This window comes from Schistocerca americana, chromosome 11 (assembly GCF_021461395.2).
Source record: "Schistocerca americana isolate TAMUIC-IGC-003095 chromosome 11, iqSchAmer2.1, whole genome shotgun sequence".
NCBI lineage: Eukaryota > Metazoa > Arthropoda > Insecta > Orthoptera > Acrididae > Schistocerca > Schistocerca americana.
The window spans coordinates 91,621,743-91,765,921 of NC_060129.1; the positions used below are offsets into that span (position 1 = coordinate 91,621,743).

The 144,179-nt window shown below is 41.9% G+C and overlaps 1 protein-coding gene across 1 annotated transcript; it reads left to right on the forward strand.

Annotated features, from left to right (window-relative positions):
• The first annotated feature begins 6,110 nt into the window (after positions 1–6,110).
• Positions 6,111–99,310, forward strand: LOC124553814 (60 kDa lysophospholipase-like). The gene is made up of 4 exons (XM_047127798.1): positions 6,111–6,279; positions 68,989–69,565; positions 87,855–88,004; positions 98,789–99,310. Exons 1-4 carry the CDS (start codon positions 6,192–6,194, stop codon positions 99,273–99,275), a joined length of 1,302 nt encoding a protein of 433 aa, XP_046983754.1. The 5' UTR covers positions 6,111–6,191; the 3' UTR covers positions 99,276–99,310.
• Positions 99,311–144,179: the final 44,869 nt, after the last annotated feature.

Below are 144,179 nucleotides of genomic sequence, written 5' to 3' on the forward strand. Positions count from 1 at the left end.
ACGGATTGTCCTGATTATTGTTCCTGAACTGTTGGTTAAGTTGGTGAGGAAATGTCGCATTTTGAGGCTGTAAAGAATTCATTTGATGTGATGGAGTGAAGCGACTTGGCTGACTGTACTGTTGTTTTCCCTTGTGACAACTTCCATTATATTTCCTGTTGTTCGGATGCTGGTTATTACTTTTGTGATTCATTGGTTAATTGCCGTACTGTCGCTGTGTGTTTTGAGAATTCGGGTTATATCTATTCTGGTTTCGATATTTACTATATGGTTTTCGATTGCAGCGGTTGAAATTATTATGATTGCTGTAACGCTGAGCGTTTGGTTATCCCGTGTTATGCTGCTACGACATTCCGTTGACACAGTTTGCTACGTGCTGTTGCGAAGCGGGCGGTCCATTATTGAAATTATTCCACGCCCTCGCACGCACGTCCTCATAGCTCATATCCAAATTGTCAAGAACGGAAAGAAAGGCTTTTTGGTCCTCTTCACTAACTAATTTTTTCCTTATTGACAGAGCAAGTTTTGACTTGTTTAAGATCATGATGACATCTTGGGTTGAGATGGGCGTGTCCCAATACTGAATTTTACGTAGATATTTTTCGAAATAACGCCTCAAACCGACTCCCTTGGTGTTGAAAGGTTCGGCTGCGTAGACCTCCTTTCGGAGTCTTTGTTGTATACCAGAACTCCAGAATTTATTAAAAAAATGTCTTTTGAACTCTGCGTCTATTATTTTAGTACCCCAAACTGATACTTCGCCATGTACATACCCTAATAAAATGTATTCACTATCTGTCGTTCCATGACTCTGGAAAAGCACCTGTGAATGATTTTAAAAATACCACGCGATGTATATTTAGTTTTTTAGGTATAAAAGGCTGGAAAACTCTGTGTTTCAGCACACTCTCATCGCGCAATAGTTCAACGAGTGTCAGTTGATCGGTATGACTACGTCACGTTGAAGCTTTATGGCGCGTATTATTTACAGTTGATGAGAACTGTACTTGATACTCGGGATATTAACGAGTTTCTTGTTCTGGCGGTAGTGAATAATCGCTTTGATTGTCACCTTGCAGTTCTACAATTTATCTTTGCAGCTGATCTATGTCATTGGTCAGCCTGTGCTTCCATTCCGGAAGATCGTGGCTGAACGCTCGTCTGATTTCTCCTAATTCACTCTTTAAACTGTCACCAGAAGTACTGGGAGCGGTTAGGATTTCTACTGTGGCAGATTTAACTTCAGCCTTTAGATCATATTGTACAATACTCTCAATGTACTGATCCTTAGATTGTATCCACTTTCCTAATTCCTTATTAAGTGTAGTGGTTACTCCTGCAGTGACATATTCGATCCTTTTGTCAATATTGACATCGGATATTCGCTGAGCAAGGTTTTCTACTCGCTCGCCAATGTGGCTGACACCTTCTGTCAATTGGCCTACTATCTTTGAATCATGACTGCGATGCTTTAAAGAGTCACTCGCTGTTGATTTACCCACATAGACTTGTATCTGCAAACCTGTAAAGTCTCTACCAATATTGGTATCGGCGGATTCCACCATGGAAACAACACTGCCAGTTTTTGCATGTACGCTTGAGTTTGGCTCGCTTGCGTAAGCAGTAGTAATGGCTTTAATTTTTTCCTCCATGGTATCATTACAACTTTTGATTTGTGTTTGCATGTCGTTAATAAGAGAATTTATAAAGGTCATTCGCGCTTGAGTGTCCTCTATCTTCAATTCTAAACTGTTGAACCTGCTGTGTACAGCTCTGTTCTGCTCCTGTAATCTGGCATATCATATAAAAGTAAGTTCTTCTGTACACACAACAATTATGCTGAAACTGCCTAGCAGATTAAAACTGTGTGCGGGACCGAGACTCGAACTCGAAACCTTTGCCTTTCGCTGGCAAGTGCTCTACCATCTGAGCTACCCAAGCAGTACTCACGCCCGCTACTCACAGCTTTACTTCTGCCAGTATCTCGTCTCCTACCTTCCAAACTTTACAGAAGTCGTCCAAATCAATCTGTGGGATAAGAACGTTTTCAAGCATACCGTGATATGTACTTCTTGTAACAGAATTATCGGCACCGTACACCTTTTCCCGTGATACTGCACAAAACACATTCAATTTTGGACAGTCCCTCTTGTTGACCAATTTCATGTGGCTGTTCCGTACCCCATATTCTCACATTGTGACGGTCCACCTTCCCATTTACATGGAATGTTGCCTCGTCACTAAACACTAAGCGTGGCAGAAAACTGTCATCCTCCATCTTGCCAAGAACGAATTCCAGAACTCCACACGTTGTCGCTTGTCACCTTCACGAGAAGCTTGCAGTAACTGAATTTTGTACGATTTGGTATGTAAACGTCTACGCAACACACGCCAGACGAACATCGGAGGCATGTTGAGCTGTCTAGCTGCACGGCGAACGGATTATGCGGACTCCTTGTGGATCTATGGCGGATGCGCTCGACGTCTGTGTGAGACACTCGGCGACGGCCCGGCGATTTCCCTTTACACACGCAACCTGTTTCTAGGAATTGTTCATCCCGTTGTCTAACGCTCGGTGCTATAGGATGATACACACAAAAGTCGCGCTGAACGGTTGTTACTGACCTGCAGTCCCCAAAACATAGAACACAAAGCGCTTTCTGTTTTCCCGACGCCATTTTTACTAGAACTGAATTGGGCGCACACTGTTGCTACCTAGCTGAAACCGTGTAAAACCCGAGAGTTTGCTCTTTCCACAAGTAAGTTGTTCGTACACACATGTGAAATAACATAACAGTCACGATAGTTTTGCAAGCGGATGACACATTTTCTTAGAGCACAGTTTCCGCCAGCACCACGCTCGGAAGTACCCGCTGGCGTGTCTCTAGCCGCCTGACGCTCGTCTAGCCGGCTAACGACACTGCTGTAGGCGAGACACAGCCCCGTCCTTCTCTCCCTCTGCATACCAGATCACCACGTATTGACATACACAATGGTTTCATTTGAAAAAGCGAAGTTGATCGCCGTCTCCTACAATTAATATGAGTATTACAAGGGACTAAACGTCGCTCATACAGCAGTTTCTCAGAATTAATCAAGTGCAAATATCGTAACAATCTCTTAAATGGTTTCGACAGTATTTGTCTTAAACAGTGCAGCTGATCAGTCAGTATACATGGTGGCTCCTGAACATATTCAAATATTTTAATATGTTATTCTACAACTAAAACTAAAGAAAAAGTTCATACAAACATCGGTCCGCAAATGTTTAGTTACGGAGTTACGGCTGTAAGGTGTCAGCCAAATCCAACACCTTCCATGAAAACCCTGACATGGTAAGCAAATCTAGTAGTATGTCACATAGCTCCGAATAAATCGTGACATTAAATTAACCAAAGTAATACGAGTAACGAGTGAGCAAATGGAATACCACAGACTAACACAAGAATGCCTAAATGCATGTCATACCTTCCCACCATGAGACAGACGCAGTTCCGAGGGGAGAAACGAGAACAGAAGCCGAGAGCAGAACCGTGTTAAGCTAGAAGGCCTTACGATAAGGGACACCCACGTCGCCAGCTAACCGCTAGGACCACACCACCCACAAGTTTTAGCGTGAGACTTTTCCGCGTCTCTGTTACGTCAGGACCACCCCCCAGCCCGTGTTAAAAGATAGAACACTCCAGAAGAATAGTATAGATCTTACGATACCAGAAAAAGGACCACACCAGCTGCAAGTTTTAGAGTGAGACTTTTTTGCGTCTCTGTTACGTTGCAATCTTTTAAAACACTGCCCCACCACGAAAAGCATAACGTTTCTCATTGGATGGACAGAATTTTTGTAGGCGGAGCTTAAGGTTAACATTGAGACCCTGATTGGTCAGATGAAAATACAGCCAGATAGTTTTTTTTAAACCAACTTCGGTAAATTATAGTAAGGAGAAGTTAGGAGAGATTTGCTTCCGAGACGGCGAGGTGAGCGGAGCTGTGCTGTTCGCCGCCCCCTGACGAACACCGACAAGGTAATGAACGCACGCGATGCCGAATAACAGCGCATAAAGCTTCACTCAGAACTGCAGAAGTCTCATCTGTTACACCCCCTTTTTTGCGTAATACTAGTGTCGATCGTCAATTATAGCTCATGGTGTTCACATTTGCCATTTGAAGTAAAAATCTGAAACGCGATGATTTTTCTGTTATATAGTTATTGAGAAGCCACATCAGCCACTGTAATTTACGACAAGTTAGATAAGTAATTAAAGATAATTGAGGGTCACTGTAGACGATTTTGATAGTTTTCTCTTTTATGAAACTTAATTTAAACCTAGATTATAGATGTGATATGGCATAGGTCATCCTTCGATCCATTGTAGAACTTGGAAACCTATTCAGGGAATATTCGTTCACATTTTTGTTGAACGCAGTTGGTTTTTATCATCTTGTATTAAAATATTTCCTTTTATCAATAGTGCAATTTATAAAAAATGTCTTGTGAGTAGAATAAAATTTCCAATGGTAAACTTAACTGCTTTTTCGACGTTATTTTACCAGCTAACTAAAAATAGGAAAGCCTTGAACCCCTTCCACTAAATTTAGTTAGTATTAAGATTCTTTTACAGAGAATGCAGTGGAGCTGACGCTGAAATCATTAAGTATTTGGTTATATCATCGCTAGTCTCGCTGAACTCTTCTGAATTCTACATGTCATGTGTGGTCTGGCGTCTCCTTACCAGTAACAGATCCCAGGTTCAAACTAGTCAATTCCCTAAAAAACACGCTCAGAGCGTCGTTGCGCGAAAGTGGTAGAGAGACACGATATATAACAAACTGACCCCACACAGAATGTTAGACGGCTAATAAAGGATTTTGACTGAAATTTAGCATCTTCACTAATACGAACCCATCGCAAAACTGTAAAAGTAAAGCATGATTTCCATTTACTTCGTTGTCATTGATCTGGTGAATGTAATAAAAAATTTTCCCAAATCGTGTAATTGACGAGACGTACTTACAATTCCTTCAAGAAGAAAATCCCCGCTTGCTCGAAGATGTTCCACTTGCTACGCGATCGCAAAGGTGTTTTCAACAGGACGGCGCGCCTCCACATTTCGCGAACCCGTCACTACACATTTAAATGAACATTTTCGCCATAAATGGATTGGTCGAGGTGCTACACGTCTGTGGCCACTCAGAACGCCCGATTTAACACCAATGAATATTTTGGTTTGGAGATGGGTGGAAGACATAGTTTATGAGGACATAGTCAAAACACGTGAGGCAATACTTGCTCGCGTTATGAATGCAATCGGCAAAATTAAGAACAACCCTGTGAAACTGAAACGAGCAACAAAATCAGTTCATACATGTGTTGCTAAATTCATTGAACTCAGTGGACACGTTTTTGAATATTTATTGTGAATGAATTGTGAAACTGTATGCCCACTGTACAACTTCCTTAACACTGAGCTTTGTTTTATCCGCTGTAACATGAAATCACGTGTGATATAGTATTAATAAAAGCAGATTATCTGACAAATTCATACAGTTTCAGTTAATGTTGTTAGCATCATTATTTCAAAATTAAATTCTCTACAACTTCTGCTGAAAACTTTGTGCAGTCGCCTCGAATTTAAAAAACATATTGGGCCAAGTAATAAATAAAAAATTTTACGAAATTACTTCTTTGCTTCTCTGGATGTTCCGAAAAACTACTGCAGATACACGTCTGGAGCATCTCTTATTAGTTTCACCAAATGAATAACAAGAAAATAAATGGAAATCGTGCTTTATTGTAACCTCGTGCAGTTTTGCGATGGCTTCATATTACCGAAATTGGTAAATTTCAGGGAAAATCTTTCACTAGCCGTAACTCCGTAGATGAACATTTGCGGACCTGTGTTTACACGAACTTTTTTCTTTAGTTCTCCTTGTAGAATAACATATTGAAATATTTGCATACCTTCGTGAATCACCCTGTATATTCGGAACAACAGAATGACATCCATCTTGTAAAATGGTGTAGTTCAGATTAATTTACGCTTCTTTATTTACTATACAGATAGTTGCAAAAAATTGTGTTTTGTGATTACACTTGTTTGTCAAATTTCAGGTTCTTCATGAGACTGCAAGTTCGGTGAAGTTATTTTGAGGGAAAAGTTTTTTACTTGGCCCGACATCTGCGACCTTCCGTGATGTTCCGCAGAAACGCTAGTTGGTTCATCCGTATTTTTGTGGCGGTGGTCATATGTAGTGGCTACAGTCGCCCAGTTTCCGTTACAGGTAAAAATTATGTTTTTTTCGATTCCTATGAGGCTGGGTATGATAATGGACAGCAATTTTTTCTGAAGTAATGAAGTAAATGTTTAAGTTTTACACTGAGATCTTTACGAATTTATTTTCCGGAATCGTATACCGAAGTCTCCGGACATAGTTTAACAGCCGACAACTCAGGTAAGTGTTTCATCCGTTACTCATGGTCCAAGTGGTTCTTTTGGTGCTAGTTTATTTAATCACGGTAGCCTTATTTCTGGTTTGAGATGTCCTCGCCGGCGCCGTGGGGTGGCGAGCGTGTGCAAGCTTCCCTCCAGCTGCCTGCGCCACCTGTTCCCTGCTTGTCTTATTCGAACACACTAGAATAGTGGCCTACTTGAATATATCGAGGTTCTATTTTTAGAACAGCGAGAGAAGATATAAAATAAATATACATCATTTGTTCAGAAATCTCTCTCGTCCAAGGGTAACACATACTTGTATTCAGTACTGTTCGTTGCTCCTGCATGATAGGCAATACGTACGTCAGACGCTATTGCTATGCAAGTAGCATAACTGGCAGAGTCGGGCGAGACCCACCCGTGGTACACACAGGCGTGAACTTGTTGGGGTAACTGCTTCGGGTCACAGGGCAGTCATAAGAATACTGCGAGGGAACTGCCCAACATCGTTGGGTATCAGTGTATCATTGCCTTTGGTACTGTAGAAAACTCCAGTTGGAATGCCGTTTGGTCATCATGTTGCGTAGACTGGGTGATTTTTACGACTGTGTACAGACTCTATCGATTGATCGGTGAGGGGATATGGAAGAAAATGTCTACCGAACTTATGTCCGGAAATGCATGGTTTCCACACTAGAAACCATTTATTCAGTCATACACTGTTACTAAGACTGCAGTCTAATACTCGCTGTACCGCGTAGCCACAATTACAGTATGTACTGAAAATGCTTTCCATGTGCCTGGACGCATGCGTGCATACGCGCCGTACCGTGCTCTGTATCACACGCTCACATCGGCCAGGCTGCATACGAACAGCGTCAAAGGCAGGATGAATACGCTGCTCCAGTGTCTCCACATCTGGAACTGGCTACGCGAGCACGATACTTCTGAGGTGGCCCCATAGCCAGAAATCGCACGGGTTGAGATGCGGTGGACGAGCGGGCCATGCAACTGGACCACCTTCTCCAACCCATCAACCAGGGAAGACACGAATGAGATACGTCTGGGCGTTAACGGCAAAGTCTAGGAGCCACATAACCATTAGAATCATCAATAGCACTTCTTCCAGAAAGACGCCCGCAAGAAATGCCGATAGTTCAGGCCTATTAGGCGATGTGGAAGGAAGACTGGTCTCAAAATACGGGCGCCAATTATCCCGGCCCACACATTCCGGCTGCACCGATGCTGATGATTCGCTGTCACCATACCATGGGCGTTCTGCATACCATCCCACAGATACCTGTTACGAGAGTTGAAGATACCACTATACGTAAAGGTGCCATCATCTGTGAACAGGATGGATAACACAGATCCCGGAATTGTGGTTGCCTGGTGAACAAATCAATGACAGAACTGTTCCCTATGTGGAAAGACTGTCGCTAGTACGCCCTGCACACACTGTAAGTGATAACGGTAGCAACAGTCGTCATGGAGAATGTCCCACACGCTCGTCTGGCTTACCCTGTACAGGCTGGTCCACTGCCTGCTACTGAGATGGCGGTCGCCTTCCACAGTGCTGATTACATTTTCTTCCAACTCTAGTGTCTGATCATTTCGGGTACGTCCTTCACGACTTCCTGCATCCTAGGTCATGATGTGCGATAAACAGTACCACCCTCTATGAGGATATCATGCATACTGTAGCTGTAGCTGCATGATATTACACTGCAGCTTCTGTAACAAAGTATGATTGAATAAATTGTCTCTGGCATACGGATCGTGCATTTCTGGGCATCATCAGACATTTTTTGTTCCTTATCCTCTCATTGATCAATCACTAGAGTTTGTACATAGTTGAAAAAATCATCTTGAATATTCCATAGACCCTTAAAGTGATAAATCTAATCTGTCTGTGTAACGTATCGGTAAAATTTTCGCAATGGTTTACTTAGATGTGTTATGTTCCACACTGTAACTTTTTTTTTTAGAGACATACTGATGTTACAGATTTCATCTTGGACATTCAAGTTCAAAATGTGACACTAAGCCAGCTGAATTGGAGAATCCCGCAGTTCCCATGGCTATTTACTCATAATTTCGTATACAAACTGACTTCCTCTATTTCCTTCGTGTCCAAGTAAAATCAGATATGACAGATAAATTCTCCTCTAAGAGTCACGTCCTAAAACTTCACATCAATTTTAAACATATTTCGTGTTAACTGTATTTAAATCCTGCTTGAGTTGTAATATATTCCGTTTTCGTGCGCCATGTACCATCAGATACGTATTTTGTGCTGTAACATCAGCTGCGATCAACATTTATCCTCCATAAAAATTATCGGAGTAGCAGCCTCATTCTAAGAAACATTTATCCAATCTTTAATTGTGAATCAAAGTGAATAGACGTAAATTTTTTAAAATTTTCATAAGTTACCAGTGATGTGTAGTACGTCTGTCGCATAAAATCAGTGTTTCTGTAGCGCTTGTTGTAAGTAACATGTATCCCATTGTCTGCATTTACTGTAAACTAACGACAATTTTCGTTTGGTTTTCGACTACAACCTCCAAAAATCTCACGAGATTATTAGCGTTTATAGAAGATGCTACTGCGCTATAAAGGAAACATCAATTTGCGTACGGACTGCTTCAGATCTTAACGGTAACTTGCTGTACTTGGAGCTTAACTGGCCCAGAACGTAAGAAAGAATCTGCAGGCTTACTTCAATGATACTTGTTTACTGTTCTGTAAAACATTACACCAGCCACACTGCAGCCCCACTGTGAACACCGTCCTCGAACGTGGGAAGAGTTAGCTGACGTTCGTAAGTTACCATCAGTCGCCTGGAAGCTGCTGTATATGGGTGTCTCTGGAGAGTTACCAGCTGTGATGTATCAGATATACCACAGATACCTGTTACTATCTCCTGCTGTCGCTTCTACACGGAGTACATGATCTGTCCCCACTGATCCACTTGGCTGTCATCAGCTTCTACAGGAAGTACATGATCCACTTGGCTGTCAGCAGTTTCTGCAGGAAATACATGATCTGTCACCGCCCACCCACTTGGCTGTAAGCGGTCTGTCAGTGGTAGGACTAGGCTGCATGGACAGTGGAGCGGGGACCAGGGAGGACCCAGCACGCGGTACCTATCACCCTAACCAACAAATAGGAGGTGCAGGCTTCCACTGAAATCGAAATTGAGTCAGTGAGACTAACTTCAGCTTTTGGGTAATATGGTATGTGCAGTGTCAAGAAGAGGCAAACACGAAAGGATAGCATCTGTTAACACTAGGGAGTTCAAATGTACGGCAAGTGAATGTATCCGTTAGGGAAATGCAAGAAACGATGCGAGGGAACACTAAGTGTACCCACTGTCCGTGGCTGGAAGCCTTATTCAGCCTGCCGAAGAGGTCATTCCGTCAACTGCTGAGGGAACGTGGTGCTACCGGCAGCTGACCGCGCTCTGCGGCCACACTTGGATCATTCAACTGTCAGAGAAGGTTGAGAATGGTGGTCTCACTCATCTAATTTCAGTGAGACAATTTGCTGCAGTGCAAAACTGGTCGTGCCCCCCCACGTTCTGAATCGAATGTAACTACTGACTCAGAGTTCGAAGGTTCTGTGACAAAGCGACCTGAAATTTCTTGGACTTGCGTCAAGGGGTTGAGAACTCTATGGAGACCCTAAATGGGTGAGGTGTTTGGTACACATCAGAGGCTGCTGCTCAGGTAGCTGTTTGGCTGCGGAGTGGACACATCGGTTTTCAGATTAGACTACTCTTCATCCAGTCCAGATAACGATAGGGACCTGAAAGTGTCAGTAATAGTTCCAAAGAAGAGTCACATACTGGCGAGAGTATTACAATTCAAGTGATTAACTTCTGAAGCACTGATAACAATGTGCCAGGGTTTGAATCTGGCCCAGTAGAGCTCACATAATACCCGGTACAGAAAGCTGGTGGAAATGCGGAACTGACAGCAGCGAGATACTGATAAAAATTTCAGCGTGTATCGAAAATATACATGGAGATAGTAGGGCATTTGTCCCAGGTCACAAACAAATTGTACCAACCAAAACAGAAACATAAACTGCGTGTGAGGCTGTCTGGGAAAGACTCAATATCATCGGTGGGCAATAATTTGGAATCAGGTCCCTCTGTCAACTTCTAGATCTACTCCAGATGCAACCAAAAATTATAGAGAAAACCGAAGCACTGTTACATAAGTTTCCAAGTCACACTCTCATTGTTGAAGTAGATGTTAATTGTGCAACAATCGACTGAGAAAATGACAAAGAGGTGGGGATGACAAGACGTCTGGTGAAACACATCTAAATGAGTTGTCTGAGAATTACCTAAAACAGACTGTTTGGGAACCCACTAGTGATATTGGATCTGATAGTCTCAAAATGACCATACCTCTTTGAGGAAGCTCACACAGAAACTAGTATCAATGACCATGAAGCAACAATGATTTGCAACGTATAAATGGCAACTAAACCAACGGCAGAATACATATATGTTCAGCAAACCAGATATAGAAGCTCTGTCTGGCACACAGTTTTAATCTGCCGGGAAGTTTTAATCTGCCAGGAAGTTATATACAGAAGCAGTTGTGACCTATTTGAATACAAAACTCAAGACATTTTACTCTGGAGAAAAACATGTAGAAAAATTGTGGTTCAGGTTTACAAGAACAGTCAGCTGTGCACTTTGTACGTATGTAGAGCAGTTCATGATAAGAGGGACACTCCACAGTCTGGAGTCATTTTAAAGAAACATCTAAAGAAAAAGAGACAACTGGTCAATGAATGCTAGGCAAAACGTGGGGCTATATGTAGGAAGATGCTAAATGAGATGTATTTGGCTGATGAAAGAGACTTTCGTCTAACCTACTCAGACTACGGACTCGCAGATAGGCACAACAAAAGGACTCTCATAATTAAAGCTTTTGGTCATTAAAGCTGCAGTCAACAATAGACAACAAGCACACACACACACACACACACACACACACACACACACACACATATGCACTCACGCAAATGCAGCTCACACACATGACTGCACTCTCAGGCAACTGAAACCACACTGCAAGCAGCAGCAACATTGCATGATGATAGTAGCCACAAGGTGGGGGTAAAGATGAGGTTGGAGTAGGGAGGGTAGGTGTAGTATGTGGGGGTGGCGGACGGTGAAGTGCTGCATGTTAGATGGTGGTAAGGGGATAGGTGGGGAGGAGAAGGGAAGTATCAGTAAAGGAGATAAATAGAAAGACTGTCTTTGGTGGTGAAATGATGGTTATGTTGTGATGGAATGGGAATAGGGTAGGAGCTGGATGGGTGAGGACAGTGACTGACAAAGGTTCCCACAACCCGCCTGGCGTCCTCCTTTGCTAGTCACTGTCCTCAGCCATCCAGCAAGGTGTCCTGTTCCCACCCCAGCGCTACACAGACGTCATTCCACCACCACCAACCCCATATTTATTTCTCTACGTTTCTGCTACTTCCCCTCCCTCCCCACCTCTCCACTGCCCTCTGTCTAACTTGTAGCACTTCACTGTCCACCACCCCACCATCCTGCTGCTCCCCTCCCTGCCACAGCCTCCTCCTTTCCCCACACCCAGTCACCACTCCCACCACTTACTCATGCTGCTGCTCACAATGTGGTTTCAGTTGCCTGAGACTTCAGTCGTGTGTGTGAGTTGCGTGCGTGCGTTCTTGTGTGTGTGTGTGTGTGTGTGTGTGTGTGTGTGTGTGCATGTCTACTGTTGACGAAGGCCTTATTGGACAAAAGCTTTAATTCTGAGAGTTTTTTGTCGTGCCTGTCTGCACCTCAGCATTTCCGCTGTATGGTGAGTTGCAACTTTCCTTTTCGTAATATTGTTACATTCCATCCTGGATTTATCATAATTTGACTCCTACTAAGAATACTGTAACAGAATAGGAAGGATCTCTCACAAAACCTAGAAAATTCCGGTATTACGTAAAGCTGGTACCAAAGTTAGTGTCAGACACTTGTGAACTGGGTAATGACAGCAATTATGAGTAGCAAATCAAAATCAGAAATTCCGAATGAGTATCTTAAAACGTTTCTCTAGAAATGGTACTGTGGGGTACTGCTCCAATTTGTGACGGTGACAGATATAGATGTAGAATTAGTGTCACTAGTGTTGGGAAACAGCTGAGATTTAACAAGGCTCCAGAGCGTGATGGAATCTCTATCAGACCCTCCACCGAACTTGCACCTGAGTTAGCCCCTCTCCTAACGAAAATCTATTGTAAATCTCTAGCACAAATAAATGTGCCCAGTAGTTGGAAGAAGTTCGAGGAGACACACATCTAGTAGAAGAGCATCAGGAGTCATTCACAAAACTACCGTGAAATATCCTTGCCATCCATTTGTTATTGGATTCTTGAACATATTCTCAGCTCAAACGTAATGAGGTTCCTGGAATAGAAGGACCTCATTGCCAATCAGTACAGATTTGGAAAACTGTCACATTTCCTTCATGACATCGTTAAAGCCCTAATCAAGGCAGTAAGGTAAATGCAGTAATTTAGGATTTTCGATACAATCATTTGACTCACTACCACAACCACATTTATTACCAAAAGTAAGATTACATGGGCTATGATACGAAATTTGTGAGTTAACTGATGATTTATTTGGTAGGGAGGACTCAGCATGTTACCTTCAATATAGTGAAATTGGTGTGAACAATGTAAGTGTATTGGGACTCGCAGTTTCTGTTGTATATTAATGGTCTTGCCGCAATTTAATGGTTTTAGAATTTTCACGGATGATGCAGTTGTCTATAATGATGTACTATCTGAAGAATTCTGCACAAACATTGAGTAGGATCTTGACAAATAATTATACTCACCAATGAAAGAGTACAGCTGGTACCAGTTAATTCATACAGATCTATGGGCGTTACAATTTGGGACATGAAACGGAACGATCATGTGCTCTCAATTGGAGATAAGACAGGTGGAAGGTTTTGGTTCATTGGTAGAATACTAGGGTGATGGAATCAGTCCACAGACACGACTATTTACAATTGTCTCATCTGACGATGCCAAGAATATTGCCCTAGTGTGTGGGAATGTATCAAATAGGACTGGCAGCAGGTAGTGTAAAGATGTAGAGAAGAGCAACAAGAACAGTCAATGCTTCTTTGTCCATGAAGAAACTGAGCTGGCACACTTTGAAGATAGACAGATACTATTTCGAAAAAGCCTACTTTGGAAATTTCAAGAAGCTGCTTTACACCTTGAATCTAGGAATATTCTACAACCCACCACATATCTCTCTCACGGGTGTGGTGAGAATGAAATTAGCAGACTTACGGGACGCACACAGGCAATTTAAACAATCATACCCAAGCTCCATATGTGAGTGGAATGTGAAGAAGCCCTGATAACTGATACAGTAAGAAGTACCCTCTGCCTTGCACTTCAGAGCGGTTTGCAGAGTATGGATGCAGATGTATACGTAGATTAACAGAGTTGATGGGGTTATCGAACAGAAACTGTATGATTTGTGTTTGAGAAATAACTTCCCTTTTTCTTAAGCATCTAAACTCAGTGGATAGTGACTTAAATTAAGAGGTGCATTGTATGTAAGATCTCCGTTTGACTATTCGCACTGTACACGTTCTTATAAGTCCTTTGGTAGTTGTAACGTATTTATCGTAGAGGAGGAGCATTTAGTGTGAGGTCCCCCAGAGTTTCACACCTTTCGCTAGCCACACCTTCACGATGGTAGTAATTCTCAGTTAACCTCACAGATCACTGATCCTTTTGACACTGTCCTGGTCATACTGCCACCCTAACAGCTGCATTCTTGACACCAATGCAGCTGACCATTAGCAGCAGAAGAGCGGCCCACTATTACTAAAAGGTGACTAACTGACAACCTCAGCTGCAGACAGATGTTGTTATACCCCAATGTGGACAGCTGAAAATGTGTGCCCCGACCAGGTCCACATTGAGGTATAACAACAACACCTGTCGGCAGCTGAGGTTGTCAGTTAGTCATCATTTATTTCAGTGAAAAGCTGCACGGTCATCAACAGTAACTGTTCTTTCGAGAACAAGTTACTGTCTTCGTATATATTACTAAAAGGCTGTGTGCCAACTCTCTAATACTGTCCCAGACTGTGAGGTACCGGGTTCAGATCCCTTTCTGCTGTTGGCACAGTGCAGAAATGCAGAGAACACTCGCAGTGTCATCCCTCGACCCCTCCTACCCTCCCCCCCCCCCATCCCCCCCATCCCCCCATCCCCCCCCTCCCCTCCCACGGCACAGTTGCGCGGTCGAGTGTCTACAGGGTGAGTCACTAACTATTGCCACCAAGAAAAACTTGAAAAGTATGACAAGACCTGAAAAGGTTGTGGGAGAAAAACTGCATGGGCCAAGGGGGGCCATAATGTGACGTTGGTTTTTTATTGCTAGGTGGGGTCGTGTCAGAGATATGAAGGTCTACTTTGTTTTTTTAAATAACATGCAACAGTTGGGTACTTATTGAGGCGAATCCAATGATGTGTAACAGGAAGTTCTTTGAAGTTCAACGAGGGTCACAAAGGTGGCATGAACATCGATTTACAGAAGGTGTTCGAATTTCTCCAACCTTCTTATCATGGACTGAGTAGTATTCCTTATCACATCGGCACTTATCAAAGCATCAGCTCTTACATTTCTCTCTTGCATATCTCAGGTGTAGTTGCGACGTCTTTATAAACAGTGTCTTTTATGAAACCCCATAAGAAAAAATCCAGAGGTGTCAGGTCTGGCGAATGACCCAACAACGACACATCTCCTCCACGTCCAATCCAACAATTTGGGAATTGTCTCGGCAACTCATTTCTAGACATCAGCGAAAAATGTGCTGGACACACATCGTGTTGATACCACAATCTGTTCCTCGTTCCTAAAGGTATTTCTTCCAAAAACAGACCTAATGTTTCTTGCAGGAATGTGGTGTACTTCCTACCATTAAGATTTCCTTCGATAAAATAGGGGCAATCTGACTTTCAATAATCCCTACAAAAGAATGGCCCTGACTAACGATAACCTCTACCTTTTATGAATCACTTAACTCACAAAAATTTTCGTTATTAGAACTACTGCAATACAGCGTGCACCAATACTGCCAGCTGAATAAAAGATTCTAACTACTGAAGGCACTAACTACTGATAGGCATAGTTAGCAAATGAAAGATTTTGATGGAGAACAATGTATTTACCTTAATAGTGTTCAAAAGTCATAATATATATATATATATATATATATATATATATATATATATATATATATATATATATATATATATCAGTTCATGACATCCAATCTTACAAATTTACTCTCTCTGATGGACACACGTCCAGATCATCCGCTGTCAAAACTCCCCACATCCACCACTGCTGGCGGCTCACCTCCAACTGCGCAACGCTACATGCTGTTAACAGCCAACTGCCCAACACTACAATAGCAACTATTCCAACAATGCCAAACAGCCACAGACTTCACACAGCACAGCCAGTGATTTTCATACAGAGCGCTACATAGCGTTACCAACATAAAAACCTAAATAGCCTACTTACATAGTTGACACTATAAGTATTCAGTCAGGCCAAGTTTTGACATACTCCACATATTTTTCATACAAGGATAGTTGATGTTCTATTAAAGTGTAATTGCCAAGAAAATATTTGAAGTATTCAACTTAAAGATTGTTTGTATTAAAATCTTAGTGCGGTGTAACAGATATCTGTAAAAACTATGATAATTCATAGCAGTGACTGGTTAGCAGGCTTGAAGGGCAAGCTTAATGATGATTGTGCAGGTCTGAAGTTAAAGTGTTTATAATGTCATGTATAGATATTTAATAGTGTTTCTCATATCGTGTTGTGACTAAAATGTACAACCTTCATCTGAGTCTACTGATGGACCAATTTCAGGGTCCTCATGCTAAGTGCTGAAGGAAATTTAAGTCATGTAACAATTACAGGATTAGTGATGTTCCCTTGCCAGATTTCTAATATTTGTATGCTATAATAAGCAACTGTCTACAACTATTGAAATTATACTGCATCCAGGCACCACATATCCCATTTGTGACAAATAGTACAAAGAAGCAAATGTTACCCTACAACAGAAACAATAGTAAGGTTGTTGTTATTATGGTCTTCAATACAAAGACTGATTTCACGCAACTCTCCGTGCTACTCCATCCTGTGCAAGTCTCTTCGTCTCCAAGTAACTGCTGCAACCTACATCCTTCTCAACCTGTTTGCTGCATTCATTACTTGGTCTCCCTGTATGACTTAAATCCCCCCCCCCTCCCGACCCCTACCGCGCTTCCCTACAGTACTAAATTAGTGTTCTCCTGATGTCTCAGTAGTTGCAGGGGCAACAGTCTGGATGATTGACTGATCTGGCCTTGTAACACTAACCAAAACGGCCTTGTAGTGCTGGTACTGCGAACGGCTGAAAGCAAGGGGAAACTACAGCCGTAGTTTTTTCCCGAGGGCATGCAGCTTTACTGTATGGATAAATGATGATGGCGTCCTCTTGGGTAAAATATCCCCCATTCGGATCTCCGGGCGGGTACTACTCAGGAGGACGTCGTTATCAGGAGAAAGAAAACTGTCGTTCTACGGATCGGAGCGAGGAATGTCAGATCCATTAATCGGGCAGGTAGGTTAGAAAATTTAAAAAGGGAAATGGATAGGTTAAAGTTGGATATAGTGGGAATTAGTGAAGTTCGGTGGCAGGAGGAACAAGACTTTTGGTCAGGTGAATACAGGGTTACAAATACAAAATCAAATAGGGGTAATGCAGGAATAAGTTTAATAATGAATAAAGCAATGGGATTGCGGGTAGGCTACTACAAACAGCACAGCGAACGCATTGTTGTGGCCAAGATAGACACGGAGCCCACGCCTACTACAGTAGTACAAGTTTACATGCCTACTAGCTCTGCAGATGACAAAGAAATTGAAGAAATGTATGATGAGATAAAAGAAATTATTCAGATAGTGAAGGGAGACGAAAATTTAATAGTCATGGGTGACTGAAATTCGATAGTAGGAAAAGGAAGAGAAGGAAACGTAGTAGGTGAATATGGATTGGGGTTAAGAAATGAAAGAGGAAGCCGCCTGGTGGAATTTTGCACAGAGCACAACTTAATCATAGCTAACACTTGGTTCAAGAATCATAAAAGAAGGTTGTATACATGGAAGAAGCCTGGAGATATTGACAGGCTTCAGATAGATTATATAATGGTAAGACAGAGGTTTAGGAACCAGGTTTTAAATTGTAAGACATTTCCAGGGGCAGATGTGGACTCTGACCACAATCTATTGGTTATGAACTGTAGATTAAAACTGAAGAAGCTGCAAAAAGGTGGGAATCTAAGAAGATGGGACCTGGATAAACTGAAAGAACCAGAGGTTGTACAGAGTTACAGGGAGAGCATAAGGGAACAATTGACAAGAATGGGGGAAAGAAATACAGTAGAAGAAGAATGGGTAACCCTAAGCGATTAAGTAGTGAAGGCAGCAGAGGATCAAGTAAGTAAAAACACGAGTTCTAGTAGAAATCCTTGGGTGACAGAAGAAATATTGAGTTTAATTGACGAAAGGAGAAAATATAAAAATGCAGTAAATGAAGCAGGCAAAAAGGAATACAAACGTCTCAAAAATGAGATCGACAGTAAGTGCAAAATGGCTAAGCAGGCATGGCTAGAGGACAAATGTAAGGATGGAGAGGCTTATCTCACTAGGGGTATGATAGATACTGCCTACAGGAAAATTAAAGAGACCTTTGGAGAAAAGAGAACCACTTGTATGAATCTCAAGAGCTCAGATGGAAACCCAGTTCTAAGCTATGAAGGGAAGGGAGAAAGGTGGAAGGGGTATATAGAGGATCTATACAAGGGCGATGTACTTGAGGGCAATGTTATAGAAACGGAAGAGGATGTAGATGAAGATGAAATGGGACATATCATACTGCGTGAAGAGTTTGATAGAGCACTGAAAGACCTGAGTCGAAACAATGCCCTGGGAGGAGACAACGTTCCATTAGAACTACTGACGGCCTTGGGAGAGCCATTCCTGACAAAACTCCACCATCTGGTGAGCAAAATGTATGAGACGGGCGAAATACCCTCAGACTTCAAGAAGAATATAATAATTCCAATCCCAAAGAAAGCAGATGTTGACAGATGTGAGAATTGCCGAACCATCAGTTTAATAAGTCACGGCTGCAAAATACTAATGCGAATTCTTTACAGACGAATGGAAAAACTGGTAGAAGCCGATCTCGAAGAAGATCAGTTTGGATTTCGTAGAAAAATGGGAACACGTGAGGCATTACTGCCCCTACGACTTATTTTAGAAGCCAGATTAATAATTGGCAAACCTACGTTTCTAGCATTTGTAGGCTTAGATAAGGCTTTTGACAATGTTGACTGGAATACTCTCTTTCAAATCCTGAAGGTGGCAGGTGTAAAATACAGGGAGCGAAAGTCTTTTTACAATTTGTACAGGAACCAGATGACAGTTATAAGAGTCGAGGGACACGAAAGGGAAGCAGTGGTTGCGAAGGGAGTGAGACAAGGTTGCAGCCTCTCCCCGATGCTATTCAATCTGTATATTGAGCAAGCAGTAAAAGAATCAAAAGAAAAATTCGGAGTAGGTAATAAAATCAATGGAGAAGAAATAAAAACTTTAAAATTCGCCGATGACATTGTAATTCTTTCAGAGACAGCAAAGGACTTAGAAGAGCAGTTGAACGGAATGGACAGTGTCTTGAAAGGAGGATATAAGATGAACATCAACTAAGGCAAAACGAGGATAATCGAATGTAGTCGAAATACGTCGGGTGATCCTGAGGGAATTAGATTGGGAAATGAGACACTTAGAGTAGTAAAGGAGTTTTGCTATTTGGGGAGCAAAATAACATGATGGTCGAAGTAGAGAGGATATAAAATGTAGACTGGCAATGGCAAGGAAATCGTTTCTGAAGAAGAGAAATTTGTTAACATCGAGTATAGATTTAAGTGTCAGGAAGTCGTTTCTGAAAGTATTTGTATGCAGTGTAGCCATCTATGGAAGTGAAACATGGACGATAAATAGTTTGGTCAAGAATAGAATAGAAGCTTTCGAAATGTGGTGCTACAGAAGAATGCTGAAGATTAGATGGATAGATCACATAACTAATGGGGAGGTACTGAATAGAATTGGGGAGAAGAGGAGTTTGTGGCATAACTTGACTAGAAGAAGGGATCGGTTGGTAGGACATGTGCTGAGGCATCAAGGGATCACCAATTTAGTATTTGAGGGCAGAGTGGAGGGTAAAAATCGTAGAGGGAGACCAAGAGATGAATACACTAAGCAGATTCAGAAGGATGTAGGCTGCAGTACGTACTGGGAGATGAAGAAGCGTTCACAGGATAGAGTAGCATGGAGAGCTGCATCAAACCAGTCTCAGGACTGAAGACCACAACAACAACAACGATGTCTCAGTGTGTGTCCTATCAGCAGATCCCTTCTTTTAATTAGATTGTGCCACCAGTATCGGTTCTCTCCATTTCTATTCGTACTTCCTCATTGATTATGTGTTGTGGAACAGTGGGGCTCTGTGTGAGCGATGTGCGGTTGGAGAAGCAAAGTTTGCTAAGAAATTCCCAGACGTCACTCGCACAATAAAAGTACCTAAGGGCCACTTTAAAACTGGGTTTGAGGAATATTACAAGGGGGGAATGTAAGTAGTATGTTAACGTCGGCCTCGACTGTTCTGTCCGCGCTATGACACGTCGGACACTGTTGGCTCTGTAAAAAAAACTTGGCACATTGAAAGTAAATGATTAACACAAATTTAGCGTAATTGACACTATAATTACCAACTTGGACGTAACGTACATATAACATGGTAACACTTACGTCAATAACAACGACAGAGCTTGAGTGGTTTGAAAAGTTTACAAATCATGTAGAAATGTCCATTCATTAACCACTCTGCGTTTTTCACATATGCTAGTCCCACATGGAACAAAATGACAGTATGTATCTGTAGGGTTTAACAAATTACAAGTCTAATAATGACCCCTATGTAATGGTGCTTCCGTATTACACAGGAGATGAAAAGAGACTGATATCGTTCGGCAGTGGTCGATGGGTTGCGCGCTTGTTTTTTTTAGTATTCAACTGTCTTCAGAGTCTGTCTTTAATATCGATGTTTTTACTTGCGCGCTGAGTTAGTCTATAGTTTCTTAGGCACGTCAGTGGTGCTAGATTCATTTCTCCTTGTACATCGTCAAAACACAACATTACTATGCGTAGTTAAATATTATATATTGGTACATAAATGGCTCTTGGCCTCTTTCATTACTCAGATCAGTGTTTTGTGTGACGAGATGTGGCAGTGTGAAAATACATCTCATCGTCTCCCATGTGGAGAACGAGAACAACTGGATTCACGTGATCCATGCGTAATTCCAGTGACGTAGTTGCACACAGTACATGCATTCATCTAAATTGTCAAAATCACACTCTTGAATTAATTAACATAACATACACATCATAATATCCACAATATTTATCAAATAAGTGAATAGAAGTGTTTATGCCTTGAACTTAAAATCCATTGTTTTCGCACTGTTATGTTTCAGTTCATTGTGGTCGGTACCACGGTTATTTGTGTTCGTCTGTCTATGCACAGGCGGTGACCTTCATTCTTTAAAAGTAACTGTACGACATATTGATCTAGCTTCCATATTACTAAATTTAATAAATTCAGTCCTGCTGAAAAGAGAGAAATTTATAATCAAACATGAAAATCAAACGTAGATTGCTTATACACTAATCATTGTCTGTACATTTGTACGATGTTTTAGTTAGTTCAGGGGTTTTGTCTCTTTTGTAGATTTTTTTGTCAATTGCACGGTATTTGCTTATCGCTTAAATTTACACTAATAAATTTTCATGTTGCACACGGACACAAAACACTTTGACGTTCTTCGCCGTGAGTTGTCGATGGTAGTTTGTGGTCTTGTCTCACCGCACCTTGACTGGTTACGTGGGCAAGAGAAGGACCTTGAGAAGCTAGCGTCTCATTATGTTAAATGTTCGTCCATGTAGATATATGACCGTGATTTGTGTTCCTTTTGGTGCGTATTTTTTCTCATGAAACAATAAAGAAAACCTGAGTTAGTTTATGCTTAACACTAAGCTTATATCACTAATAGGGTACGGGGTAAGAATGTGAACATCAGATTTACAAAGTTAACATTAGTACTCGCCCACTTCATTTATACATTGTTATCTTATTTCCGCCGAGATGACTATACCAGCCCACCGTTGTGGCCGAGCGGTTCTAGGCGCTTCAGTGCACAGCCGCGTTTCTGCTACGGTCGCAGGTTCGAATCCTGCCTCCGGAATGGATGTGTGTGATGTCTTTAGGTTAGTTACGTTTAAGTAGTTCTAAGTCTAGGGTACTGATGACCTCGGATGTTAAGTCCCATAGTTCTCAGAGCCATTTCTTTGACTATACCACTGTTCGTGTTTAGTGTGCACTCAATATTTGACATAAGTCTTTAGTTTGGATGCATTTATTGTTATACAGGTCTCTATGTTCGGGGAAATGTCCATGTACATATTTTGAATTGCGCTGGACACGCGGCTGTTAAAGTCAATCAGCTAGCATTCTCAGAGGTGCATATCTTTAAAGGTGGAAACTTTCATTTTGAACAGGCGTGGTCGCATTATCCCGTCTTCCTGCGCTCTGTAGTATTCGCTTCGCGCGGTGATCCGCATGTATTTAAGCTGGGCGTGTCAAGGGACAAATGACTGATAAATTCCGTGCGTGTTTCCGTCAGGGTCACATGGTACGTTGCCTTGTTTTCCTTCTTATCGCTCAGTCCACGTGGTTCATTATCTCACTTGCCGCTGGAGTTTCTTTTATCATCCGCACGTCTATATCTGTCGATACATGCGGTGGTTAGGAATAATTGTTCTCTCTCCATCGCGTCGCGCCTACTGTTCCTTCGTCTTACATCCTACAAAATTCATCATGTAGAATGTCTGAAGCCGGCTCACCGGCTACGTCCTTCCTTTGTATTCAAATAAAACCTCAATATAAATCGTCATCCACGGCCAGCAGTCGCGTAGGACTTCATCTTCTTAATAAAAGACTTAAAACTAATCGCATAATTTCTCCTGTAAATCTGGTCGGCGATTTTCCTTAGTAATTTTCTTTTCTTATTTCCTGTTTTCTGTGCGGCAGTGTTTTGACTCATGGATTCATTCTTCTTCTTGTCTTTCAGCGGTCTTTTTGTAGATGTGATCGGCAAAATCTTCCTCAATGGTCGTTATTATTTTCTTGGCTCGAAGCATACTTCTTAATGTACTAATGGTGGTACAGATCTTTTATTCTTCCAGACAGGGGATCGAATATGAGATACCAACCATTGTGTCGTTTGGGCAAAATTATGTACGTACCCTCGCACAAGTACCTCCACTTTTTATTTAGACGGTACAGTAATGAAGGTTTGCAATGCGTCCTCACTAGTACTTTTTGATTAAGTTTGTAGTCTACCACTTTCCCGTTCTTCTTATCGCGTGCTCTCTTTCTGATATTCGCATGGACAGTATGTGAAATCATAGCCTGTTTGAGTTTTACATCGAGTTCTTCTTCATCGCTCTGAAGTTTAGGTATAGGATCGTTCCACTCGTTGTGTTCCCTTTGATTCGACAGTAGTTCTGGTGGCGTGTAACCGGTTGACATCTGGGGCCGCTTGTCGACTATCTGCTCCAACGGGGTTACAAATTCCACCCATTTTGTTTGGCGTGTCGAAATTTATGTGCGGATGAATCGGTTGAATTCCTTAAATACGCGTTCTGTCAAGTTTGACTGTGGTTTGAATTTCGAAATCAAAATTTTCTTGATGTTGTTCCTTGCGAGAAAACCTCTCCATTGTTTGCCGATAAAGTTCGAGGCATTTTCTGGAAGTATGGCCTCCGGTTTGCCGAAACGTGAGAAGTAATCCTGCTCTATTCTTCTTGTAGTCGGCTACGTGTCTGACGACTTCGTCGCGTACGTATACGTTTTGTAAACAGATGTAGAAGTGCCACAAGGTATTTCGCACCTATTCTTACTGTCGGGAGTGGTCCTTCGAGATCTATACTTACTACGTGCCCTGGTTTCTGGTTTAATGTGGGGTTTAATGGCAAAGCATTAGACAGATTAAATGCCTTGGTTTTCTGGCATTCTAGACAACTTTTTAGGAGTTTGTGTACCCTTTTTCCTTGCATATTAGGAACGTAGCAGTACATCGATATTTTCTTCTTGCATTTTATAGGATCAAAGTGTCCCCAGGACAGGTGGGTATACCATAACAAATGTTCCACATAGGCATGGGGTATACACACGCACCTTCTTCCTGTTTCTGTTGTCCGATGAACTAATACTCCTTCAAGTAATTTGTAAAATTTCGTTAACCGGTGTTGAGGTTCAAATGGTTCAAATGGCTCTGAGCACTATGGGACTTAACATCTGAGGTCGTAAGTCCCCTAGAACTTAGAACTACTTAAACCTAACCAACCTAAGGACATCACACACATCCATGCCCGAGGCAGGATTCGAACCTGCGACCGTAGCGGTCGCGCGGTTCCAGACTGAAGCTCCTAGAACCGCTCGGCCACTACGGCCGGCTAACCGGTGTTGAGGATTTATCTTAAGTATTCCCTTTACTTTATTCCATTTTCTGTCGGCGTCATGCAAGGTCTTCGTTTGCACAGCTGTAGGTAGTAGTCTCAGTAAATCGGGTCTTCCATTAACGATATCTGTCCGTTCCGTAATTTTCCCTCAAATTCACAGTTTTCGGGCATTCCCTCCGGCATGCGTGATAGGACATCGGCTATGACGTTGTCGGAATAACCTTTTATTTTTCGACCATAAATATAATAACTGAATCTCCGAAATGCCCATACGACGGTTAAACCTTCCAATTCCGTTACTCAGTAATTTCGCTCACACTTCGTCAATACGCGAATCGCGAAACTGATAATTCTGATTTTCTTCTCTCCGTTTACTTGTTCTTCTTGGAAGAGACAAGCGCCTAGACCCTGAAAGGAAGCGTCGCAAGATATACAGAAGTCTTCATCTAAATTTGGATGGTTCAAGATATCACTAAAGAGTAATGCTTCTTTTATCTCCTCGAAAGCTCGTTTACACTCTTCCGTCCAATTCCACGGAACGTTCTTTTCCAACAGGTTGTGTAATGACGGGTGGTTAAGGCATTGTCTGGATAGAAAACGCCGAAAGAATGACACCATGCCAATGAACCCTTTAAGCTGACGTTTCGTGGTGGGCGTAGGAAAGTTTTCTATAGCTGAAAGTTTCTTGGGATCCGGTCGAATTCCTTCTGAAGATAACACGTGGCCTCAGAATTTGATCTCTTGTATCCCGAATTTTGACTTCCTGAGGCTGGCAGTAATTCCGTTGTCCGTGAACCCTCTGAACACTTTCTCGATCAGCTGGATGTGGTTTTCCCATGAAGTGGTGGCAATTAGCAAGTCATCGACGTAAACCGCACTACGTCTAAAATTTCTGTTTTCAGGCCTCCCGCAAACCGGTGATATTATTTTATTAATGTTGCTAACGTCCAGTACCAACCTTACGCTGACATCTTCCTTCATAACAGGAACTAAGGGGCTGCAGTAGGGTGAAACAGAGTTTTACTATAATGTTACACTTGATCATTTATCTTATCCCGTCTCTAACAACTGACATTTTGGATTGCCAAACCGCATAAGTGGTTCAAATGGTTCAAATGGCTCTGAGCACTATGGGACTTAACATCTGAGGTCATCAGTCCCCTAGAACTTAGAACTACTTAAACCGAACTAACCTAACGACATCACACACATCCATGCCCGAGGCAGGAGTCGAACCTGCGACCGTAGCGGTCACGCGGTTCGAGACTGAAGCGCCTAGAACCGCTCGGCCACACTGGCCGGCGCATAGGTGGTCTTGCAGTACGTACCTTGGGGAAGGATCATGTCGAACTCGAAGCCTCTTATTATTCTTGGCTTGGTAGAAAATACGGGTGAATATCTCATTAAAAGATGGAGTAAATCCTGCTGCTGGGCGTCTGTTAGTTCACGTTCTTCCATGGTTTTGCGAATTATTTCTTCTTGAGCCGGTATTTGCTCGTATTCTTCACAATCAGCAACGTGTTGGCTGAAATACAACAGATGATCGCTGCGTACTTTACCCTTTCGGTACAGTCGGCGCATCAAAACATGCATTGTCGATCCGCTACTCCTATCTTGTCACGCAAATGTTGAACCGTGATTGCTTTGTCGTTGACCGTCAGCTTGCATGTTCCGTTATAAATATCAGTTACTGCTCTTGTCTTGCGGAGAAACTCCACACCGAATATGCAAGGAATGGATAGATTTTTCACGATTAAGCACACACATGCAATTGTCGATGATTCTGTTCGGACTTGATTACTCTTTGAATTATCGAACCGACAGCACTGGTGACTGTACAGCCTTGAACAGGTAAAGTGGGTACTTTGATTATGGCAGGTACTTTTCTGAAAACACATATTGACATTGAATTCACGTTCGCACCTGTATCAATAATTATTATGATGGGTACATCAGCGATATACAGGGTGTTACAAAAAGGTACGACCAAACTTTCAGGAAACATTCCTCACACACGAAGAAAGAAAATATGTTATGTGGACATGTGTCCAGAAACGCTTACTTTCCATGTTAGAGCTCATTTTATTACTTCTCTTCAAATCCCATTAATCACGGAATGGAAACACACAGCAACAGAACGTACCAGCCTGACTTCAAACACTTTGTTACAGGAAACGTTCAAAATATCCTCCGTCGCGTGGAATCGCTGATGCGCTGATGCAGCCCTGGAGAATGGCGTATTGTATCACAGCCGTCCACAATACGAGCACGATGAGTCTCTACATTTGGTACCGGGGTTGTGTTGACAAGAGCTTTCAAATGCCCCCATATATGAAAGTCAAGAAGGTTGAGGTCAGGAGAGCGTGGAGGCCATGGAATTGATCCGTCTCTACCAATCCATCGGTCACCGAATCTGTTGTTGAGAAGCGTACGAACACTTCAACTGAAATGTGCAGGAACTCCATCGTGCATGAACCACATGTTGTGTCGTACTTGTAAAGGCACATGTTCTAGCAGCACAGGTAGAGTATCCCGTATGAAATCATGATAACGTTCTGCATTGAGCGTAGGTGGAGGAACGAAACTAAAATGAGCTCTAACATGGAAATTAAGCATTTCTGGACACATGTCCACATAACGTCTTTTCTTTATTTGTGTGTGAGGAATGTTTCCTGAAAGTTTGGCCGTACCTTTTTGTAACATCCTATATATATATCTGCGCAGAAGCTTCTACTCGGTCTTCCCATAAGTCTTCTGTTGGTTTAGTCACCTTTTCTCCGATTAATTGTTCACGTATATCTGAGCATAGCGCATGAGATTTATTGACTCCGACATGAAGTCGTTCCCTGTGCATTCCGCAGCCAACCCACGGAGGCCTGGACCAGCTGCTTCCAGTTTTCCGCTTCCCTTTGTGCCGAGCTGATACCGTTTCATGTAGCGCTCCTGCTATTGTCTTCAGTTATCGTCACGGTGGAGCTTGAATACCGTGTTTCCGTTGGTACGAATCCCGGCTGGTTGCAAAAATTGTAGTTCGGCGGCGGCCTGACTTGTGTGTAGAATATGGTCGGACTGTATGTTTCACGCGGCTTCAGATTTTGTTTAAACTGTTGCTGATATTTTGCATTCGTTGCTTGCTGTGGTGGTGCATTTTGTTGGTATTGCATGACTTGGTTCTGCTACTGAAAACTGTTATGATTTCGCGACCCATTTTGGTAGCCTTCATTGTTTTGTTCGCCGTATCGGCTCCCACCGTAGCTCTTACGTTGGTAACCGTTGCCGTATCTACTTCGTTTGTAGCCATTTCCATAATTTTCGGATTGTCGTTACAAATGGGATCGAGTCTGTAATTATTGTTACGTCTGTACCGCTGGTTGCCATTCCCATAGTTGCCATTGTTCTTTCCGTCACTTGACTGCCAGTTAGCGTTTACCTGTTGGCTGCCGTGTATTTCGGCGGCCGGTGCGCGTGGCGTCTGATATCCGTAGTTGTGGTTGTCCTGAACACGCGCGTCTTTATAGATGAGGTCAAAACTGTCCAACACGGATAAGAACATCTCCTGGTCTCCCTTATCGATATGGGCAATTTCGGCTTGAGAATCATCATTACATCTTTAGTGGTGATTGGTGTATCCCAAGAGCGAATCTTCCTCAAGTACTTCTCAAAATACCTCCTTAGCCTCACAAATTTGGCATGAAAAGCTTCAGCATTACTCACTTCTTTCCGAAGTCTCTGCCATACTCCTGAGCTCCAAAACTAATGCAAAAATTGGTGTTCGAATTCGGCATAGGTATGACATCTATCGACCATCTCTGTTCCCCATAACGCATTTTCTTCTTGAATGAATCCGGTAAAAAACTGTATGCTTTGGCTGTGTGACCAACTTTCTGGAAATACGGCAGAAAATTCTTTTAAAAATACGAGATGGTGAATGTTTCTTTTCTCTGGTATGAATATTTGAAAGATTCTATGCTTCAATATGCACTCTTCTTTCAATAGATTCCCGAGGCGATACTTGAGCTATTTGTTCCGGCTGTAAAGGTCGGTAGTCCTGCTTCGGTACTGATCGTGCGGAAGTTTGTTGCTGGCGGTCGAAATATTCCGTCGAGTTGTTTACGGTTGGTAATTCGATTTGGGTTTCCCCATGTGCGTTATTGTTTTGGAGGTCATTTAAGCGGTGTAGCATTGTCTCAATTTGACCCTCAAGTTTGCGTTTCCACTCTTGTAAATCTCCCATGAAGACATGTCAAATGTGTCTTAACTCGCTACAGACTGTGTCTCCTGAACTTCCGGGAGCAGCTAAGACTTCTAACGTGGCTGATTTTACGGTGTCTTTGAGCTCGTTCGTTACCTTGTCGGAAATTTCTCTGTCTTTGGTCTCCACCCAATCTTCGTATCTCTTATTCAGTTCAGTGGTGTACGTGTCTAAGCCATGCTTTATTTTACTTTCAAGTATTCAACTTAGACATGTCATCTGACAATTCTGTCATTTTATCGCCTATTTTCTTGATATTATCTTCAAGCTTGTTGACCTTTCCTGACACTACCTCGTAGTTTTTCAGCGTCTTCGCCGCCTCAGACTGGCAAGCGGTTACTTGAAGCTGAAGTTGGTTGGCGATTGATTTTATGCCATTTTCCAGCTTCACAATTTGATCTACCACTGTGGAAATGTTACTATCTATTTTTGCACGTACGTCAGTTTTAATCGAATCTACTTCACGTTTGAGACCTTCCTTTAGTTCGTCCTTTACCGAATCTCTCTTGGGTTCCACTGTACCAAATTTGGTTTTCATAATACCCTTTACTGAGTCAATTTCTGTCCTTACTGTAACCATTTGTGATCCGAGTTTACCAGTAACCGATTTTAATTGGGCCTTCAAATTACTATTCATTGAGTCAAGTTTAGTTCGTACATCTGCCTTTAAGTTACTTCCCATAGAATAGAATTCAGTTTCCAGGTCAGATTTTAAGTTGGAGAACAACAAGGCTGGTTCCTCACCCCTATCCTCCTCTTCGTGTTGCCTTTCCTTCTCATCACATTCCCGTTTTTCTCTCTGGCACATTTCAGTACACATGTCAAGTTTATCCGAGTGACTCATCTGAGATGTTTGTCCGAATCTTAGCTCACGCTCCTTGTCCTCTATATTTAACACGCCTTGCCGAGACTCCGGGCGATTAGAAATTACACGCGAGCGGACGTGGTATGTACCAGCGTTGGTTTCGGGAAGTTCAACTGCGGAATTATCCACTCGCTTGTCTTCTGCCGTGTTTGCAACCAAAGATTTCGCGATAGACCAACTGGTAATACTTTTAGATACACTACTGTACTGCTCATATGGGGTATCTATCTCTGAGTTACTAAAACAGTCATTGTCACTGGCGGCAATGGAAACTGAATAGCACGACACAAAAGAGACGATTTGGATTCCACTAAATGTAAACAATTGAAGACAACGGTGCCGTCCCCCACCAACGCTCTGTTTCCACATCTTGGATTTGAATGACAAGAATGACTACAAGAGAACATATACAGACAACTACAGTCAAACAATAAATATTTTGAACTTCAACAAAATCGACTTTAAAAATTTCAAAGAAAGGTTTTTAAGGTAACTAATCTGAATAAATTTTCGAAATGAAGCGGGGTTTGGCGGGAAAGCTGGATTTTAAATGAGCGCAGCACTTGAATGCCAGAAAATGCACTACAGAAGCAGGGTTTTCACAAACACAAAAAGGATTCTACTCACTTTGCGTTGTCTTGAAACAGCGACTCGTAACTGTAATTACGGAAACCAGTTGTATTTGATCGTTCTGTTGGTAGTCACCAGAATATGATCCACGTCCGGTCCCACATGATATTAAAAACAAGAGGATCAGCTATGATTTTGATTCATGTCGCTGTTCGGGCGCCACATGTGATGTAAGGAATTATTATTAGTATTATTATTATTATTAAGCATCAGACGGAGGAGGGGAAGCAACATATACTTGCGTGCCTCCCGTTCCCGTTTAGAAAATGCCGTGTACCATTGTGGAACAGTGAGGCTTTGTGCGGTTGGAGAAGCAAAGTTTGCTAAGAAATTCACACACGTCACTCGCACTAAAAAGTACCTAAGGGCCACTTTAAAACTGAGTTTGAGGAATATTACAAGGGGGGAATATAAGCAGTATGTTAACGTCGGCCTCGACTGTTCTGTCTGCACAATGACTCGTCGGACACTGTTGGCTCTGTAAAAAAAAACTTGGCACATAGAAAGTAAATGATTAACACAAATTTAGCGTAATTGACACTATAATTACCAACTTGGACTTAACGTACATATAACATGTTAACATTTACGTCAATAACAATGACAGAACTTGAGTGGTTTGAAAAGTTTAAAAATCACGTAGAAATGTCCATTCATTAACCACTCTGCGTTTTTCACACATGCTAGTCCCACATGCAACCAAATGACAGTATTTATCTGCAGGATTTAACAAATGACAAGTCCAATAATGACCCCTATGTAATGGTGCGTCCGTATTATACAGGAGATAAAAAGAGACTGATAGTATGTCTTTAATATCGATGTTTTACATGTTCGATGAGCTAGTCTATAGTTTCTTAGGAGCGTCAGTTCTGCTGGCTTCATTTCTCCTTGTAAATCGTCAAAATACATCATTACAATGCATACTTAAATATTATACATTGGCAAATAAATGACTCTTGGCCTCTTTCATTACTCAAATCAGTGTTTTGTGTGATGAGATGTGGTGGTGTGGAAATACATCTCACACCACAAGCTTCTATGCTGTTCATGTCTAAACTCTTTATCGCCCACGTTTCACTTCCATACATGGCTACACTCAATACAAATACTTTCAGGAAAGACTTCCTTAGACTTAAACCTATACTAGTTGTTAACAAATTTCTCTTCTTCAGAAATGCTCTTCTGGCCATTTCCAGTTTACATTTTATATCATCTCCGTTTCGACCATCATCAGTTGTTTTGCTGCGCAAATAGCAAAACGCATCAACTACTTTAAGTGGCTCATTTCGGAATGTAATTCCCTCAGCATCACCTGATTTAATTCGACTAAATTCCATTACCCTCGTTTCGCTTTTGTGACTTTCATCTTATATCATTCTTTCGAGACACAGTCCATTCTGTTCTATTGCTCTTCCTACTCGTTTGCTTTGTCTGACAGAATTACAGCGTCATAGGTAAACCTCAAAGTTTTTATTTCTCCTTTCTTGACTTTATTTCCTCATACAAATTTTTCTCTGTTTTCATTTATTGATTGCTCAAAATAGAGATTGAATAAAATCGGGTATAGGCTAGAAACTTGTCTCACTCCCTTCTCAATCCCTGCTTCCCTTTTGAGCAAGGATAGAAAATGTTTCAAGGACACTATTTTCCAACAAGTAAGCTGATCGAAGAACCTCTTGTAGAAGTTAGTATTGCTCCACAGTTAATAATTGTTCACTTGTAATAATCATTTGGTGTCTGCCTTAATATATAAGTGTTGTTGTGAGCCACTTGTTGCAAAAACGGTTAGTATCCTTTTGTGTTGTTCAAACAAAACTTCTGTTACATTGCTTGATAAATTGTGCTACTCCTTGGTGTCTTATTTCCAAAACATAATTTCAGTACCAAGTAAAGTCGATCCCAATAGTGAACTCCCTTTATGAACCATGCTCACTTTTCATACCACTTTTCCTAATTAGGCTGGCGACCGTTTCCTTGCGTGTAATTATTATTAATAGAACCGGGATTCTAGTCTCGTTTATTCTGTTATTGCCTCCTTTCAATAGGAATGCTTAAACGAAAATAGTCCCATACCTTGACCATTAGACACAGTCACGGTCAAATTAAAATCCTTTATCAGGAGGAACATTAGGGTATATTACTAATTGAGAAAGAACCGGTAGTGTTATGAACCTTAGGTTGCCTCTATAATCGCGTGTAGAAATTTCTGACGTTTTCGTCACTGGGCGAACCAGTGCATAAGCAGGTGTGGCGATTCGTGCAAGGCGACGGTTCCACCTTGCTTAAAATGCTCTGGTCAGCGCTCAGTTTCAGATAGGCGATGTGTGGTATATCTCCATCCACAAGTGCTACAACGTACAAGGGCCTACGCCACGTCGGGAAGGGTAACTGGTAGCTCACAGTACACACACTCAGATTGTGTACGACAGCCTCCCATTCCACTAATATGCCCGGATATTCCGCCACTAACTCCAAAGTTTGCGGCATAACCGCCCATCGCTAAACAAAACTATTCCACAAGGCCGTCACCACCGCCACTGGCATCCCAGTTGGAAAGAGACAGCCACCTCCCACTTTACAAATACGGCCCATACGACAATTCTTAGACAACATATGTGTATGGAGATAAACTGCGATTAATTTACTTATAATCAGTTATTCAAAATGACAGTCACAATCGCATTATTTATTTTGCCGCCAACCGATTTCAACTCGCGTTAGGGTCATCTTCAGGGCAATTTACACCATTTGGTCGCTTGCCGCCAACCAGGTCGAAACCGGTTGGCGGCAAAATAAATTGTGACTATCATTTTGAATAATTGACTCAATGACAATGATTAACGCCCCTCCCAACTCCTCACGGCTATAACAGGATTTAGGGTACAACAATGGAATGCGCTATCTGCGCTCACCAACGAAGATGTACTCACACAAGATCTTTGGATGTAGAAAACGACACTGGCAACCATCTCAGATACAAGTTCTCAATCTGACACTGCTGCCCCCTTTGGGGATATCAGGTATACTGAAAAGACAGGGAGAGAGACCGAGAAGGAGCTGCGCTCTTCACCAGTGGTGTGCTGTGCCACACACCAGTACTGAAGTACCACGACGCTATCGCAGCTTTCAAGCGGTAGCGGTCAGGTTCTCGTCTGCAGTTGGTCGAATCACTATTGTGACTGTCGGCTGTGGTATATTTCCACCGACGAGTCATATGCATTGCACAGCAGCTGGAACCTCCTGTTACTGGGTCAGCGACCCTCAGCCGCCTACCTTGCTTTCTATTCCCTCGTTGCTTGCACAGACTGCTATTCTCATCCTGTGGGATCGCGTCACGACGCTCTTCTTGTATCAGTGTTCACACAGATCCCTGTAACGGTCAACAGGTCACGTCTGAAATGGCTCGTCCTGAAGGCGGATTGGTCATGGTACTGTGCAGTAATGTATGCACCATTTCCCTCGTTCCCCAGCGAGAAGTCACCGCATGTAAGGTATATCAGATTAGAATAGTGGTTAAAAAAACCAGGAAAAGCTCCCACAGACGCAATACGGATTTTCTAAGCGAGAAGTCACAGCATATAAGGTATATTATCAGCTTAGAATGGTGGTTAGAAAACCAAGAAAAGCTCCCCCAGACGCAATATCGATTTTCTTAGGGTAGAAGTATTGTTGACAACTTCACATCCAGTGCAATGGACACTGAAAAAATCTTTCTGACTTGCAAGTACCTTATGGCTTAATTTCTTGATTTTTCAGGAGCTTATGACTGTACTACTGCTGCACCTCGCACTTTTACGAATTATCTATGATTTACTAGCCTGTTGTACCGTTTAATTCAGTGACCAGAAAGAAGTGTCATATGGGCCTCGTGTGACGTCTTGTGGCAATCCCCAGGATGCGATAATGAGTCCCTTACTATACACACTTTATGTCGCCGACCTGAAGACTACTTATCCCCAACGCCAAAGTTCTTCAGTACGTGGATGATATTTGTATCTACACCCATTCACCATGTCACTAACAAGAACAAGTGTTCTGCGAATTCTACATTCAATCGCATTTCATTCTCTTCATCGACAACTTCATGGCAACAGATTGGTTACAGTTCTCTGAACATCATCTACAGAAAGTGTAAAGTGGTGTGGCGTACCTACGCTGAATTGTGTTAAAAGATAAACATCGTTTTAAACCACGGGCAAGCCAGTCTTTGCAAAGTGTACTAATCGTCAGTTCAAGTTCCACGCTAACTAAGGAAAAAAAACGGATAAAAACTGCCCTCTTGCTACATTAACGTTTGATGCGTGTTTCTCAAGACCTGCGTCGTTGGCCTCTGTTTTACTGATTTGCATCTAAGTACACTCAAGTAAGTTGAGTTCCGAAGATAAGCTGCTTCCGCAAATACTGGAACACATTCCACTGAAAACAAAGCAATGAGTGTGGTACCAACACGACGGATGTCCCTCCCATTTTGGACGCACACTGAAGAGCCAAAGAGACTGGTACACGTGCCCATTATCGCGTAGGGCCCCCATGATGCAGAAGTGCCGCAACACAACAGAGTAGGCAATCGACTGATGTCTGAACTAGTGTTGGAGGGAACAGACACCATGAAACCTGCAGGGCTGTCCATACGAGAGGGTGGGGATTTCTTCTGAACAGCACGTTCCAAGGAATCTCACATATGCTCTATAATGTTCATGTCTGGGGAGTTTGGTGGCCAGCGGTAGTGTTTCAACTTAGAAGAGTGTTCCTGGAGGCACTATGTAGCAATTATGGACGTGTGGGATGTCGCATTGTCCTGCTGGAACTGCCCCAGTCCGTCGGATCGCACAATGGTTGTGAATGGACGCAGGTGATGTTAAGTACGTGTCACCCGTGAAAGTCGTATCTAGACGTATCGCAGGTCACATATAACTCCAGCTGCACACAGCACACACCATTACAGAGCGTCCACCAGCTTGTACTGTCCCCCACTGACATGCACGGTCCGTGGACTCACGCGGTTGTACCCGTACCCATCCGTCCGCTCAATACTACGAGGGCCGTTCAGAAAGTAACCTCCGGTTGATTTAAAAAAATACACCAAGTTAAATAAAAATATTTTAATATATACATCTTACAACTACATCTTTGCACTATTTTTCTACATAGTCTCCATAGCGATTGAGGCACTTATCGTATCTCTTCACAAGCTTTGAAATTCCTTCTGCATAAAAATCACCCGCTTGTGCCTGGAGCCAGCCTGTGACCGCATCTTTGAGCTCTTCGTCGTCATCAAACCGCTGTGACCCGAGCCATTTCTTCAAATGCATGAAGAGGTGATAATCACTTGGCGCCAGGTCTGGGCTGTTAGGTGGAGGGTTGATAACGTCCCACTTGAAGGACTCAAGAAGGGCCGTTCTTCTGCGAGCAGAGTGAGGACGGGCGTTGTCGTGCAAAAAAACGATACCGGAAGTCAGCATACCACGGCGTTTGTTCTGTATAGCCCGTCGTAACTTTTTTATTGTTTCACAGTACACGTCTTGATTAATGGTCGTACCACGTTCCATGAATTCAACCAACAACACCCCTTTGGCATCCCAAAACACCGTTGCCATCAGTTTTCTGGCAGAAAAATCTTGCGAGGCTTTTCTTGGTTTGATAGGCGAATTTGAATGTGCCCACATCTTTGATTGTTCTTTTGTCTCAGGGTTCACGTACTTAATCCAGGTTTCGTCACCGGTCACGATTCTGTTTAACAATGGTTCTCCTTCGTCCTCATAACGTGACAGAAAGTCTAATGCAGAGGCCATTCTTTGAGTTTTGTGGTGGTCGGTAAGAATTTTGGGCACCCATCGTGCACAGAACTTACGGTAACCCAATCTTGCTGTCACTATCTTGTACAAGAGAGTCTTAGAAATCTGTGGAAAACCAGTAGACAACTCCGACATTGAGAAACGTCGATTTTCACGAACTTTTGCATCAACTGTCTGAACGAGTTCGTCAGTCACCAATGATGGTCTACCACTCCTCTCTTCATCATGAACGTTTTCTCGTCCACTTTTAAATAAACGTACCCATTCACGGACAACTCCTTCACTCATAACTCTTGGTCCGTACACGGCACAAAGCTCACGACGAATAGCTGCTGCAGAATATCCTTTGGCTGTAAAAAACCTTATGACAGCACGCACTTCACATTTGGCGGGGTTTTCTATTGCAGCACACATTTCAAACTGCCACAAAAACTAAACTAGCGCAGGTACGACGTTCACTCGACCACGGCCTGATGCCAACTGACCTGTTGAGTGCGTGAACGCACAGATGGCGTCGCTACTCCCCCCACAACCCGCACTGTGACCAATCGGAGGTTACTTTCTGAACCGCCCTCGTATTTTAAAAGAGAATCGTCCGACACGGCAACATGTTTCCGGTCATCAACGACCCCAAGAGAGGCGTAAGGTTCGTGTCAGGCAGTCATCAAGGGTACACGAGTGGGCCTTCGACTGTAAACCCCCTGTCGATGATGTTTCTTTGAATGGTTCGCACACTGACACTTGTTGAGGACCCAGCATTGATCTGCAGCAATTTGCGGAAGGATTGCACTTCTGTCACGTTGAACGATTCTCTTCAGTCGTCGTTGGTTCCATTCTTCCAGCCACATCGATGGCTTCGACGTGATGTTTTACCGGATTCCTGATATTCACGGTACACTCGTGAAATGGTCTTAAGGGAAAATCACCACTTCATCGCTGCCTCGGAGATGCTGTGTCCCATCGGTTGTGTGCCGACTATAACACCACTTTCAAACTCACTTAAATCTTGATAACCTGCCATTGTAGCAGCAGTAAACGATCTAACAACTGCGCCAGACACGTGTTGTCTTATATGGGCACTGCCGATCGCAGTGCCGTGTTCTGCCTGTTTGGATGTCTCTGTATTTGAATACGCATGCCTATGACAGGTTTCTTTAGCTCATCAATGAATAATGACACACATTCCTAAGAGGATATTTGGAGAGCATCGGAACGGTAGCTCAGGAAACGGAGATTGGCCTGCGCACCCACCGAACTTCTATACATTTATCCGTGGCGAAAATTAGAGCGAAACGTCTGTGATGAAACACCGACAACTCCCGAAAATATGAAATGCTTAATGACATGGATCCATATTGCCGTTAACTCCAGATGAAATTCTACCTGCGGTATTGTTTCTCCAGAATCACTTTATTACGTGTAGTAGCGATCAAGGCGTTTCTTAGCAGCTTCTCCCTGTATAGAGGAGATATCCCAGTTCATCACGCCCGACCAAGTTACCTGCGTCGACGGACTGCCCATGCGTTCGCCTGCATGGTGCACGGAAACGCGAAGCTCCCTTTGATCGTTCATGAGTCCACATTCTCCCCCGTCGGTTCGCACCAAAAAAGCATATTTTGCTGTGTTTTGTTGCCAATTACGGCAGAATAAATTTCCTAGAGACTCTCAAAGCTCTCTACCAGAAGAGTTTGTCTTGCAAACTCTCTGCACAACTCCTTTGAATAAGCTGGTGGGATTGCTAAAGGTCTGTAAGAAAGAATGTGGACTGTAGTTACCACACTGATAGGGGAGGAAGAATGGGGAAGATACCTTCAAGTCCGTCGAGAACCAGTAATTTCTGCAACTACGTAGAACTCTATTGCTGTTGTCGCATGTGGTAGCTTAATGTGGCTCGAGTTGTGCAACCTTCGACTATTAGTGAATTATGTGTTCCATCATGCCAAAACACCTTAAAAACGAGCAGCGGATGCATTCATAAATCTGACAGAATGGCGATTGCAAAGCACTTTCGTAATAAGCATTTGGAGGGACGAAATTATATGAAAGGTGGTGCACATATGTGGCTATTCATCGAACTAGCTCTCCATACCCGAAAACGGCGGTTCAGCTTTACGTAACCTGATTCATGCGCATATTCAACTGCTTCCGTGGCACATATTACAAAAACAATAAAACTCCACACAAGAACTGTAATATGTATATGAATGTTTCTTTATTTGTCCCTCCCTCGATTCTATACTACTCGATCATATGCGATTAAACTCTGCTGATTTGTTGTGTGTCAACAAACGGAGATTTCTGGATTGTATTAAAGTTGTCGAAGGAAAATCTAGAAACTGGAAGTGTCGAGAAAAAAACACGCCAAGAAAAAACGTGAGCAATTAATGAAAAAAATTAAGCAAACATTTTAACAGCAATAACAGACATTGGAAATGTAACTAAGAGGCATCTCGGAAGCTGCCAACTTTCAACTGAATGCAAGTGGGCGAAGGCGAAAACGCTATCCGTGCGTGCAGGTACGTCAACATTGAGGCGTTACCATAGACATGTACTCAAATTTTATTGTCGAATAGGTGGTGCACGTGTCCTTTTAACATATTTGTGTGTGTCACATTCTTCAGCGGCAGTTCTTGCGTTTCCGTATGTATGAAGTATGTGAAGTGAGTTAAACACAGATATAGACATTTCTGTTCGTGTGTGAGGTAGCAAGTGGTGTTAATTATAAACTTCAAACTACAACTCAGAATAACACAACTGACACAATTTTCTCTTCTTTTGACAAACTAATTGTAATAGTTTCCGCGAAGCAATACTTTCACTATCAAGCGAACCAGATGATGCAGTCGTTAGCAAATTTTCTTATTCAGGAAGATGAAGATTTCGAATCTGCACATCCAGATTTAAGTTTTCGTGATTACCTTGTCGCTTCTGGAAAATACTGGAGTGGTTCCTTTGAAAGGGAACTGCCGGATTCCTTCCCCGTCATTGAAACATTCCGACCGTGTGCTCTGTCTCTAGTGACCTAGATCTCGACGGGTTTGAGCCCCAATTTCCTCCCTTTCTCCTTTAAATCAGTTACGCCATCTTTACAACGAGCTGTTGGTCAATATAGACCTCCAGCACGGAAGAAAAAGGCATCACGAACCGCAGAAACAAACGAGCAACGTGAAGTAAGACTGGAAAGCGGTCGACTACGCGTTTTTCGATTCAGACGAGCACTGCATACCGATCTATATCTTGGTGCATTACACTGTGGCGCTAATTATGATTTGAGGCATTACACAGGTGGGGTTATTGTAAAAACTGATAATTAAACTTGCAGTGCTCTCTAAAATGAAACACCAGCAATGCACTGAGCAGGTGGATAAGAGAAATAGACGAAATTACATTCATCACCCTCAAAATTATCAACGTTAGTACCAGGTGACATAAACCTATCGAATATTTGTATGCAGAAATGGCCACTCAGATTATTTTAACATATTCACATGCAGCCATTCATGGGACGAAGTAAAAGAACTCAGGTTCACTGCAGGGTCATCAAATGAATGCCATAATATATTCTGCGCCTGACTTTATACAAACATTAGTACAATTCACGTTTCCAAATGACATTACCCGGTGCAACATGTATCATGTGTGAAAATTCTATCACAACATTCAAAACACAAGGGAAAATTTATCATCTTACAGGATCTCTACTGGCCTAGACAAATAAAGATACAAATTATTTCGAATTTACTTCATGGCAAACACTCATGAATATCTTTGTTAACGTTCTCAGTTCAGTATAGGTGCTGAAGGAGAAATTGTCACTGCATTACAAATTTTATTCGATCTACAAACGAATTAAAACTATAGTTCATATCTGGCCTTGAATGAATGCCTGCTGATGCTACAAAGTTGTAGCTAGAGCTGGCGGAACACCTGTCAGCCAACGCGAAACAGAAGACATAACTCCAACAATTAATGAAATAATGACAGTTACAGCTGGTGCAGAGTTAAACTCGCATGTTCGCAGAGAATTTAACTAACTTGATGTAATTCTTCTTCGCAGATATGGCGATGTTCATCGAGTATCCAAATCCCATCCCTCATACGAAGGATTGCAGTATTGGCCTGTATTTTGACGAAGAGAACATGGATGTCTTCACGACATTAAACTAAGAAATTCAGAGAGTGTTAAGGAAACAAATAGGGAAATTAGACCTACGAATGATTATTCACATCAATTGATGATTCGTGAAAAAGCCGAAAATCAGATCTTGAAATGTCGACAATTGTTCCAATACTACATTCGATTAAATTTAACCAAACGGCGTTCCAGATATAGTCTGTCGGTAAACTGAAGAGCGAACGAGCGAGTCCCCACTCTGCCAACCCAGCTACGTCACAGGGCGCTTCTACAGGCTGTTTCACAACGTAGTACCGGCCGTGCCGTGGCGCGCGCTTTAAATCTGTGGCGACGCGGTGTACATAATTACGTCTCGGCTGCGTTCATTTTTATACAACAAATGCATTAAGACCATAAGGAATACAAAAAACGATATCTTCTTCCGATACACAACATTACAGTGTAAATATTATTAACATAAGAACGGAAGTCAGTATTAGACTACAAACATAGAACCGAATGGTTGTTCATGTGAATGTATGTTCCGCTATTGCTATTCGTAAAACGAACCCCATCAGTCTGTAGAATTTAAGGCTTGTTCTTATTTTGTGTTTCTACTAAAAGGTTTTCTTTGAAGCGTTGCATTGAAACTTAACAACTCTTGCAACACCAAGAGTGTTTAAAAAGTAAGCAGAAATTTATAATTTTGTGTGTTGTGTTAGTCCGACTTGCACTACTTTTTTGTCACTGTCTTTGTAAACATGCCTCAAAAGTATGTGTACAATGTTGAGCATACTGGGTATTTACTGTGTTTTCAGCTTTCAGAAAGGTTACATGTGTTTCGGTAGCATCAACCATTATTAGTTTTGTATAAAAATAAATTAGAGAATCTGTATTAAATTTGTTTATAAGAATAGAATAAAGTGTATGAAACTTTTGGAAATGGTAAATATTGCTGTTTGTGACACTGTTATGAGTAAACGAAGGGCAGACAAGTGGTATAAACGTTTCAAAGCAGACTTTAAAGGACAGCGGTTTTACAAGCATGGATGAGAATAAAAATGCACAGTTAAGAGATGTATAAACTGTCCTGAAGAAAGAGCTCCTGAAGTGTTTTGGAAATTGGAAAATGCACTGGGATAACTGTATAGCATGTATTGGGGAATATTTTGAAGAGGATAACATTGCTGTAGATTAACAAATGAAGTTCTTACCGAATAATAAAAATGAATATGTGGACGCACCTCGAATGTCAAGATTTTTGCCCAGAAGTCCAGAATCGGTGTACATGTTTCGAATGAAATTTCAGCAGGGTTTAGAATAGCTATTGCGCACATGTTTTGAGTAGTATGTGTTAGAATCAGGCGAATAGTGACCGAGATACAGATTTAGTGTTCCATAAGCATCAAAGGTTTTGTGTGATTTTGAAACTGTTTATAACAATGGCTTTCCTCCCAAAATTATTAGTTTTTCCTTCGTGGCGATTCCACTAAACGAAAAGCAGCTTATTTTTCCGTTCCTAACTTATGTGTCCTACTGGGTGAGGCTGATGTTCGCATAGATTGCAGCCCTTTAATTGGGACTGGTAATGTTAGCCAACAGTTCTTTTTGGGCGGCCTCTTTAATACAGGCTGTAATAACATTAGAGACGATCGAACGCTCGTTACTCCACAAATACCTCTCTTCCTCGTATTCTGCACATTTTCTTGCAATGCTAGACGATTATCCATCACTTCTGGACATCGAAGTACATCAGTAAGCATATAAAGTTAACTCACTGATGCTAACAACTAATATCTCACAAACAGAAACGACGTATACCACTGCACGCCGATCTACACCGCTAGACAGGTAACGGGCAACTGATTTTGGGTGCCCCTGTAGGCCGGTGTCAGCGTTCTTCCAGGAAGGCCACTTCCCCAACCAAAAGCGCTGCTCGCCCTTGAGTTTACAGACTATAGTTCCCTTATTTACGTCACTCAGTTGTTAATTATGTCAACGGAATGCCAATGAGCTGGGAAAAACAGTTATATTAGTGACAAGGCTTTCCACAGCACATGAATGATACACGCAAGTTACAATGACATTTGTTTGCACAAATGGCCACTCAGGTTATTTTAACGTATGCACATGCAACCATTCATGGGGTGAAGCAAAACAACTAAGGTTCACTGGAGAGTCATCAGCTGAATCTCATATTATTTTCTGCATTGAAATTCCGAATAATTTTCTTTGCCGATCATCATGGTTTTCGAGAGACACGCTGCTGGATGTATTTCGTTGAGCGGCAAAGTAGAGGAGTATCATACGAATACATTTCGATTTTATTGACCACAAAATCCAGGCCAGTTCAACCTCATCAGCAGAAGCACAAATACCAGAAATCGACATTGACCCATATCTAATGGAAGTCTTAAACAAAAACACGATTCATAGTCCATATGACTTCTGCAACACCGGTTATCCTTACACGCCCGTCGGGAAATGCAGGAAAAGTAACGAAAGGTGACTGTCGGCGAGACCACACCTGACAATGACGGATACCAATTTTGTCGTCGACCATTGACTAAAGATACCAGAAATTCGATCACTTTAAAACTATGAAACAATAATACTGAAGTACTTAATCATTAGGATATACTACATTCAACGTCGTCCTCGAAAACGTGCAAGTCTCACACCAACAGCGAGTAGCGAATTTGTCAAAATGGATCATTTACATTTGCAAACCAGGCTACAAAAGGAGTGATAGGGCAGTGGAAAGCATATACCAATAAAATCGACCAATGTTAACTGGTACCCTGTAGCAGTGAAGCTGTATGGTGCATTTTTTTTTCTCCTCCAAGCCACGATTGACATAATTTTTCCTTTGACAGTTCACATTCAAAATCGACAGAGCGTGTCTTTCACATACAGAAAATGCAGTGCAGTGGCATTGTCACCACCTTGAACTGTGTTACCTGCATTTTTCTCACTGTGCATGGCCGTTACTTTTGATAAGACGCAATTTTACTCTCACGTCGCAACTTACTACACATGGAAAATGTTAAATCCAGCCTAGTCGTCAAATACTGCTTTCTCAGATCGCTAGGCAACACTCAGACAAATCGTATTCATGAGTTTTATTACAATAGGAAAAGATAACAAAACTTTGTCAATTACACAGATGCGTCGCAAGCAAAGGGCGACATGTAAAATAAGCAACGATCTTCAGTATAAACGCCGACTGCTGTGGACGAATGGTTCTAGGCGCTTCAGTCCGGAACCGCGCTGATGCTACGGTCGTAGGTTGGAATCCTGCCTCGTGCATGGATGTGTGCGATGTCCTTAGATTACTTAGGTTTAAGTAGTTCTAAGTCAAGGGACTGACCTGAGATGTAAGTCCCATAGTTCTCAGAGCCACCTGAACCATTTTTTTTCAGTATAAGCAATCCTAAGTTGCTGATGTGCAAGTGCCTAACCTCCAAGCTGCTGTAGAACTCGCTGACCTAGAAGCTACCACTCAACTGGGCCGCGACCAGTCGGGCGCGGCGCTAATGTCGTCTTCGCGTAGGGGCCGCCGCTCTTGCGTTGTCATCCTGGAGAAGCGTCGGCCAGCGTGTGATTGTCCGACGTCTTCTCACAGCCATCTCCTCTCTTCGTTCACGACTGGTATACCGGCGCTTGACTGTAGCAGAAAACATCAACGAACAAGTTGCAACGTCGGCAACAACATAGAACAGTTGCAGCCATCCTAGTTTGTAGTCGTCCAACGGTTTAGGCCGCTTGTATACTGGTCACCCAAACAATGCAAAATGCTTCTGTTTACGGTTACTGTTAATCAGCGTACGTAGACCGATATCCTTCCAACAACTAAGCAGAGAAAACGGTGAGGTAGGCTATGTTTCACTTATTTTGGAGCTCTTAAGGAATATAATCGCCTTTAAAACGAGGCACATAGGGACACTTCACTCTGGGATGCAGCGAATGTTGCTCAACCATAGCAAAAACACACCTTATCTGCAGCAAAGTTCACGCCATGCTTAACCGGAATCGTGGGTCATTTTGGACACGCCGGCAACAATAAAACCGTCAAACAACGGAAACGCATGGAGTTTGCTTCGTGCGCCACCCCCCCCCCCCCCCTTCCTTAGTTTACTCAAAGAAACGCCAATTTTAGAAGAATACCCGCTTTTGAAACCCCGTGCCACAAAACAATCGCGCACTGCGCTTCCTTGACGTAGTGAGCGCTATGGAGAAATGGGGCTGCACAAAATAGCTGTGCCCTGGGGCGGGGTGTCTACCCCCACCCTCACTACGTGTGCAACGGAAGTGAGTGCAGTCTTGCCAACCGTTGCGGGATTCCGCTAAGCGTATTGGAGGTTTTTGGCCTTCGTTGCGTAGCGGCGAAATTCTGAAATTGTTAAAAATGTAGCGGAATTCAACTTTCTTTGGCGAAAAGTAAAACCCTCGTAAATTTTCACTGCCAAGTACAAAACGTGTAATATATGCACGGGAATGCAGGTACTTTCTCCATGATGACAGACATTAAAAGTGAAAGACTTACTAAGCTACTCGCAGAAACGTTAAGTGACTTGTTGAAAGTATGACTAGACATCCAAAACAAGAACCATTATTGATCATCATTATATTTCGTACGTAATTACGGAGGGACATTTCCGTAAGTTTGAAAAACGTATCAATTATTATCTGAGAAATGAAGGTGATCAAAATATTGCTGCATCAACAAATTCATACAATTCACTGTGATTTTCATAAACATTGAAACGTTTCACACACACAATGCTAAAAAAAAAAAACCCTCGTAAATTAACTCCTTACGCCTTAGTCAGTTCAGATTCCATATAAAGAGGAAAATTCCCTGTCGGATCAAACTACAATTACTATATTAACAGCAACTATTTCAATGAAGCACGATATTCAGGTCCAGCACTGGACATTGTCGTCCTAGCTGTCGCTGATCGTTAAATGCCCCAACTGGAAAGATACGGAATATATTTGTTTATAGCTTAAATTATTTATTTAGCATGTATATCGTCAGGAATTATGTAGACTATATCATAAATTACATTTGAAACTGTAGTGGAATTTGGATGTGCTAATAGCGGAATTAACTTATTTTTGGCTGGCAACATTGAACGGAATAAATCCAGTGTGTTCTGTAGCTTCCCCTTGGGCAGTCACAATTAGAGTGACGAAGTTTCGGGCGTAGTATGTTAAGCCAGCTTAAACTGTGCGTGCGTGTGTTTAGTTGTTAAAAGAGTCGCGTTTGAAAAAAAAAAAAAACTATGAAATGGACAAGACAGAAATCCCTTCTGTTTTTTTTTCTAAAAAAGAGACACAGAATTCTGACGCACTGTTTCGAAAGAGAGTGGCATGTCACCACGTGATGCGGAATCTCAGCATGAAGAAGCGGGACCATCCAGGAAAACTGAGGATGAACCAAAGAAAGGTGAGTCTCCTATTTACCATTATAAAAAGGGTTATATGATTTTGAGCCGCAGTTTTGCAAAAATTAAGAAGAACCTTCTAGTTTAACATTTAATTACAAATGAACAAACCGGCCTATCGCAAAATACGTTATACCGATTTTTTCAGTTTAATTCTGCGTTAGGATATTATATGAGAGAATTTGGTAATAATGTTTAATAACTATTTTCTACTTATATTTATAGTAACAATTGCCTGGATTATGGGCGTTTTCCCTAGGCACTACTCACTTCAAAACTCTTGAAACGTGTTAGTCTCATCTTAATGAAATTTCATGTGGTTACAGGCACATGTATTGGCAGAGTAGATCTCAACTTAAGGAATTATTCAATCACTTATTGAAAGTTTCTTATAATTTTTCTAAAATAAGTTTTCCATGGACAATATAAACATAGAAAGCGTGTGATTGTTTTGGAGCTCTCTTTTTGTGGTACCTAATCTAGAAACTACAATCACTGAGACTGTACAGTGTGATATAATTTTATGAAGTTTAATAATGAATAATAGTTGCAACTTTGTCCGTGTTGAAGTGGTTTCTTTGCCAGCAAAAATGGTGGACGATTCATTGGCTGAAAAGTAAATGTGACAAAAAGTGGCGGATAAAAAAATTTTGCACCCCTGGTGGTGCAACTAGTTTGTGAAAAACCTATTAGCAAGTTAGTAGCAAGACGTAAAAGGCTAAATATAATACTTTAAATTAAAGTAATTAATGTTTATTTTTAAATTAACTTACGACCTGAAGTTGCAGCATAATGCCAAAGTGTCACAATTTAAATACAAAGACTAATATATTAATATTATTGCTTATTATAAATGATTAATAATGATATTCAAAAATATATAATTACCTCCAATGTTAGCTTAGAATTAGTTGCTTTTTCATAAATAAATACCTCAACAGCTACAATACATATGTTTTATTTAAAGACGCTTGCATCAATTAATGTTTCTCTACAGTTATACCCGCATGTTATATGGATGCTAACGTATTTGTGGATTTTTAAATTTCTGCTTGATTGACTATTGGCGTTAATAGCAAAATCTTTTTATGTGGTGGGGCGAAGACAGGTTTACCTTCCTAAATGATAGCGTTACACCCCCCCCCCCCCCCCATGTAAAAGCTGTAGGTACGTTCCTGTCTCAGTACATTGTGAGGTGCACCAGGAACAGGGACCTCGCTGCTTGAAATTTACTGAAAGTCCAATGTGACCCACGATTGCAGATAAGGGCCTCTTTTAGTCAGTGTATATTGAATTATTTTGTGGGTTTCAGGCACTTTGTTCCGAGAATGCAGCAGAGTGTCACTGAAAAAGAAATCTGTGAACTGTTATTAGGCGAAAAATATTCAGATACAGAACCTTTAAGCGATTTTGAACCTTGAGATTAAGAGAACATAAGTGCCCATGGACCTTGCCGTTGGTGGGGAGGCTTGCGTGCCTCAGCGATACAGATAGCCGTACCGTAGGTACAACCACAACGGAGGGGTATCTGTTGAGAGGCCAGACAAACGTGTGGTTCCTCAAGAGGGGCAGCAGCCTTTTCAGTAGTTGCAAGGGCAACAGTCTGGATGATTGACTGATCTGGCCTTGTAACAATAACCAAAACGGCCTTGCTGTGCTGGTACTGCGAAAGGCTGAAAGCAAGGGGAAACTACGGCCGTAATTTTTCCCGAGGGCATGCAGCTTTACTGTATGATTAAATGATGATGGCGTCCTCTTGGGTAAAATATTCCGGAGGTAAAATAGTCCCCCATTCGGATCTCTGGGTGGGGACTACTGAAGAGGATGTCGTTATCAGGAGAAAGAAAACTGGCGTTCTATGGATCGGAACGTGGAATGTCAGGTCCCTTAATCGGGCAGGTAGGTTAGAAAATTTGAAAAGGGAAATGGATAGGTTAAAGTTAGATATAGTGGGAATTAGTGAAGTTCGGTGGCAGGAGGAACAAGACTTCTGGTCAGGTGATTACAGGGTTATAAACACAAAGTCAAATAGGGGTAATGCAGGAGTAGGTTTAATAATGAATAGGAAAATAGGAACGCGGGTAAGCTACTACAAACAGCTTAGTGAACGCATTATTGTGGCCAAGATAGATACGAAGCCCACACCTACTACAGTAGTACAAGTTTATATGCCAACTAGCTCTGCAGATGACGAAGAAATTGAAGAAATGTATGATGAAATAAAAGAAATTATTCAGATAGTGAAGGGAGACGAAAATTTAATAGTCATGGGTGACTGGAATTCGAGTGTAGGAAAAGGGAGAGAAGGAAATGTAGTAGGTGAATATGGATTGGGGCTAAGAAATGAAAGAGGAAGCCGCCTGGTAGAATTTTGCACAGAGCACAACTTAATCATAGCTAACACTTGGTTTAAGAATCATGATAGAAGGTTGTATACATGGAAGAACCCTGGAGATACTAAAAGGTATCAGATAGATTATATAATGGTAAGACAGAGATTTAGGAACCAGGTTTTAAATTGTAAGACATTTCCAGGGGCAGATGAGGACTCTGACCACAATCTATTGGTTATGACCTGTAGACTAAAACTGAAGAAACTGCAAAAAGGTGGGAATTTAAGGAGATGGGACCTGGATAAACTGAAAGAACCAGAGATTGTACAGAGTTTCAGGGAGAGCATAAGGGAACAATTGACAGGAATGGGGGAAAGAAATACTGTAGAAGAAGAATGGGTAGCTTTGAGGGATGAAGTAGTGAAGGCAGCAGAGGATCAAGTAGGTAAAAAGACGAGGGCTAGTAGAAATCCTTGGGTAACAGAAGAAATATTGAATTTAATTGATGAAAGGAGAAAATATAAAAATGCAGTAAACGAAGCAGGCAAGAAGGAATACAAACGTCTCAAAAATGAGATCGACAGGAAGTGCAAAATGGCTAAGCAGGGATGGCTAGAGGACAAATGTAAGGATGTAGAGGCTTATCTCACTAGGGGTAAGATAGATACTGCCTACAGGAAAATTAAAGAGACCTTTGGAGATAAGAGAACCACTTGTATGAACATCAAGAGCTCTGATGGAAACCCAGTTCTAAGGAAAGAAGGGAAAGCAGAAAGGTGGAAGGAGTGTATAGAGGGTCTATACAAGGGCGATGTACTTGAGGACAATTTTATGGAAATGGAAGAGGATGTAGATGAAGATGAAATGGGAGATACGATACTGCGTGAAGAGTTTGACAGAGCACTGAACGACCTGAGTCGAAACAAGGCCCCCGGAGTAGACAACATTCCATTGGAACTACTGACGGCCTTTGGAGAGCCAGTCCTGACAAAACTCTATCATCTGGTGAGCAAGATGTATGAAACAGGCGAAATACCCTCAGACTTCAAGAAGAATATAATAATTCCAATCCCAATGAAAGCAGGTGTTGACAGATGTGAGAATTGCCGAACAATCAGTTTAATAAGCCACAGTTGCAAAATACTAACACGAATTCTTTACAGACGAATGGAAAAACTAGTAGAAGCCGACCTCAGGGAAGATCAGTTTGGATTCCGTAGAAATACTGGAACACGTGAGGCAATACTGACCTTACGACTTATCTTATAAGAAAGATTAAGGAAAGGCCAACCTACGTTTCTAGCATTTGCAGACTTAGAGAAAGCTTTTGACAATGTTGACTGGAATACTCTCTTTCAAATTCTAAAGGTGGCAGGGGTAAAATACAGGGAGCGAAAGGCTATTTACAATTTGTACAGAAACCAGATGGCAGTTATAAGAGTCGAGGGACAAGAAAGGGAAGCAGTGGTTGGGAAGGGAGTAAGACAGGGTTGTAGCCTCTCCCCGATGTTATTTAATCTGTATATTGAGCAAGCATTAAAGGAAACAAAAGAAAACTTCGGAGTAGGTATTAAAATCCATGGAGAAGAAATAAAAACTTTGAGATTCGCCGATGACATTGTAATTCTGTCAGAGACAGCAAAGGACTTGGAAGAGCAGTTGAACGGAATGGATGGTGTCTTGAAGGGAGGATATAAGATGAACATCAACAAAGGAAAAACGAGGATAATGGAATGTAGTCGAATTAAGTCGGGTGATGTTGAGGGTATTAGATTAGGAAATGAGACACTTAAAGTAATAAAGGAGTTTTGCTATTTGGGGAGCAAAATAAGTGATGATGGTCGAAGTAGAGAGGATATAAAATGTAGACTGGCAATGGCAAGGAAAGCGTTTCTGAAGAAGAGAAATTTGTTAACATCGAGTATAGATTTAAGTGTCAGGAAGTCATTTCTGAAAGTATTTGTATGGAGTGTAGCCATGTATGGAAGTGAAACATGGACGGTAAATACTTTGGACAAGAAGAGAATAGAAGCTTTCGAAATGTGGTGCTGCAGAAGAATGCTGATGATTAGATGGGTAGATCACATAACTAATGAGGAGGTACTGAATAGGATTGGGGAGAAGAGGAGTTTGTGGCACAACTTGACCAGAAGAAGGGATCGGTTGGTAGGACATGTTCTGAGGCATCAAGGGATCACCAATTTAGTATTGGAGGGCAGCGTGGAGGGTAAAAATCGTAGGGGGAGACCAAGAGATGAATAGACTAAGCAGATTCAGAAGGATGTAGGTTGCAGTAGGTACTGGGAGATGAAGAAGCTTGCACAGGATAGAATAGCATGGAGAGCTGCATCAAACCAGTCTCAGGACTGAAGACCACAACAACAACAACAAGTGACGATGACATAAGTGACGATGAAAATACATAACAAGAAACTGCTTCTCATTCAAGTAATTCATAGTCTGGTGATTCAGTAGAGAGAGTTAGCCGGCTCTCAAGTAGTTCATATTTTTGAGGTAAAAATCGATTAAAGTGGTCTACCCATCCACCAGCTAGGTCCAGAGCAGAGGTCACATCATCATCACTCACCTGCCTGGTCTCATCGATACAGTTCCTGAAAAACGCATCATGTCACCAATTCAATCACGGCAGTTGCTGATATCAGATGAAATGATCGCACATATTTGCACTCACACTAATCAGAAAATAGCAGAATATTCAGAAAAGTATTAAACTAATTCTACTTCCACTAACAATGTGAGTGTTATGGAAATGAAAGCGTTCTTTGGGTTGTTACTGTTATCAGGTGTATTGAAATCTGGCCATGAAGACATACAGAGTTTATGGGCAACTGCTGGAAGAAGCCGAGATATATTCAGAATAACGATGTCAGTGAAGCGATTTATGTTCCTGTTATCTGCTTTGAGATTTCAATATATGAATTCTAGGGAAGAAAGAAGAACTAATGAAAGCGCTACTCTCACTCCGAAATGTTTAGAAATTTCATTCTTAACTGTCAAAAAAAAAAAAAATTGCTGCTCAGAATATTTGACAGTTGATGAACTGCTTTGCTCTTTTAGAGGGAACTGTTTTTTCAGGGTTTACATGAACTCGAAGTCTGCTAAATATGGCATCAAGATTAAGTGCCTTTGCGACGCTAAAACACATTGTTTATTCAATGCTTTTATCTATGTGGACCACAAAAAAGAGGAAAATATTATTTATGTGGCCATAAAACTGACAGCAAACAATCACAAAAACGTGACACATGTTTTAAATTCGTCTGTAAATGGCATGCAGGAAAAGAAGTGTTGGGTACCAAGTGTCATTCTTCGTTCATGTACTGATATAGATAACATTTGGACAGTTCCATGTTTCGTTTTCATTATTTTTGTTTCTGACTGATGGCATGTAGATCGTTATTTATGTTAAGGGGAAGTTATGAGAAACCCCATAGTGTATCTAGGTTTTTTGATGTAAGCCTTTTCGGTAATCATACAGCATTCCAAAGTAACATACGAAAAATCTCACAAAACATGAAACATAGGACTTAAAGCTACACAAATAATACAATGTAAAATTTTTAATCAATAAAAGTTTATTTATATTTGAAATATAATTTATTTTAATACAATCATTATGTATTTTCATATGAATTATATCTTTTATGGGGATTATGTTGAATTTTTATTTAAGGGTCCATTTGGAGCCGCGATTATAGTTATGTTCGATAAAATATCGCTTCCATTTAAGGGTTAACATCCATGCATTCCAATAATCAAAATCCGAACATTCGATTCACGCCAAACCTCTATAATGAGGTACTGGTTTCGACGGACGACATATGCTTATCAGTCCCTAACAAACTATTGGGAATGGCTGCCGCGAATCGAGCCTCAAACAACGGTTTTGTTCACAATAATATGACGTTGACTAATGAGCACATTTGTTGAAACGAATGTTCTGGGATTGGTTCCAGAACAACGTATAGGCTATGACACAACCATGCATACATTGTTATTGATAGTATATCCTACATGCCCCAGGAGGTAAAATTAGAACGTTGCCATTTCATTTATTTTGAAAAACGTATGGTCGGAATAAAGTCGTACACTTGCAGCTGCGTCATCTGGAACTGCAGCAACTCCTTTTGATAGTCGCCAAACATCACATTCAGCAACAAAACTACTGTCGACTGTTCAGTCACTGTGATATCTTGTAAGGGATCCGTGATCCCACGAACATTGATGCTAGTATCCGACGCCCAGGTTGATAGTAGACAGGAGTCGATTGTCAAGCGTTGCAGTAGGCAGTGAGACTAGTGTCGAGTGCGGAGTAGTACTGGAGAATATCGAGTGAGAAGTGGTGCTGGAAAGACGGACAAGAATGGTGGCCGAGTAAAATTCACCGGAGTATGACGAGTGAGCACGTCCCCCTGATTGTCGTGGGGTTGACCCTCACTAATACCGATTTGCGAGTGATATGGAACAGAAAGTGACAAGTGCCGAATTACGTGTTTCGCGTCAACCGCGTCGGCCAGCAACAACCATGGATTGCAGTGAGGATCGTTGTGAATGTTAACCATCAGCATTGGGTGTGACGAAGTACTGAAAATCAACAACCAATAAAAAGATATAACTGTGATTAGACGTGTAAGGCGAAGGTAGCAACTGCCTCAGCATTTGTGTGTTAGTAGGAAATATATATATCAGTTTGTACATCACAACCTTTGTGGTCCTTAATAATAGACAAACTTTCTATCATTTCCACTACTCAATCTCAGAACAGCCGCACTCGGTTGAAATACCCCCAAAACCAACAGAAAACCGATAGCCTTTCTTCCATTAAGCACATGGTCATATAATCGTAATAATTAACTGTTTGGCGGCTTCGGTAAATTACACAAAATACAATAAGGCATTTTAATCGGGGGTGTTTCATTTTGGCTCCCGTAAAAAGGACAGTTGCAATCTTCGGATCCGATCAATGATTTATTAAGCACCATTTTTTGTTTCAGTGGAAAGACATTTGCAATTATCGGACGATTTTAGTGCAAGAATAATTCGGTATTCTCGTTACCGTGACAAAAATTATAGTGTTCCAACTAGAAACAGTGTAATGTAACGTATTTATGGTGAAATTAGAAATCACGGGAACGAAACACATTATTTAGACAATACAGTGCAAAAGTGACTGAGAAACAGTAAACAGTTTGTTTTTACGAGTTGAAATGACAAGAGAAGTGTTAATAAATAATGTACTGAAGTATGGACACGAAAACCAGCGTGAATTACTATAAAATTCGTTCTCTAAGAAAAGGCGCGTTTGTGCATAATAGCGAGTGAACCAGCCAAAATTCCTTTACAAGAGTATCAGGAACATGTTTTCAAGTGACTTTGTATCCGAAATTGTTTTTTGAATGGGGTAAATCCCTCAATTTGATGTGGACTGATAAACTGTTACTGCATTCGCGAGTGTTGTCTCTGGCGTAATTGTTGGATGACGTCACCCAGAGTGTGAGCGGCTAACGAAAGCATCTGAAGCAGTGAAGAGGTTCAACACGCCGCGACATCAAGGATTTAGACAGCGGAGATGTACCACACTGACCAGTGACTACAGCAGATCCAAGTGGCTGAAGTAGAAACAACGACGACGCGGAGTTCGACATCTAGTGGCGTACCCCGGAAGTACACGACGCCTGCGCCACCTACCCGCCGATGAACAAAATACGTGACAACAGCTCCATCCCGTCGCCAACCACCGAACTACGAGACTGCGTCAGCGCGATACGCCGCGAGCTTCGCTTTGCACATGGAACCACACCAGCTACAACGACGCTTCGCCTGACAGCCGCCGCTCCGGAGGAGCCAACGCCAACACGACTAGTAGCGCGACTTCAAACGTGAAGACATCGCGACTTCGACAAGCGTCGAGAGGTGAGTGAGGACGAGTTGCTGGCGCGAGACTAATTAATATTGCACTATCTTCAGAGCGCGGAAGGGACTTCAAAATAAATTTGACAATTGCAGAAATTATAAGAACAATATTTTTTAACATTTTTTTGCAGATTTTCTCTGAAGCCTGGTATGCTAATATGCGCTTGTGTTCATCCTGTACAGCGCAGAATGGTGCCTCATTTGCATTATTTATTGTAAACTACATATTTATATGTCTTATAAGTTGTGTGTATGTTACTTCGAGATTTTGTGTAAAAATGCAGTCATTGCTGTTTGATGTGGATAGGCTTCTGTAATTTATGGTGTTCAATGGAGAGGTCTATTTTGTCGGTCTGCATTAACCTAATACAGTGAAGGATTATTTCGTTATTAGCTAATTAGTAACTGTTTGGGTTACTTGGAGGTTATTTTAATTTTATTTTATTTCTCTTTCTTGTCTGTGCATAGTGAATAGTTACAATGGATCCTGAATTGAAAGAAACGGTTGTGGAGGAGGTACTTAGAAGAATGGAGATAGGGCAGGAGGACAAGGATGAGTCAGAAATTGGTAGTAGTGGAATGTCAATGGACAGCCCATTGGGTCTTTCAACCAGTTACCCTGAGACAACAGTAAAAACAATTAGAAAGGAACTGAGTCATGAGGATGGAGAATCGCAGTCAGTAATACTTAAGGTGCTCCAAGAAATCGACAAGCATATGGGAGAGATGCTCCAAGAAATCAACAAACGAATAGAAGGGATGTCCAAAGGAAGTAAAGAAACCAACAAATGTATAGAAGAAATGTCCAAACGAAATGAAGAAATTAAGAAAGAGTACAAAGAAAGCAAGAAAAGTATAGCAGAGATGTCCCAAGAAAACCAAGAAAACTTAAGGAAAGGACTGCAGAAACTCCAGGAACAGATGAGAATAACTCTTCAGGAGAGAGATGACAAGCTACAGGTGAAGATAGATAAACTCCAAGAAGGGATGAACGATATGAGAGTAGAGATAATCGGAAAAGCTGAGGGAGATGAGAAGGATGTCAAAACTAAATTGGAAGGGAGAATGCGAGAAATGGAAGCATATCATAACCAACGGATTGAAGATGTGATGCAAATTCAACAGCAGTGCCAAGTGAATATTGGTAAATTGGGAGTTTGGCAAGTGAAATTGGACGAGGCTGTGGAGCATGTAGTCACAAATGAGATCAAACAGCTGTAGGAGGGAGTCCAACAGCTAGAAACTAAAACCAAAGAGATTGATAGGAAGATAAATAGTGCCACCGTAACAGTAGGAGAGAGCAAGTTCGTTACATTAGTAAATGCTGATAATAGGTATACCCAGACCAACATGGGACAAAAATACAAACCCAAAGGGGCATTACATCCAATGATATTTACTAAGTGGTTACGAGGAGTTTTCCCAGCACATTTACGAGATTCAGATAAAATTCAGTTCGCAATAGGCAGAATGGAAGGTGAAGCTTTCACCGGGGGAGTAAGGAAGAAAGAAGACGTTACCAGCTACAGTCAATTTGAGGAAGAATTTTTAAAGAATACTGACCCAAAAGTCACCAATGTGCGACACTTGATGATTTACTGCATCGCAAGTCCCTTAATATTTGGAGAGGTATCTTGAGAGAATTTGCTGAGCATCTATGGGAGTTGAATGAAACATTGGAGCAGCCATTGAATGACGACATAATGATATCAGCAATTAAAAGGAGGTTAAGTCGTAGGATGCAAGAAAACTTATCTGGAAGCCTGATTAAAGATAAAGATACTTTAATGGAAGTATTGGAGCAATTAGAAACTATTCGTTCACAGGAAAACAATCAGATATGTGATCAGAACCAAGGTGCAAATAATTACCGTCAAAATCAACTTAATGGCCCACCGAATTACAGAAGTAGAGGTGGAGGTAATGGACATATGAACCATGGCAATGGTCGACAGTTTTACCACAATCATGGGAGAGATTATGATGATAATGACAGGAATTATGAGAGGGGAGAAGATAGACGAAGGGATCATGAGGTACGAATTGAAGAAAGTTAGTTGTAGGGAACCAGCAACTCTTTTGCTGGTATACCAAGTGGCGATTGGTACACTCCCAGCCAGGTGAGACTTCATTTCTCATTTCAAGTTTCACTCCTCTACCATCTTTCTCTATCCCTAGATTGAGAAAGTTAAAGTATAGTACTTAGAATAGGTAGTGGTCATCCAAATAATACAGTCAGGAACCATATAGCAAATTTATAGTTCACTCATATATGGACAAGTAGTTAAGGTGTAGGGAGCCAGCAACTCCTTTTCTGATATACCAAGTGGTGACTGGTACACTCCCAGCTGGGTGAGACTTTATTTCTCATTTCAAGTTTCACTTCTCTACCATCTTTCTCTATCCTTAGGTTAAGAAAGTTAGTGTACAATAGTTAGGATTGGTAGTGGTCATCCAAGTAATTAAGTCAGAAACCACATAGCAGATTTATAGTTGACTTAAAATAAGGATAAGTAGTTACTGTTCATGTAGAGTATGAGATGTCAAAGAATCAATAAGTCAAAAATCAGCTTAGTGTCAGTACGTTGCAAAATTATTAGTTCCAGAAGTAATAAAATGAGAACTAGATCAGAGAGCTAATGTTTATAAAATGTGCTGGGAAGCTAATTGGTCCAACAAGAGTTTGTGTAATCTTACAGAGTTGTTTTATGCGGCATGAAAAGGTCAAACAATTGTAAGAGAATTGAAGTAATGTATCAGCTTGTAAGTAGATGAACATATAAAGAAACAAATACATGAGGAAATAGTTGTTGAATAAATGATGTGAAATATTATGTACAGAGAGACTATGGAGTAGTATTTTTACGCAGTTATTGCAGCGAATATGGAGGATTGATGTAGGTTGAAGATATATATTTATTTGCAGTTGAAGTTGCTGTGAATTTGAGGGAGTTATGTGTAATGAAGTGTATTGAGTATGAGATGTTTGAAGTATTGAAGTATATGGAGGATTGATGTAGGTTGAAGACATATATTTATTTGTAGTTGAAGTTGCTATTAAGTTGAGGGAGTTATGTATAATGAAGTGTATTGAGTATGAGATGTTTGAAGTATTGAAGTACGTCATTTAGCACATGACAACATCAGTTTGCAAGTTACTTGTAGGTATACATGTTGATCTAAAGTGTGCTGATAAAACAGAAAGTGTAACTCATGAGTAATGATTAATTCATGTATCCAATTAGCTATCAGAGTCAATTATGGTTGTGCTTAGGTCAAGCTTTAGAAGCAGAAGTCTGGCACTGTGTAATGAATAATAAATATCCATATAGCAGATTTGAATTAATGTCAATATAACCGGAAATATTGTACCTCTCATGTAAGCTTTAGTGATAACAATTCACATATGGCAGTAATGTTTGGCAAAATGAAATGATCAGTAATTTAAAATTTTTCATTGGGTGACCACCTTAGTTATGGCGATGCAAATAGTTGTGTAAGACATATTTAGTGGTATAATGGAGCATTTAATATTATTGAATCTGTAGAGGTATGAGGAATTGTAAAATAATTGCATAAGTCAAGGTGTAAATGCTATATTTTCTTTTGATATTCAATTTTGCTTGTGTTAAAGACTCAAATGAATAAGTTGTGAATTTCTTCCCTGATGTGTGTTGCCCAAGTGAGTTATAAGTTAGAGTGATAGTAGTATGGACGGCAGGAACCCTGCTAAAAAGGACGGCATACCAAAAGGGTAGCTGGCATTCAACCTGTTTGTTTTCTTGTCTTTGCTGTAGTTAGTTATAAGAGATTAACCAGTAACAAATATGTAGTTAATGGCCCAGACAAACCTTTGAAAATGAAGATTTTTGGTAATTGAATGTAAGACAGTTTTCGAAAAATATTTACCATGCTATGTTAATTAAGATATATTGATGTTGTATAATGTTTCTGTAGGGGCAGTTTGCTACCAAAGTCAATAGGGTATTATTTGTGATACGATGTAATATTCAGTGTTTGAACCAGAACTTAAATGTTCCTCATTTTCATTTATATGCTATGTGATAATTTTTCCTATTATTCTTTTCCCCTGTGGCTACAAAGAAGGTTTTTAGGGCGGGGATGCAAGGGATCCGTGATCCCACGAACATTGATGCTACTATCCGAGACCCAGGTTGATAGTAGACAGGAGTCGATTGTCAAGCACTGCAGTAGGCAGTGAGACTAGTGTCGAGTGCGGAGTAGTACTGGAGAATATCGAGTGAGAAGTGGTGCTGGAAAGACAGACAAGAATGGTGGTCGAGTAAAATTCACCGGAGTATGACGAGTGAGCACGTCTCCGTGATCGTCGTGGGGTTGACCCTCACTAATACCGATTCGCGAGTGATATGGAACAGAAAGTGACAAGTGCCGAATTACGTGTTTCGCGTCAACCGCGTCGGCCAGCTACAACCATGGATTGCAGTGAGGATCGTTGTGAATGTTAACCATCAGCATTGGGTGTGACGAAGTACTGAAAATCAACAACCAATAAAAAGATATAACTGTGATTAGACGTGTAAGGCGAATGTAGCAACTGCCTCAGCATTTGTGTGTTAGTACGATATATATATATCAGTTTGTACATCACAGCCTTTGTGGTCCTTAATAATAGACAAACTTTCTATCATTTCCACTATTCAATCTCAGAAGAGCTGCACTCGTTTGAAATACCCCCGAAACCAACAGAAAAAGCAGTAGCCTTACTTCCGTTAAGCACACGGTCATATAATCGTAATAATTAACTGTTTGGCTGCTTCGGTAAATTACACAAAATCCAATAAGGAATTTTAATCGGGGGTGTTTGAATCTCCATTGAGGAGGGGGTTAGGTTAGTGGAGGTAGGCCAAATGTACAATCCTACACCATATGGTGGGTACTCTGGGTCCTGCCATCTTGATTGACATCACGGCCCCCATCTTGGATGATGTCACGGTGTCGATCTCTGCTGGCGACGATATGAACTAAGTCAGTTGGAGTCCAGACTCAGTGGCGCACGCACTTGTTTGAAACTGGTTAAATAATAAAGACAAGTACATTTTTCCCACAATTTTAATAGATGTGACGAATTATCATGTTGGAATTTGAACTTCCCGCCATTTCCTGGGGGAGGGGTGGTTGGGTTAGTGGAGGTAGCCCAATTGAACTTCTTCCCGCCAAAATCCGCCATCTTGGATAACGTCATCATGGCGCTCTCAGGTGGCAACGATATCATCTATACCAGTTGTGCTCTAGAGCTCGTGGCGAACACACATGCTAGAAAGTGGTTAAATAATAAAGAGAAATTCCTTTTTCCCACCATTTTTCCTGGTGTGACGCATTATCCTGCTGGTATTTGAATTTCGTGCCAATTTTTTTTTCTGGAGGGTTAGGTTAGTGGAGGTAGCCAAATTGACCTATCTTCCTGCCAAAATTCTAACTTCCCGCCAAAATCCGCCATCTTGGATGATGTCATGCACTGTTGCCAAGTCTACAGGCCACCATCTTGGATGACGACATGGCTGCCATCTTCGATACATCTGGCATAATGGAAAGTGTGGCCACAGCAGCCTTGGTTCTCTACTGCCCTGATACATTTGGACACGACTCTTGACAGGTGACACGTACATAAGCTTCCTGTCTGATCACCTGCATCCATTCGTGTCCATTGTACATTCCAACGGACTTGGGCAATTCCAGAAGGACAATACAACACCCCACGCGTCCAGAATTGCTACGGAGTGGCTCCAGGAACACTCTTCTGAGTTTAAACACTTCCACTGGTCACCACACTCCCCAGACATGAACATTATTGAGCATAAGTGAGATTTCTTGCAACGTGCTGCTTAGAAGAAATCTGCACCCCTTCGTACTCCTGCGGATTTATGTACAGCCCTGCAGGATTCATAGTGTCAGTTACCTCCAGCACTACTTCAGACAGTAGTCGAGTCCATGCCACGTCGTGTTGCGGCACTTCTGCATGCTGACGGGGCCCTACACGAAATTTCCTTGGTTCTTCAGTGTATATAACATTCAAATGCTTAGTGTGTGTAATTAGTTATACGTGCAGATCATTCACCTTCCTACATGTAGACATAATGTAGACATACATTGTGTAATGTGTATAACTGCAGATATTTCTACTGGTGACTGAGAACAGTATACTAAACAATATTATATCAGTACTTGCGCCATTTGCAGACTAATAATTACGGCTGTTAGTGGTCATACGTTTTAGATGGGTTATTATTCGCAAGTACAAATGACACAAGCAAGCCATTGAAAGTGTACTTTTCTATGGGCAGAAGATCAGGTATTGAAGGGTGGATGCGTAGAGGCAAAATGAAAGTCTATAGTGACAGGAGTAGTCCATTTTTACGTACAATTATGACGGTGAAGTACACAAGATATATAAAAAAACTGAAAAATGTATATATGGTTGCTAAATCCTTAAGTGCATATACAATTTAAGTTAATCTTATTAAACTTTATTTCGTGTGTCAAAAATCTTTAATTTTTGTGTCAGAAAAATCTGATAAAAAACAAATGTAATATGCATAAAGGAGAGACATCTTTCGTTATTCAGGAAAGAGACCAGATATTATAGATAAACCGTAGAGTATTAACAAAATGCACACAGCAGTATAATGTTCACTGACGAAAGAGAGACACTGGAGCAATCGACTGTTCTCTGTTGACCACACAGGGGCAGAAACGAAAGTAGGAGAAGAATTGTGAAAGCATCACGGTTTTTGAGTATCGAGGAACAGGGTGTGTAGTCTCCAGACGGACTTGCATTTAGAGCAAAACATCTTTCCAACTCTGATTCCTTGGCCACCAAGTTGTCTTGGCGTGGAATACGAGGACCACGGTGAGGTACAGCTATCTGTCCTCAGCAGGGAGCAGCCTCAACGACAACAACATTTAATGTGTAAGCACTGTAAGTTGTGTGTGGATATATGTACAAAGAGACATAACCAACGAAATGTTTGACAGAACACAAAATATAAACATTTCCTTGTGGTTACAAGTGTGTGAAAGGAAAAGCCAACAGCCAATGCACAAAAGATGTGTATGTGAGTATGCAGTGATTCTGTATACCTGCTTCAATATTGCCTATATGTGAAAGGGAAGTCCATGGTGTAAGCTGTTCTGAATCAGCAGCTTAAATGTCCAAACGCCACCTCTATTAACCCTTTAGCGACAGGTAGATGCGAGTGCATATTTCGTCCAAGCTATCCCTTTCCATGATGTTAGACCTGGCGCACGGCTCAGCTCCAGAAACAGGTGTTCCTCCTGCGGCAGTGCGTGTCTGCGGCCAATCACTGGCACTGAAGACAGTTGACAGTGATCAAGGAACAGCGACAGGTCATACATAAAGCACGCCAGTGGCGAGACGCAATCAATACATCCACTGCACGATTAACAACAGTGAAGTCATTGACGACAGTGCCACTAAAGCAGTTATTAAACACGTTTTCGGAAACTAATTCACCAAAGAAGACGAAGTAAATATTTCTGAAGTCCGATAAAGAACGACTGCCTAGATGAGAAACATAGAAGTAGAGACATCCACGGTATAGCATAGCAGGTTAAATCACTTAATAAACGCAAGGCCTCCGGTCCACATTGTATCCCACTCAGGTTCCTTTCCGATTATGCTGATGCTGTAGCTCCATATTTAGGAATTATATACAACTGACTGCTCACTGAAAGTTCCGTACCTAAATTCTGGAAAATTGCTCAAGTCACACCAATACCCAAAAATGGAAGTAGGAATAATCCGCCGAATTCCAGACCCACATCAATAACGTCGATTTGCAGTAGGGGAACATACACTGTGTTCGAACATTATGAATTACCTCGAAGAAAACGATTTATTGACACATAGACATCACGGATGCAGAATACATCGTTGTTGTAAAACACAACTACCTCTTTATACTCATCAAGTGATGAGTGCTATCGACAGGGGATGTCAAACTGATTCCAAATTTTTAGATTTCCAGATGACTTTCGACGCCGTTCCTCACATGCGTCTTCTAACCAAACTGCATGAATATGGAAAATCGCCTCAGTTGTGCGACTGGCTTCGTGATTTCCTCTTAGTAAGATCACAGTCCATAGTAATAGACGGAAGGTCATCGAGTAAAACAGAAGCAATATCCTGCGTTCTCCAAGGAAGTGTTATAGGCCATCTGTTGTTGCCGAGCGGGGTAGCCGCGCGATCTTGGGCGTCTTGTCACGCTCCGTGTGACTCCCCCCGTCGGAGGTTCGAGTCCTCCATCGGGCATGGGTCTATGTGTCGTCCTTAGCGTAAGTTAGTTTATGTTAGATTAAATAGCGTGTAAGCTTAGGGACGGATGACCTCAGCAGTTTGGTCCCATAAGACCTTACCACAAATTTCCAAATTGTTCCTGAACAATATTAACGACATAAGAGACAATCTGAGTAGCCCTCTCAGATTGTTTGTAAATGATGCTGTTATTTACCGTCTTGTTAAGTCATCAGATGACCATAACGAACAGCAAAATGATTTAGATAAGATATCTGTATGGTGCGAAAAGTGGCAATTGAAGCTGAATAAAGAAAAGAGTGAAGTTATTCACATGAGTCTTAAAAGAAATCCAAAGAAATTTTGATTACGCGATAAGTCACACTTAAAATTAAGGCTGTAAATCCAACTAAATAATTGGGGATTACAATTACAAATAACCTAAATTGGAACGATCACGTATATAATTTTTTGCTTAGAGCCAACCAAAGACTGCATTTCATTGGCAGAACGCTTAAAAGCTCCAACAGCTTTACTAAAGGGACTGCTTACACCAGACTTGTCCGTCATATTCTGGAGTATTGCTGTGCGGTGTGGGATCCCCATCGGGAGGGACTGATGGACGACATAACAGTACTGCGCTCGTTTTTCATTCATAATTGACTCTTGTCTTCCAAAGCTGAAAAAAAAAGTCTTTGTCTAAGGTGAAAGACGTAAGAGCAATACACTGGCGTATGTTTACGATTATTTGGTTTATTACGGAAAGGCAAGCCTACGTTTCTAGCATTTGTAGACTTAGAGAAAGATTCTGACAATGTTGACTGGAATACTCTCTTTCAAATTCTGAAGGCGACAAGGGTCAAACACAGCGAGTGAATGGCTATTTACAATTTGTGCAGAAACCAGATGGCAGTTATAGCAGCCGAGGGGCATGAAAGGAAAACAGTGGTTGAGAATGGAGTCAGACATGGTTGTAGCCCATCCCCAACGTCATTCAGTCTATGTACTGAGGAAGCAGTAAAAAAAGCAAAAGAAAAGTTCAGACTAGGAATTTAAATCCGAGGAAGAAATAAAAGCTTTGAGGTTTGCCAATGACATTGGAATTCCCTCAGAGAGAGCATAGGACCTGGAAGAGCAGTCGAATGGAACGGACACTGTCTTCAAAGGACGATAAAAGATGAACTTAAACAAAAGCGAAACGATGATAATGGGAAGTAGTCGAATTAAATCAGGTGAGGCTGAGGGGATTAGATTAGCAAACGAGGCACTTAAAGTAGTAGATGACTTTTGCTATTTGGGGAGCAAATTAACTGATGATGGTGGAAGTAGAGAGGGTGTAAAATGTAGACTGGCAATGACAAGGAAAGCGTTTCAAAAGAAGAGAAATTTGTTAACGTCGAGTGTAGTTTTAAATGTCAGGAAGTCGTTTCTGAAAGAATTTTTATGGCGTGTAGCTGCGTATGGATGTGAAACATGTACGATAAATAGTTTATACAAGAAGAGAATAGAATTTTTCGAAATGTGGTGCTACAGAAGGATGCTGAAGATTAAATGGGTATACCACGTAACTAATCTGGAGGTACTGAATAGAATTGGGGAGAAGAGAAATTTGTGGCAAAAATTGATTAGAAGAAGGGATCTGTTCGTCTGCCTTTTTTTGAGGCATCAAGGTATCACCAGTTCAGTATTGGAGAGCAGCGTGGAGGGAGACCAAGATATGCATACATTAAGTAGATAGCCGTAGGTACTTTGAGATGAAGGAGCTTACATAGGATAGAGCAGCATCAAACCAGTCTCAGAACTGAAGACCACAGCAACAACAACAACCACAACAACATTTTTACGATAGAAATCAGGAAGGAAAGTTATTCATACAGGGTGACAATTCAAGACTGAAATTTTCACACTGCAGCAGAGTGTGCGCTGATATGAAACTTTCTGGCATATCAAAAGGGTGTGCCGGACAGAGACAAGAACTAAAGACCTTTGCCTTTTGCGGGCAAGTGCTCAACTATCTGAGCCACCCAAGCAGGACTCACGTCCCCTCCTCTGGGCTTCAGTTCTACCAGTACCTCGTCTCCTACCTTCCAAACTTCACATAAGCTCTTCTGCGAATCTTGCAAGGCTAGCACTCCAAAAAAGAAAGGATATTGCGGTGACATAGCTTAGGCACAGCCTGGAGGAATGTTTGCAGACTGAAATTTTCACTCTGCAGCGGAGTGTACGCTGATATGAAACTTCCTGGCAGTAGTGCTAGTGAAGTTTGGAAGGCAGGAGACGAGGTACTGGCAGAACTGAAGCCCAGAGGACGGGACGTGAGTCGTGGTTGGGTAGCCCAGTCGACAGAGCAGTTGCCCGCAAAAGGCAAAGGTCCTGAGTTCGAGTCTCGATCCGGCACACAGTTTTAGTCTGCCAGGAAGTTTGAGGGTGACAATTATTGACCTACATGAAATGAAATCGTCATAGCTTCTGAACGGTTTGCTTTATGACGTTCAAATTGCACCGTTGGCTGCGGGGGATGATGGGAATTAGTTTGCGTATGCACGTGCGCCTTGTTGTTGTCGGCTATGTGCACGAGAAAACGTCACGGTACAGCGTACCTGAACATATACCACTTGTGAAGGCCTAATACACGAGCAATAACAGCCCAAATGCGGCTCAAAGGAAGTGGTGCCACCGAGATCAAGATGAAGACAACCGGTCCGCGTGTGCTAATAATCAAGAATATGATTCGCAAGTTTGAGAGAACGGGTAGCTTTCGTGCTGACAGTGTTCGCAATGTCGGTGGACCGAAACGGATGGAAACGCCTGAAAACATCAAGACGACAAGCGCTGTGTTTCAAACCAGCCCCAGGAAATCTATCAGACGAGCTGCACAACAGCTGGGAATAAACTGGGAGGCACTGCGACGTATAGTTGTTGAAGGCCTGCATCTTTTCCCATACAAAATTCAAACTACTCAGCCATTAAGCCCGAGGGCCATGGAACAGCAGTTTTGTTTCGCCTACACTCTTGTCTCCAGAATTGACGAACAGGACTTTGATGTGAATATGGTTTCGTTTCGCCCCTAAGCCCACATTTATTTGGATGGGTTCGTCAATAAGTGAAATTGGCGCATTTGGTGGACTGAGACTGCGCATTCGGTGATCGAGAAGTCTCTTCACCCTCAACGGGTGACTGTGTGGTGTGCAGTCTCCAGTCACGGAATAATCAGTGCAATATTCTTTTGATGACTACCGAACGGTACATAAAGGTTTTGGAAGATGATATCATCACGAATATCCAAAATTACCCTCATTTCGATAAGATGTGATTCATATTGCTCGACCCCTTCGAAGCAGGGAATTGTTTGATGTACTGGAGGAGAATTCTGGGGACCGCATTCTGGCTCTGGTGTACCCAGGAGGCACGGGCATTGGCCTCGATTGGCCTCCAGGTTCTCTGGATCTGAATACATCGACTTCTTTCGGTGGTGCTATATTAAGGTCAAGGTGTAAAGCAATAGCCCAGAGACTATTGCTGACCTGAAAACAGCCATTCAGGAGGTCATCGCCAGCATCGATTTTCCGACACTTCAGCGGATCACCCAGAATTTCGCTATTCATCTGCGCCACCTCATCGCCAATGACGGCAGGCACATCGAAGATGTCATAACCTTAATCCGAATTTATGTAGTGACGTTTACATTTTGAATAAATTGTAACACGCCAAACTTTGTAACTAATTAACATTGTTTTTATTCTTCTTTATATACAGTCAGCAAGAAAAATGTATGCACACCATAAGGAACGAAAACTATTACTTATGTGTTTATTTTACAATTAATAATTCATCACATATGTTGTACAACTTTCAGCTTAGCATACGGTTACTTTAAGTGTTAAAATGTTTAGAGTCGGCGGCTATACACATAGCAGAATGACGAGCGGTCGTTAAAAGTCTCTAAGCACTATGGTACTTAACATCTGATGGCATTACTCCCTTAGACTTAGAACTACTTAAACCTAACTAACCTAAGGACATCCCACATATCCTTGCCGGAGGCAGGATTCGAACCTGCGACTGTAGCATGAGCGCGATTCCGGACTGAAGCGCCTAGAACCGTTCGGCCAAAGCTTCCGGCTCGTCGCAACTATGTCAGTCACTGTTACAGTGGAGAATGCTGCACATGTCGCTGTACTCTCCTGGCGAAGTTCTTCCAGCGTGTGAAGTTCCTCCAGCCCCACAAGAAAAAGTCCGTAGGTGTTAGATCTGGCTACCGTGGAGGGAACTCAATGGGTCTTCTTCATCCAGTCCAATGCCCCAGCCGCAGGACACGATGGGAATTAGAATGGCCATCGAACACCCCATGTTGTTGTTGGCCACTTTCATTTGTATGGATTCGTTAGTAAGTGAAATTGGCACGGTTGGGGGACTGAGAGTCAGTATTTGGCGATCGAGATGTCACTTCACCCTCAATGGGAGACTGTGTGGTGTGCAATGTCCACTCATGGATTATCCAAATTCACCCTGGAGGTGCACTTTTGGGACCATTCTGGTTCTCATGCACGCAGAGGCCACTAGCATGGGCCTAGATTGTATTCACTTTCAGATAAAACAGCTATGCCATGCATACCTGCTCTATTCTCCTGTATTACTACATGTAACACTTCTCCCCCTTCCTAAGTACCTGTTCGTTGAATAGATTAAAGGTAATTGTTTATAGTACACCACCCAGCCGGACTCATTTGTGAACATGCGTAGAACCTGAGTGCACTCCAATGGAAGTCTTCTCTTTTATTATACAGCTTCCACATAACATATCACTCTCTATGCCTATTCCTACTCTCTCCTGTATCTCAAACTTTATTTGGCCATTTTACATCATGAGACGTTTCCTGTATACCTACCAAAGCTATGTATTTACAATTTCAAATTAAGTTTAATGATATTACTCCTTCTTGGATTCTTCGTTTTTTTCCAAATCCAAACTGACATTCTGATTATCGTGTGTCAACTGTTCGTAGACAGTGGAAGCCTTTATTTGATAAGGCATTCACAACTAAGCTAAGACTTCGGTAATTTTCGTATTTTAAGACATTCCTCCTTTAAGGACAAATATCGTATAATGCTTTTTCCAAAATCTGAGGGCAAATTCCCCTGTTTCTATATGTTGCGCTAGGGAGTATATAACAGATTTCTAATTCCAATTCTTCCACATTCGACAAATTCAGCTAGAATGTTGTCTTCCCCAGGGCTTTCTTGTTTCTCGGATTTTCAGAGCTAGCTGATAGAAAATAAGTGCAATAAATAATAGTAATTTAAAATGTCAATTAAAGGATCAACCTGACCGTCTAACGTAGTAACTGGAACTGTGACTATTTTCAGCGCTAACAACAGCTTGTAATGAAGAACTTACACCAACAAAGGTCAGTTATCAGTACCATCTGCAACAATTTGGTAGGGTGTCATCAATTATCAAATGACGTAAAAAATGTGGGTTGAAAATATGGCATATTCTCTATGACTGGCCCTGACATATCGCCCTACAGTAATGGCTCCCAACCTTTCTGAGACTATTATCCCAGAGTGCAAACAGACACTAGCTAGAGCTCCACCTCCCCCACCCCACCCCCCTTCCCGCCCAAACACACACACTAAGTCATCGTCTTTAGCAATTAACTAAACTCCACTAAGAAGAATATTTCCTTTGAAAATTTTTATTTTGAAGGTGATGAAAGGTAAATGATACTTAGCTTTTGTAGACGTTTTATTAAACCTCAGACTAATGTGTCAATTATACAATTGGTACTTCTTATTTGTAATGATGTAGCCATTCTCATTGTGTCTAAGACTACTCAAAAATGGAAGTTAGCTAACTGTCTGCAGTGAAGTTATGCAGTTGTTACAAAACTTGTTTCCTCTACAGCACTTCTCTCTCTATTGACACTTGTGTCACCCTCACCCTGCACCTTTACTTAAATTCAGTCAAGTGAAAATTCGTGCACTCTACTTACTGTTCTGTATCACTTGATTGCTGGACTCCTTACTTCTGCAGTGTCAGAAACCGAACGATTTTAACTTGCCGACGCTTTGAGTCTGACTAGGTGCCACAAATAATAATAAAAATAAAGTACTGTACACATCTTACACTACAATAGTAGCCACTGCATAGTAAGTGTTGGGTTGAAGTTTAATATTTTTTCATTTATTATTATGAAGTGAGTGATGACGAAATATCTGGTCATTTGCTACAAATTTTTATGAGATATTTAAATATATGTGATCTATATGTCTCGATTTCTCCATCATGGTACAAAGTGAAAACTATTGCGTGCAGCAGGAGGATTATGTATGGAAGATGAAGTTCATATATTCGTTTGACAAGCTGTAGCATGCACCACATTATGTCATTCATTACTTCTATAATTTAAAAATAAAAATTAATTAATGTTAACTTATGTAATAACTATTACATTGTTGTGAAATAGTAATGATAAACATGATCTTTTAGAAATAATTTAGTATTGTGAGCGAAACACAGTTGGACACAGTTGTTTGTACCCCACATAAAATTTAATTTTATCCACTGGGGGAGGGGGGGGGGGAGGGGGCCGTTATGCCACTACCCTACAAAATATTGGGTGTTGTCATGTCGGAATATGTGAGAAGTTGCCAGCAAGCTATGCCCGCCACCTCTATATCATGTTTCTAGAAAGTCATTCCAGACTGTGACATCAGTTAGTTGATCCCCTGTATCAGTTCCTGGAGAGAAACATGCTGAGCTAGCGGTTAGGGGCAGAGGGATACAGATTTCAGACATAAAATATCATTGTTTTCTTACATAAGTGCAGAAATTGGGACTGTGTGTTGAATAAAATATGCTCTTAGTTTTGTGCTAGATCTCCATTTTGATACTTTGAGCAAGTAATTGTACAGAGAGACAAATGATAGGAGGCCTGTATTCCTTCCGTGGCATTTTTTACAACCAAATGGGGAAGTTTTAAGAGGAGATGTAATAGATTTTCAAAAGTATTATTTCCTTCATCTACACACTTTAATCTATGTTGTGTGTGAATTTTATCCTGATGGAAGCTTTATAAATGCCTTTAAATTGATAAAATGATTAACTCTGCACTGGCAGCCACTCCTACCTTTTACTTTGGGAAACTGTGTTCCAGAATCCCTCACAGTGGGACGAGTTCAGGAGGCTGAGGAGGCCACGGCCGTGGATCTGGGTGCCCTGCTGGACGCCGGGGACGGCGCTGTGGTGACTCTGCTGGCCGGGGACACGCGGCTTGTGGCTCACAGGGCTGTCTTGGCCGCCAGGAGTCCCGTGTTTGCGGACATGTTCCGTCGCGTCACTGTAGAGGGCAGCAGCAGCCAGCTCGTACTCTCGGACACAGAGGGTCCTGTGCTGCGCCAGGTGCTGGCATACCTCTACACCCTGCAGGTGCCCCAGCTGCCCAGCATGGCCCCACAACTGCTGGTCGCCGCCGACATATACGGCCTGTCGGTACTGAAAGCGCACTGTGAGCAACAGGTGGTCGCCCAGCTGTCTGTCGAGACTGCGGCAGTCGCAGGTGTTATCGCGATTAGGCATTCCGCCAACAGGCTGAAGCAAGCTGCCGTCGCGTTCATAAAGGCCCACTTGCTCCATGTGATGGCGACCCAGGGCTGGGCTGAGGCTGTAGTCAACGACCCACAAACCGTTGTGGAGTTGACTCATCTGATTGCAGAGACACCGACAGACACCAGGTAAGCGTGAGACAAGTTACAATTCTACGCTACACAACGATAAGTGTGTGTACTGCCAGGCCTACAATGTCCACCACAAAGTTTAATTAGATGTGCATGTGCAGTAAAATACACTACTACTGATATCCATTTTCTTGTATACACTATGTGATCAAATGTATCCAGACACCTGGCTGAATATGACCTAGAAATTCCATGAAGCCCTCCATCGGTAATGCTGGAATTCAGTGTGGTGCTGGTCCACCCTTAGCCTTGACCTCAGCTTCCACTCTCGCAGCCACAAGTTCAATCAGGTGCTGGATGATTTGTTGGGGAATGGCAGCTCATTCTACGAGGAGTGTTGCACTGAAGAGAGGTATCGATGTTGGTCGGTGAGACCTTGCACGAAGCTGGCGTTCCAATATATCCCAGATGTGTTCTGTAGCGTTCAGATCAGGACTCTGTGCGGGCCAGTCCTTCACAAAGACATTACTGTCATGCAACCACTCGGCCACAGCCCATGCATTATGAAAAGATGCTCTTTCATGTTGAAAGATGTAATCGCCATCCCCGAACTGCTCTTGAACGGTTGGAAACAAGAAGGCGCTTAAAACATGAATGTAGGACTGTGCTGTGATAGTTCCACGCAAAACAACAAGGGGTGCAAGCACCTTCCATGACAAATACGGCCATATCATAAAATTTTACTGTTGCCACTACACATGCTGGCAGAGAGCGTTCACAGGGCATTCGCCATACCCACACCTTGCCATCCGATTGGCACATTGTGTACCATGATTAGTCACACCACACAACGTTTTTCCACTGTTCAATCGTCCAATGCTTACGCTTCTTACACCAGGCGAGGCGTCATTTGACATTTACCATCGTGATGTGTGGCTTAAGAACACCCGCTCGACCATGAAATCCTAGTATTGTCACCTCCCGTCTAACTGTCATTGCACTTGTAGTGGATACCGATGCAGTTCCGATTTACCGTGTGATGTTCTGGATAGATGTGTGCCTATTACAGATTACGACCCTCTTCAACTGTCAGCAGTCTCTGTCATTCAACAGATGAGGTCAGCCTGTACTCTTTTGTGCTGTATGTGTCCCTTCACGTTTCCACTTCGCTATCACATCGGACCTACGCATGTTTAGGAGTGTGGAAATCTCGCGTACAGACGTATGACAAGTGAGACATCAATCACCTGACCACATTCGAAATCCGTCAGTTCCGTGGAGTGCCCCATTCTGCTGAATCACGGTGTGTAATGTCCACTGAGGGCGCCAATATGGAGTACCTCGCAGTAGGTATCAGCACAATGCACCTAATATGAAAAATGAATGTTTCTGGGGGTGTCCAGATACCTCTGGTGACATAATGTATGTCATACAAATACCGGCGTTGTCTGCATTGGATTGTCACACACTAACTGAATAGCTTGTCTAAATGCTCTCAAGGAACACGCATGCTCGAAGTAAGCCAACATAAAGACATTGTACTTCGCAACTAAGCAGGTTGAATGCCACAAACAAGTGCCGATGTCGAACATTTCAAATACGGTATCTCGTAAACGACTCGTACTTGGATCCTGCAGCAAACACCACTGACATTCTGAACTACGCTACTTTTCGTTTGTTAATGTCAATAGGAGTAGGTCTATTTAGAAAAGTGTATATTGGCACAACAAATACACTTCCTAGGTATTAGTACAATCTATGGATTGGCTAACAATACGGGCTCCAGACTACCAATCCACTGTATGAAAACAGCAGATGAAAAGCACTTTCAATACCCGCAATATTTCTGGAGGAAGCATTAGGTGATTCACCCTATATATTGGCAAAATAGTAAAATTTCTTCCATACTGACACTCTAACCTGGATCCTGGAAGTTGTTAAGGCCACTGCTGGCATAAAGTGGGAAATCCAGGTTCGGGTCCCAGTCTGGCACAAATCTTCTGATGTCATGAGTAAATTGTAGAGTGAGAATCTCATCGTATTTTAAACTGCAAACACATTTCTTATGCTAAATACAGCTGTGAACTGCAGCAGGGTCTGTACCTTCAGACATGCATCCTTGTCTGAAGGACATGCCATAGGAGGTTTTTAAACACAGGCACTGTAAGTAGTATTCATATGCCCAGGCACAGGTCGTGGCAACAATAAGTAAGTTTCTTCCTGAGTGAGAGTTACAGTGATTGTCCTACAGCAAGACATGGAAACTCACGGTGATGTGTGGAGTTTTAGGTCGGTCACTGAAGCATCCTCGCATAGACGAAGTTGTTCGGCGACTATACTTGCACATTGAGAAATTCAGATTCTAGTCCAGGTCTGAGATCAAGCTTTTGACATCACCAGTAAACTGTACAGTTGGAGTCTCATCGTATTCACGATTGTGAATACGTTTCTTGTTCTTCACGCAGCTGTAGCTCAAGCAGTACTTGTTTCTTCAAACATGCAATGATGTCTGAAGGCCATTTCACAGTAGAGCCATAAACACAGACACTGGAAATAGAAATAGCACTTTCTGATGGCTCACAATGCTTTCGTTGAATTCTAATAACATTTTCATTAAATCTTTTGTTGGCAGATAAGTTAGCAAGAAGAGAATCATGCAATAGCCAAGATTTCCACAGCTACATGGATTATTTAGGTCTTATTTGCAGTCAACATTTCTATTGAACTGCATGTGTACAACAAGCTGTTATTTACGTTAGCTCCTGAAATGTTTGAAGAAAAAGGAAAATTAGCTGTGGCCACTGCAGGTTCCGTTCTAGTGATGGACACAGTGATGGACTGCTCAGATCACAGACAGACACCACAGTGACATGTGCTGTTGGCAGCTAGGGAAAGCCCGCTCTGTTCTCTGTGCTGTACATGCTACCCTAAATCTCTTCCTTCAAAGTACCCTCTGTTCTCGTTTGTTGTCTCCCCTGCTTCTGGGAATGAGATACCTATAAATGGCGTTATACTGTCTAAAGTGAAGGTGAAGAAGCGGAGCAAGTCTGTCGCTCCTTACCAGGACCAGGGAAACCTCTACACTATGTAGTGAAAAGTATCCTGACTCTCCATAAAACATACGTTTTTCATATTAGGTGCATTGCGCTACCACCTACTGCCAGGTACTCCATATCAGTGACCTCAGTAGTCATTAGACATCGTGAGAGAGCACAATGGGGCGCTTCGCAGAACTCATGGACTTCGAACGTGGTCAGGTGATTGGGTGTCACTTGTGTCATACATGTGTGCGCGAGATTTCCATACTCCTACACACCCCTAGGTCACTGTCCCCGATGTGATAGTGAAGTGGGAACGTGAAGAGACACGTACAGCAGAGAAGCATACAGGCCGACCTCGTCTGTTGACCGACAGAGACCGTAGACAGTTGAAGAGGGTCTTAATGTGTGATAGGCAGACATCTATCCATATGATCACATAGGAATTCCAAACTGCATCACGATCCACTGCAAGTAGTATGGCAGTTAGGCGGGAGGTGACAGAACTCGGATTTCATGGTCGTGTGGCTGCTAATAGGCCACACATCATACCAGTAAATGCAAACAATGTCTCGCTTGGCTTAAGGAGAGTAAACATTGTACGACTGAACCGTGGAAAAACCTTGTGTGGAGTGACGAATCACGGTACACAATTTTGCCATCCGATGGCAGGGAGTGGGTGCGGCGAATGCTTAGTGAACGTCATCTGCCAGTGTGTGTAGTGCCAACAGTAAACTTCGGAGGTGGTTATGATGAAGAGCAATTCGTGGGTGGTGATTGCATCTTTCAACCCGATCAAACACCTGTTCTTAATGCACGGCCTGCGGCGGAGTGGTTACACCTCAGTAACATCCCTGTAATGGACTGGCCTGCACAGAGCGCTGACCTGAATCCTACAGAACTTCTTGTGATGTTTTGGAACACCAACATCGTGCCAGGCCTTGCCCACTGACAAAGATACCTCTCCTCAGTGCACCACTCGATGAAGTATGGGCTGGCATTCCCCAATAAACTTTCCAGCACCTGATTCAACGTATGCCTGCGAGAGTAGGAGCTGTCATCAAGGCTAATGGTCGGCCGACACCATATTGTATTCTAGCGTTACCTACAGAGGACGTCACGAACTTGTAATTCAATTTCAGCCAGGTGTTTGGATACTTTTGATCAAATAGTGTATCTTAGAATGCTGCAGCACAGTTCGAGGTGTGCAGCAACGTATTTTACATTCCATATTCGTGACGTTTCCATTCTGTAAATCCTGAAATCTTCGTTGTAGTGGAGTAGTCAGTCACATTAGTCGCTACACCCATATCAGTACAACAGTTTTGTGTGTTTTGTATCTCCCTTTTACTTTCTAGATATATATGTGGGATTCGCTGACAATTTCTGTAACAAAATTCATCAACTCTAACGAACTATTCGAGGGGAATTAGAAAAAACGTTTTTGAAGTTTACTAAGCTCTAAGGAAAATGTCATTCTCAATCGGAGCATATATGGAAAATTTCTCTTAAAGAAGGTGATATAAAAACATAATTCTTGAACACCACATGACCACCTCACAAGAAAGGCGACAGGGTTTCACAACTGTTCTGCCGCTTCAGGCAGTTCCGCATAATGCTCTGTCTTCCTTCACATTTCCTTCCCACTTCTAGTCTTTTGTTTCTCGTGATACTGCCATACTTCAGTGCACTCCCTTGTGCAACACAAAAAGGAACGCGCTTTTTTGTGTCAAAACTCCGTAATTGGCTCTTAGAGGAGGCTCTGTCAAATATCTACTGACCATTCTTTGCTTAATTTTCCCTGTGGCTTTTGTAAATATTAGTCTTGCAGTGTTTTCTTCTGGTGGAACTTAGTGTTTTCCTTTTCTGACCTGTTCCAGTTATTGGTCCATCCCCAACCACATCAAAATGAAAGGGATCTTTATATCCTTCTATTCCTTTTTATGAACATATCACATTATAAATACTCACTATAATGTTACTGACTAGTAATTACCATAAATTACTTTTATTTTTAGATATATCTGAATATTTATGCACCACTTACTGAGCTGCTTCAAAAACTGGAATTCATATCCTTCACATAATAATCCTTACACTCAATGATTCATTTCTCATTTACTTTTATTGTTACAGAAGTGTATTTCATAATTATAAACGAAAATCAATGTTTGAATAAAAATGCTTATCGCCACAGCCATGTTTTCTAGATGCCTATTATTAACCTTAAATATGTAATTCTATCTGAATTATTTAGATGTAAAGTTGGGAAATCCACATCTTAACTTAAATAGCGTGCATGCCACAAGACCTAACCAGTATCTTCTTCATTGCCTCAAGCTATGTACACTATTGCATTGTACCTATCCATCTGCTTACCGTGACAACCAGTTCACACACAAGTATCCATCCACATTACGTGCATATACATGAAGCCTCTCTTCTTATGTCAATCGTAAATTCATCGCCCAGTTTCTTCGTGAGATATCACAAACGTTAACCAACACACACACACACACACACACACACACACACACAGAAAAACTCACATACACACACAACTACAAGAGCCAAAAGTAGAAACTGCCACATCTTCAATAACATAGTTCTCATTTGATACACGTATCTCCAAACAGTTACTGCCATTGAACACCGCTGCTACATGTATCATTGTTTACAGAGCTCTGGAAATGCTTGTCTTTTTCCGTGACAACACTTACTTCATAAGCACCACTTGTAAATTGTACGTCGTCCAAACACCAGCCACAACTTTTTCACTCGTTATCACACTATATACAAATTTTATCATTTGGCATATGTAGCATAGTTCCTTTGACTGTGCATTGCACTTATATTTACATTATTATCCACTAATATAACACACACACACACACACACACATTAATCACAGTCTGATGAATATCATTACACTGAACACAGTAAAGAAACAAAATTCTTGATTTCAGTGAGTGACAACCTGTGATCAGCACTTAGGCGTAAGTATATATTATATAATTAGTGTGTCTGCTTATTTTACTGATCATACTCATAGACTCGTTCAGCCTCCCAGTCAGGTACCATTCAACGTTCACCTGTTCCGTGTGAGTACTCATTGGCCAGTGTGAATCAAATAAATCTTCTGGCCGAAGTTTCAATTCTGGGATAAAGGTTTTAATGGAAGTTAAATTTTTACTGCAGTAGCTTCGTAATATGACAAATACTGTGCTCCATTTTTCTCTGAATTTCCTTCCCCGGTCATTTCAGAAGTATCTGTCATCATATTTACTGTATGTTCCCCCTACCGCCCAGTCTGTAGCATATGACATACGAACACCATCTGATGGACATAGTAGCCAATTAAGTACATTTAAAAGTTTAGCCAATGTAACTTCTGAGTGACTGTAACTTGGTATGTTAAACTGCTAGTATGAGGAACTCAAGAGAAGCAGCGTGTAAACTGATTGTCTCACTAGTAAGTCATTTATCTTAGTGGGTTAGTGGACTCACTGTTGCCTTTGACTGTATTGGTCCCATTATCTGTGGATGGATAGCTGCCCTGTGGTCCCTGTGTGAATACATGTATCGAAACAGTCTACATCGGCACCGTGGGACAGCCACTGGACACAGCAGGACCAACCCCCAATATACAGCCACACAGTGAGCACAGCGACTGTGGCCAGACCCTCGTCACAGCTGTGCAGACCACAGGACCCCACTCAGCCCCCGTCTGTGGCATGTCGTGAGTTCTGTAACTACATAAGCATATCTTTAAACAAATTAGAGGAAGGTGGCGTTAGCGAAGTGTTATGGTGAAAAAATCGAATTTTAGATTCTAAAAAGCAGAGATGGTGATGGTTAACAGTAAACTTATTGTGTTAATCGATGTCGACATCTTTCTTTGGATTCAGAGAGAAAATGCCGTTCAATTTCTAGATTTAATATCAGGACTTTGACTTTCCACTTATTAATCTGGACTGACGGTGTAGATTATTTTTATGTTAAATGTTCATTCAGTGTAGTAGTATGGGGATTGTTTCCTAAGCTAAAATTCTTTTCCAGAGTTCCTGTGTATATTAATGCAGTGGATGGAGCATCTAGTTTCAGTGTTGGTTATTTCATCATCATCATCATTTATGACTGATTATGCCTTTCAGCGTTCAGTCTGGAGCATAGCCCTTTATAAAATTCCTCCGCAATCCCCTATTCAGTGCTAACATTTGTGCCTCTTCTGATGTTAAGCCTATTACTTCAAAATCGTTCTTAACCGAATCCAAGTACCTTCTCCTTGGTCTGCCCCGACTCCTCCTACCCTCTACTGCTGAACCCATGAGTAACCTTGCTTCTCCCATGCGTGTAACATGACCCCACCATCTAAGCCTGTTCGCCCTGACTGCTACATCTATAGAGTTCATTCCCAGTTTTTCTTTTATTTCCTCATTGTGGACACCCTCCTGCCATTGTTCCCATCTATTAGTACCTGCAATCATCCTAGCTACTTTCATATACGTAACCTCAACCTTGTTGATAAGGTAACCTGAATCCACCCAGCTTTCGCTCCCATACAACAAAGTTGGTCGAGAGATTGAACGGTGCACAGATAACTTAGTCTTGGTACTGAATTCCTTATTGCAGAAAATGTTGGCTATTTATCTCCCAAATTACTCTTGAAGGGAATGGATGTGGAAGTAGGTTGCTGGTGCATTGCTATATGAGTATCATACATGAACATAATTTTATGCACTTTATCAGCTGCAAAAGAGAAAGGTAGAGTCTGGAGAAAGTGAAGCATGTAAGACAGGAAAGATAACTTCCACGTAAGAGTATGAACATCGCTTGATGTAGAGTTTATGTTTAAATATACTTTTCATCAACAAGAACTGAAGTATTAGGAAGGGATGACGAAACGAAATGATACTTCACATGTTGATACAGTATGTGACATTATATCAGTCATTGAAAAATCGAGTCAAATTTACACAGAACTTAATGGTATGAACCTATTTATAGTTTGGCATTGCAACCACACTTACCTGGACACATGCTTTGGTACTGTTGGGAAGTAAATCTTAAAGTCATTTTATCCTCTCCTGAGGGAAAGTGGGCCATAATCGTTGCAACTCGTCCTTGATATCGCCGTTACTAGCACTGCGATTTCGGGACATGGGGGTATTTCAACATCAGGCAGACAATTTATGGAGATACATCCCATGTGTGGGTGAGCATTTTCCTGTTGATTGTTGATGTCACAATACTGTTGCATGAGAGGTAGCAAACAGGGACATGGGATGGCAGTGGCATACCATTGTGCCAACAGCGTCCTCAGTCACTATGAGTCTTGAGCTGAGGTCATACCCAGCGGATCCACATACCATGACCCCAGAAGTAACACTGCTGCATGTCTCCAGAAAACAGAAAGAATGCGACCAAGGTCGCCGCCATAGTGCCTGACGATGCTCATCTGGGCCGGTACAAAATGTGATTCATTGCTGTAATGCGAGTAGTCTATGCATTATATTGACAGAATCACTCCAATAGAAGTCTTTTCTGTGTTGGTAGTAATGACAGCTACACGTGGCTGAATAATTCCAACGTCCATCTGCTAGTGGCCTCTGACACCAATGCAGGGACGATGAAGACATGTTCATGATCTTAGGGACTGTGAACAAAACAATACATTACTACGATTGGCTGGTCCAATAACAAAAGTGTTAAGCGAGTTGACCAGGAGTGTATCTAAGAAGATTAGAAAAATGAGTGAAATACAAGTGATACACTTAGATTGGTTGCAATGTTGTCTCGAGGCAGTAAAATATTGCCGGACATGATAGCGTGGCCAATCTGGCTCCAAACCTACAGAGACCTTAGATACTTCTGTTAGTACAGGGTGGAGCAAATGAAAGTGGCCTGGGAGAATGAATATGATTGCACGTGAATATATCCATGTAGCCACCACGTGATCCACATCAGTTCAGATTGTAGTGCGGGCTGTGCCAATGTGAGTGGAACAGAGCAAATGGGGCGACGATACTCTCAGTGGAGCAGCAGGCGTTCGTTGTGAAAAGTTATGTGAGAACGAAGTCGTGGAAACGGTGTTGTCAGTTGTTTTCTGTGAAATTTAGTGGTGTTAAAGTGGGAGCAACGAGTACCATGCAACGCTTACTCCGAAATTGATGTCAAACAGGATCTGTTTTGAACCAGTAAAAAAAAGAAAAGCCTTAACTGTCCTGCACACCACAAAACTTGGCTGCAGTGCACCATAAAATGTTTCAGAGACCTACCAAATCAATCCAACACCTGTCACAAGAGGCCAGGATGTCACACTGATTGTGCAGACCTGCATATTCAGGGTGGTCCATTGATTGACTGGGCCAAATATCTCACGAAATAAGCGTCAAATGAAAAAACTTGTCTAGCTTGAAGGGGGAAACTAGATGGCGCTATGGCTGGTCCGCTAGATGGCTCTGCCATAGGTCAAACGGATATGAACTGCGTGTTTTTTAAATAGGAACCCCCATTTTTAATTACATATGCGTGTAGTACGTAAAGCAATATGAACGTTTTAGTTGGGCCACTTTTTTCACTTTGTGATAGATAGCGCTGTAATGGTCACAGACATATGGCTCACAATTTTAGATGAACAGTTCGCAACAGGTAGTTTTTTTTTTAATTAAAATACAGAACGTAAGTACGTTTAAACATTTTATTGCGGTTGCTCCAATGTGATACATGTACTTTTGTGCACATATCATTTCTGAAAACGCATGCTGGTATAGCATGATTACCTGTAAATACCACATTAATGCAATAAATGCTCAAAATGATGTCCGTCAACCTCAATGCATTTGACAATACGTGTAACGACATTCCTCTCAACAGCGAGTAGTTCGCCTTCCGTAATGTTTGCACATGCATTGACAATGCGCTGACGCATGTTGTCAGGCGTTGTCGGTGGTTCACGATAAAAAATATCCATCAACTTTCCCCGCAGAAAGAAATCCGGGGACGTCACATCCGGTGAACGTGCGGGCCATGGTATAGTGCTTCGACGATCAATCCACCTGTCATGAAATATGCTATTCAATACCGCTTCAACCGTACGCGAGCTATGTGCCAGACATCCATAATGTTGGAAGTACATCGCATTCTGTAATGCGGTGAAACATCTTGTAGTATCATCCCGTAATTTCTCTTGTGCCCAGGGCAGAACTGTACAAAACGTTCAAAGTCGTCACCATGCAATTCCTGGTGGACAGAAATATGGAATGGGTGCAATCGATGTTGATGTAGCATTCTCAACACCGACGTTTTAGAGATTCCCGTTTCTCGCGCAATTGGTCTGCTACTGATCTGCGGATTAGCCGCGACAGCAGCTAAAACACCTACTTGGTATCATCATTTGTTGCAGGTCGTGGTTGACGTTTCACATGTGGCTAAACACTTTCCTTAAATAACGTAGGCTAACTATCCGGCGAACGGTCCGGACACTTGGATAATTTCGTCCAGGATACCGAGCAGCATTCATAGCACACGCCCATTTGGCATTTTGATCACAATAGCCAAATATCAACAAGATATCGACAATTTCCGCAATTCGTAAACGGTCCATTTTAAGATGGGTAATGCACGACGAAGCAAATACCGTCCGCACTGGCGGAATGTTACGTGATACCACGTACTTGTACGTTTGTGACTATTACAGCGCCATATATCACAAATCGAAAAAAGTGGTCCACCTAAAACATCGATATTTCTTTACGTACTACACTAATATGTCATAAAAAATGTGGGTTCCTATTTAAAAATACGCAGTTGATATCCGTTTGATCTATGGCAGCGCCATCTAACGGGCCAACCATAGCGCCATCTGGTTTCTCCAGTTCAAGCTACACGAGTATCTCTTTCTGTAGTGTTTCCGTTTGATGCTTATTTCGTGAGATATTTGGCCTGATCACTATCAGTGGACCACCCTGTATGTCCCTATCGCATGTCTGTTGGTCGTGCATTAAAAGCAGCAGATGTTCCTAAGCACCTCCACATTTGTGAATGTCCATTCACTGAGATAACAATGAATGGCTTGGACATGGATCTTTTCTTTATGTCTGATGGAGACTAATTTCCGCTGAGTTGTTACGTCAACTAACAGAATCACAGGTCCTGGGAGAGTCAGCAGTACTTCCACGAAACACCTTTGCACGATCATAAGGTTGGATTTTGGTGTGCAAGGTCTGCACACAGCATTACCGGTTTCACCTTCTTCAATCAGCTGCTGACTTTGGCCCATCACGTTGCCAACATTTGGGAGCTATTTGTGGCAATATTAATGGAGAAGGGAAAGGCGTTAGGTTACTTCCAAAAAGATGGAGCAACTGGTCATACAGCAAGCCGAACCTTTGATCACAGATACACAATTTCATGATTCACAGTTGTTAGCAGAGGTCAGCCTGGTTGGGGCCCTACCTGGCCACCTTTGTCACCTGATCTGTCAGTGTGTTATTACACTGCACGAGAGCCTTCAAGAGCAGAGTCAATCACAACAATCCTCACAGTCATCAAGAACTGCAGCAGAACACTCCAGATGAGACTGCAGCAATTCAAGCATACAACCTTCGATCCGCCTTCAGCAACCTACCGACCAGGGCCCAAAAGCATCAAGAGATGAGTGGTGCTCATTTTCAACAGCTACTATAGTCATCTTAGTGCTGCATTTACTTTCCTCTGTTGTATTGCTTTGTACTATAGAACTCTAATATCTGGCTGCTTTTATTTGACCCCACCTTCTAATAAATTGCATGTGTATGTGCATCCACTTTAGACTACTGTATATGGAAAGAGCAAAGCTATACAAGGCAGTAAGATAGTAACCTTTCTCTCTGAGTCAGAAAATATAATGTAATCTTTTGTAACTGCAGTACAAGTATTTTTATTAGTGTTAATATTAGTAACAACTGTCAGTAGTAACACAGTAGTAACAGTAGTAGTTGTAGCTTCTAGAGAAAATTCATGGTGATGTAGTATTAATATAGGCTTTCAATAGTTGTAAGAGTTATATTGTTTATTACTGCAATTACAGTATCAGTTCTCACTGTAGTGTTAATAGCAATATGTAAAATGAAATAGGAAAGTTAGGCAAGATGATTTGAAATAACGAATGCCACTATGCAGAGCACCACATCGATATCCATATAAATGTTGGGGCATACTAGTAGACAGAAATAAGGACAGTGAAAATCTTATATTTTAGACATACCATATTATAATGTTCAAAATAAGAAAGAAATGAGAGAAAAATAAGCTTGACATATTTGAGGTACCTAGTAGTTTCCTGAGAGCATGGCAGAGGATGTCCTGAGGTGGTATTGTGTACCAAAACCAGTAACCAGTAGGCTAAATGAAAACTGCTACTAAGGACTAAAACATAAACACTCATCAGCCAGAACATTATAATCACCTATGTAACACCTGATATGTCCACCTTTGCAATGGATAGAAGCAGTGACACATCATGGTCTGGAAGGGAATTGGCGCCACACTGCCCACACAAGGCACCTAATTCCCAATAATTCCTCACCAGGGGAATGAGCTCTTATCCCACATCGAGGCACATCCCAGATGTGTTCGATCGCATTCCCATCTGGTGAGTTGTGGAACCAGCACATTAATTGAAACTCGCACTCTGTTCCTCGAAATACTCCATCACTTCCATTCCTTGTGATATGGTGCATTACCTGGTTGAAAAACGCCACTGCCATCGTGAAACATAATCCTTATGAAGAGGAGTATGTGGTCTGAAACAAGCGTATATTACTTGTTGGCCATCATGGTACCTTGAACAATATGTACTGGACCTATGAAAGTCAAGTTGAATTTCCCTAGAGCACAATGGAACCAGCACCAGTTTGTCTCTGTTCCATGGCATAGCTGTCCAGGAGCTGCTAATGGTCAAGTGCCCATTTCAGTCATAGTTGCTGATGTCATGGTGTTAACATTGGCAAATGTATGGGGTGTCAGCTGCAGGGGCACACTGTTAGGAGTCTTGAGGGCACTGTGTGTTCAGACACACTTGGAGCCTGCACCGTCTGTCGCGTTCTACCAGTCTGCCTGGCCTACAACATTCGAGATATGTAATGAGGGTTGGCCACCCAACCCCATGACGTCGGGACATAGTTTCACCTTGGTTTCGCCACATGTCGAAGGCACTCACCATAGCCCTCCTCGAACACTCAACAAGTCGTGCATTCCGAAATGCTCGTGATGAGCGTTCAGGTCATCATAAAATTCCCTCCTTCAAACTGAGACATATGGCATACCTTCCCCATCTACAGATGGACAGCACATTTGCTGATCCTACATCGACTGTGCATGCGTCTGACTAGCAGTCATCCCTCGTGAAGTGACGCTGCTATTGCCAATACACGTTTAATCGATGATAGGCAGGTGATCATAATGTTCTGGCTAATGAGTCTCTTATTTATTAATTGCAATGATCGCTGTTCCATCCGAGAGGGTATTGAGAAAATGACATAAATAAATAATTAAACCAATAAATGAATCTCTGAACCAAAGTGCAGGATAACACATTGCTGATAAAAGACCATTATTTGGTCTCAGATGGTAGGCACAGTTGTAAAGGGGTCACTGTGAGCCCGGTATGCAATATGGAATTCTTCCCTTGTCTTGACCAGACGTGACAGACTGTAACCTTGACGACGATAATGCCTGCCCTCGTGGTCATGTGCAACTCAACACTGCTACATTGTAACATCTAAATGCCCCAAAATCTTATTGCTGCACAGTTAGACCAGCCACGCAACTGGAGATCCAAAGCGGAGCAGCTTCCAAATTATGTCAGTTGCAGATAACGCATGTGTAGAAAGTGTCACTGTATCCTTCACAAGTATCACTCAACATCTGACACTGTTCACAGGTATTATATAAATGTGCTGTGGTCTCCGGTCTACCTGTCATGGAGATTTGAAAGCCTGATCAGTTACACTACAGCTGACGGCGTGTTTGTGTAAGAAGCCACAATGACATCTCACCGCTTTTTCAGTATGCTTCAATTTTATCTGTCACGCATCGCATTATTAATTCTGAAACAGTGACTTGTAACAGTACACTTGTTTCAATTGGTATCTTCATTCTTCTTTGGATTCACAGACTGAATAGCATCAGTTTTGAATTTGAATGTGACACCTTTTATTTCAAAGATAAGAGAGACATCAGCAACTATCGACCTGTTTCACTGCTTCTATCATTTACCTACATTTTTGAGAAGGTGATGTATTGTAGAAGATTATCACACCTTGGCAACAATAATATTGTCACCAAATCAAAGTTTGCCTTTCAGAAGGGGTGCTCTACTGAGAATGCCATTTAAATGTTCACACACCAGATAGTACAAGCATTAAATAACAAAACAACACTGGTGGGTATTTTCTGTGACCTATCCAAGGCATTTGATGGTGTAAATAATAATATGCTGCTAGATAAATTTTGTAGGGTTGATGGTGTAGTCAACCAATGCATCTTATCACATCTAACCAAAAGGTTGCAAAAAGCTGTATTTAGTAGTAACTCAACCAACAGAATTCAGGGACATAATTCTGACTGGGTGGAAATCACATATGGGGTTTCCCAAGGCTCAATCTTAGGTCTACTACTGTTTCTCATATATGTTAATGATCTACCATCTAATGTACAGCAAGCAGAATTAGTTCTTTTTGCAGATGACAACAGTATTGTTATCACTCTCAGTATTAATACAGAACTGGAAGAAATGGTAAACAAAGTTCCCAAAAGTATCATTGTTTGGTTTTCTGCAAATTGTCTCACCCTGAATTTCACAAAGACACATTATATACAGTTCTGCAGCTCTGGGGGGTACTGCATCAGTGATAAGTGTAAGACATGGTGGTGAAGTAATACATAGGGTGGAAACTTTTAAAATTCTTAGGTGTCCATATTGATGAGAATTTTAATTGGAAAAACATAAATTTGGGAACTCCTAAAAAAACTTAGTTTCGCTACATTTGCACATAGAATCATAGCAAATTTTGAAAAGAGATAAATCAGTAAGTTGACATATTTTGCTTCTTTCCATTCAGCAATGTCACATGGAATAATGTTCTGGGGTAATTCATCTTTAAGAAAGAAGCTCTTCATTTCCCAAAAACGTGTTGTAACAATAATATGTGGCGCTCACACGCGATCGTCTTGTAGCCATCTGATTAAGGAGTTTGGCCTACTGACTACCGCTTCACAGTATATTTATTTCCTCATGAAGCTTGTTGTAAACAATCTACTACAGTTCAAAAGGAACCATGAGATACATGATTACAATAATAGAAGAAAAAATTACATTCATTACTGAACATTAAGGTTTTCTTTAGGTTGCCATTAAGGTTTGAACAAGAAATTTTGACCGCTTACACTGTGATATAAAATGTGTAACTGACAGTATGGTAAAATTTGGAAATAAATTGAGAAAGTTTCTGCTTGAGAACTCCTTCTACTCTGTAGAAGACTTTCTATGTTTGTAATGTGTAAAAAGCTATGGGTGGGAACTGATAACTCAATCTGTAATTCTTGTTACCATTTTGGGGAAAAAGAATAGTAATTGTATAGTGATGTTTAGAGTACAAATAGACGTATAAATTAACTGGCAATTTACATCTAAAATGACTCATTCGACCACATGACGATCTATCGTGCAATTTGATGCAAGGAACATGAAAGTAAGCAACAAGCGTTTCTTTCTATTCACCATGAGTGGGCGAAATTCACTTAAACATCTGAAAATTCGGTAACTGTCTTCTATCGTACCTCATTCGTTTCATATTATGCAACATTTATGAACGACTTTGTGCCTTGTAGACCTACTGTATTTGACTATTTTGTCACCTCCTTGTGAGGCATTAAAATACCAACATACAGAAAAAACTCGCAGAGCAGCTATTACTCGGCAATGGCGTACGAGCACTCTGTCTAAGGCTCGTGGAAGTCTAACGACTTGATGGAACCGTAAAGTAATAAGAATTAATCCCTACATGTTATATGTCTACTTCTAGTACTCATAGATCAACTTTTACATTATACCATAAATACCTTAAGCCTCAGTTGTCTTTGATAGCGAGTATCGAGCGGCGAGACGGAAATGACGTCCCTTGTGACGGTAGTCTGCTTGGCAAAGGAGCAGTTCGGCGCTGTCGAGTTTCTCTCGCTGTACACAGCCATGCAGGTTGACCCCAGTTTTCGGCGCGGCATTCACCTCACCCAGTGGTGACCCCCGATGCAGCCGCCAGGCTGTCTGCCGTTTACCCAGGGGGCGACGCGACGCCTGGGGCAGCTGGTGACTTAGGCTGTCGTCATCCTGGCCCCAGGGCAGAACTGGCGCCATTCACCCTGTCATCTCACGTCACGCGAGCGTTGCGGTCCTTGTGTTGATTTGGGCCATCAATAATGTTCGGAAGCGACATCCCACAGACTAACAACCTTGCACAACATCATATCACTGGCATAATTCAACTCCTTCTTCATTTATATCCCATTTCTTCGTTTTCAGGGTTTATTTTCGCATCATTCTGACAGACAATAGCGACGAAAGAACCCAAGGTGATTTTTAGATACCTATCTCCAATTTCTTCCCCCTATAGTCAGATTCCTGTCTCCTAAGCGGGTAGGAAGTCAAAATTAAAAAAAAATCGACTTTTCGAAAATATGTCTGTTTTGTAGAGTACATCTTTTTGAAAAGTTTGATGTATAAAACATATATATTTCAGTGATTATAAGGCACGCTATTTGGTCCTGCGTGTACCAAGATTAAGCGCTACACCCCTTACCACAGACGTCTGCTGTCATACATACGTGTATTTCGCTGTGTAGAATTCGAATGTTTATATTTGCGACAGAGATGGTCATACGTGTAATAAGGGACTACTGACATAGAAGAAATGTCTTGATGGCGGCACCCAAACCCCAATGAAAGCTTTAATGAATGTGCATGGAAAAGATTGCCAAAAACCAATTTTGTGTGGAAGAGATGTACTTGCTGTTGGTGTTTATGATGTGGTTACATGTTTTAATGATAGTGTGCAAAGCTGGATATGTATTTTAGAGAAAATGGGAATCAAGGGCAAAGTGAACTGCATCAAAGCTTTATATGCAATAAACAGAGAGCGTGTAGTGAAAGCACATAAATCATTTTTGGAAGTGATAAATTCGGAAAGAGTGAATCATAGGAATGTGGAAAAGACGAAAACTGATTTACAAAATGAAAAAAAAACCTATTTATGGTGCTGGACAGTTCTAAAAGATGCCAAATGCAGACAGAAACTTTAATGGCCATTTTCTGCAAAACACAAATTTCTGTTCTCAGTTAGATGTAACACCCAAAATAAATATGCCATTCCTTTTCCAACGTGGTATCCTTATTAAACACAAACTCCTTAATGCAAAACTCTAGAATTTTCCAACTCTATTAAAAACTGTGGTAAAGTTTGAGATAATTAACTATAAAATTTAAGTTTTTTTCTAAACAAGAAGTTTAAAATGTAACAGGTCATTCATTTTCTTGTAAATTAAATAAAATCTAGAATTTCATACACCTTTACGTATGGATTGTATGCTGTGCAAAATTAATCCAAGAATCACTCTTACTTATGAAGAAAAGTGTACCTATAACAAAAAAATGCAGCCAATAGTAAGTGAAAAAATTATAAAGTTTCACAAGTAAAAAAAATTTATTTCGTTATGTTTTTGATCTTTCACTGCTATGATTGTGAACCCTGGTCATATTGACAAAAATTCTATGAATTTCATTGTAAAAATATAGACAGTGAATTTAGTATCTTGTGGTGCCTCTTCTGCTCCATGTCGGCCCATTTGACGTCCAACTCGCTTAACATATGAGCTACAAACACCATCTAATGACGGTAGTACCACGTTAAGTGCATTTAAGGGCTACTGTCATTCAAATTTCTTTTGTGATTTACGCTGTTGTGTATTGAAATTATGTTGACCAATTGGTGTTGTTAGCACAGTTGTTGAGCTATGTACACATTTTATATTTATGCTTTATTTTGTACCAAATATTGTGTAATATGCTAGGCTACAGGTATGAGAAAACGAGGAGAAGGAAGATGTATGAATACCTGAATGCTGTCATTCGTCTTACGTGGGCCACTACTGTCGTTGGCAATGTGTGTTCTATTATCTGTGTGTGGACAGTACCTCAGCTGTACAGTCTGTGGTAATCTGCCCACTGGACTCGATGTGAAAACCCTGTTGGAAGCAGTGTTCCTTCTGTGCAGCACGCCAAACGCTGGAGAGAGTAGGACCGGCCCCTCCTTGCAGCTGCACAGTGGCCACAGCGACGACGGCTGGAGGCCAGCCACAGCTGCGCCCCCCACCACTACCCAGGCCACTCCACAGCCTGATGACGTCGCCGTCTCTGGCCTGCGGTGAGTTCAGTCACTTTACGTGTAGATTGTCCACAATCACAGCGCAACATGTTGGGCAGTTAGCCAAGTGATAAAGTCAAGAAATCGAATGTCGCTATTTTACGTTTTTGACGAAGCAGAAGTTGTAGGTCTCGTATAATGTTTTTCCTTTCATTAATTGTGACGTTCGACGAGGAAAGGATATAAGGGGATCTATACACCCTTCTACAGGTTTGTTGCATGACTCGTTTTCAGTTCCTAACATAGCTGACTTGTGTAAGATAACACTAAATATTTCCCCGAAAATAACGACTGTGCTGGTGTGTTGGGAGCAGTTTCAGTTTTCAGCGAAAACTCTGTCTAGTAATCTCGCAGAAATCCCTAAGATGTTCTGGTAATACATTAGGCACACTAGTGGAAAGAAGCAGTCAATAACCTTCACTGTGTGATAACAATGGTGAAGTCACTGGTGACAGTGCCACTAAAGCAGAGTTACTATATACACGTCCTGACCAAATAAGAAGAAATAAATATTCCAGAATTCCTATCAAGAATAACTTCAAAGTGAGAAACATAGAAGCAGATATCCTCGGTGTAGCAAAGTAGCTTAAATCACTTAATAAAGGCAGGGTCTCCAATCCTGATTGTATATCTGTCAGGTTCCTATCAGAATATGCTGTCACAAAAGTTCCATATTTATCAATTACATACATCAGCTCGCTCACAGAAAGATCCGTATCTAAAGACTGGAAAATTGTTCTTGTCACACCAATACCCAAAAAGGGAAATACGAGTAATCCGCTGAATTACTGGCGCATATCACTAACGTCGATTTACAGTAGGGTTTTGGAACATATGCTGTGTCTGAACATTATGAATTACCTCGAAGAAAACGATTTATTGACACATTATCAACAAGGGCTTAAAAAATATCGTTCGTGTGGAACATAACTAGGTCTTTATACTTGTGAAGTCATGAGTGCTATCGACAGGGGATGTCAGAATGATTCCATATTTTTAGATTTACAGAAGCCTTTCGACACATTTCCACAAAAGCGTCTCCTAGCTAAACTGCGTGCCTATTGAATATTGCCTCAGTTGCGCGACTGGATTCGTGATTTACTGTCAGAAAGACATCGAGTAAAACAGATGTAATATTCGGCGTTCCCCAAGAAATTGTTACAGGCCCTCTATCGTTCCTGGTCTATATTAGTGGCAATTGACCCTGAACAAAGAAAAGTATGAAGTTATTCACACGAGCACTAAAAGAAATCCACAAAATTTCGATTACGCGATAAGTGTCACGAACCTGAAGGCTGTAAATTCAATTAAATACTTAGGGACTACAATTACAAATGACCTACACTGGACCGATCACGTAGATATTGTTGTGGGTAGAGCAAACGAAAGACTGCGAATCATTGGCAGAACACTTAAAAGGTGGAACACGTCTGCTAAAGAGGCTGCTTACACCACTGTTGTCCATCCTATTTTGGAGTACTGCTGTGCGGTATGGGATCCGTATCAGGTGGGACTGACGGATGACACCGAAAAAGTTTAAAGAAGCGCAGCTCATTTTTTATTACCGCGAAGTAGTGGAGATAGTGCCACGGACATGGTACGTGAATTCGATTGACAATCATTAAAACAAAAGCGTTTTTCATTGCGACGGGATCCTATCATTAAATTCAACTACCAGTATCCTTCCTCCGATTGCGAAAACATTCTGTTGGCACCCACCTAAATAGGGAGAAATGATCATCACGATAAAATAAGACATGTCGCACAGAAAAATTTAAGTACTCATTGTTCCCGCGCGCCGTTTGAGAGCGGAACGGTAGAGACACAGCTTGATGGTGGTTCATTGAACCCTCCGCTAGGCGCTTTATTGGGAATAGCAGAGTAATCTCGTAGACGTAGACGTACATGGTTTCCTATCTTATGAATTACCCATGTAGGGAAGAACCCTTCACTTGCATTTCCACGATTATTCTCCCAACGGCATAATGAGAAATTCTCTCACAGGGTGTGTGGTAACAATGTTGCTGGGGGAGTTAAATGAGCTGAGATCCGCGGTTTATCCTACTACGAGAGACGTATGTGACAACGTCTATTGGCAGTTTTTGGAAATCATTCGTGGCAACTTCTACGAAAGTGGAAGTCGGACCTGTCGGTGTCCAAGTGATAAAGGCGGCCATTTTGGATCAATAAAAATCAGGTCAATCCTATTGTGTGGGCATGGTTCAGTGGAGATGGACACAGTAGCCGTATATCGACAGCTGTACAACCTTCTGTAGCTCAGGGAGTTTTACAGGCGAAGTGACAGAAGTTTCAGCGTATATTCGTCATCACTTCACTTTTCTTCTTTGAAATCATTGATCTATAGTGGTAGTCACCGATGTTTTACTGTCGCTTTGTGAAATAGTAACCCTATCTGATAGTGAACTGATATTGTTGCAAGACACAGTTCAGTTGATGCCTGAATTCAACAGGCCCAAACGTGGCAATTCAGAGTATTCAATGTTCCTTTACAATTAATCAGAGCAGAATCCAACAAGTTATTGGGCAATAGAGGAGTCTGTACCTATTCAAGAGAAAACAAGGAACCCTACCAGGTATTTTAACAATGACAATGGGATCAGTAATGTTTCAGTGGACTTAAGAAAACTTATTCTCTCCCAGTGATTCAAGGATTTCGGGCTTTAATTACCTATTATGGTCAGCAACAGATGTACGATGTCTGGCGATCCAGGTGGCCAAATCATTTACTCGAGTGGTCCACAAATTGAGCAAATACTTCTCAGAATACTTTTCCCAGTCTAAAAGCTTTATGCACACAGGCAGTCAACAAAACTTCATCCATGGGTCTGATAATATAGAAAGCTACAGAGAATGTACGCTGAAATTTTATAAGATAGAGAGCCTGATAGGTATTTACCCAATTTGTCGTATACAAATAGCATCAGCCGTTTGACATAAGAAGATAACCAACGAGAAGTAAGTGTAACAGGAAAGACTAAAGATAGAGAGCACAACGAAGAATACTTTGTAGATAAACCAGAAACTCATCAATGTAATATGATGCAGCATAATCAAAAATAATTAATGTATATGATCTCAGGCAAAGTCTGTAAATTATGTTACACGTACTAGATATAAAATTAGCAGAATATCAGTAGAAAAGGAGCTGAAAAAAAATTAGAAAATAAATTATTGTTATTGAATAAGAGACAAGACATGGAAAGGGAAAAATATTTCTGCATAAAAAGACTAATACAAAAAGAGGAGAAAACTGGCTAAAAAGCGACAGAGAAACATCAGCATGAGGAAATAAACTATTAAGAGCAGGAAATGAAACATATTAAGACAATACTCTATAATGGAGTGAAAAGTTTTTTGAGAGTGAGTTAAGAAAACCAGCCTGGAGAGCAGATCGTGCGTAACATGGTAGTAATGTGAGTAACAATGTACAGGGCGAAAGAGAGCCAACGCTTCCTTTTTTCTTCGGTATCAGACGGCTGTGGTGACTAGTAAGAGGTTCTACATAAATATAAGCTTTGGAAGACTAAAAGCGAGAACAGCTTTAAACAAAAATAGTTTACAGTCATAAATACATGGATTTAAAAGAATAACAAAACCAAAAATTTGTTAATATAGAACAGTGAAACGTCGGGAATAGATTTGCCAGGGTAACATGTTTAACTGATTAACATTGCAGGATCGCAAGTTAATGTAAGTGCGAGATAAGCCACTGGACACGTGAAATGCTGGAGCACTGCCAAAAGGTCGAATGCAGGCATGCAAACATGTATGGATTGTGTTGCTCAAGTATCAGATATCAGTATTTAAAATGGAGTTCGATGCTTGATGCAGCTGGTTGATCAGTACAGGGACGGTTAATGCTGTTGGTGAATGATGCTGGAGTTACTGTATGATGATGTCCCATATCTGCTCGACTGGAAGCAGACCTGATGATTGAGAATGCCCAGAGCCTTGTCTACACTCTATAGAGCATGTTGGGTTACAAGAGCGGTAAGTGAGCGAGCGTTATCCTGTTGAAAATCTACCCCTGGAATCCTGTTCGTTAATGGCAGCAGAATGGGTCGAATCACCAGATTGAAACAGACAAGGTGTGTGGGATAACCATGAGAATGTTCCTGCTGTCATACGAAATAGCACCACAGACCATAACTCCAGGTGTTGGTCCAGTGTGTTAACACACAGAAAGGCTGGTTGTAGGCCCCCAACTGGCCTAATCAAAACATGTTCATTACTGCCACCGAGGCTGGTGGTTTGGGATCAGTGAAACGCATGCTACAGGGCATCTGGTTCGGAGCTGTCTTTAAAGTAACCTATTTGTAAGAGTTCATTGTGTTACTTGGTGATAACTGCTGCTCAAACTGCTGCTGGAGATGTATTACAATGCGCCAGAGTAATACGCAGAACAGGATGGTCTCCCCTCTCAGTAGTGCCACGTGGCCGTCTGGAACCCAATCTTCTTGCGACCGGATATTCTTCTAATCACCGCTGCCATCAGGCATCTATTGTGGGTACATTACTGTGAAATATTTCTACATCACGGAAGGAACAACCAGAATCTCGTAGCCCTAGTACAGACTTCGCTTAGTCTCTATGAGGTTTCAAAGGCATTTTTGCCCTACATCAACTCACTGCGTCCAGACTCAAAGGTAACTAACGCTCAAGCCCGCTACAGCGTGTTTTTAAAGCAAGCCTGATTGGCTTCCTCGTAGTGGTGCTACTATCGCCACTCTTGAGCAACTGCATTGAAATTTGAAAATACATAATATTCCAGATTTAGAAACACACCTACCAACTTTCGTTTATGTCGCACTGCTTCTTCTTGGTGCTGTACTATTTCGAAAGTAAAAGACGTTGTTAACAATGTTACCAAAATCTCAAAAAGTTCTTGAACGACATACTTCACATTTTTATACGTTACTCTAATAAACGTTGGGACAGTGTCTGCTTTTATATACCAATGGCTTAGGAGTGCGCCATTGACAAGTGGTCAAAATTTTCTGTGTCCCAGGTTCCAGCACAGGCACTGCTTAACCCCTGAACGAAAATTAACAGCAATGTCAGCAAAGACGTCCAGCATAAGAAGTCGTCATTTTCTTGACAAAGCCCTTGTCAAATAGGGTGGAGGAACGACAGAGCTTCATGGCACTCCCTTTCCCTTGGGGTGGGAAACTGCCCTTAAAAGGGTGAAGAGTCAGTAATGATCAATGACGCGAGGATGCAGAAGGCAATGGAATCGAATAAATTAAAACCACATAACATGTATCCATAGGACATACGTCGTTAACAGGAAAACTGTCTTGATACAATCTGCATTGAGAAAAGATTCCGGACAAGTTACCCTTTTGGATCTCTGGGAGTGGACTACCAAGGTCGAAGTGACAATGGAAAAGAGGCGGAATAATTTACGAAGGGCTAACCTTCTACGACTTGGAGCTTTGAATTCAGAAGTTTGATCGTAATTAGAAAGCTAGGGAGTCTAGAAACGGAAGTGCAAAGGCCCCAGTCTAGATACGGTGGGGGGTCATTGGAGTGAAACAGAAGAAGGCTAAGGATTTGTCATAAGACACATTGGGGTAAAATCAACAGCAGCAGAAAATGCTGTAATGGGAGTAGGATTCATTATGTATAAGAAGTATGAGAGAGAGTGGGCTACTGTGAACAGCTCTATGGCAGAGTTTTTCTCACCAGATTCGAAATCAAACGAACGCCAACAACGATAGTTCAGGTACACATGGTAACGACACAAGCAAAATGAGAAAAGAGAGGAAGTATGCAACTGAAATGCAGTTGCAGGGGAAAGAAAATAAGAAAGAGTCATGGGGTATATGGGCTTGGCATAGGGATGAGAGGGGTGAAAGTCTAATTGATTTCTGCATTGAAATTGAGATGGTAATAACAAATACTCTTTTCAGCAAACATGTGAGGAAAAAATAAGCTTGGAAAAGACCCAGAGACACTGGAAGATTCCAGCTGGATTACATCATAGTGAGACAGAGATTCCGAAATCAGATATTGGGATGTAAGGTGTTCAAAAATGGCTCTGAGCACTATGGGACTCAACTGCTGAGGTCATTAGTCCCCTAGAACTTAGAACTAGTTAAACCTAACTAACCTAAGGACATCACAAACATCCATGCCCGAGGCAGGATTCGAACCTGCGACTGTAGCGGTCTTGCGGTTCCAGACTGCAGCGCCTTTAACCGTACGGCCACTTCGGCCGGCGGGATGTAAGGTGTACCCAGATGTAAACATAGATTTAGTAATTATGAAGAGTAGAGTGAGGTTTAAGAGAGTCGACCAGAAGAATCAGTGTAGAAGGATAGCATATTGCAGTACTGACAAATGAAAGTTAAAGTTTACCAACGATATGGTTATTGCGGTAAGGACATCGACAAGGCAAGCTGTGAATGATGTCATCAATCTCATGTGGAGGCAATAACACCATTTCTCCCGCAGAGCTACTCGCAAGTCTTATGGAATTGTTGGTGGATGCTTATGTGATGCAACCCATCTCACTACTACATATATTTCGTATGCATACTATAAACAATTTACAATAAATCCACACATTATAGAATAATTTGTCCTCTATGAAATTTACAATAATGCAATTCTAATTTGTAAAATAAAATTCATGGAAACCTATATACAGTATAATAAAATTTTATACAGTCTTTGTTTCACATGTCATTCTTACAGAAGTCCACATATGCCCTCACTACTTCGGTGCATGTCATCAGGTCTTGGGCCGTGCACGCTCTTGGGTGGTTTACTAACGGACATCGTCTGGATGCTCCCACATGGACACAAAGTACTTTCACTAATTCCCCACTTGTGCAGATTTCTGTTACATCTGTCTATTCCTGAACGTAGCCTGTTCACGGTTTTCCATCTCTCCCACTCAAGTTCCGCACCTGATGGCAGCACTTCCTCAGAATCGTGTGCATGTTCTTGTTGTTCCTGTCACAGTCTTTTTGTAGAAGTTTTTGGTGAACCTGTGAGTGGTTGGGTTGAGTGGAGAAAACTACTTCTTGACGTAAGGCATTTAGGTAACATTTGGTACCCATGGAGCGGATGACGTTGATTTTGAACCTGTTTTGTTCGTTCAATTCTGCTCTGTATTGAACGTCGGACATTTGGCAGAGCAATTCCTGACAAGGATTGTAGCTGTTCTACTCTTGTTGGCTTAAGACATCCAGTAATATGTCTACACATCTGGTTCAGGACAGTGTCCTGCTTTTTTGTGTGGCATCATTGCTCCCAAGCAGGACTTGCAAACTCAGCAGCAGAGTAACAGTGTAATGTCTCTTGCAGCGGTCTCTCCACGATATTTTCAGAAATTTTATAAATTATATAACTCAGTACATATCTCGAAATATCTCTTCTTATCTTACCGATTATCAATGCAAAGTAGTTTCAACCCCAATTATTCCTTGGAGCGTCCATTTACTCCATGGAATAGCTTCTCTGCTATCTATGTTTTCTCTTATGAAACGAATAGGGACTTCTTGCCGATTAGTCGTAAAAGAAGGATGTATATGTATGTATTGTTGAGCGAGTCGCCATCTTGATGAGATTCTGTATGGGAAGGAGTTTAATACATGAACTAAACTAAAGTAAGTGTGTTTGAGTATTATTTAACGGATTATTATTATTGACAGTGTCTGCTTACTACGCCGTGTTGCACGGGATCAGTGGGGAACGTCTGATTTACACTGGACGAACCTGCCGTTTTGAATGCTCAAGATATCCAGTTACTTCAAATAAATAGGCTAACACGGTCTTACCAGCAGATCTCCGGTCTTCTCCATGTGATCACCAAAAAATAATAATTATTACAAATGTTTCCAGGAGATCGACTGATAATTTTCGTCGCACCGAGTCTTCGAAATTGCTTCACTGCCTTATGGAATTTAAGCTTAATTTAATCAGGACAGAACAGTATTGAACTGTGTGAATGTGATAAGCCTGCTTTGTCAATGAAAATTCCCTTAATATACGCATGTTTTTACTATCCTGATCAGTGAAGCTAAATCAGGCCGGTGTGAGAGAGGTTCTTTAAATTTAAGAAATATTAAAACAGAGTGCCATTGCGGTGGTGCGTAAAACTTTTGGATTAGCTCGACATTTTGATGTTGTTAGCTTGCCAAGTAAGTTATTCCGTGATTGGATTTCTGCCTTGCTCTTCTCAATATACCTCTTGAATAACAGTGTCCTATTAAGAGTAACTCCCAAGTACACAGGGAGAGGACAGTGTTTTAATCTTGTGTCATTCCACCAAACATTCAGTTCTTGCTTCGTCTCTCTGTTGTTAAGATGGAATAGGCAAGTTTGGGTCCTACTTGGATTGGGTTTCAACTGGTTTTCTTTGTAATAGTTGGTAAGATTTTCCAGGTTCTCAGCTAGTATTTCCTCAATATCCTTGTAGTTTTATGCCTGAGCTGCTATTGCCCTATCATCAGCATAAATAAAAGATCTTGACCAGGGACTAATAGGCTGGTCATTTGTATAAATATTGAATAACCTGGGGGCAAGAACACTACCCTGGGGAAGCCCATCTTTTTGTAGTCACCATCCGCTCTTGTTACCTTGGAACTCAACAAAATACCTTCCGTTAAATAGAACTGATTTGAGTACAGAAGTGAATTGAGGGCTTTTTGTTGTTTTTTGCACTTTTGCAATGAGATTTCTGAGACTGATGGTATCATATGCTTCCATAAATTCTATAAACACCATTCCTGTAGTTCGTCTTTTCTCAAACCCATCTCCAGTATAGTGGGTTAGGCTGAGAGCTTGACTGGTACAAGATTTACCAGGTCAAAATCATGCTTGCTCTTTTATTAGGGTGCCCTCAATCAGCTCATTGAATCTGTTTAGTATCAAACAGTTTGTATGTTGTGCACAACAGAGAGATTGGCCGATAACTCTTAGGATCTTCTTGGTCCTTACCAGGCTTAAGAATTGCAGTTATCTTTGCCTGTCTGCAGATTTCAGGAATTCATCCATTTGCCCAACAGCAGTTCATAAACTCCAACAGCCACAATTTAGAGCCGACACCAAGACGTATCATCTGTTCATTTTTAATATGCGGCCTTCCCAGTCTTTAAACTTTTGACTGCTTCTTTCAGTTCTGATATTGTAAATGTATGATCGAGTGTATCATTATTTTCTTCATGGAAAGCATCTAGTCTACTCGCATGCCCTTTCTTCAGTCTGTGTTTCGCTTTACCGTTTTTCAGCTACTGGAAGGCTATTTGGTTTGCTGCACTGCCAACAAAGCCTGGTGTACATGTAGGTATACCACCTAATTTTTGAGCAGTCTCCACATTCCGACTACTGTGAGTTATGTTAATGCTTTCTACAGTGTGTTACCACTTCTGTCTTCTATTTTCAATCATTGTTGTTATGACTTCTTCTCCATTGTTCATGGGGAGAATGGGTTGGCGTCATAGAGACCACAATACGTTTCGTATTTCTCTTTTGTCTCTTCACTGTAGCCTTGAATGTACGATTTTCTACATCCTCTCCTATACTCTGCCGTGCAGAGTAAAAACAAACTCACTGAAGTTTTCTGGTAGAGGTGTGTATCCGTGACATGCTCTATGGGATTCAAATTGGGAGGTCGAGCATACCATCCCAGATGTGCAATATCTTCAATTTCCAAGAAACCTTCAATCAGCTGATCTCTATGAGGCGTTTCTTTATCGTCCATCAATACGAAGTGTAGGCCACAGCACCTCGCAACGACGGCATATGAGGTTCCAAGATCTCGTCACGATACCTTACAGGAGTTAAGCCTTGCCAATTCACCCATACAATGTCATGAAGAGGTGTTCAGGTAGTCCACGTAATCGCTGAGCATACCATTAAAGAACCTCCCTGATTTCAGTCTCTTTTGCACGATATTTGGGTCACGAAATCCTGTTCCACGTTCCCTCCATATTAAAATCCGTCGAGAAACACTCTCCACACCATTTTGGGACTCACGTGTGAAGATAACATTTGCCCACTGTTCGGCCATTCGGTGGGATGTTGACGACTTCACTCTACACATTTCTTTCTGTGAAGTGTCAGAGGTACACAAACAACGGGCCCCTCACAATAAGTGGCACTCTGGTGAGATCTTCTGTATAACGTTTGCCTAGATACAACACATGCACTGCATCCTGCAAGGTGAGGTGCCAGTTGCCCTTTTAACCAAATAACGGTCCTCCCTTTCTCGTATCATACGTGGTCTGCCCTCGTCTTCGAGATACAGTTTCCGTCTCTACAAACAGTCGCCACATCAAATAAACAACAGTGTGATTCACATTAAGCCATCGGGCCACATCAGGTTGTGACTGTCCTCCTCCCATTCTTCCATTGGCCCTCCACTGCAGAGAGCCTGGTATGCGTCTTCTCTGTATTATACTGCACCATCTGTGACTGTGTCTACAGCGATTGCGAATGTGGAAGTACCCAGCAAACACTAACCCATTGCTAGCTGCGCTGACTTCGTCGTGGGCGTGGTTGTCCGTTGACTGGAATGCTAACTTCCGTGTAGAACACGGTTGTACAGACATCTGTTGACAGTTTGCATGATTACATCATGAATTGGGTACAGGACGAAAAATCGCAGTTAGAAGCTTTAATTTTGGACACCAGTGCATTGCGGTAACCTTCTTGACTTTTAGGGACTCATCACAGTTCTGCTTCTGCCATAGTGTTTCGTCCTCAGACGTGCGTGTTTGGAGATATTTGTAAGTATTCTCCGTTTGTTGCAGGGATCCTTCTGGAGGAGAGAAGGGCAAGATGCTGATTGCGGCAGCTAAGGAGGGGTCAGTGAGCAATGTGCGAGCGTTGCTGACAGAGGGGGCGGACGTGGAGGCGATGGACGAGAACCAGCACAACGCACTGGCCTGGGCAGCAGCCAGGGGACACGTGGAGGTGGTGAGGCTTCTACTGGAGAATGGAGCTGATGTCAACGCCAGAGACCGCTGGCGGAACACGCCTCTGCATCATGCTGCATGGCATAACGAAGCGGCTGTGGTGCGGCTGCTGGCGGCATCCTCTGCCGACTGCAACGCCAGGGATAGCACTGGGGACACACCACTGCACGATGCGGCACGGCGTGGACAAGCAGACGCGGCAACTGCGCTACTGGAGGCAGGGGCCGACAGGGAAGTCAGGAATAACGGTGGGGACACGCCGCTGGCGCTAGCCGAGTGGAGCAACCACCAGCGGCTCGTAGACATCCTACGATCAAGCTAAATATAGTGCAAACGACTCTGGAGTAAAATAAAAAAAGCCTTCTATGTAATCTTTGTTACTTATAAAATAAAGAATACAGAAAAGTTTATCCTCCAGTCTTGGTTTGCACCCTAATTTACGTAGTACATACAACGACGCAAGTACCATAACACCAAGAGTGTTTATGGACTACCATAAGTTCAAGGAGGGACTCTCCGTTTGGTGAAAATTCAAAACAAACCGAATAATTCTCTATTACTAATGAACACCAGTTTTCTACAATATTTTCTTACTGAAAAATAATTTTTAGACGCATGTTTGGTGCTATGTGGAATTTATATAAAACTCTTATGAATTTCCTTATATCTAGATTGCCGACACATAAGCTCTGTACTTAAAATACATCTTCATTTGAGATCTTTCACTGAATTTACTTCTGTATCTAATGTGCTGACAGTCGAGCAACTTCTGTCTGCAGTTAAAAATTGGTGTTATTACCAGTACTTACGACACATTAGTTCCGATTCCAGACTGAATTTTGTTGTATACTGTCAAGCCGTCGAATACCGGCGGCCTAGGAAACCTCCTTCTCGGATCACTAGACTATACTTCTAGCAAATCGTAATAAAGAGTTTTATTACGAAATGAATCAATGACATTACTTAACTCTGACAATAACACAGAAGTGCTGCAAACAAAGGGCGACATGCAAGAAAGAAATCTCTTCAGTATAAACAATTCCTAAGTCACTGGTCTTGATGTGACTAATCTCTGCTGTAGAAGTGGCCGCGACAAGTTGGGCGTGGCGCTCATGTTCTCTTCCCCTGAAGGCCGCAGCTGTCGCGTTGTGGTCCTAGATAGAGGTCGGTCAGCGTGATATTGGGTGACGTCTTCTTCACAGCCCTGTCTGCTCTATCGTTCCCGACCGGCGTGCCGGCGCTCGACTTTACGCCATAACATTCCTCCCCCCAAAACGACGGACCTTCGTCGTATAAGGAGCGCGACACCGGGAGGGAAGGCAGGAGTGTGGAGGCAGCGGTGGACTGGAAACTGTGGCTGTATTGGACGTCAGGCTTCCAGTTGTAGCCCGCCATCTGGTCTGCGCTCAGGTGCAAACGTCCCCCGGAAAACGCACAGAAGGGCAAGCATCCAACTCCTGAGACCCATAACCAGATGGAGAAGCCGCAAGCTGTTGCGGCGTTGGCGGGTCCAGCTCCTTGGGTAGGACGAGAGGAGGAGGCGACGCCTCCGTCTCCACGGGGTCGTCCTGTGGTGTCGTGACGACACCCTTTGACAGCTGTTGTGGCCACAGCGTCCTCGGGATCTGTGAATCTGGGCGAAGAGATACGCAAGTATCACTGTGCACATTACAGTGGCGAATTTGATCCTGATGTCGGCGCTGCAATGCGTCTGGGCCTGAAATGAGATACACGCAAGCACCAAGTCGACGAACGATCTCGCCTCGCGCCCACCGTCTGCTTCCATACTTCGACGCTGGATATTGAGGATGGTGGAGCAGATGGAGTAGTGTCCGCCAGCGATGGTCCATCTTGTGGATGCGAACGATAGGAGGTGAGAAACCGTTGCTATAAGCGTATACCACAAGCAACCAAAAAGGTCCCACAAAATCTATGTGCACACGTTGCCATGGTGATTGCGACTTAGGCCAAGAAGAGAATTTTTATGGTGGAGCGGACCGAATTTCCCCACATGCGTGACGCTGTTCTATTTGGCTGTCCATACCCTCCCGATTACAGTCGCGACGCGCTGTTTCGTAATCATCCCCCAGTGTCAGTCCACTATCATTTTGAACAAGAATCACCCCTCGCTTTATAGCGAGGCTTTGCGGACGTGCAAAGTATTGGCGCGCTACGGACTTCTTAATGCTACGCTATGAGCGAGGCAAAATTGTGCGAATGTAGGTTAGCAGAATCTCCAAATCTGAATCAGCTTCCGTGGCCTGTGCAATTTTCCTGTTGTTCAGAGGCAAAGGTTGAAGCAATTCAGAATCCTGACCATCGATGTGACAACAAAATGCTGCAGAAGCGTCAAAGTCTGTATCAGGGTCTATCGTAAGACATGAAAGTACGTCCGCATTACCATGTTGATCTGTCATAAGATTTACAATCTCGTACTGATATTGAGACAACAACAAAGCCGATCATTGCAATTTTTGGCCAGTAGCTACAACGACTGCAAAGGCTTGTGATACGTTACTAAGTAGAATTTCATGCCATACAAATAGTGGTGCAATTTGGTGACACCATGCACAATAGCCGGTGCCCCTCTCTCTATTCGTGAATAATTAAACTGAGCTTTGGAAAACACTTTTGATGCGAATGCAACAGGCCTGTCTTTATCACCAAATCTACGTGTAAGAACTGCACCAAGTCCATAAGAGGAAGCGTCAACTGGCAATACAGTTGATTTGTCAGGATCAATGTCAACTAAGCATCGATCACTGAGCAACGCATCTTAAAGTTCTCGAAAAGCTACTTGGCACTTATCTGTTGAAACAAAGGGGACATTCGTACGACGCAAGCGGTCGAATAGAGCTCCGATTTCTGCAGCATTCGGTATTAACCCAGAATAATAGTTCATTTTCCCTAAAACTGACTGCAATTCTGTGACATTGCGAGGAACTGCAGGTCTCGTATGACTAACAAATGCTGCTGAAGAGGATGTAAACCTTGACTGTTTATGACATGACCACCATACTGTAACTCATGTTTAAAAAAGAATCACACTTGTCCAGTCTACACTTTAGTCCTGCATCAGGTAACACACAAAGCACGCAAATCTGCAGTGTGTTCTTCAGGTGTACGACCTGCTACAACAATATCGTCAAAATAGTTTGAACAGTTTGGCACTTGAGCAGTCAGCTGTTCCTAATAACATTGGAAAACATCATGTGTGGAAGCACTGCCATTAGGCAAACGCAAATACTTAAACAACCCCAAATGAGTATTCACTATACACACTTTTCGAGATTCTTCATCGAGCGTTATTTGAAGACGCGCATCACACAAATGAATTTTTGAATAGTAGCGACCTGCGCCCAATTTATCAAAGAGATCCTCTGAGGGAGGTAAGGAGTAAGTATGAATCACAGTTTGTGGGTTGACCATGCACTTGAAGTCGAAGCAGAGGCGAATGCGACCTGAAAGTTTGGAAGAAAAACCAATGGGAACAATAGCTCCGCTAGCTTGCAATTCTTTATTTTCACCGGATATTTCGTCCAGTAATGCAATAGGAACAGTTCTAACCTGGTAAAATTTCGGTTGACCATAGAAATTCATAGTAGACCAATATGTGGAACAAAACTGTTGGCCTTGCCTAAACGTTCAAAAAAGAGTTAAGGGAATTCTCTTAGTAAACTAGCTACACTGTCTTAAGCATTGAATGCATTGACTGCTAACACGTTGTACTGCATTTGAAAGCCAAACAAATCAAATGAATCAAGGCCAAATAAGTTCTCACAATCGCATGATTGTAGCACACCGAAAGTTAAAGTTCACGAATGTGAGCGATACATGGCAGGCAAAGTACATTTTCTGAGAACAGGAATGTCTTGTCTGTTATAAGCCATCGGTACATGCTAGGTTTATACAGGCGTGGGGAACCTAAAAGTTACGATTTAGCGATGTTACTGAGACACTTGTGTACAACTGAAATTTCACATGTTTTCCATTAATGTGCAAATGAACAATATGTTTTCCCACAAACTTTTTGTGCCCACTGAAGAAACTGCACTGAAGAAACTGTTCGCTTGCTAGTTATGATGGGCCTTGTGACTACAATTTCGTTTATGTTTGTTCTGTTCCATACATACGGATTGTACATGACCTTTCTTTCCCAAGCATAACACTGTGCTTGTCTAGACAGGCAGTCTTGGCGTTTGTGAATAGCACCAAGGGCATGACGTAACTCTGATGCCTGTGTAGAGAGCTGGTTAGGCTGCATAGAGAACTGTTTACATGGCGTGGCGCTCGCAAGTGGATGCTGCCTAATGTGCCTGTCGGGAGCAAGGGAGTCAACCTGACAGATTGGCGGCTGCTTACATTTATCAGCCGACATAGCACCCGAATTGTGCTGATCTAGTATTTGCACTACTTGCTGAAATGATGGATCAGACAGTTTCAAAGTCTGTTCTCTAAGTGAGACATCAGTTACATTGTACACGATCGCATCACGTGACATAACATCTGAATATAAAGCACCACAAGCACTTTTGAATTAGCATTTCCTCGTCACACCATGCAAATCTGTTTCTTCTGACCGTTTCTTGCAACGAATGAATTGATATCTAGCTGCTACCAGATTTACTTGTTGGTCTTAATTAGTGAATCTACAACCTTATCATAGGAAAGTTCACCCAGAGTTGCCGGTCGGTGTGGCCGTGCGGTTAAAGGCGCTTCAGTCTGGAACCGCGTGACCGCTACGGTCGCAGGTTCGAATCCTGCCTCGGGCATGGATGTGTGTGATGTCCTTAGATTAGTTAGGTTTAAGTAGTTCTAAGTTCTAGGGGACTGATGACCACAGAAGTTCAGTCCCATAGTGCTCAGAACCATTTGAACCATTTTTTCACCCAGAGTTGCGGTAGGGAATAATCTCTGAATGAGACAAAACACAGCACTTCCTACTGTTGATAAGAAATAATGAAGTTCCGCAGTACCTGGTATGTTGTGACCAATTATGTGGGCTTCAAACTGTTGCAACCAATCTAGCCATTCGTCTTGTTGTTAATTAAACTGGCAAAAAGGCAGCATGGCACTCGGAGCTAGAGGTGTGGTATTTTTCGTTTCATTAGTGGCTTGAGCGGTGAGTAGCTGCTGTAATGTACTCAGTAGAATTGCGATTTGCTGACTCCGAAACTGAAACATCTGTGTCAGCTGCGTTTCATATCTCGCTAGCAGCTGTGCCGCTGGACCAAGGGGTGGGAGAAGTGGGTTGTTCGAATTGGAAGAGAGAACTGCAATAAACAGACAAGGCAGTCAATAAAAATAAGTACAGAAGCAAAGAAAATCTCCGCAACGCCCACCTGGAAACACTGATTAGCGAAAACAATATGAGAGAAACTATTAACACTGTGGTGCGTGAATTTCACTGCAGTGGACAACTTATAATGGTCAATTTTCTGGAATTTTCAATCAGTCATGCGGTTGCAAATGCATGCAGGACACAACACCAGTAGGGACTGCCGACTGCACTGAACCGTGTGCATTAGCAGCCTCAGGACTGATTGAAAATGCCGAAGAAGCGACCATTAACAGCTGTCCACTGTAGTGGACGCTATGCGCCATGGGGTTAAAGCAAGTAAACACACCCTAGCAAAGAAAAGCCAACGCAGAATTAAAGCGCCAGTGAAACAGAAAACAAAATCCGTGGTCGTCAGGGACTGAGTTCCTCTTAATACTCATCGCCAATGTTGTATCATGCCTAGATGCCCAGTATATTGTGCCTGGGGAACCTCCTTCTCGGATCGCTAGACAGCAATTAAAGCAAATAGTATTAAAGTGTTTTATTGCTAAATGAACCAATGGCAATACTTAACTTTGACAATAACACAGAAGTATTGCAAGGAAAGGGCGACACGCAAACAAAAAAATCTCTTCAGTATATACAATTCCTAAGTCGCTGGTCTTGAAGTGCCTAATCTTGACGCTGTGGCCGCGACCAGTCGGGACCTACCCTTATGTTCTCTTCGCCCAGAGGCCGCTGCTGTCGCGTTGTCGTCTTAGAGAGGTGTCAGTCAGCGTGCTATTTGCAGACGTATTCTTCACAGCACTCTCTGCTCTAACGTTCCCGACTAGCGTGATGGGGTTTGACTTTACACTGGAACTAATTGACTCATGTATGTGCGTAACAGATAGCTCATTGATTAATCTGTATAACTGCAGTGTGCCATCTGTAGCAATAATCAAACAAAGTTATGTGCTAATCATGTGAAAAGTGTAGCAGTTTATTTTAAAGAAGAAAGAATTGTAGAATGACATATAATCACAAGTAGAACCCACAGCGGTGACACTCCACTTACAAGACGTATTACCATGTATCACATAACATTGACCTGCACTATCGCATTACAGAAAGTTACAGAAATTTTTCCCTTTTTCCACACTTTGCTTCTGCCCCTCTTCAGTGAATTTTCCTCTGTCAGGCATCACGTCTACAACGCGTCTGGAGGGGCCGCCCTGCTACCAGATGCACAGCAGCCCTGGCCAGACAGCCGCCCCTGCCGATACAATGGCAATGTAATATAATACTATCGTAAACTATAATACTATAATACTATAATACTATCGTAAACCACGTTATATTCTATAAAATATGAACAATAGATCAATTTAGTTTAGAGTAAAGAAAGATGAAGGAGTGACCAGATGCACTAATACAGGTTTTGTATATATTATGTGCTGTTGGAATGTCACTAGGACTGCGAATATAGATTTATCTTGGTTTAATGAACTAATCGACTGAGTATCTCCAAACATCTGACCTCATCCATGCCAATCTGTACAAACCCTGAAAACATTGATCATACAAAGTCCAACTTACAGTTTCCTAGCAAGTACAGTTATCCAAGATAGGGGCGATTACAACATCCAAGATGGTGGTGATGACGTCATCCAAGATGGCGGATTTTGGCATGAAGTTTGAATTTTGGCGCGAAAGTGTCAAGACCCCCCTCCCCCAGAAAAATGGAGGGAAGTTCAAATTCCAACATGGAGTAGTCGCCTTCCCTCCTACGGACACCTTGCGACAAAATAGCGCAACAGGACTAAGCAGAGTGTATGACCAGAAATCGTGTGACTGGAAGTGCAATCATCTCTGATTTGTAGAGTATAAAAGGATGCATGACATCCGCATCTTACCAGTCTTCTGTGGTAGTTGAAAGTTTCAACGTGGATTCCTCCAAAGTGCTTACCATGCCTCAACTATTAGGGAGGAGGACGAGACCAACTGACGAACGCTTTGGTTTATGGTTACTATTGGGGAACCTCGACAATCTGGTTTCTGACATTGGTAACATAAATTACACCGAAAATGGTGCGCGCCTTAGCAAGAAGAACTTAAATGTGCTTACTCCTATTACAGAACCCTTTTGCGATAACATTGTGGTACTTAAAATCTTTGAACAAGAGGACTGTCAGGAGCAGTTAGAGAAAGGACGATCTGTAATGTTAAAATAGGATATGTGTGGCTCATTTAACTATTATCTACGTAGTAAATTCTCCAAGTTCGTCACTGCAAGACATGGTGTCAAGGCGAAGCTATCATTTCTCCTACATGGATGCGACAGTGTGAAAGCTAGAGGAATTTTTGACAAAATCGGCAAGGAAGCACTGGAGACGATTTCGATCAAATATAAAAATCTATGGGCTATACCATATAAAGTGGAATTAGCGGACGTTAAACTGGATGTTCTAATGGAGGAGTTGCCCAGAATATTGTAGCAGCTACTTGTGGACGATTATTACCTTTTGAATTTAGACTTAACGCTAGACTTTGCCGGAATTTTTAATGAAATGGAGAAGTGCGAGTACCTAATATCAACCCACGACTTCTGCATGAAAGCAGACTATCAGGGAAGCAGCAATGTGATTGTGGACAACGATATAACAGCTGGAAGAGACTGTTCAACGTGGATGAGGTCCAATTGTAGGGTAAAAGTATATAACAAATTTATATGACAAATCACAAGTCCAGGAGTAAATAAAGTTATAAGCGACCATCTTATAGATGTTACAGTGTCCAGACACACGACGTCAGGAAAATTTTACGTCTTCTTTGGCTAAGGAGCATGGCATTACCAGGCTGGAGGCCACAATATACAACTACAGAATGGATCGTGTGTTCGACCCAGTGCTAAGTTGTTTAAGTGTATTGGACACCAACAAACAGTATTTAAGATGTGCCCCACTTTATTCTATGCCAATTGCATCCATGTGGTGTCAGATAACAAATAATTTACAGAACAGTTGCTGTGTGATGTTTAACAACGTTCTACAATTTGTCTACTGGGGTAATAAGAACACCCGAAAATTGACGGGTGTGCAAGTAAGCCTGCCGGACCCGCAAGACCGAGAATAGCTTATAAATTATGCTCTGTCTGCATGCAGTTTCAATTATCTACCTGTAAACTACGTGGAGATTTTTAACTTTGACTCCAACAAAGGCAATATAAGACAACTGCTATAAAGCAAGAGTATAAGCTGCAATTGGAAGAGGAAGAAGCTATTGCCGATGTGCAGGCCAGGTTTATGGATTTAAACATTCTGTATGGAAAAATCTGACTACGAAAGTGAATACAAAATATTGGCATTTATAGTAAACAGCCATAGAATCTGGTCAAGTGTTGGAGTATTGGCCGAAATCGGTGGAATCGAGAACGTTTACTATATTAAGGGATACACGAAAAATGTGTTGATTAATCTCTATTCCCATTTGTATCTGCTTAAAAATGGTGGTTATATTCTAAGTGTGGCGAGCTAGATGTTGTCCACCAAGCAACAGAACACCCATTTTCCAAGTTTAAAACTGATGGAATAACTACAGTTAATGGCAACTCGTTTGCAAAAGTAGTAAACCTAAAGTTCTACCGAGCGAGGTGGCGCAGTGGTTAGACACTGGACTCGCATACGGGAGGACGACGGTTCAATCCCGCGTCCGGCCATCCTGATTTAGGTTTTCCGTGATTTCCCTAAATCGCTCCAGGCAAATGCCGGGATGGTTCCTCTGAAAGGGCACGGCCGACTTCCTTCCCCATCCTTTCCTAATCCGATGAGACCGATAACCACGCTGTCTGGTCTCCTTCCCCAAACCAACCCATCAACCAACCTAAAGTTCTATACAGAAATCCCGCAAGAATGTGGAGCAGAAGAGTTGCCGACATACACACAGGAGGACGTGGAACGATTTAACAGCAGCGTCATGGAGTATATACGAGGAAAAATTAAAATCCTCAATGATTACGCCTAGAAGAACTGCAGGAAGGAACAGAGCTAGTAGTTAAATCCGTAAAACAAGTATTTTACAGGACGAAAATTAGATATGTATTAGAATTCGAGAATACACCTTCTCTGTATTTGTCAAGTTAGTGGTTGGAGAAAGAAATAGATGATTCAGATGCGGATTCAAGCTATAAGTTAAAAATTAAATTAGACATTATTAAAGCTAGACCTAACAAAAATTATGAAAGAGATCTTTTCTGTGTGTAAATGTATACGCAAAAGTTAATAAAAATTTTGCAAGAGGATATTTACGTGTCTTACTCGCTAACCTACCAAAAAATCATACCACATTTCCTACATACATCGATCTATGTGCCAGTATTTCGGATGTGGAAGTGAGTGGTAGAATGACCTTGAAAAGTAGTTGAAAGCATATTGAACCCTTTCTCTTGCCTATATGAATATTTCGGCAGTTTGTGCATGCACATGAGCATGTGCTGGGTATGATATGCGTCCTGGCTCCATCGCTCTGTATTGCAAAAATCTGCTGAACAGAATTCTTGTACCTATTCCTCCTATACTCCTCCATTATCATATTCTTCCGTACGTGATGTAGTGAACTGAGGTTACAGGCCTCCCTCGAATGCCTGCATGGAATGCAGCTATTGAAAGATGCTCTATCATTCACATTATATCGGTCATCGAACACAGGACAATGGTTTGACTACGACGGCTCAGCAAAGACTGAATGTGCACCACCAATTCCAGTCATCTGAGTGGAGAAAAAAAATTGTCGCCATCTTGGATAACAGTACTTGCGTCATCAGCTGACGTCAAGACAGCGTCCTCTGTGTACCAAGCCACGTGGTGGATACACTGGGTGCAGCCATCTTGAATAACGGTACTTGCGTCATGATCTGGTGGCGAAAATATGAACTAAGTCAGTTGGAGTCCAGACCTAGTGGCGGACATACATGCTTGAAATTGGTTAGATAATAAAGACAAGTCCATTTTTCCCGCCATTTTCCTAGATGTGATGCATATCATGTTGGAATTTGAACTTCCCACCATTTTTCTGGGGAAGGGGGTTGTGGCACATTGCTGTAAAATTCAAACTTCCACCAAAATCCGCCTTCTTGGATGATGTCATCGCCACCATTTGGATTACGTCATCGCCCCCATCTCGGATAATGGTACTTTGTCCCAGTACCACTGTTGTTCCGATACTCACCGGTGTTGATGTAGAAATGTTGAGCTTCCCAGAAGAGCAATGTATGATAGATGATAGACTGGTGTAACGCTATCGGACACTAACGACCTAGATTTGCTAGGTAATTTAAGCAAAAGGCTTCAAAAATAGCTATGTGTAAGCTTTCAATATAGTAACAAGTACTGTCACCAAGTTATTACTGAACAATAGGCACTCATTTCTAAAGCCGCTGCTGGGACTCCCTGCTCTGCCGATCTCTCGTCGGCTGCTGCTCTTTCTCTCTGTATTTTAATTTCATCTGCTTGTAAACTATTAAGGCTATAGTGGTGACAAATATGAAAGAAATTGTTCAGAACCATTTTGTAAATATCCTTAACAGTGCTTTTACACACTTGGAGGTTTTCTTAAACTTTCTTTGTAAATCTCATCGCACACGAAAAAAACCATAAGCTTCAGGTTGTAGTTTGATAGTTGTTGGTATTGTTGCCATTTGCTTGAAAGTAATCCATAACTGCCTTTTTAGCTTTCCGTATGGTAAAATGGCAATCAGGCAGAAGACGTCGATTTAAGGCAAATTTAAATATGTTAGTTCGAGGTATGAATCTCCCAGAGTTTTTTTCGATAAGGCTTCTCAAAGCTGGCCGTTACTAAAGTTTTGGTTCTTCAATGGAAACAGACTTTTATATCTTACGTGCTGACACTTGGAATAGGAAGTGCAGATATTTAGGAACACAAAGCTGGTACTGACATTTACGCTGACATTTATCGGCAACTAATCTAACACCTCTGAAAATTTTTCTTATGTTTCTGGAACACAAACAGCTGTCCATCTTTCCTCTTGTCCTGATACACTGCTCTACGTTGTTCCCTTAGACTGCAGTGTGGCGAGCATGTTACACAATAGCCTGTTCTGCACAACAAATTCTCCCAGAGACAATAAGCTCAATCTTGCTACTAAAGTAGGAGGCATATTTCCTCACTCTCCTCAACAACGCAAAAGTAATGTCCGCAGCTCGTGGTATAGTGGCTAGCATTGCTGCCTCTGGATCATGGCGTCCCAGGTTCGATTCCCAGCCCAGTTGAGGACTTGCTCTGCACAGGAACTGGGTGTTTGTGATGTCCTCATCATTTCATCATCATCATCATCATCATCATCATTCGTGACAGTGGCTAGATTGGACTGCGAAAAAAAATTGTACTGTGTAAAAATTGGGATTTTGTATGGGCGCTGATGACCATGCACTTGAGCGAAACCAAACATCATCATCAACACCAAAAGTAATTTTGGCAGTACTGTCAGCGAACATCAGCCCAGTCAAACTTCACGCTCTGGCAGGTCCAGCTGTCAGGCTATTACTGTGCTGGACTGGGTGGGCAGCAGCTCACTGCTCTCCCCTCACCAGACGGCCTCTGGCCGTGGGCCACTCCCTGACGCTGCTATGGGCTTCAGTCCCAGCTCTAGTCTGATGCTTTCCTCCACACTACTCTACCCTCTGTCGGTCCCTCCAATTCTGCATAGCTCTGAAACCTACATCGATTCGAGCCTGTTTCCTGTGGCCAAGCCCTGGTCTCCCACTGCAGTATCCATCACATCCCCCAGACCATCACAACTTTCCTCCATTAGCAAATTGATGGTTCTTGATCCTGATCCAATTTAGTACTTCCTCACTAGTTACCCAGTCTAGACACTATAATAGTACCACAGTAATTGTTTATATGTCTGGAACAGTTTTAAGGATTACCAACACAGTTATTTTGTCGGGTATTCTACATCTATAAACTTTATTTTTCCTAAATGGGTTCTTTACTGGTCCCATTTTCTATGACTTTTCATAAATATTTCTTAGGTAGACGTATGAAAGAAATTACCCAATGGGACAATTCTGAAAAGTATCCCAAACAATAGCTTTCGAACAAGTCCAAAACTATTGTTTTTTATCGCCCCAATTTGATTATTGTGTTGTGCAGATCCATTGTCGATGAGCAACGAAGCTTTGTTGCTCAAGTGGCGTAGTTTGTGTGTGTGACATTTCAGTTGTTTCGTAATGGCGGTTCAAAGAGACGGTTTGTCTGATGAACAAATTTTAAAATATTTGATCTCAATGTCAGATGGGGAATACGAAGGGGAAGATCCTTATTATGTTAGTGAGGCTGGTGAATTACGAGATGATGACGCTGTAAACGCTGTTGATGATGAGGAATATAACCCTCCCATCAATGAAATCAGTGACTCTTGAGACAGCGATGTTGCAACTACCGGACAAGAGCAAGCCGAGAAGTTGCAAACCAGTGTTGCTTTACCTACAGCAGGTACCTTTATATAGCCGTTGTACTATATTTTGATATTTTATCGCTACTGATATTTCAACAAGCGTTATAAATGTGTTCTGTTTTTCTGTATTACAATTTGAAATTTATCGTTTTTGTAGTGACCGAATTATTCTATCATATACTGTATATTTAGGTACATCAAATAACACTGTGCGCTTACCTCCAGCTAACAGCACTAGACGCGACCGTGGCAGAGAGAAAGAAGAAATTCAGATGGAAGGAAATCCTTCCATTGGGAGTAGTGAGACAGCTAATGACGCAACAACATGGACTGTTACACATATGAAAGCTGTTCCTGGAAGACGTTCACAGTAGAACAACTTGAAGGTAGCACCGGGACCTACTGGGTATGCGAAGAAGACTGTCAGGAAAAGTGTGTACTGTAGTGCATGGAGACTGCTAATTGATGACAGGGTGCTACAAAATATAAAGAAATGTACAGATAATAGAGCACACCAAGAGCTACATGATGATGATCGGACCATTAGCATCGATTCAATAGAAGCCGTAGTATCACTTACGTATTTACGAGGCGTATATATAGAAAAAAACTTTCCTTTGAAGCTGTTGTGGTCGAATACATAGGGGCCAGCATTTTCTCGGAACACAAAGAGCAGAAATAAGATCATTGAAATATTTCGGTTTATGCGATTTGACGAAAAGAGCACACGTCACATAGACTAAAGACAGATCGTTTTGCACCTGCTGCCCCTGTGTGGAATCCTTTCATTGCCAAATGCTTGCTGTGTTATATTCCACGTGAAAATAGCACTGTGGATGTGCAACTGTTTCTGTACAAGTCTAGATGCTCTTTCATTCAATACATGACCAATAAATGAAACAAATTTGGAATAAACTTTTCTCTTGCAGTTGATATGAATTCTAAGTATCTGGTGAATGAGTTTCCTTACCTAGGCAGAGATGGGCAGCGTCCTACAGGTATTCCCCTTGCAGAACGTGTTGTAACGTGTCTTACGCAGCTTCTTGTTTCTGTGGGAAGAAACATAACCTGCGACAATTTTTTCACAACAAAATGCCTTGCAGAAATTTAGAAACGTAAGAGTACAAGCATTATAGCCACAGTGAAGAAATCTAAATACCTCCATCAGCAAAATCTCCTGTCGCACCTTCGCACGCAACTATTCTTTGTAAGTCAGGTGATATGACTCTGACATGCTATCAGTAGAAAAAGAACAAAAATGTGCTTATTGGGAGTTCAATGCATGACACAGTAACTATCGATGAACGACATCTTAAAAAGCTACCGGAGTCAGTGGCCTATTGCAGTAGCATTAAGTATAGCGTTGACGTAATCGATCAGATGGCTCGGCTTTACACTATGAAGTATGGATGCTGCAGATGGCCCATGCGCGTTTTTTCTTATGCTTGGGTTCTCTGTAAAGAAGTAACAGGAGGAAAATTAAGCAGACGTTAGTTTATATACAAATTTGTAGAAGTGTTGGCTTCAGCATAAATGTCCACAAGGGTACAAAATACTTTTCCTCATAGAGTATCACAACATCACAGCATTCGGAGGACTGGTCAAATTGGAGGGTGTAGAGGCAACAATAGAACCAAGCATTTATGTATAATGTGTAACGAGTACGTTTGTGGCAAGCCGCGGTGTCCAAGCGGTTCTAGGCACTTCAGTCCGGAACCGTGCGACTGCTATGGTCGCAGGTTCGAATCCTGCCTCGGGCATGGATGTGTGTCATGTCCTTAGGTTAGTTAGGTTTAAGTAGTTCTAAGGTCTAGGGGACTGATGATCTCAGCTGTTATGTCCCATAGTGCTCAGAGCCAAGTATGTTTGTGGACCATGTTTAGGCATTGCTGAGTACACCTGTGTGAGGTGTCACAACGCAGCAGGTGGTTTTGAATGAGTAAAAGCAGGGATATAAATTTTTCCTCCTCAATATATTGTGCTTTTCCGATATTTCTGTTAAAACACATGGTTTTCTTTTCAACAGAAAGTTATCTATTCCACATTTTGTTACATAATACTTTGATCAATTTTTAGGTTAAAAATGTTCATTGCATCATTTGATTCTATAGAAAAATGTAAAATTTCATCGTGGTAAACTGTGTAAGTTGTCTGAAATAACTTGTCTTCTTTTGGTGTAAAGGCTTATTACATTTACTGGTTGCGACAGAGCTCAGTATCGTCCAGTGCTGTCTCACATTGATTGGTTGGTGGCTGTAGTAACTGTCATTCAACTAATTAGTATTTATTAATAAATGAAACATCATGACTGAACTTTCTAGAGGCTCTATTAGTTTACACCACGAGCTGCCAGACATCATCAGGTCACATAAATATTTACATGACATGATTCAAGATAAGCGTCAGTTATCAAGTGAGATGAACAATAAAGATTAATTTTGGGTTAGGTCACTATGTAGTATGACGACTATTTATTAATCTCTTGTTGTAATCAGCGAGACAGTTGTGAATTACACATTGTCGAAATGGTGTAACTCATGCTTCTAATTCAACTACACGGCCTTATATCATGACCTACAAGATTCGCATTTTAGATCAAAGTATTCATACAATACTCGTTTGTAGTTGTGATCCCGGACAACTGAGCAGAGTCAATGATAACCATTGGCAGCGAGTGCTTAATATTGTTCCTCCAAATCAGTAACTATACTCTGGAATGCATAAAGCATTTCACATTATTTATAATATTCTGTACGGCACCAGAAATCTTAAGAAGTCTTAAATTCAATGCACCTGCTGCCACTCAGCGTCAGAAAGAATTTGGCTGAAGGCTATAAAAATATGTCTTTGTCATTATTAAGATACGTGTGACACTACAATCTTTAACTGGAGTGGATATATGCTTTTAACATTTACGATATTCTACTAGTGACAATCGCGGTGTTCAAGATTGTATTTCACTTATTCCCTGGATTTACTGTAAATGTGCTCCCCATTTAGGCCAGTTTTAAGGAAACATCAAAGGTCAAAAACCCAAGAGAATTGGTACATCTCACCAAGTGTCATAACGAGATATTGCTGTGAAAATGACTTCCCATTGGTTATTAGAACTTTAAGACGGACACTATCAATTGTATACTTTATTTCATTGTTCTTGAGTTTTGCGATGACTGCATCAGTTGTACTTGCATTAGAATGTAGGCAAAGCAGTAGATCATTCCTTCAGTTAACCAGTCGTCTTCTCCTCTGGGGATGGAAATACTTGACTCTTCATATCACTGTGTCACCGGTGATATTGTCGGTTGGGTAATGTTTGAGATCGTTTGTTGAACATTCAGAAGAGCCATACTGGATTCTCAACTATGGGTGTATGCCATTTTGTGACAGCAACACTCTCAGGGATGGGAAACACAACGCTAAAAGACGCCATGCCTGACATGATGCTATATTGCATCAAAATTTGAAGATGAGTACAAGCAAAAACTCATGTTAGGGCCCACTGAATAGGAATCGATTAATACATCGCAGTGGTGTATCCTCTAACAATTTAACTTTGAAATGCTGTCTTCACTGGATTTACGATAAGAGCAGTTATTTACATGAAATGAAATGAAATGTCGTGTGACGAGGGCCTCCCGTCGGGTAGACCGTTCGCCTGGTGCAAGTCTTTCGATTTGACGCCACTTCGGCGACTTGCGCGTCGGAGTTATTTACATGAATTGATAGTTTCAGAATATTGATCATAAAAATGTCCGATTTCAGGCATCATGCCGGCCGCTGTGACCGAGCGGTTCTAGGCGATTCACTCCGGAACTACGCTGCTGCTGCGGTCGCAGGTTCGAATCCTGCCTCGGGCATGGATGTGTGTGATGTCCTTCGGTTAGTTAGGTTTAAGTAGTTCTAAGTCAAGGGGACTGATGACTTCACATGTTAAGTCCCATAGTGCTTAGAGCCATTTGAACTATTTCAGGCATCATGTTGAGATTGCCACACTAGTTACTTTCCTTCTGGACTATTTTTCGACCGTGCCTGTCTGAATAAATATGTAAAAGTTTTGCTTTCTTTTTAATTACCGCTACCAGTCACAAAGATTGCTAACTTATTATTTATTTATTTAGCGACATGTTTCGAGGGTTAAACCTCATCTTCAGGCTAAATGGCACTACAAAAACAACTTTAGAATAAGATCATACTGATAATACATAATCTTTTCGTAAATGCTGTGATCATCCTGTGCAAGAAGAGAAAACTTAGTAAGAGGCGATGTCACTTTGGAAGCTGGACTGATGTTTGCACGAAAATGTTGTGTAACGGTCACTCACTTTCTTCTTCTCGCGTGGCAGTCTCATTGTGATATGTTGTGATGTATCCATTTCCGTGAATCTTTTGGTCACTGTTCACAAATTTTCAGTAGTAAATAATAAAAAAACCTTTGCATACTTTCCTTCTGCTCGATATTCAGTTTTAGTTTTGTGCATTTACAGTACAGACAGAAGCGTCTTTCTAAGTGGCACAACATCGGAGGTGACTTAGAAAAGTTCTCAAATGAGCCACACTCACATTCCACTTCTGTTGCCACAACACAGTTTCATACGAGGTGATCCTCGAGGAGCAGGGTAGACACACACAGCATCAGCTTGTAAGCAGTCAGTGAGCACTTCACATTTTTATTCCCATGACGCTGCCCATAATATGTTCATCACTGATACCTCATGATTTCACATCAGTCCATTAGTCCACGATATGTGATTTCAGAACTGTACCATATGAGATCCCCTCCAGCAGTTCTACAATATGCATTGTTCCTTATCAGTTGCATACAGTAGTCAATTTCGACAACCCCCAAACGGCTTATGAACCCCATTAGTTGAAGATACTGTAAGTGCAATCATGTTCTCCCAAATTCCTTTACAGATATGCCTATTATTTCAGTAGCATATGGCAACATCTTTGTTCCACACACTGGCCAGCCTCTCAGGCAAACGAGCGTAGTTGCTTGGTTGCTTGGCTTCTACAGAGTGCAATCTTTTTTCTGCACTGATTGCTATGACATACCATACTTGTATTAAGGTCGTCAATTCAGACCCAACTCAGCTCGCCGAGCATGAAAAAGTTCTTTACATCAGTTTACAAATAACAGAATATAAGTTAGGCAAAACTGCTTAGCTAGACAAGATTAAGAGTGATTAGCACCTTCAAAATCTAGATAAATTCTCTCTCTCTCTCTCTCTCTCTCTCTCTCTCTATATATATATATATATATATATATATATATATATATATATATATATGTATATATATATATGTATATATATATATATATATATATATAATTGATCGTGACCGGGCAAAATATCGCACGAAATAAGCGTCAAACGAAAAAACAAGAACGGAACTTGCCTAGCTTGAAGAGGGGAACCAGATGGCGCTATGGTTGGCCCGTTAGATGGCGCTGCCATAGGTCAAACGGGATGGAGTTGATTGCAGTTCTGCCATGGGTTTTTATAAGGATGCACTCAGGTACTGTAGTTAATAGTAAACGTGTTGTTAACTAATGGACTGGGCTTCAGAAGAGATGATATTATAAATTGCTATAATACACACACATATAGACCAATGCCAACCCATGTGAGCTTGAAGAGAGGTGACACCACCACATATTTAGTATCAACATTTAGCCAGACATCCATGGGAGCAGAGTGCTAGGTCCTTACATTCTACACTACACACTGAATTGTGCTAGAAATCGTCACTTTCTTTGGAACCAATTGCTGGAGAACGTTGGTACATGCATTAGGTGAGGCGATACCTAACATCAGTCTTTGAGGAGTGATGGATTAGTTGTGGAAGACCAATACCTTTGCCTGCCTGTCTTCTTGACCTTAATGTTGTGGGCTTTTGCCTTTGGACACATGTAAGGACCTTGCCATATGCAGTCTCATAAATGATGTCGATACACTAAGAGAATGCTTGTTCAGTGCCTGTGACACAATCTGACAACAATCAGAAGTGTACCAACGAATGCATGATGCACATCTTGTGGAGACTAGCGCAGAGACATGGTGACCATTGAGAGTAGTGATTGTAGACTCGAAAGACACAACCTGCACCACCTATGTTCATAGGAATTTTTTTCATCCCTTGTTTCATACTGGGTGGTCCATTGATAGTGACCAGGCCAAATATCGCCACGAAATAAGCATCAAACGAAAAAACTACAAAGAACGAAAGTCGTCTATCTTGAAGGGCAAAACCTGATGGCACTGTGGTTGGCCCGCTAGATGGCGCTGCCATAGGTCAAACGGATATCAACTGCGTTTTTTTTTAAAAATAGGAACTCCCGTTTTTTATTATATATTCGTGTAGTTTGTAAAGAAATATGAAGGTTTTAGTTAGACCACTTTTTTCGCTTTGCGAAAGATGGCGCTGTAATATTCACAAACGTGTAAGTACGTGGTATCACGTAACATGGAGCAACTGTCCATGGACGATTGTGGAGAGATCACACTTTGCTTCCAGCACTATTTTCCACACATTCTAATATCCATTACTCCAAATCAGGTGTGGGTTGTTGGACGACTGCCACTGTCCTGATGCAAAGGATCACATTTTCGATTGCCGCTGGAACAGGGTAATCAACATATGAAGTTGTTACCTGTACAGATACCATTGGCAATCTTGCAGCTCTCGAAGATTGAAATCCAGACCTTTAACTGCTTACAGGCGTTGATAAATATCAATGGAGACAGTTGAAAAATGTGTGCCCGATCCAGAATTTGAACCCAGGACCTCCTGATTACATGACAGACGCTCTCACCGACTGAGCTACGAAGGACACAGTAGTTTGTGGACAACAAGTTGGGATTTCAATCCCGGTCGCGGGCACACATTTTTCAACTGTCCCTGTTGATATTTATCAACGCCAATAACAGCTGAAGGTCTGGATTTCAGAATAATTTCAGAGTAATAAACATCTTAACAAATGGTATACCATGTCTTGGGTATTTGGTAACATAAAGGTTACTTGCCCGTAAGCTGTTTCCATCTGCCTGCCAGAAGAAGAAGACCATATGTGCCATCTCCTACGCAGAGTAGTAGGCCAGGCCTCTTTTGGATACTGTAAATACAGTGACAGACAAGCAAACAAATTACAGGAATGTACTGCCCTGTCACAGCAAACAATGCACCATACGATTCCTATGGGTACACCAGATGAAAATAACATACCTGACCAATACGTTACATACTATAGTACTCTGTGGAATACTGTAAATGTTCTTATGTTGGGTGGATGTTAATTACGAATGCAAACACACTGTGTTGCAAAAATGTCTAGTACATATGCTGTTTCCTCATTTGTCTTGTGTAGAAGTATATGGTGGGCAAGATATGCTCTTCATAAACACACACAGACCATGACGCTACAGATAAATGTTTCTGGGAACATTTTTTTCTTTTCTTGACACATACTACACCCTCTGCAAATATTTGAACCTATTTTCTGGTCGCCTTTTTATACACATTCTGATATTTCTATTGGTGGCTGGGTATGATGTACTGAACCCATTACATTAGTATTTACATCATATGTTGGCTAACGATTATAGTAATTACAAATGGTATGTTTTTGGGATGATTAGTAACTCCAAGTACTTTTGGCAAGAGCAAGCCATAAATTATTATTATCTCCTGAGCTGAAGTATAGACATGTGGACCCAAAATGGGTAGTCATTATGGAGTAACAGGGATAGTCCGCTTAGAAGTGCAGCTACAACCATGTAGAAAACATGAGACAATAAACAATATGACATGTTTGTGGGACGACTGTTCATTGCAGAGGTAAAGCAATCACTTTACTGCTGTGTGTACGTAATAAGGCACCACATATAAAAGAATCTGCACTTATACACGGCACACCAAATTTCTAGAACTTGTCGAAGGGAGTGAGTATGTAACATCTTGAATGGGAATTCATGGCCCGAAATGGTTTCTGTTCTATCACAGTTTCACTTCAGATGTGTAACGTGCCCACATCTGCTGAGGGGAAGAGAAAAGTCTCAGAGCTGCTTGTCCTGGTATGCAGCAGGGTATACAGGATGACGTGCACTACATCTGTTGGTCACCTGATGTCATTAATGTCGTATGCTACGTTTGCTATATAACTGTCCTGTAGAGACAGAGGAAGATCTGCTGGCACAAGTTCTGGCCACTGGACTACAAATTAAAGACACACTATGTGGGAAGTAGAGTGCATACCAGAACACGCTACATAGGTAAAATGTCTGTAACGATGCAGGTGGTCGCCAAATCAAGCACCTGTTGTAATGCATCAACAGTGTTCTGTGCATACAGCAATCTGGGTTCTCTTCTGTTTCGGTATAATATAAACATTTAACGCTAAAATCCTAATACAAATAAATGTACTTAAGTAGTAAATCCATGTCTCGTTATTTTTCATTTCGAATTGTTACTTGATAACCACATTATCTCACAGATCATTCAAATCGTCAAGTGTAAGTGGTTCAGTTAAATATCTGAACTGAAACTGTAATAGAAGAGAAACAGAATGTTTCCAGATATGGCTTCCTATTCAAGATATTATAAACTCACTCACCTCTACAAGTCCTAGAAGTTTGTAATGGATATTTCCAAACTCCCTGTATACGTACGAGTTACATTTCTGATAGAAGAATAAATAATTAAATACCTAAAAGCACAAGTTATTAACAGAATCTGCTGAAAAAACAGACCAGTTCTCATTAAATAACCTCTTAAGTACACAAAAATGGGATACACGCAAAACCGTTTAAATTCTTTTTGTGCCTTCACAACACAGCATGGATCTTAGTCTTCTCAGGAGTTTCCTTCCATTGTGCCCTCTCGTTTACTTTCGTTCTCCATCAAATGGTTCAAATGCCTCTGAGCACTATGGTACTTAACTGCAGTGGTCATCAGTCCCCTAGAACTTAAAACTACTTAAACCTCCCACTACTTAAACATCCCACACATCCATGCCCGAGGCAGGATTCGAACCTGCGACCGCAGCAGTAGCGCGGCTCCGCATTGAAGCTCTTCAAAGGCTGCAAGGTACAGATCTTTCTTGTCGACTCATGAGCCGTGGGACGAACTTGGCGGCAACTAGGAGCATTCCAAGGCGCTGTGTCAGGATTTGATACCATTATCCAACTGAAATGCTACATTCTTCTGCAATCTCTCGGACAATCAGTCTTCTATTGACTGGCACAATTTCGTTCACGTTCCTGACATGAGCGTTGTCGGTAGGCGTCGAAGGGCGTCCTGAACGAGGGTCATCTTTAACTTCCGTCCAGCCGTTTTTACACCATGTGAACCATTCGTAACGCCGAGTACAGCTTAACTACTCATCAGCGTAGGCTTCCCACATCACTTGGTGTGTCTCTGTAAAGGTTTCTTGAGTTTGACGTGAAATGTAATGCAGACGCGTTGCTCCTCTAACTCTGCCATCTCCAAATTCGCACACTGTCCGACACAACTTTCTACTCACTACAGCACTGAACCATAACTAACGGACATACAGCAATGGAACTTCAGCAGTTACACATTTAACACAGGCGTGTTCAGGGACGCCAACCCAATTCATTCCAGCACAGCACTGGTCCGAAATTACAAACGTTGCGGAAATTTTTTAACAGACCTCATACAGAAAACGACAGCTCAGCAGATACCTATGTCCCACTGTGCGTGTGTGTCGGAAGACACTAAAGAAGGACCCCCAGTTATCTCGACTTACATAAACCATGTGTGAGACAATGCGGATTCCCAGCCCCCCAAATCTGACGATTTTTCTTATTGACGAACCCAACCAAATGAGGTGGGCTTCGTCGCTAAGACAAACCACGCATGCGCATACTAATTCCCATCTTGCCCCGCGTAAACCATTCAGAAGTTGTGACGACTTTGTTTCATAAAGTCGAATAATTGTCACCCTGTACCTACATTTCCTTAGGTATCGACTCTACAATCTCGGACGCTTTTCGCAGGTCTGCAGGTCCACTGAAAATGTGCTGTTTTTCTTTAATAACTTTCCACTACCAAACTAATTGCCAGAATACCGTCTGTGACACTTTTTATCTCTCTTTTAATACAAAGTTGAATAAATAAACATTTTTAATCAAGAAATGGAACAGGGTCGTGGGATGAGCTGCTGACAGCGGAAATGTGGTAGAAATCTTGTGGTCAACTAACTAGTGTTGGTGTGGGCTCACGCAAACACATAGAGAGCCATTGCTGGCTGTAAGGGTGAACTGCGCAGCCCCTACCCCTACAGCAGAGCACCGACCCAAGCGTGTGAGAGTCATACGGAAGGATGAGCGGGAGAGGCGGAGAAGATTCGATGAAGGGTTGCGCGTTTTGCCACGGGATCGTTCACTCGCAGTGTGAATCTAACAGGGACTCCCAGCAGACAGCAGTGGCAGTCGCTACAAGTCAGGCACTTTGCACCATGGAGAGGAAGTCCGAGAGCGCGCGATCACAGAAGAGACGGGGAACGTATCACTTCCTCCCACATGTAAGTCAGCACGACCAGAGAATCGGAGACGTCAGAGCTCATGCGAATGTTTATAGGAAGCCATTCTGTCCACACACCGTTCACGAATGGAACAGGCGAGGGGAGCAAACAATCATAGAGGTAGCAGAGATACCCTCCGCCACACACCGTAAGCGAATTACGAAATGCAGACGTAGATATGGAATGGAAGGTACTGATCGTATTGACGCTCGAGACAGGAACGACTGGGCAGCCATTGATAGAAACCACAGAGTCCACATGGAAAGCACAAAAGCATTTAATAGAAGGAGCCTTATCACTCACTTCAAGCCTACTACTGAGGGAAATATTACAACTCATCTAACCGAATTTGCTAGTAGCAAATCGTTATTTGAAAAATTATGTTAGTTTAACAAAACACCTGTTAAATGAACATGTGGTGCCTGTTCTTTCGCACATGTCCGCAAGATCAGAAACCACATATACACTGAAGCGACAAAGCAGTTGGTATAGGCATGCAACACAGAGATATGTAAACAGGCAGAATATGATGCTGGGGTCGGCAACGGCAATATAAGGCAGCGAGTGTCTGACGCAGTCGTTAGATCGGTTGCTGCTGCTGCAATGCCAGGTTATCGAGATTTAAGTGAGTTTGAGCTTGGAGCTATAGTCGGTGCACGAGCGATGGGGACACAGCAGCTCTGAGGTAGTAATGAAGTGGGGAATTTCCCGTGCGACCACTTCACTAGTGTATCGTGAATATCAGTAATCCAGTGCCGACATCGCTGTGGCCGGAGAAACACCCCGCAATAATGGTACCAACAACGACTCAAGAGAATCGTTGAATTTGATACAAGAGCAGTTCTTGCGCAAATTGCTGCAGATTTCAATGCTGGACCGTCAACACGTGTCAGCGTGCGAACCATTCAACGAAACGTTTTTGATATGAGCTCTTGGAGCCGTAGGCCCACTCGTGTACTCTCGATGACTGCACGACAGAGTTTTAAGCCTCGCCTTGACATATCAACACCGACGTTGCACTGTTGATGACTGGAAACATATTGCCTGGTTGGACGAGTCTCGTTTGAAATTGTATGGAGCGGATGGACATGTACGGGTATAGAGATAACCTCATAAATCTATGGACCCTGCCTGTCAAAATGATTAAAATGGCTTTGAGCACTATGGGACCTATCATCTGAGCTCATCAGTCCCCTCGAACGTGGAACTACTTTAACCTAACCAACCTAAGGACATCACACACATCCAAGCCAAAGGCACGATTCGAACCTGCGACCACAGCGGTCGCGCGGTTTCAGAGTGAAGCGCCTGGAACCGCTCGGCCACAACGGCCGGCCCCTGCCTGTCACCAGGGGAATGTTGAGGCTGGTGAAGGCTCTATAATGGTGGGGTTTGTGCGCTTGGAGTGATATGGGACCCCTGAAACATCTAGATACGAGTCTGACAGGTGGCACATAGCTAAGCATTGTGGCTGAACACCTGCATCCATTCATGTCCATTGTGCATTCCGACGGACTTGGGCAATTCCAGCAGGACAATGCGACACCCACACTTCGAGAATTGCTACAGAGTTGCTCCAGGAACACTTTTCTGGGTTTAAATGCTCCCACTGTCCACCAACCTCACCAGACAAGATCATTGCCTTGCAACATGCTGTTCTGAAGAGATCTCCACACCCACATACTCTTACGGATTTACGGACAGCCCTGCAGGACTCATGGTGTCAGTCAGTTCCCACCAGAACTACTTCACACATTAGTCGAGTCCATGCTATGTCGTGCTGCGGCACTTTTGCTAGCTGGCAGGGCCCTACACGATATTGGGTAGATGTACCTGTTTATTTGCCTCTTCAGTGTATATGTAATTAAGATAAGATGGCCAATGATCTCTCAAGTGCGGATGCACAGCACGCTGTAACTCTTACGGGATTCGGCAAAATGCCGCGAGTAATATTGACAATGGGGAAGGGGCACTACATTAATAGTATGTGGATAAGTGAATATTTGGGTTGGACAGTAGGCATGTTAGGTTGAATCGTGCAGTTGCAATGACCAGCGCATCTGGAAGGTTTAACGATCTGAGAATCTACCTATAAGCTGCAGACCCAGGATCAAATCCCAGTCTGCTACGAATTTCCCACTTTTCTTATTGATTTGAATCAATCCACGCTTGCATCCAAGGTCTGTAATTCCTCAACACCTAATAAACTTAGTACCACAGTGCATATTTGCTGTCTGAAAGAGAAAGAATACGTAACATCAATTACCAATAAAACAATACAGAAAGTTCTAAAAATTAAGACACCCTCAGAAACCGCCACTCTAAATGAGATTATTTATCAACTGAGGACATCTCTGGAGTGTGTTATCTCTTGATTGCTGTGACTTCACAGCAGAAATCAAGTCCAGCCGTGCCAGCTATATCAGGAAACTTATCAACTACTGAAGTCCGTCTAAGTACATTGCCGACGTCAGAATGACTAGAGTTGCAATTGATATTAGCCACACGATGCAGAGGTTTAAAGTCTTTGCCTTTGAAAGCTGCTATGGTTCTTGTGTTTAGCAAATGATGCTGAAAGAGCAGAATAAAAAGCTGTTTTGAAACCAATTAAAATCAAATGAAAACTAAGAATTGTTAAGGACATGAAATGAGAAAATAAGTGATGTCGTAGATGTCTCACTATTATTTAAAGTTAATATGACTCCCACAAAATCCTGGAAGGAAGGGGAAAAAACAACAAGAGAAGACGTGGACACATTCAAACTGGGACTCGCTCCATTATAAGAGATAATATGAGGTGTGTACAAAGAGTAAGCTCCAATCACGTCCTAAGATGACTTCAGTCGTGTGGTAGGGATGCGCATTCGGAGGAGTAGAGAGGAGATGCATGGGAATAATGCAGTGCAGGTGTTGTGTTGTGACGGCGGTGGTTACCGCACAGTGGTAGGATAAAATGTCTACCCTAATATTGTCTCCCACCAACTGTGAGGTTCGTGGAGTTATCCGAGTTTTGCACGCCCGGAAGCACAGTCCTGCAGAGATTCATCGCTAGTTGTGCCACGCGTGCAGACACGACACTATGAGCGACAGTACGATCAGAAGAAGGTGCAGGCAGTTCGCTGAAGGATGGACCAGTATTCACGATGAAGAGTTCAGTGGTTGGTGGTGGGCCGTGCCTGGTGACACCAGAACAGCTGGAAAAGTGTGCGGCAAGGAATTTTGCAGAATCGGTGCTTCAAATTTACTGAACTCTGTCGTCAATTCCCCAAACATCTCGCTCGCTGTTGCACGAAATTGTCTCCCACCGTATTGGTTTTCGTAGAGTGTGTGGAAGATGGTAGCAAGGCAACTGAAAGATAAACACAAAAATAAAAGTCTGGCTGAAGCATTGGTATTCCTACAACGGTATGTAGACAACGTTGCCAGAAACAGTCTGTCAAAAACTCATGTGGACTGTCTTTCAGGATCGACTGGTGTCTTTCTGCGTGACTTTCTACTGCGAGGGTAAACCTTAAATGCTGATGGATATTGTCAGGCATTGAAAAATCTAAGTGCGTGGTCCAGAACTAGAGACGAGCGACGTTGACAAGAGGCACTAAGCTTGTGGCAGCGCCACAGCAAATGTGTTGAATCTGACTGGCTGGGAGGTCTTCAACCATCCACCCTACGGCTCCCGGGTGACTTTTATCTCCTCCACCAGAACGAAGCTGAGGTGCAGACTGGAGTGACGCCGTGGCTCGTTACGTTTGTGGCTGAATCCTATTCCATTGGTATACAACAGTTAGGGCACTGGTAGGAAAACCTCTCATTAGTGGTGATGGCTATAGTGACAATTAACGAGTGAAACTGTAAATATTCTTATATAAATATACACTACTGGCCATTAAAATTGCTACACCAAGAAGAAATGCAGATGAAAAACGGGTATTCATTGGAAAAATATATTATACGAGAACTGACATGTGATTACATTTTCAGGCAATTTGAGTGCATAGATCCTGAGAAATCAGTACCAAGAACAACCACCTCTGGCCGTCATAACGGCCTTGATACGCCTCGGCATTGGGTAAAACAGAGCTTGGATGCCGAGTACAGAGCAACCGCCCATGCAGCTTCGTCAAGAGTAGTGACTGGCGTATTGTGACGAGACACTTCCTCGGCCACCACTGACCAGAAGCTTCCAAATGGTGAGAGATCTGAAGAATGTGCTGGCAAGGGCAGCAGTCGAACATTACCTGTATTCAGAAGGGCCTGTACAGGACCTGCAACATGCGGTTGTGCATTAGCTTGCTGAAATGTAGGGTTTCGCGGTGATCGAATGAAGGGTAGAGCCACGGGTCGTAACACGTCTGAAATGTAACGTCCACTGTTGAAAGTGCCGTCAATGCGAACAAGAGGTGACCGAGACGTGTAACCAATGGCACCTCATACCACACGCTTGCAATGTGCGTTCATCGCGATGTCACCGAACACAGATGCGACCATCATGATGCTGTAAACAGAACCTGGATTCCTCCGAAAAAATGACGTTTTGCCATTCACGCAGCCAGGTTCGTCGTTGAGTACACCATCACAGGCGCTCCTGTCTGTGATGCAGCGTCAAGGGTAACCACAGTCATGGTCTCCGAGTTGATAGTCCATGCTGCTGCAAACGTCCCCATCTCTTGACTAATGGATCGAGACGTGGCTGCACGATCCGTTACAGCCGTGCGGATAAGATGCCTGTCATCTCGACCGCTAGTGATACGAGGCCGTTGGGATCCAGAACGGCGTTCCGTATTACCCTCCTGAACCCACCGATTCCGTATTCTGCGAACAGTCATTGGATCTCGACCAACGCGAGCAGCAACGTCACGATACGATAGATCACAATCCAGATAGGCTACAATGCGACCTTTATCAAAGTCGGAAACGTGATGGTACGCATTTCTCCTCCTTACACGAGGCATCTCAATAACGTTTCACCAGGCAACGCCGGTCAACTGCTGTTTGTGTATGAGAAATCGGTTGGAAACTTTCCTCATGTCAGCACGTTGTAGGTGTCGCCACCGGTGCTAACCTTGTGCGAATGCTCTGAAAAGCTTATCATTTGCATATCACAGCATCTTCTTCCTGTCGGTTAAATTTCGCGTCTGTAGCACGTCACCTTGGTGGTGTAGCAATTTTAATGGCCAGTAGTGTAGTTTGCTTAGTGATGATTTGGTTTTCTGTGCCACCATCGAAACGTACTTTCTGGATACACCTTATTTTTCTCAAACGCTGCTTATTTAGCGCTTCTGTTACCAGCAGACAGTAGCTCATTGTGGAGATGATAAGTTTGTGGTTAATTGGAGCAAATACCGCAAAACGAGGTTAGTTATTTGTTCTTATAAAAAGGAGTGTAGATAATTATCATTTCTGAATTGCAACAACAGGATGTGAACTGGTCAAGCCGTTTATTTAACTAAGGAAACATAGTTTTGTTGTGTACTTCTTATGTAATTAATGATTATGATGTTCAATGGAAAATAAAATTGAATGGCTACTGATAGTATCGCTTCACAACTTGTATTCAGCTTCACCAAAGTATTAGTAGGAAGTTCCCAAATCAGCTTACTGATTTCTTTAATTTTTATGATACAAACGTTTTAATTTCCTACCGAAAGTATTGCCTTCATCACCAGTGTCTTAGTTTCTGTTTAAGTGAGAGATGGTGACATTAAAATTCTTTCGTGTCTGAGTAGTCTGAATTCTTCACACTTAGCAATGCTTAGAGATTTTCAGTGTGCTCTTAATGTAGGAAATATAGCGTTTGTTACTGAACATACTAGTTTTGAAGATTTTACACTGTTTCAGTATTTGCGTCGTCTTCATTGAAGTATTTCTTGACGACCTTTCTTTGGGACTCCAATGTGATTACTTTTCAGTGCCCAAAGCAGTCTATAAACCACAGACTCGCTGCTACACAGAGTAACTGAGCAGCACATGGTACACTTCATTAAACAGCTGAGTATTAAAAGTGCTGCCATCTACCGCCGTCACCTGGAAGCTTTTATCTAGGGCAAGGCCGGCCGCGGCGTGGCAAACTTAACACGTGCAGCGTGCGCATGCCAAGTGTGTGACGAGGTTCGGATTTCCTCGGACCCTCTCAAAGTTCGCAGAACAGCGCGACATTTCATTCAGCATATCTGTGCGGCATTTTTCCGTCGCCAAACCTCTCCTTCTTCGGCAGAATCGTGCTGTAAGCGCGGTTTAGCGTTCGCTACTTTTTCGTTGCATGAAGGATGTTCATAAGTCCAGTCACTGTTTACAAAAAAGGAGGAATGAGAATACTGACTTTCCATAAATGACAGAGACTTCATGTTCGTTACAAAAAGACTTTACAATCCATGCAGAAGGTTAAACTAACAATGAAAGGGCGGAAAACTGGAATGGTCGACAAATGGAATTCATTGTTCTGTACATAAAAATGCAGTCTATAATAAATTTTCAGTCCTCGAGCATTTCACGAATGGTAAAATATCTGAAGTCACATGGATTGTCAGCTGCAGCAGTTTTCAGTGGAACTGAACGAAGAGTATGGCCGTTTCATACAACGAAGAGCCAAAGAAAGTGGTACACCGGCCTAATATCGTGTTGGACTTCGGCGACTGCGCAGAAGTGCCGCAAAACGACGTGGCATGGACTTCACTAATGTCTAAAGTAGTGCTGGAGGGAAATGACACCATGAATCCAGCGAGGCTGCAATAAATCCGTACGAGGAGGTGGAGATCTCCTCTGAACAGCACGATGCAAGGCATCACAGCTCTGATCAACAATGCTGATATCTGGGAAGTTTGGTGGCCAGCAGAAGTGTTTAAACTCAGAAGAGCGTTCCCGGTGCGAAACTGTAGCCATTATGGACATGCGGTGTGTCACAGTGTGCTGCTGGAATTGCCGAAGGCCACCAAAATGTACGATGTACATGAGTGGATGCAGGTTATGAGACAGGATGCTTACGTATCTAGGCTTAGCGAGGGTCCCATATCACAGCAAGTGCACAAGCGCCACACCATTACAGAGCTTCGACCGGTTTGAACAGTCCACTGCCGACATGCACGGTCCATGCATTCGTGAGAATGCCTCCATACTCGTACATGCTCATCCGCTCGATACAATTTGAAACGAGACTCTTCTGACCAGGCAATATGTTTCTGGTCATCAACAGTCCAATGTCGGTGTTCACGGGCCCAGGTCTGCAAGGGTAGACGAGTGGGCCTTTGGCACCAAAATATTTTATCAATGATGTTTCGATGAATGGTTCCCACGATGATACTTGTTGGTGACCTAGCACTGAAATTTTCACCAATTGGAGGAAGGGTTGCGCTTCTGTGATGTTGAATGATTCTCTTCAGTGGTCCTTTGTCCCGTTCTTGCAGGATCCTTTTACGGGCACAGCAATGTCGGAGTTTGATGCTAAACTCGTGAGTTGGTCGTACGGTAAACTCCCCACTTGATCGCTACCTCGGAGATCCTGTGTCGCATCGCTCGTGCGCCGATTGTAACACCACGTTGAAACTGACTTAAATCTTGATAACCTGCTATTGTAGCATCATTAACCAATCTAACAACTGCGGCAGTCACTTGTTGTCTCATTTAGGCGTTTCCGACCGCAGCGTCGTATTCTACCTATTTAGATATCTGTCTATTTGAATACGCACGCCTGTACCAGTTTATTTGGTGCTTCAGTGCATATTACTGAAAAGTACGTTGACCTACTGAAGTGGCATGGCTGGGACGATTTTTCAATTAAAATTCGCTGTTGTTCAATTTATGAAGAAAAAAATGAATACAGGAACGAAAATTAGAATACCCGCAATGGATTGCAGACTCCACATTTTTAGCTGAATTGCCTGCACATTGCCTGCTATAAGACACTACAAGATACCTTTCTTCTCATTTCATGAGTTACCATTTAAAAAGAAAATCGCGTTGTAGAAGGGAGATATTCTGACAAAGACGGTTGAGTACCATACGTTCAGTGTCGTTAAAAAAAACCGAGGTCTGAGGGATTCTTTGTGACGTTGAAGGAATTACAACGATAGTTTTAAAAATACTTTGAGGACACTTTCAACGTAACATCTGTTTCCGTGCTCTTTTCGAGACCATTTGTAGTTCCTGCTGAAAGCCCCCATGTGGATGTGCCTCAAACTTGTTACTTGTATTCAAGGACAGTTCGAATCTCACAGCGCCAAGTTTAGAAAGGTATACTGAAAGCCTTGAGACGCTCCTAATAATAACAGCTGTCCTACGACTTTGACAGATGGATCAGCAGTAACATAATTTATAAATCTTAATGATACTGAACGTATTATGAAACAAAAATTAAAAATTTTTACGCAAAAGAGAAAGACCGACTACCTTATTTGTTACGAGTCTGTTTTCAAACTTTGCGAGATTTATCTACACGCCGGCCGGAGTGGCCGAGCGGTTCTAGGCGCTACAGTCTGGAACCGCGCGACCGCTGCGGTCGCAGGTTCGAATCCTGCCGCGGGCATGGATGCGTGTGATGTCCTTAGCTTAGTTAGGTTTAAGTAGTTCTAAGTTATAGGGGACTGATGACCTCAGCAGTTCATAGTGCTCAGAGCGATTTGAACCATTTATCTACAAAGGGCGCATCTGGCAATCACCACTCCCAGTAAGAGATAAGCTGATACACGAGTCCCTGTTATCGGACTTCCCCATACAGGTCACAGCAGCCGAGCACTGCGGCGTTCCACGTCCTTCTGTGGCAGTGAGTGTCGAACTGAGGGAGACGGAGCAGCCGAGAGGTCAGCGCCTGCACGAGTAGCGGCCGCATGCCGTACTCTCCGACACACGCGATATCCGGCAAACAGCAGGCACAGGTACTCTGGCAATATGAACGTATGTCTGATGCTGCCTCTCTTCTTTCAAAGGTTATTCACACGAACACTTCTCAGATATGTGTATACATGATACATTTAGCGACTTATACAGCCCAGTACATTAAACAAACAAACAAACAAACAAACACCGTCTGAAGAGGCCTAGCCGGGCCTCTCACAGGTCTCTCGCCGGTCTAGCCGGCCTCTCACAGGTGCATTAAGGCGCTCTCGGCAAGTCCAGCAGTCCAGCACGGCTGCTCGTGCTGTCTGCTTCGCGCTCAAACCACACCAATGAGCAATCGCGTATCGCTTCAAGATGGCTCATTAAAAACGTTTCGTGGCGAATTTGTTTTTATTACTACTGCGTTAATGAGACCCGACACTGAAATTCAACGGCTTTTTTTAATATCTTGATGATGAAAAGAACTGGGTACAGATAAACAAGAAACATGATATTTATTACGACTGTTGCAGCCTTATGATGGCTGCCGGTTTAGAACGAAATTTAAATTGAAAAATCTATATTTCGTTTCCACACACAGAATATCTTGAAAAAAAAAGACATTTTGTCAATGGAGTGAGGGATTGATTATTTTGTAAAATTTTTTTGTTTATTTATAGACGCAGTCACATTCTTATGACACAGTCATAACCGGCTTCGACCCTACAATGACCCTCTTCAGACTCTATAACAATACAAAAGTAAATTTATATTAAAATCTGAAAATAAGTGCAATATATAACCAGGCTTATTAGTGGTCTACTGAATTTGTGGGACATACAATAGTTCATACCTAAGGGCGGTACACATTGAACACAGGTTCATGCGTTGTCAAACTAGGTATAAAAAGTAAAACCGCGGTCTTATACAGATATAAAATATCTAGGCAAAACATCAGATAAAATTGAACATATATTTCCAAGAAACGGGGTTAAAATAGCATTTAGGACTTCCGATAATTTAAAAAGGACAGTGCGTCGTAACTTGCCACGGAAAAGTAATGACTCTGTCATAAGAATGTGATTGCGCCTATAAATAAACAAAAAAAAATCCACACATAATATCAATGACTAATACTTAGTTTGCTGTTCACTAAAGGATCCAGTGTCAAGTAATGCTAATTCGAATACAAGCTCTTAAGTTCAAGTCTGCCAGTGAATTTCTGTGCGTGGATTTCGACCATCTTATCGCGTAAAAAGTAAGTCTAAAGAGCGAGATAATCGTAGCTACAGACTTGTAATCTAAAAAACTACTTTGGGTAATCAGAAGTCTAGGAGACCAATTTCGCTATAAGACTCACCATGCAATAGTTGCACCTCTAACGATGTTTCCTGTTAACATAAATCGAAAACAGTGAAACAGCGCTATCCTTTTCAACGTGAAAAGCAGTATGGTAACTTGACACAACTTCAGTTTCATTCGTTGAGTGTTCCTCCTGAAAACAAAAATCTATTTTCATAGTGGAAATGTTGGGCAAATAATTGAGACGTTTGTTTCTCTGCTTCCGTATGTGCTTTCTCCAGTCAGACTGCTCAAAAGCAAACTTTTTTTTTTAGTTCCTGCACTTCGGCTTCTCGCTGTTTGCCTTTCAAGTGTGCATAACCCTTTACACTCAAACCTATTGTAATGTATTTGTAAAATGAATTTTTCGGTCGCGTTCAGAGTTTTGAAGTGTATTAATAAAACAGTAACTTACCATGGCTCCACCGCATATAATAAACATACAGATTAGGCTTCCTGCACTGATACGTAAATGTTGAAGTGTCTGATCACTTTGAAGTTTCTAACCCAACCACCACGCTAGCTTTCATTCCTTTAAAAGCAGCTCCTCTCCGTTTAAAGGAAGACTTCAATCTAAAACTTCCATCTTACTTTGAAAAATTTCACGCCTACACAATGTTTGCTCTTGAATCTCAAAACTCTTTGGATGAATTCGAATTATACGTACGTCTAACAAATGTTTTAAATACTGACTGCGTAAGGGGCTGTGGCGCAACGAAAGATGTCAAAAATAATTTCCGATTTCTATCGCCATCAAACAAAACCATCTTTATTTCGGCCTTGGCATAACTCAGACTACGAAAAGCAAGTTGCTAAATTTCCAGGAAAACTGAAGTGAAACAATTGGCAGTCAATACAGGCAGTCGTTGGAAATCAGTTACTTTGCCTAGTGACTGTGTAAATATAAATTTAGGGAATACATTGAGGTCCTGTTCAGTAGAGTCAGTATGCTCCAAGGTAATTGGGATTACCTTACAATCAGATAACCCTACCAATGCATCTCGTTAAGAAGCTTGTGAGTAGATTTATGTACCGAAAATTCAAGAGAAAGGTTACCCTGATCTTGAAATTACAAGAAGCAGCCTCATAAAACCAGTAAGGGAAATCATTATGGTGTCGGTGAATTTTAATGGGTATGTGCTTTTAGCAACATTCATTTTTTCATAAAATGTTAAAACCTTTTTTTTTGTTTTGCTGAGCTGAGTGGCAACTTTATTATTATAAATATTAACCAACCTCAATGAAACTTTTGGAGGAAGTAGTCTTGTCGCGTTTACATGCTTCTATTCATTTACATTATCGAAAATGTAATTTGTTTATTCCTCCTCACTTTTATGTATCGATAATTAAAGAATATTTAAAGCTGAAATTTAAAAAAAGCGCTGAAACCTAATTACTGATATTTCACATAGAATGAACGTATGGAGCCGTTGAAGTATGTCTTGTGAATGTACCAGCAAAGTCCGGAATGTGAAAATTGTTGTGTCAGTACCAAAAGTTAGTTTTTAAGAACACCATTAAAATAACATTAAAAGGTCAGGACTCGAAAACCAATGAAGCTTTGTGCTTCAGAACTTAGGTATTGGTACTACTCTACATAATACTAACGATTTTAAAATGTTGTTGCTATCGGGAAAGTAGAAGAGAACTTAAATATTGAGTGAAGTGTGCGAGTAATCACAGCGCTGTATAAACTGTATGTTCACATCTAAGGCTACGCCGAACTTCGTTATACTCATCCCTCTGAGGGCAGCATATTATTTGCACACGTGACGGCGTCTCGCCGTCCCATTTTAAGGCGAGCGCTCACAGCACACACGGCGAGGAAGCGTGATCGCCATTGCTCGAGTAGCCGCATCCTCAATAGGCCTGTTGTACTCAAGCGTTACTAGAAACTAGTTCGAACGTACGTTGAAGGGTTGCAAAACTGCGACCCGTCATATTTTTAATGATAACTTATTTTGTCTTTACCAGTTTCTTGCTGGTTCAGTCATCTTCTAACGCAGGGAGAAAGTAAGCATTTAATTGGTTGTCATTTGCGTGCGTTTCCGCGCCACAGATTTTGTACTCGTTGGCTGCACTCACAGATGTTTGATTCTAAGAACGGCTCAAGGCGAAAGCTGCGATTATTCCTTACAAAAGGCTTGGCCATTGAGATAGTTTATCAGACTTTATTATAGAATATTTTACGAATTTCAAACGACATTCAGCTCTCTTCGCGTCGTTTCCAGGGAACACCACAAAAATGTAGTCTCTTGTCGCCCACATTAAATCTATTTACCAAATTTTGCTATGCTTACTCGATTGCCAATGTTTACTTTAAACTACATTTCAATATTTACTAATTTTCCAAACATTCTGACGTTTTAGTCGTCATTGTAATTTCCGTGCATAGGCCCCACAACACAGAAATGACTTTAAGATCCCATCAGTTCGAAGTTTCCTTAAAGCTTTTTCAATCGTTTCGTTAGCTTTCATTCCTGACTTTTTTCTTCTTTTCCCGTCAAAGTGTGCGATCAGTCGATCAATCCGGTGTCCGTGATAGTGTGCATTGTCTTGCAGATGTTTCACTAATGAGTAAACATTCGGATGATAACTGCAAGCAGTAACCGTTGTTACAGGAAATAAACTGTTAGTTGCAGGGACTATGGTAATTTCGAAGTGTATCATCAGAGATGCAGAGTTCCATCGAGGCAAGTCAATTTTAATGGCTTTCTTTTTTTTATTTAAAAAAAAAAGATGTTCATATGTTTCTCACCACTCTATAGACTGTTGTCAGTGTTCAGCACACAACGAACTGTTGCATGGACAGGGAACTTCGTGCAGGAAATGGGCTCTGGCTTTCCTCAGAATACGTCGGAGACAGCGGAGGGCAGGCTGGTGTATCCCTACTTCTGGGGCACCCTGTCCACAACCTACAGTGTCCTCGGCTCCGTGCCAATGCCAACACATTCTCTCTCCGTACAAGTCACTCCGTGCAAGTGTCGCATACTGGGATAACGAGGCCGTCGTCAGTTTTCGTGACCGGTGCAGCTACTCCTCAGCCAGGCATCTCCTCAGTTGGCCTCAGAAGCGCTGAGTGCTCCCCGCTTACCAGCAGCATTTGCCAGTTCGGGATGGTGACCCATCCGAGTGCTAGCCAAGCCCAACTGCGCTTAACTTCGGTACTCTAACGGGAACCTGTGTTACCACTACAGCAAAGGCGTTGCCGTTGGCCCCTGTACGTTATATGCACACCGTAAACTCAGTCGAAACTAAAATCTCATGTGCTTCACAAAGAGGTATAAGATGATGCTATTTTTCTCATCGTATTTACCGGTTTAGCAGAGGCCATAAGCTGTATCCTCAGACAACGTCCTCGTCTACAAGGACGAGTAACAAGTGGTTCAAGTGGTTCTCAGCACTATGGGACTTAACATCTGTGGTCATCAGTCCCCTAGAACTTAGAACTACTTAAACCTAACTAACCTAAGGACATCACACGCATCCATGCCCGAGGCAGGATTCGAACCTGTGACCGTAGCAGTCGCGCGGTTCCGGACTGCGCGCCTAGAACCGCTAGACCACCGCGGCCGGCTGACGAGTAACATCTGGATGACTGAAAGGAAATGTCGAATACCTTCGACGCTTCTCTCTCATGGTTTCCTAACATGAAAGCCTCTATTTAACTATGTAGCAGTGCAATAACAGCATAATATCCATTATTAACATGAAAAATATCATTTTATCCAGTTACTAAAACTGAGGGGCTAGGGATGAATGCACGAGGAGCGTTACTACTTCATGAGGTTCTCACATGGTATAAATGGGAAATGGCAGAAAACGTGACGTTAAAAAATGGAAGAGATAGTGTAGGGATTAAATTTATTTGTAGTGCTCTGGAAATGTGTAGAACGTATGTTAAGGGCACGTTAAATGGTTGGTTGCTTGACTTGGGGTATAAATTGACCAAACTACACGGTCATCAGTCCCTTCTTCCTTCAAGCGAACATGTTTCAAGGTAATACAGTTAAAAAAATGAACTTTGGGAAAGTAAAAGGACATACAAGTAATGGGGAACCACACGAAAAGACGAAACGAGAGAAGCGAACCATACACTAAAAAAGTATAAGAAGGAAATAAAATCATACAGCAGATGGCCTGGGCTGGCAGATCACAAGAGTAGCAAAGGGTGGACCAGCCACTCTGCAACACACTAAAATCTCCAGGCTAGAAGACAAGGCGAGGTGAACACACACAGGGAAAAGACAAACACCAAGGCAAACAAAATACAAGGAAATAGTTACTAAGGGATAAAATCGACGCAGGGTGGAGGCATGGGAGAAGGCCAGACACCCTCCCTTAGACTGCATGATGAAAGCCACCCTCGCGAATAAAACGTACAACTAAATCAGCCTTGAGGCTTTGTCACCCAACACTGTAGGTAGGGAGCTGGGAAGGGCACTCCAACAAGATGTGGACGACAGTCATGTGGGAGCTATAGCGACAGTGTGGTGGGTGCTCGCAGCGGAGAAGGTGACCGTGTGGTAGCCACATGTGGCCAATGCAGAACCGGCAAAGGTGGACAGAGTCACTGCGGGTGGCTCGCATGGATGACCGCCCCACTTTCATTGTCGCCTTGATAACAAGGAGTTTATTTCGTGTACTCAGGATGTGCCATTCAGTATCCCAGTTCACGAAAACTTTGCGGCGGAAGCGTCGGAGTTAGGGGCCATGTTTTCGTGGCTGTAGTAGATTAAAACTGATAATATAGGTAGACACTAAAACGAAGTAGTCAATTCTATTTTAACATTTATTTTACAGTCTCTTTCAGGCTTTAGTTGTTGCAAATGGCGAAGAAATACCGTTAAATCTATGGTTGATGCGACCTTGTTTTCGATTACTATGAGTGCAAAAAGTCGGAGTCGAGGTAGACCCATGCCGTTCCTTAAATGAGTTATGATTATTTTCAGTTTTCTGAGTGATCTTTTGACTGTTGCACAGGAGACAGGTATTGAGTAAAATCATAAAACTGCGGTAATCACTTCCGTAATGTCGTTTTCTAGCATTCCATATTAGTTACAATTTTCTTATATAATTGGTTAACAAAAAAAAATGGTTCAAATGGCTATGAGCACTATGGGACTCAACTGCTGTGGTCCCCTAGAACTTAGAACTGCTTAAACCTAACTAACCTAAGGACATCACACACATCCATGCCCGAGGCAGGATTCGAACCTGGGACCATAGCGGTCGTGCGGTTCCAGACTGTAGCGCCTTTAACCACTCGGCCACTCCGGCCGGCAATTGGTTAACAGTCGGAGTCAATTTAGGTAGAACAAATTGATATGTATTATAAAATGACGATAAATAGGAGACCTATGATGTTGTCAGGAAATTAAATATTTGACAGACTACACTCATGCAAGTAAAACGTGTATGTAACTGAAATGTTATTGTATCCAATGCATTTTTGAAAATAATAACTTTAAATATTTCATCCCTGTTTCAAAATCGGTGCTCAGAAGCTGGTTCATTGAAATGGTGTTCAACTTTCTTTTGCAGTTTTTCGTTAAAATTCGTATCTGTGTCCTACCTTTTTGCAGTTTCACTGTCTTTGCACATGAATGATTCAGAATCATTTCTAAAAAAATATCAGTTTTATTTTGACATCTGCTAAAGCTCTACTTGTCTCATCCAAATAGATATCGCATTTTTTTTAAATTTTGGAACTATAATTGATGTCATTCAATATTTGGTGAATGAATTCACAGAGGAATACGGATTCGAAACTTAGCATTTTTGTTTTACTTCTGCAGTGCTCCGCTATGGTCGTCTTTGCCGGAACCTTTCAATACTGTTTCTGACAATTCCTTGATTATATTAAAAGAAGAAATTTTATTAAAGACAGCGTATTAACTCCTCTAGACAATTTGGTCAGATTTAATTTTTTGCAGAGTGCTTTCTGATGGCCCAGCGAATTTAGACAGTAGATCCCCACGCTCAGTGCTAGTCCCAAAAATGTACGTAAGTTTTGCACTGTTGCGGAAAATGTATTTCCACACAATTGCTAACGGCATCATTTATCACTAAATTCTAATTATGACTGGCGCAATGTACATACTAAACATTTGGCTGAGTATTCTTAATCTGCTTTTGTAAACCATTATAAATACCACTCGTCACACTGGTCCCATCGTAACCTCGTCCCACACACTTTTTAATATCAATATTTTTGTCAATAGAAAATAATTTTGTCACCTGCTTGTTTAGATCTGCCGCGTCATATTTGATGACTGCATAAAGACCTAGAATAATTCTTTTACTTCTGTATCCACTGTTTATCCACATTCCGATCTGGTTAGTACTGCATATCTGAGTACAACGCTAGCTAATCTACCTTCGATGGATCCAGTGTAGTGTCCATTACGATGGCAAACTCGGTGATGCTCTGATTTGTTGTAGCAACTTATTTTGGGGTTCGTTCCCTAAGCATCGATTACTTCGTTTTATACATTATATACAGTATATATACAGTATATACAGTATATACTATATTATATTTGTCTCAGTATCTGGTAGATATAACATTCTTGCCATTTTTCTTATCCTGTTCACAAATTTACCAACATTTTATTCATTTTATTCAATCATACCAAGTACATAGTCACTCTCGCAGTGTTCTAGATGCTAACATAGTACTGAAGATCTTCGACAGGAGATCATCAATTTCTTGCCTGTACTTCTGAGACCATTCTGATAAGGTTCCGCGTATTTCAACCTGCAACAATGGTAGTAGGTGAGGGTCTGTCATTCCCATTACTATTGATTGGTCTGATTGTGAGCCAATGGTTTACATGCCTAAAATTTCCAGGAGTTTCTCGCACTAGTACTACAGCTGGGACAATTCCAGCAACCTGGTCCGTGTCAGTACTGGCCAGAGTCACATTAACTAGATTCTTCACATTCCCCCAGAAGAGAAATTTAATTGGTGTCATGCCCAGTAACTGAGCTGGCCATGGAGGAGGGCCACCATCACCAGCACATTGCCACCCAGACAGTACTTCAGTGTGGTTCCTAACAGTGTTTCAGCACCCCTCACATTTAAACCACGTCAGTAAGCGAATTCTAAGCCGAACAGCTTCGAAGGACTGCGGACGAACAGGCTAAGTGATAATTTTGTACATGAATCTGTTCATTGCATTATTTAGTATGTACAGTCGAGTAACAAAGTGTTTGACCGTATCAGACCATACATTCACAGCAGGTGTCTGTTGATAGGATACACCAGTGTTTATCGATTTTCGTCATCGTGTACATGGCTATTGTTACTGCTCAACATGCCTACTCTTTTGAGCATACCCTTTTAAACACACTATGAACAAAACTAAACCATGAAAACTGGGGTTTTGTGCACACTGCTGCAGCGAATAATCTATAAATGCCAATCGAATTGGGAAGTCTGTTGGCTGCAAGAAATGCACATTTTATGGATACACTTTCTAACTGACTTTTGCCCAGAGCTTTCGCAATGTGCTGACTACAGTAATGCCGTGAAACACATGTAACGCATTTCCTTCCCTATTTAGGTTTCTATCTTACGCCACAATGTCATTACCTTCCAATCTGACATAGAAATATCCTGTCTCTCATATGCGCCTACGTACAGAAGTAAAAGTGTTGTGATGCAGTTGCCGTCAGTGTGGCAGCAGATCAGCACACTGGCGCCCTGCCATTCTAGCATCACATTCAGTGAACTCATACACAGTGAAATCTTCATCAGCAAATGTATCCATAGTACTGGTGCATATCACAGGTAAAGCACAACTGACACTGCTGGAAAACCAAACCCTACACACAACTGAGTAGTAGTGAATGCAGACTTAGTGGCAATGAGGTAAGCAGGTCATAACCATTGTCCAAGGCAGGTACCATGAGCGAATGGGATCAGGACACACTCTGCATACTTTCGACACTTGCACTGTTGTGAACTATAGTCAGTGGAATCCAAATACAAAGATAACTGGGACCAGAAACCAAACAAAGTGCAATAACTCTGATGAGGTGCTGTAGAGCAAATGTCCCTTATCCCAAAATAGCCAGATAATATACCAAAACACCCTCTGAAAGTTTATCAGTGGCGTTCTGATGTACCCTCATACAGTGTCTGCTTACTGTACTCTTCTTCCTCACACACTTTTATCTTCGCAAACAGACGATATTTAGTATTCATCTACTCACTGAGATCTCTCAATTCGAATGTGAATGAAATCTATTAATTGGGCAATATTTAATAGTAATGAAACAGATTCACCCTCTCACCCTTGCTTTTTTTAGTTTCGTACCAATCTCAGTTAAAAAGCCACAACCGCCCTATTGCCAATCTGTGCTTCTTATGGTGCATTCCCTAACTAATGAGCTAGTAACATTATTTGATCACACTGCCACACTAAATACTTTTGATTGTTATTGGCATTGTTATTTGTGCATGATTTTTGTTGTTACCTATTTAGAACATGCTCTTCAACAATTTTTGTATCACACTAGGTACTATACCTATCTTTTATTTGTGCTTTGTTTGTGTAATATGTATTTTGATATCCTAAGCTACTGGGAGTTGAAACTCAGGAAAATATTTATATAAACACATTAGTTCGGTAGAAATGGAATATAAATTTTGTTTTGCGTATATTTGAAATACTTTCAATTCAGAATTCATTTATCTGCATACAGTGAAATAGCTACATATTGCACTCATATTCATGTTTCAGGCTAAGAAGTACTATCGTTGAGCCTGGTAACGCGTTATTAGAAGGAACATGGCTGCAAGAAGTTACTGCTGATAATCCGAAGATCGTTGCAGACAAATCAGCGCATTTTGACGGAAATAGTGTAGAAACACAAGTATTTTGTACCCAGGAGAGCAAATCATACACTAGAAATAGCTGCAAAGTGAAGGAAAAGGAGTTTCAAGACTTTGGCTGCAGTTCACGCAAGCAGAGCTTTTCGTCGGACAAGAAGCTGAACATTTATGGTGTTCAGTCAACAGCACATAGCTGTACATGGTCTGTAGATGTATCTGTCAGCCACAGCAGCTTCAGCACACATTGTATGACGATGCCAGGGATTAGTGAACAGAGATATCAATGTGGCAGAATCAGTGATAAATTTCGTAGAACCCAGTCCCATGAAATAATGTGTGCTGATGACAGACCACACAAACTCGATTCTTCCACGAAATCCTTCACTACAACTGATAATCTCAGTCCACAAAGATCTGTCGTTAACGAGAAATCTCTAACTCAGTCCAATCTTCTCAAAAAACAAGCTACAGTACACGATAGTGAAGAAATCAAAAAATGTGAATTTCATGGGAAATCGATTAATCAGTCTTATCTACATCTACATCTATACTCCGCGAGCCACCTTACGGTGTGTGGCGGAGGGTACTTATTGTACCACTATCTGATCCCCCCTTCCCTGTTCCATTCACGAATTGTGCGTGGGAAGAACGACTGCTTGTAAGTCTCCGTATTTGCTCTAATTTCTCGGATCTTTTCGTTGTGATCATTACGCGAGATATATGTGGGCGGTAGTAATATGTTGCCCATCTCTTCCCGGAATGTGCTCTCTCGTAATTTCGATAATAAACCTCTCCGTATTGCGTAACGCCTTTCTTGAAGTGTCCGCCACTGGAGCTTGTTCAGCATCTCCGTAACGCTCTCGCGCTGACTAAATGTCCCCATGACGAATCGCGCTGCTTTTCGCTGGATCATGTCTATCTCTTCTATTAATCCAACCTGGTAAGGGTCCCATACTGATGAGCAATACTCAAGAATCGGACGAACAAGCGTTTTGTAAGCTACTTCTTTCGTCGATGAGTCACATTTTCTTAGAATTCTTCCTATGAATCTCAACCTGGCGCCTGCTTTTCCCACTATTTGTTTTATGTGATCATTCCACTTCAGATCGCTCCGGATAGTAAGTCCTAAGTATTTTACGGTCGTTACCGCTTCCAATGATTTACCACCTATGGCATAATCGTACTGGAATGGATTTCTGCCCCTATGTATGCGCATTATATTACATTTATCTACGTTTAGGGAAAGCTGCCAGCTGTCGCACCATGCATTAATCCTCTGCAGGTCCTCCTGGAGTACGTACGAGTCTTCTGATGTTGCTACTTTCTTGTAGACAACCGTGTCATCTGCAAATAGCCTCACGGAGCTACCGATGTTGTCAACTAAGTCATTTATGTATATTGTAAACAATAAAGGTCCTATCACGCTTCCCTGCGGTACTCCCGAAATTACCTCTACATCTGCAGATTTTGAACCATTAAGAATGACATGTTGTGTTCTTTCTTCTAGGAAATCCTGAATCCAATCACAAACCTGGTCCGATATTCCGTAAGCTCGTATTTTTTTCACTAAACGTAAGTGCGGAACCGTATCAAATGCCTTCCTGAAGTCCAGGAATACGGCATCAATCTGCTCGCCAGTGTCTACGGCACTGTGAATTTCTTGGGCAAATAGGGCGAGCTGAGTTTCACATGATCTCTGTTTGCGGAATCCATGTTGGTTATGATGAAGGAGATTTGTATTATCTAAGAACGTCACAATACGAGAACACAAAACATGTTCCATTATTCTACAACAGACTGACGTAAGCGAAATAGGCCTATAATTATTCGCATCTGATTTATGACCCTTCTTGAAAATGGGAACGACCTGCGCTTTCTTCCAGTCGCTAGGTACTTTACGTTCTTCCAGCGATCTACGATAAATTGCTGATAGAAAGGGGGCAAGTTCTTTAGCATAATCACTGTAGAATCTTAAGGGTATCTCGTCTGGTCCGGATGCTTTTCCGCTACTAAGTGATAGCAGTTGTTTTTCAATTCCGATATCGTTTATTTCAATATTTTCCATTTTGGCGTCCGTGCGACGGCTGAAGTCAGGGACCGTGTTACGATTTTCCGCAGTGAAACAGTTTCGGAACACTGAATTCAGTATTTCTGCCTTTCTTCGGTCGTCCTCTGTTTCGGTGCCATCGTGGTCAACGAGTGACTGAATAGGGGATTTAGATCCGCTTACCGATTTTACATATGACCAAAACTTTTTAGGGTTCTTGTTTAGATTGTTTGCCAATGTTTTATGTTCGAATTCGTTGAATGCTTCTCTCATTGCTCTCTTTACGCTCTTTTTCGCTTCGTTCAGCTTTTCCTTATCAGCTATGATTCGACTACTCTTAAACCTATGATGAAGCTTTCTTTGTTTCCGTAGTACCTTTCGTACATGATTGTTATACCACGGTGGATCTTTCCCCTCGCTTTGGACCTTAGTCGGTACGAACTTATCTAAGGCGTACTGGACGATGTTTCTGAATTTTTTCCATTTTCCATCCCAAAACACACAAATTAACTCACACTGGCGAGAGATCACACAAATGTGATGTCAGTGAAAAATCTTTTAGTAAGTCATCCCATCTCAAAACGCCCTCTGTAAATCATACTGCCCAGAGTCTTCACAAATGCGATGTTTGTAGAAAATGCTTTACTAGGTCTAGTACTCTGAAAGTCCATTTACTAACACATACTGGATTCAGACCACACATATGTGAAGTTTGTGGAAAATCATTTACTTACTCTGGTAGTCTTAAAAAGCATAGCTAAATCCATATAGGTAAGAAGCCTTACAAATGTGAACTTTGTGGAAAATGTTTTACTCAGCCAGCATATCTCCAGTTCCACACATTCTCTCATTCTACCCAGAGACTGTACCTATGTGATATTTGTGGGAAATCTTTTGCTCGTCCTGAT

Bases quoted from the DNA above. Each gene is read 5' to 3' on its own strand.
- LOC124553814 (XM_047127798.1), top strand. From the start codon at position 6,192: ATGTTCCGCAGAAACGCTAGTTGGTTCATCCGTATTTTTGTGGCGGTG. The intron at 69,566-87,854 runs GTAAGCGTGAGA...CCTTCTGTGCAG, and splicing joins GAGACACCGACAGACACCAG to CACGCCAAACGCTGGAGAGA. The intron at 88,005-98,788 runs GTGAGTTCAGTC...CGTTTGTTGCAG, and splicing joins GTCGCCGTCTCTGGCCTGCG to GGATCCTTCTGGAGGAGAGA.